Source organism: Zootermopsis nevadensis, unplaced genomic scaffold (assembly GCF_977971745.1).
Source record: "Zootermopsis nevadensis isolate Lab colony 2312 unplaced genomic scaffold, Znev_1.0 Znev_ptg000083l, whole genome shotgun sequence".
Classification (NCBI taxonomy): Eukaryota; Metazoa; Arthropoda; class Insecta; order Blattodea; family Termopsidae; genus Zootermopsis; species Zootermopsis nevadensis.
The window spans coordinates 155,349-286,350 of record NW_028259214.1 but is presented as its reverse complement, the minus strand read 5'-3'; the positions used below and the strand labels follow the sequence as shown (position 1 = coordinate 286,350).

At 39.6% G+C, this 131,002-nt stretch overlaps 2 protein-coding genes across 2 annotated transcripts; both read right to left on the bottom strand.

Annotated features, from left to right (window-relative positions):
• Positions 1-10,303: 10,303 nt before the first annotated feature.
• Positions 10,304-13,206, bottom strand: LOC147870908 (uncharacterized). Its single transcript, XM_087341632.1, has 2 exons — positions 13,059-13,206; positions 10,304-12,037 (listed from the first exon to the last, which is right to left on the bottom strand). The coding sequence occupies exons 1-2, from the start codon at positions 13,204-13,206 to the stop codon at positions 11,316-11,318; spliced, it is 870 nt and encodes a 289-aa protein (XP_087197758.1). The 3' UTR covers positions 10,304-11,315.
• Positions 13,207-13,295: 89 nt separating this feature from the next.
• On the bottom strand, positions 13,296-99,177 carry LOC147870907 (uncharacterized). Its single transcript, XM_087341630.1, has 6 exons — positions 95,008-99,177; positions 93,016-93,104; positions 92,132-92,335; positions 41,500-41,574; positions 29,045-29,102; positions 13,296-13,372 (listed from the first exon to the last, which is right to left on the bottom strand). The coding sequence occupies exon 1, from the start codon at positions 99,126-99,128 to the stop codon at positions 95,799-95,801; it is 3,330 nt and encodes a 1,109-aa protein (XP_087197756.1). The 5' UTR covers positions 99,129-99,177; the 3' UTR covers positions 13,296-13,372; positions 29,045-29,102; positions 41,500-41,574; positions 92,132-92,335; positions 93,016-93,104; positions 95,008-95,798.
• Positions 99,178-131,002: the final 31,825 nt, after the last annotated feature.

Sequence of the window (131,002 nt, the reverse complement as noted above, 5' to 3'; positions counted from 1 at the left end):
GGCTGGTTTAATTTCTTTGAAGAGGCATTTTAATCTAAATTACGAAGTAGCTCCAAGCCGTGACACGCTATCACGTGTGCAGTGTGCAGGCGCGGGTTTATTTTTCTGTAACTCTGATTATAAATACAGTTCCAGGAGCTGTTCAGACGGAGCTTAATTTTGCATGAGGTGACATTGAGCCTCCTCGCGCCGTATAATGAATGAACCATCACCCCCATTTTACGACGCAACTAACGGAGGTCGATTACAGGCAACCGCCTCATCCTACAGCGACTGGGAACTGCCCGTGTTTAAACACGACTGAAAAATAACGAGTCACAAAAGAAAAGCATTATTCTCCGCAATGCAAACACGGAGCGATCTCAAAGCAACTTCACACATTTCAAGTCTTGAAACATTTTTAACTACCTTTCGACAACTCCACTGTTCAGATGATATCGTAAGAACATGACTGAGGCTCATCTGGTCAAGACATTTCCAGCTTTTTATGGAATTCGAAAGTTCATCCCCCGGTGAACCCTGACCTAAGCCAGATTAAGTTCACCTCACTCTATGGCAGGGGTGCTCAAACCGTCGCTTGGGCGCGCCCTGGTATGTATGTGCATATATATATATATTATGTGTCACCCTGTTGACAGAAAATATTGTTACCTAATACGAGAAAACAACATCGGCAGTATTTCACAGTGACTATTACTGTGAGCAATTGTTCTACATACTCACTAACAATGTCAAATCAAAAATAGGACACAAGTCACTAATGGGAAATACGATTAAAAACTGCAACAACAGAAATTAAACCCCACAATGAAAGATTACTCAGGCAAATCCAGTGCCAAATATATCAGCACAGACCGGTTTTGGTAAAGAAAACTACTGATTAATATGAGCCTGTCTGGAACAGTAGTAGCATCTTGAAAAAAAAGACAACAAATTTCCAATATGTAAGATGTGAGGTTCTCACAGCGGTGAGTGTGAAGATTTCTGTCTTCTGGGTTGTTGCGCTGTGTAGTCTGGTTGATGTTAACCAACGTTTCAAAGGTCATACTGCCTCCGTCATCAGGGCGATTTATCGACCATACTACACGGCGCAACAACCCAGAAGACAGAAATCTTCGAAGTTCCAATACATTTTCATTTTACTCAATCGTAAACTTGTGGCTCTTATTTCGATTGCGTGAAGATGATTTTTAATAAAGATGTTTAAATAATAATATATTTGATCCGCTCGAGCTTTAAATATTCAATGTTGCTATATGATTGGAAAAGATTGATCATCCCTGTTCTATGGTTTAAACAGGACGGACTAAGGGCCGGCGAAGTACGGAAAAAGTTACCCGGAAAAGAATAACTGAATGTACGTATGTGGTTTATTTTTTTATCAGCTTCAATTAAGAGTTTTAAGAGTCGCGATAACAAAGAGAACTTAATTACAGTAACCGACGATCGATGTTTGAATTTGGAACGAGCGCTAAGCTTGGTTAAACAGGCCGGTTGCCTCTACACTGACTGAGGGAAGTAACGTCCAGATCTCAGTTAACCGGCCCGCCTCTTCGACGAACGTCGCAAATTTGTTGTTGTTCTAATGGGGGCGGGACACGTGTATTACTGTTACTGCACTATCAGAGAAGCAACTTCATAACCCACGTCTTTCTATAGCTCTATCCATGCGCGGTAGGTATTATAACTTGAGAGAAAGTCAGCTCTCTAATCAATTATCTATCTTTAGTATCAGTAGAAATAAAAAATAATTACAGTCCAACCTATCTCATTACAAAATAAAGAATATGATATGAAATATTCACTTTAACATTAAAGGAACAAAATTGTCGAATAATGTTCAGCAAAACAAAATGGTATCAATTTGCCACTCAGCTTTTCCGGCAAAACTAAAATGCCCCTGTGGATACTCATATGCCGTCCGAAGCAACGTATGTCAAGCTAAAATCGAGTGTTTTAATCTGTAAGAACACAAAATAATATAAGCAGTAGGTTACTCACCAATAACATTTGACCAGTTATCATCTCTGCAACGGACACTATTCGCTCTTCACACATGCACACGACTAAACCGACCTTGAATCATGCACCAAAGCTTACACCTGCGACACCCGGCAAGCAACTGTCGGCGCAGTAACTCTTCGCTTGCAAATGCTACCATCATAACCGACAGAAACTTCTTATCTCTTGCCACAAACTACCCTTTCTACACGTGGCTGGATTAGGCCTAGAGTGCATATGACGATTCACCAGTAAATACATATACGTAAAAGTAAAGTAAAGTTTGTCCCACTATACGCCATATAGGCGTTTGGGGTGAGTGGAGGTATAGCTCCTCTCTTCCTTGACCTCGGCACTAGATGGGGGTGAGTGGTCAGCATCACGCCCCGGCCGGCTTTACCCCCGGGAAAGGACCCCGGTACCCATTGTAGAGGAGGCTGGGTGGGCCTCAGAGCCGGTCTGGACGCAGAGGCTAGAGGAAAAATCCTCTGCCCCCGTCGGGGATCGAACCCCGGTCGCCCAGCCCGTAGCTAGTCACTATACTGACTGAGCTATCCCGGCTCATCAAATACATATACGTATAATGACAATTTATAGTACTGTATACAGTCATGATGGTGACGTGCTTGTACTACAAACTTCATTTCGCAGCGGTCTGAATAGACATACACAGATTAAAACCATTTCATTCACAATTGCTTTCCGTTTCATTTCACTACTGCTTTCAAATTTACATCGTGCTAAATTGAAGATGGTGGTCTTCTGCTTTGTTGGGTCTGTGTACATGGTACTTAGTTTTCAGCCAGATTTTATCCCAGGGCCGGCAAAGCGACACGTGTTAAGGTAAACTGCTCTGCGCACATGAATCACGAAGTCAGCTGACCGGAAGGGGGGGGGGGGGAATCGCTTCGCCATTTTGCTTGGGGCCATCTGTCTCCAGCGTTGCCATGTTGAGAAGGAACGTGTACTTTAATGACGTAAATTCGTCTATACGGAAGGGTCATTCGGCAAATCAGCGTAAGATCCAGCGCCGAGATACATTTAAATGTTCATTCCTCAGGAATGGTAAGAATAAGGGTAATGTAACTTATATGAAAAATGATCAGTAAATAAAGACCTTTAAGAATCTGTAATGTATTTTGTTGTAATTATAATTATTTATACATTTATTGTAAATTTAATGAACAAATGCGTACAATTTTCGATGTATCTGTCGCGTTAAGCGCCCGCCTCTCGAAAACCGTAAGAGTTGGATCCGGACATATTGCATACGAAATACGTATTACGTCATGAGCTTTCCAAATCTGTTTTCAGATTTTACATATCACGAATGGTTTAGGTTCTACAAACATTTGTTTATACGAACAAAGGCGCATCGCACTTCACGCTACTTCTGCGTCTGCGTAGTTGCGTCGTACTATGAAGAGATAAGATGGATGACATTGAAGATAAAAGAGTCCGTAATGCAGAATATACGAGACAGTACAGAAAACGTAAAGAATAGAAGTATTAAATAATGAACCTGAAGTTCCCACAAAAATACCAAAAACCGATGCTGAACATATGAGGGATAGTTAAATAAGCAAAGTCTTAATCAAACTATTTACTCAATTGTAAAGCATGTATAATGGAAATATGTAGAATGAAGCCAATATATAAACTTCCTTTCCTTATAGACGTATTTACGTCAGATTCTCCGGAACCGTCGTTCCACTGTCAATGTTTTCCTTTTCTCTTATATTTTATGCCCATCCTTTAGCTAGTCTCTGAAGCCAGGCTAACCTGCAGACAAGCGGTTGGATGCGGTAGTTTTGTGCATGACTGTACATCGCGGTCGCTACTGCTTACACCTCGCAGTGTACAAGGACAGTTCATTCAGTGACCTAACTGCACATGCGTAATGGACAGAGATTTCTCTCTTAGCTACATCATCCATGCATTTGTCATTCTGCATTCCAGTTTTTAAGTTACAAGAGATTCTTTTACTGGAGTACGAAGCTCCCGGCAGCGGCAAGTTAACCACCCACATCCATCTGAGCTAGAAAGTGTGGAGCACACTCGTTCAGCGCGGGTTTTAAGCACACCGACAGCCTTGCAGTTACACGCACCATATTGCTATCTACCCCGCCTTCATCTAGGTAGAATATTTGTCTTCCTTCATTGCGAAGCGTCTTAGTATTCACTAAATACCTCCCTCGCCAGTTTATTATGTCCGGCCTTTCAATCAAGATCTTGCGCTTACCGAGACATTTCTTCCACTTAGACCATAAGTCAGTGTTCCCCAACCTCTTTGTGCCTATGGGAACATTTGACTGTTAATGAGATCGTGGCGGGCACCAACTAATTAACAAAGCCAAATTTTATTTTCTCTGGACAAATAAGATATGGACGCCAAATAATACACAAAACAACACGACGTTAAATGATACAAGAAACTGTGCAATCAAAAATACGTACTGTCTAAAAGTACAATTATTATTACTCAAGTGGGAAGTTAGTGTGATGTTTGGCGCTGCATTTCATCGGCCATTTTTTCAAATTTGGGAGTGTAGGATGATGATGCTGCTCGCAAACAATCGTCAAGATAGGCGTCAGTAAGTCGAGATGTGCGCTTTGATTTTATAATGTTAATGGTTGAACGGCCTTCATTATTCAGTAAAACTTCTTTCCGTATCAACGCGGGCACCCAAAAAAGCCTTGGCGGGCGCCCGCGGGGACTGCGTTGGGGACCACTAATGTATGTCATATCGCCCTCACATCTTCATAACCGTAATTATCAGAGTGATTATTCTCTTGTCTTGAATGATATGCTGTTTGCCAGCCAACCACCAACCTCACATTCCTTTATTTGATCACCCTAATAATATGTTGTAAATACGTCTATATTTTCGGGTCAGTGCCATTCGGCAAAAAGTGGAACGAAAATTGAAACGAAAAAGTCTAACTGCATTGTTATGTTACCTTGGAAACGTCAATTGTTTACTCGGCATTATTGTTACCTTGCAAACGTCACCTGTTTAGTCAATATTAATGTTACCTAGGATACGTTACACGAAAAAGTGAAACTGCATTGTTATGCTACCTAGGAAACGTCATCTGTTTATCAACAAATAAACAACAATGGTTACCTAGGAAACGTCATCTGTTTACTCGGCATTGTTGTTACCTATAACACATTTCATTACATTACCTTACATTAAATTCAGCTACCACAGACCCATCTTAAGCGTAACTAATTCAAGTTGATTAAGCAAAGTCTTAATCAAACTTTACTCAATTGTAAAGCATGTATAAAGGAAATATTTAGAATAAAGCCAATATAAAAACTTCCTTTCCGTATAGACGTATTTACGTCAGATTCTCCGGAACCGTCGTTCCACTGACAACTTTTTTCCTATTTAGTATTTGTCCAGCTTTGGCAGGGTCTGCTTTTCCCCTCTCTTTGGAGGTTTTGCTTGATCTATGGGATATTTAGGTAGGACTCCTTGGACGAGGGATCGGCCCGTCTACCTGTCCTCTTCCTGTACACAGGACAGCACAACATCCATGGCTTGAGTGGGATTCGAACCCACGGTCCCAGCGGCACATTGCCCAGGCCTCAGACCGCGCGGCCACAGTGACGGCTCCTAATAATATACGGCGAAGATCTCAAATTTTGGACCTTCTCATTATGCAGCTTCCCCAGCCCTCTCAGGGCTACATTTTCCCCTCAGCGCCCTCAATATGAGCTCTTTCCACCACGTCAGGGATCACGTTACACGGCGATACGAAGAACAGGCAAAAATAGATTTAATATAATCGACGGGAAGACCAAATATTCTGAAGTGCAAGCTAGCAGTAAGCAAGCATTCCTCGAAACGTCGAAGAATCACGAAATTTATACCAAAATCGCTGCAAAGAAACACGCGAAATTTTGTATACACACAGACCGCAAAATATACCTAAAATTAGATTCAAAAAAACGCTTATCTCGGTTGCTGCTCGTGATATAAATAAAGGCTTGCATAATTTGAAATCTTACACTACACTATTCTGTTCTTGAATGGGGCAGGCTGAGATGCCGAGGCTAAACAGAACACTTGCGGGTTCTAAGAAACAGACACGTATATAAAACCTCGTACTTCAGATCAGGTAGTCTGTAAATCCATATCGGATTCTGTGTCATATACTACGTGGGTCATGTGGTTTCCCCCTATTCTTCTAGAAGAACGAAACTAGGCAATAAACAAAGCTCGCTCTGCGATTTTTCAACGCAGCTCAAAAATGCATACGCATGCGCGACAGATAATTAATTACGACGTCCTGAAGTGTCTGAATAGGAAAGCTTTAAAATGTTTTTAAGGAATGATCATTTATATAAATATCACCATACTGACCAAAAGAAATAATCATGTAATTGGTATTGAATGAAATAAGATTCCTGTGAGCAAATCCAGATGGCTCTGCTAAACGCCGCCGTCTACAGGACATGACGTGGAGACTGCTACATGCGTATTACTTAATCGAAAGTGTAGTCTTCGTTTTGATTAGTCAGGTCAACGACACTTCTGGACACATACTCGCCGCTGTGAAAACCTCAAATCTTACATGTGCAGCTACTTCGGAAAGACAACGAATATCTCAAGTATCATTTGATCTAAGTCGCTTCTGGTGCACCTACTCTGATAGCATCTGCAATGGAACCATCCTTCCAGGGGTCAAGTGCCTTAGTTTACAACGAACTGGCACACAAAGCCTCTGCTTCCACTGACAGTGACAGGAGATCTAAATCATAAAAGACTTCTTGTCGGCTACATTGAAAACGTCCATCCATAACAGCAAGTTGTAAAAAGAAGCCCATTTCTAGGCCCCCCTCGGTCAACAGTCAATGGCGAGAAACTCTGCCTCCTTAACCCTTTGAAGCCGAAGATCGTCTGAATATTATTTATGAATTCAGTCCGTACCGCGAAGAAAACACTACACCTCACCATTACGAAAATCAGCTGGTTAACCCTTTGAAGCCGAAGCTGGTCTTCATAATATTTACGAATCCAGACCGTACCGCGAAGAAAACACTTCACTTAACCATTAGAAGTCGAAACACGCGGTACCACATAAGATTTAACAAAAGAACATCCCGGTCAAAGCCTTAACCATTGTATCAAAAAGCGAAAGGTCCAAGGCCCTTATTGTCACGTGACGGCTGCTGACTTAGAAAAGTCTTTAAAGGAAAAATTAGCCTGCACAAGACTTCTCCCTTTTAGGGAAAATTGACCTCTGGTGCACCCCTCATCGCGGTACCAACAGCGGCTCATTCCGACGTTGCAATATCCACTAGTATCTCTTAAAATATACAAAAACAATAATTCTGCCTGTTGTTTTGTATGGGTGCGTGCGAAACATGGTCTGCAAGCAGAACAACACAAGCGCGGCTAGAATAACAATGGCATTCTGTAATTGTTTTCAAATTTTAAATCGAATACGGCGATCCGATGCGTCTCAAATCTGGAAGGAATTAAGATTTCGTTTCATAAATAACTTTTACGTCACGTCGTCGCTACACGGAAAGTCTGGAAGAAAGACGTTCAAGCCACTGAGTGTCACCTCTATCTTCCGATTCAATAAATTAACAAAGCCAATCAATTTAGATACAGTAAGGCGTATCAAATATCAAATCACGCCTCCTTCGTTTATATAAACCAGATTAATATGCCTAATTCAGGTCTGCCATTCATTTGAAGGTTCAGCCCGTTCGGGAGTCGAATTAGGAACCTTGACTGGCACAGTGATGAAGTCAAGAAGAATGAGATGGGCTGGTCATGTAGCCTGCATGGATGGGACAAGACGTGTGCACCAAGTATTGGTCGGAAAGCCTGAAGGAAGGAAATCACTGGTTAGACCTAGATGTAGATGGGAGGATAATGTCAGGCGGGATATATGGGAGATAGGAGTTGAAGGAGACTGGATTTTGTTGGCCCAGGAGAGGGTCCGGTGGAGGGCTTTGGTTAATTCGGTGATGAACCTTCAGGTTCGGTAAGCCATTAATTGCTCAAGACATTACCTGTAGTAATGAAATCTCAAGGCTGATTAGTGTCACCAATTCTTTAGGACCCAAACTGTGCCCTTAGTTCTCACGATACCCTCCCTGCTACACCCACCCCTGTCTGAGCATCTGAAAAACATTATTTCTTTTCGTTTAGCTCTGTTTGATGTTTTCTAAATTCCATGACCGTTGTGTTAACCCAACAAATCTCAGTGGTAATTATATGTACCACCTGACTTAATAATCAGTAACTCTTCATTTCTCATTTGTATGCTTCGTATGTCGCAGAATAAACAGCGATTATTTCCTTAAACGGCGTTAACTACTAGATCTTCGTAATGGTGAGGTGTTGTGTTTTCTTCGCGGTTCGGTCTGAATTCTTAATTATTGTTTACATGAGCTTCAAAGGGTTAGTGAGTGAATTAGCAGGAAGAGATCTCACAATCCGTGTCAGAAGCTACCGCCCGAAATAATTTCGACACAAACCACAGCGCCCGAAATTGACATCACGATCATTTTGAAGTACATTTTAAGAACGATCTTTACATAACTTGTCCCCTTTAATGAGTCCCGCTGAAAAAGTACATTAATTGTAACCTTAAAAATAAATGAATCTGCACAAAAACCAATTACGTTTTAACCCTTTATAGGCTAGTGGTAACTAACTATGTACACCACCTGCCATTATAGTAATATTTCCCCATGTTGCTTGCTGCCTTTCAATGGCTTTCATTTTGTTCTGTGAATCAAAATAAAAAAATTCTTCAAAAGGCGTGGAGAATTTTCTTTGAGGTAACAACTGCATTTACAAACACGGCATTAGTTTTTACAATTTTTGTTGTTTAAAGGTTAATGTTCGATTCGTTGCCAAATAACTATCCCACATCTTAGGCGTACGCTCTTTTATTAACTCATGTGAAACGCATTGGCTAAAGCTAATTTTACTTGGTAATTGTTGGATCTTACGCTGGATACAATCAATTGCCTCAAATATACTTCACATAAAATGCAAGTCGTTTCTACAGATGGCTCTGTTCTCATCCCGGTACATTTTTTATAGTACATTCGTGGTGGAGAACGGGATCGAACCCTGGAACTTCATTTGGCCTACACGTTATCATAAATCTTTGACTGTTTTTCAGTCAGTGATTAATTTGTGTCGGTAAATCGGGGGACAAAGACCTCAACAATAATTACGACATTCGTTCGCTGACGAATTTTTAATATTTTGAGTATTTTCGGAATCAGCTGTCTGTTACAATTTTATTGCCTAACAACTCCCCAATAAAATTTTGGTATAATTTCAAACGCACGATTTGCTTTTAAAGGCAGTAAAACGCATTGCTCTAAGGCGACTTTGCAGGATTTTTATGGCAGAGTATTTTGTCTACTAGTCCAGCAACAGATATTCCTCAGATGTAATAAAATATTCTTCACACATACCAGCCACGGTGATGAAACCTCAGAACGCAAACTTATCAGATTTCCCTCACCATGAACACCGCACAAGACTCCTTCATAGACACTGCGAGCTGAACAGTAATCAGAGGGAGCCGGCCGACCGACCGACCTAAGGCAATGTCCTGCGTGAGCGATAAGAAGCGAGCAGTGCGAGCTGTATAAGCAGCCTCGGGTGTCATATGAAGCGAGGTAATCGCTTGTTGTGTCCTGCGTGAGAGACGCGGTGGGGGGAGGGGGGGGGGGCGGCAAGACATTAGTATCCACGATGGCTAGGTCAGGTAAACGTGACCTTTTGCTCGCGGAAAGTGCGTTCTTGAAAATGTTAATAGTTAGGAAAAGGAAGGCAGCCGAAAGGAAAAGATCACCAACAAACACCATTTACTTGGGAAGGGAAATGTATGGTGAATTTCACCACTTGTTTGAGCAACTCAGAAGCAATTCCAGAGGACCAAAACTGTTTTACGAGTATGAAAGAATGCTCCCTAGCACATTTGATTACATTGCAAATGCTATTAGGGATCAATTCGATTACCGTATGACAAATTTTCAACGACCTATATCATTGGAGGAGAGATTGATGTTGACTCTCAGGTAAGGAAATGAAACGGAGACTGCTGTTTTCTGGGTTGTTATGCCGTACTGTCTGGTAGATGTCCATTAACGTTTCAGAGATCCATCCGGGATCCATCATCAGGGCATGGCTTATTCATCGCCCTGATGATGGATCCCGGATGGATCCCGGATGGATCTCTGAAACGTTAATGGACATCTACCAGACAGTACGGCATAACAACCCAGAAGGCAGAAATCTTCATATTCAACGCTTTGAAAACCTCAAATCCCACATCACAAAATGAAACACTCTTATTTGCAATAAGTCTGTTTTTATTAAAAAATACAAGTGAAAGAACTGCACATTCTTAACCCTTTGCGGTCCTATGTGGGACTGAGTCTGCCACGTCCATACATAATTTATACATGATCTGGAGTAAAGGTGAGGCTGGTAAACAGTGTGAGCATATTATTTATTCCTTATCTGTGCACTAGTGCTGTCCAAGTATTCCTGGCAATACTATGTGACTGTCGTTTTATTCTGACACGTGTCCATAGAAGCCAGGACTCCGCACCAAGTGTTTTGCCATAAATCATATAGCGAAGGAATACCAGTGAAGATTTCTGTCTTCTGGGTTTTTGCGCTGTGTAGTCTGGTAGATGTTTACCAACGTTTCAGAGGTCATACTGCCTCCGTCATCAGGGCATGGCTTATTCATCGCCCTGATAGTATGACCTCTGAAACGTTGGTTAACATCGACCAGACTACACAGCGCAACAACCCAGAAGACAGAAATCTTCATACTCACAGCTGTGAGCTGTTTTAATTATTTTTAACTCATTAAGCAATCTACCACTTCTTATCAAGCATTCTTTGTGTGTAGTGACTTCATCGTTTACACTTTGGATTCTGTTTCACTTTCCTGGTGTTGAATTTGGTCTTGACCTTTCGAAAACAATTAGGGGAATGGAAGCACAGCTCTGAGAATATGAAATCCAATGCTTATGCATCGTATATCTGCATGTACCTCACTACAGACAGTGAAAAATATTTCACACGGTCAGTATTCAACCAAGAACTCAGAACATATTTTCACCATATTTAGCAAAGTCTCTTACGTTTTAGAAAAGTTATAAAATAAAATAAAATAAAACCAGTTTATAATAGTAATTCAACTTACACAGCTTAGTGGCATTTAAATAGACCAGTAGAAAGCCGTCGTGGTATTTGAAGTGGACTGCAAAGGGTTAATGAATTAGAGAAAAAAAAGTTGCAGGACTAGGGAACTGCTGGTGAGAGCATAAAAGGTGACGACGAGGCAGATGAAGGACTTCGCTGACATGGAGTAGCTTGAGGATGCTGATTGCTCTCTATCGTAGACAGCTCATGGACCAATATATTTTGGACTTGGCTACGAAAGTTCAGCTTATTAATAGAAGGAAGTTGCTTGACGTGAGGCATAAGAGATTTGAAAAAGTTCATGTCCTCATCATCTTTACCAGACTTCCCTTGTAGCAACGACAGTTTCTTCGACTCTATATCTAACAATTCCTTCTCAAACTTTGCAGAAGTCGTGGTGGGCTGCCCTTTACGTTTTTTCGATCGAGGAGAGAAAGTTGCATTAATTGGCCCAGCAACATCGGTAAAGGAATTCTGAAGCTTTGACAGCATTCCTCTTGAATTTCGGTTATCAAACGTTTCATTTCTTTCGCAACTTGAGGCCTGGGCAGATTCACTGTCGCTTTCGTAGGCATCAGCTTCCTCTTGAAATTGAGCACCTGTGGCAAATATGTTGGAAAAATCGGGATCCTCAACATTGCCTTCGGTCGGTCTTGGTGTAATGACAGATCGCAGAAACAACATAGCATCGAAGTGAGGCCAAGTCCCTAGGTAGCGCGGGGCCTGTTCTGCACCATCCCCGGAGCGGCTTTTCGGTACCTTTTTGAACTCTCTGCGGAAAGTGTCTCGCAAGTTTTTCCATTTGGCCTTGACTACCTCCTCTGCATATGAAAAGACAGAGAAAAGAATTTACCAATAATTTTCTTGATTGTAGGTACTTGGCTACAGGGATACAGTTCAGGCAACTTGCTTATTCATTCAGAATTTCTAAAAGTGCCGTGGCTGTAATAGTTGTGCAAGTATGCAAAGCTATTTGGAAAACGTTACAGAAAGAACACATGCCAGAACCTACAGCTGCACATTTAGAAAAAGTTGCAGAAGGCTTTTGGAACACGTGGCAATTTCCCAATTGTGTTGGGTGTATTGATGGTAAACACATAAGAATAAAACGCCCATCAAATTCCGGTTCCATGTATTACTGTTACAAAAATTATTATTCCATCGGCTTACTTGCAGTCACAGATGCGAATTACAAGTTCATCACTGTGGATGTTGGCTCTTTTGGAAAAGACAGTGATGCTGGGGTTTTTGACAACTGCCCTCTACGTCGAGCACTTGCATCAGGAAGAATAAAGTTACCAGAAGAAAAATGCTTGCCAGGTTCAACAATCAAGGCACCATTTGTTTTCCTTGGCGATGAGGCCTTTCCTCTCACAGAGTACCTCATGAGACCTTTCCCACGAGGTCAATTGCAAGAAGGAGGAGAAAATGAGGAGTTTAATTACAGACTGTCGCGAACTAGGATGGTAGTGGAATGTTCTTTCGGAAGTATTGTCACAAAATTTCGTATATTAGGAAAGGCAATTGAAACTAACGTACAGAATGCTGTACAGATTGTAAAAGCTGTAACATTACTACACAATGTTATTAAAGATTTTGAAAGCATCACTGAAATTGATGTGCAAAGATTTTCAGCTGTGAGAGCAGATCCAAGGGCATATATGACAACATCAAAGAGGAACAATGCGTCGTCACGAAGGGCTGCTCTTACAAGGCACGAATTTTGCAGGTTTTTCAAGCTCCACCCTTTGAAGCGAACATAATTCGCCTTCACCACTTCACGTTATGAACTTATGAATTCTAATGTAATCAGTTTTTAAAAAAAATTGAAAAAATACTCACTTGTTTCTCGTACATTTTCTGCGATCTTGCTCCATTCCCTGTCCACAAGCATCCGATTATGATAACTGTTGTGTTTCATGTCCCAAAGAATGCGTCTGCTTTTCACTTCACTAATTATAACTTCCGCTAACGTTTCTGCCATTGTCATCAGATGCAGCGCACACAACTTTCCGACGCAATAGTCTTCCCTGTACTGCAGTCAGAGCTTATCTGCGCATGCGCCTTCCCGGCCAGCGCTGCGATTCGCGCGAAAATATCAAAATATTTGATCTCGGAATCCGGCCGCTTTACTCTCTTGACTGATTCGCTGTAACCTAGGACAGCGCCATACAAACAGCCAGTTTGATATTTCCGCTTCACCCACGCAAATCGCACCGCTCGCCTTTAATCGCTCACGTAGGACACCGGGTAAGTCCTGCGCAAGCGCAAGCATCGCCCCTCCAACTTAACCAAAGAATTTGGTTGGTTGAGGTTTGAACCCAGAGATGGAGGAGGGGCCGTTTTGGCTGATGGCCGCAACGGATTGGGGGGGGGGGGGTAGTGACAGCGTAGGCACAAGGGGTGGAAAAACATACACATACTTTTATTAACCAGAAAACCTTAAATTAAGACAACACTGTTAAAACTACTTCCTGTAGTCTCCTTCAACTCCTATCTCCCATAGATCCCGCCTGAGATTATCCTCCCATCTACGTCTAGGTCTCCCCAGTGGCCTCTTTCCCTCAGGCTTCCCGGTGCACACGTCTTGTCCCATCCATGCGCGCTACATGTCCAGCCCATCTCATTCCTCTCGACTTAATCACCCTGACAATACTGGGGGAGGGGTATTGCCGTGGTCGTGCCAAACAGTCCATCCTGATCCGACGAGGCTTCGTTGCTTTTTTCGCCGTCACACTCGCTCCTTTTGCATTACGCGTGGGTTTCCCACGAGACGGAAGGACGAGGAGCGTGTGGACACTTTCTTGCAACTTAATACGCGTAACGATGACAATTTTTAATACACAATCAAATCTGGACGAAGTAAGGCGTTCCCATAATCATCTAATTCACCTTCTTCGTCTTTTTTATATACCAGGTTAACACGCCAAAGCCTGGGTAACATTTCATTTCAAGGTTTAGCCCGTTCGGGGGTCGAACCACGAACATGGACTGGCACACCCTGGTCTAGCGCATCGCCTTAGACCTGTCAGGCTTGCACTCACGAGGCAGAGAACGGGAGAAGGAAGGGGGTCGACCGTTCTAATAGGCCACTGCAGTGAAGGAAATCCACGCATGTCCAAAGCCACTTTTCTAAATTTAATTTCGCACACTGACATTTTAAAAAGTACTTTGTTCGCCTTCGTGCCTCTTGCGAGGTTATATCTATAATTTAGTTTTCATGGCATCAAAAATACAACGCTAACTACATACACCACTTAGTTTAAAAATCGGCTCGCAGAATGCATTTATGTGTTTATTACAATTCTTAGAGCAAACAGTGATCATTTTCTTAAACAACATTCACGTATTGGTTTTTATCATGGGCAAGTGTCGCGTTTTCTTTGAGGTACGGTACAGACTGAATTCTGAAACATTGTTTAGAAACTAGTTTAGAGTGCAGTTCGGCCATGCCAGGAACATTCGTAATAGAAAAATCTATCGGACAATAAGACAGCGGCTAAATAACTGTGAAATACGGTAACAAATTAAAAAAGCAAAGATGGAAGAACTTCATTCCGAGCAGATAAAATTGTTACCGTCCCTTTGTTTACTCCGTCCCAGCTAGATCGCAGCCCTTTCGATGATGTTTATGTTTATGAGGTTAATCCGGGATTTTTTTTACATGGAGGGGTATAAGCTGCACGCCAGCGAGGAAGGTTTGGAGAATGAATTTCGTAGTTTCGCAAAGCACAATTTATTTCTTTTGCGATTAACAGCCACTTTACCGAATCGAACTACTATACATGCTTCTTCGTCTGAATGCCACAAGAGAGTCTGTCCCCTCTGCATCCGTGTCGCCAGACTTCCATCTTGTTTTATTCAAACAAAAAAACATACCTTCTGCTTGGCCAGCAATGACACAACGCTGTGATTTGTTGGCTCAAGCTTACTCCACGTCGATCATTTAACCTCTGCACGTCCATAACTCTCGCCACTATATTGTCAACAACAATTACTGTACGAATCTGTGAACTCCGTGCGACAATGTTGATTTAATGGTACCGTACCATACTCAATGCGAACTCTACAGCTATCAACGTTCTGAGGGCCACAGCTTAAGTTAAGGTACAATTTGACTGCAGGCGACAGAGACGGGAGACGGACACATCTCAGCTTGTCGCCACACACTTCTGAGGTGACGACCGAGACATGCGGCAAAGTGTTTGTTTTCTGTTTTGTTTTGTTGAGACATACGTGCACATATTCTGTGAAAAATGAGTACAAAAATGCTTCTAAAAAGGTTACTCGAAGAATAAGAAGAAGACGATGATGTGTTGCGAAAGAAACAAAGAAAACCTATGAGTTCAATATTCAAAACCAGACGTGAAGAAGGATCTTTCTGTCGGTGGTCGGTTTTCTGTTACCAATTCTACCAATTGCTCATCTTGGTCACCAGTAAATTTAATTTCTGCCATTATTTTACTCAACAACACACGTGCTGCTTGAGCCCATCGCGAGACACTACTGGTCCGGGAGCGGTTGCCTGTCTTTGTCTCGAGCTCGTAATTGTACTTCACACGATTGTACAGAGAGCAGACAGAGACAAGTGACCAGTCTCGGTGTCGTAACTCTGTCGCCTGTGATATGCCTTGCGATTTCAGTTGCTTGTTCAACTGTGGGTGTTGATCTCGTCGGACAAGTCTTTTGATCGGGATGGTCGTTGGTTCGGAGCGGAGCTAAGTCCGGCTCAAGGAGAGTTAGAGGTGTCTTCCTAACTTCCAAAATACAAGTCCAATTGAGAAAGAATTTATTGAAAGATGTAGATGTAGTGCCTAGTAGCACTCTCAAGAATGCACTGTCTCAAGCGACCCAAAGTTACAATAAAAAGATCCCCCTTATTTCCAACATGGGTATTTATAATGCTCGTCCTAGGCGTTGGTCAACAGGAGTGGGGCCACAACAGTCTGCGCGTGGTGCTGAATCATGAGAGTTGAATAAAGACGTACTGTTCCAGGCACGTGTGCAATTTTAGATCAACTGGCCTCTGTTCCCTTTAATTAGTCATCGCCTATGAATCGAGCCACTATAAATCCAGACACCCATGTTGTCATAATAATATTTACACTTTCAACTATACGTGTCTCTTATTTTCTTATTACACCTGCCTCGGTCGCTTGTCTCAGTCGCGTGCAGCCAAATTGTACCTTTACACTTGTTGCTAATGAAACTCTAGCCTCTTGAAGAGCCAGGAGCATGGAAAATGCCATGGTTTAAAGAACTCGCGTGGAAACATTTTGCACGCTGGTAAGGACTGTATTTTATAGTATTTTTTTAATTTATTTAGTGAGACGTAAGGTTGTCACGGCGGTGAAGATATCCATTTTGGCCTTCTGGCTAGCGGCGTAGTGTGTACTTGAAGTTGGGAACGCGAAGACGTCAATTTTGTGAAAATAAAGAAATGCATTGTTTTGTTAACAGCTGTCTGAATGTTCTTCCCCGCTCTCGTAATGAGATTCTGCACACAAACATTTCCGTCTTCCCAACATAAGATTTCACATTTCACTGAGCACTCTTTCGAGACAACGTATGTACTCATCCATCCATCCATCCATCCATCCCAGGGCGAAGCGTTTCGAAACTTATTATCACGAGAGCAGACGTGGGTAATGAACGCTTATAACCTGTGCGAGTGGATGTAGCGCCAAGCTGTTCTCTCAGATAGCATCCCGACCTATCAAGTTGCAAAACCTGGTCCTTGCTTCGGGCATCAGCTTCGTCTGTTCTAAGGATAGCTCTGGCAGGTTGCAAGCTAATCGCAGAACGCATTGTCATGAGAGTGAGTGAGAGAGAGAGAGTGAGTGAGTGAGAGAGACGAGCTGGGAGCCCAGTCACACCTCCTTAACGATAAGGAAGCAACAAGTGGAAAGCCTTGTTCTCAATAGGAAAGGTTGAAAATGCGTTTTAAAATCTTGAGTAAGAAACTAAACTACCCCCCCGAATGGGGGTTAAAACACTTTACTAACCCCCCCCCAAGGATGGGTTAGTCAAGTGCTTAAAACGCAACAAACCCCCATTTCGGGGGGTTAACACGTGGGATTGTTGGTTAATTCGCTGCTCCGTTTTGACGCTTCAAACGCCAACGTCCTCACATCGCGCTGTCGAACTTGCTCAGTTGATGCAGCAGCCACCGGCAGCTACCAGAAGCGTGCGCCGCTTTGCATCCCGAGGAAGGAAGCCCTCGAGGCATCTGATGGGAGTTTTTTTTAACGAGTGTAAATTCGTGGCCCTTCTTCGCTACCTGCTGCGACAACACGGAGCAGCGAATTAACCAACAATCCCACGTGTTCCCCTTGCTCAGTGTGATTAAGCTTTGGCATATCACCAGATTTAAGATACGTGAACGGCTTTACAGCTACTAACAAACAGACTGACGACAGATGAGACGGACAAGCCAAGTCCACGAACACGAGCTAACGTTTCAGTATCCGGTCGGATGGGATTCAGCAGGCACATGTTCCGGTCGTTCATTTTGCTTTTGAACAACGGTTTCAGTACGAACTACGGCGAAGTGTCAAACGGGAACTTCGAAATTTTCTCAGTTCTACGCACACTGCACTGGCTACTAAAGAACGTCGGAGCCGAATGGTTGGCATCCCTGCTTCGTACTCGGATGGTCCCTGGTTCAATTATCGGGCCCGAAAACTGCTTAGCCTGAGTCACGTGTTTGATGGTTTTCATCACTCCCTCCTGGCAAATGCCACGAGTGTATCAAACTGGTCCAGAACCGCCATCTTCCATATCCCACCCAATTCACTTCTCCACATTTATCCACATAATTTTAATATTATCCTCCGATATACGTCCAGGTGTTCCAAGCGGTCTCTCCCCCTTTTTATTTCCTAAATATTAGTGTGGATCAACTTTCCATCTTCCCAAGGCTTGCTACATGCCCCGCCCATATTACCGTCCTTTGCTTGAAGGAGTTGGTATGATTTCCACAACTAGAGGCCAAGTTCCCTCAGGCACCGCGCACTGCAGATGCTCAGCTGTCATTCGATTCGATGTTATTTTAATCCTAAGTCACGTGACTACCCGAAATACACATCCGCTTCTAAATTTCATAACGACAACTGTCGGTATCCGGTTGTCATGACGACCAAAGGCACGTCTATAAACGCTGACGAGTCACAAGAGACCATTTGAATTCTTCCTGAACTACACCACGCACCCACCTCACCTTCACGGTCCATTCGTACTCTTTTCATTCTTCCAATGCCCTTTCAGATTTTGTGAACTAATTTTCCTTCACCAACACTTTCGTCTAGAAAGTTGCTTCTGCGCTCATCCGTCTGCCTCACTATCTCCATTGTCGTTCTTATCACCAACTTTTTACTGTCTCTTTGTTCGTGTAGGACGACGCCCTATCAACTTTTCCTTCTTACCGAGAATGGCAAGGCTTGTTTGCAGTCCGGAAGTCGCTACTAAGGTTTCACCATTACTGAGAAAACTTGTTTATCGCTCTGCTTGGGGATCATTTTGTAATGGAAGATGCAACCTACGGCCGTGGGCAGAGAGGAGAGAAAATGGCGGCGGCCGGAGCCTGACGCTGACTACTCACTCCCATCTAGCGGCAAGGCTGAGAATGAACCTTTCTCCCCCTGAGCGCCTACATGGCGCGTAGCGGAAAAGCCCTAAGAATTTACTTATCCTCGGCACTGTTGCTCGCGAGTGTTAAATCGCTGTGACGTATGCGGCCTGGAAAGTCACAAGAGGATGGGATGGCTTCGCTTTTACGAGTTGCTTGTCGGGGGCAGGAGACGCGGTCAAGGGAAGGATCTTTCTCTCCCAAGACCCCCCCCCCCAAAAAAAAAAACACACACACACAGAAACTGTGAAGTTGGCCAGCCTAGTGAGACTTGCTTTACGACTGACACACATTAAACAACTGGCTTAATGGAATCGGTTTAGAAATGAACAGGGGATTAACACAATACGTGAACTGGGCTCCACAGAAATGAGGAAAGGATCGATTTATTTATTTAACAGCAACAACGAAGTTGTGCTATTCAGTGCACAGGCTAGTAAAATGTATTCAGAAAAAAGATAGTAATGTTTTTGACGACAAAGTTTCTCCACCTTCAATCAGAAGCAACTTCTAGCAAATATGTAAGGTCACTCAGGGACTGACACTGAATAATCACAGTTTACGGCACAGAGACTCATTGCTCAGTTCAGATGACTTACGTATTTATTTAACAAAGTTGAACTGGAACACTTGTTTATATTTAGTGAATAGTATTAATTATGGACCTCCTAATTATGTAATTTTCTCCACGTATCTGCCACTTTATCAATCCTGGATAAAATTATTTCACTAAGCATTCTGTTCTCTACCTAATTTTATGGTGTGGGAACATTTTACTTCTGTCAAACTCTGTATTTCCTGTCTCTTCATTATTGCAGGTAGTTTGGTGTAAAGTCTCATCTGCAATTGCAGGTTTTGTAAAACATAGACTCTTGACATTGCAAGTTTCAGATCTCATGTCAATTTTTCGTTGCTTATGTCGTACCAACATCAAGGCTGTGTGTAACTTTTCGTAACATGTCGTAGTTGTTTGCCACCGTTCCATTCTCCAGCTTGAGGACTACCCCTTGTAGTCTACTCATATCTGCTTAAAATGTTTTCAGAATTAGATATTACAAACAATAGAGTATAATTATACATTCTACACACTACTGTCAAATTTTGACGCGCGATTGTACTCAGATGTTAATGATACCGAATGCATGAATAAATATAACTCATGCCGTACGCCGTAGAGGAAGGTACAAAGATAGTATTCATTAATTCTATGACACGCCATAAAATCTCTGAGAAACGGCAAATATATGTAAGAATACACAGTTACAGAATCTGATCATGGATCTCTAGCATATCTGCAAGAACTAATCAGTCAAGTTCGGAACGTATTAAAGGTTATAAGACCTAGAAAACGTAAGGCCTGGTTACCAAAATATCCTACCCTCGTCGAGGGTCTGCGGACTCAGTTGCTCGTTTACCTGAAGTGACAGACACAAGGCACATTGACACAAATTATCATAAAAAATACGTAGTGATGAAGGGACAACAATTATGTCAAAACCATTACAGCATCTGAGAGTCTTGTAAATGCCGTCTACAAATTTCCTCAAAGCCTACTTATTATCATGTAATACGTTATCTTTCCACCTAAAATTGCACAGTTATATACACATGTATAATCTCCCCTTGTATGCCATAGCCTTATTTTTACCATAAATTTCTTAATTTCGATTTTTATAATATATTTAAATGAACAGAAAGTAAGTAATTAATAAACACATCATACTGATATTTACTTTTCCAGAACAAATCAATTTCAGAGCTCTCTTTATAGCAATGGTCGACAGAAAAAGACACGCGGACCGAAAGCGGCCCGCGCCAGGATCACTCACTATCAAATTTTGGTGCTTTTCCATACTTAGCCTAAAAATTTCAAACACAAAAATAACAAGTAAATCAAGCAACGAATAGATGAATATGCAGATTTTGACGTAAATTAAGATTTTTGTGTCTCTTAGACGTGCATTTACGTATTTATTTATAGCAACTATAATTTGGCACAGACAGGGTCGAGGTAGGTCCACTCAAAATTCGGACTGTGCATACCTCAATGCCTAAAGAACATCAATCAAGATTACAATATCAGTCCGAATTGACTGGTAATATATGATGTCGTTTGGTACATCGATTAATAAGATGTGTTAATGCTTATGGGGCTCAGAGCAGCGTGAAATTTTTAAGTGTATAATTATTTATGGCGAGGCTGCCCGGCTGGCTATTACGTCTAAATACCCCCACTGGACAGCAAGCATTGAACGGACGGTTTGAACCACGTCAGGATGCCAATATATTTTTTACATCTACAACATACGCAGAACTGATATAAAGCCTAATAACTCTACGATCCAATGACATTTCATCAGGTTTAAAGTTCGGAGAAGCTTGAAGGCACATTCCCCATTAGTTTTTCTCAAAGCTTGAAAAGTACAAAAAGGCAATTATTCTGACAGTGAATCTTAAACTTTAACACTCAAAGAACACTTCATTGAAAAATGTACAATGATTTATTTTTGGACAGACTTTCTCTGTTATTAACCTTTCCAGACTACTCCTACACAAGACCCATCACCATAAACATAAACCTCTACACTAACAATTTCCTTCTCGAAAGGAAAATACGATAATGTAACATACATCTCATATATGCAAATTAAACGCGATAATAGAAACAAAATTATTATAAGATAGAAACAAAGCACGACTATCCACATTCGCATATATATATATATATATATATTTGTAAATTTGTCTAACATGGTCCACAAAACACGAACGTGAAGATGGATGGATACATACTCAGCATCTGTTTCGTTACGTCCAAAGACATGGTCCCATAAATGTACAATTTCTTGTTTTTGTTCTGTGACGTAGTTCTGCATAAACTACAGGCCAATGTTCCCACTGCAATCGGAATGACGTTTCATAATTCGATTTAAATCCAGAGCCTTAAATTCTTATCGGCGATTCCTTGGAACTCCATTTAATGGTATTAGACCTATTGTTGTATCCCGGGGGATTGGCCAGTCCCGCAGGATTCCGATATTCCCGAGCGGCTAGGAATGATGGTCGGCGATGGTAGGTTTGAATACACAGCTTAAAAAGGTGACTGCCTAGTCTGACGAGAAGACGTTCGACGATTGATGATTTATTTAATAATTCAGATGAGTACAGTCGTATGACAAAGAATGTTGACTATAAATAAATGCGTAGACCAGCAGAGTTTCCTCCTGACGAGTAAAATGATATGTCTAATGTGTCTTCGAAATGCACTGGATATAAGCAAATCTCCATATCGCCCTTGTGACGTCAGTGACGGCTTTTTACATGCAAGCTGTAACGTCGTCCCAAGGCGTGGTTCTGGATCCAATTAGAGGACACGATAACCCCCGGGGACCGCGACCCTTTGCCCTGTCAAAGTTCAGGCGTCTTGACCTCGGCAGGCCTCCTCTATCTGTGACTAATTGGAATCCTTTTCAATAAACGTATCTGGAGCAGACACCATAATGGCTTCCTGTCGCCCCTGCTTACAACAGCTAGAAATGGAAAGTCTTGCTGTCTACACAAGGTCTACAATATAACTATTACACTTTATCTAGTAACCTACTGATTCTACCTTATAATTAATCATATATGTGCTATATGTGCTGATTATGATTCCCGCAATTAGATTACAGGTATACAACACTATTACTGGCTAAATGTAGGCATTGTCTACGTACCAAATGGCTTCAATCTGCTTTGCGAGTACTGTGCGTTTTCTTATTTTATCTCTGAACTTCATTTCTGTTTTCCTGGCAGTATTTACATGATAAAGGGCATTCTTAAACGTTGTGGTCGTTGTTAGATTCTGTACTACTGCGTATGACGTTTTGGTCTACGTACATCGAGTACTACTCATTCATCCAAGGTAATGCGACATGTATATCACGTATAGAGCATCTGTGTTTATATGTCGCAATTACTGTGGTCGGAGGCAGCGTGATGATTCGGCTGTTGTATTTATACGTGCGATTTGAAGAATCAAACTTTCTGAGAGCGCGCGAGAGCAAGAAGGGCAAGAAGCCGCGCACCAACGCGATCCCGCTATAAATACCCCCGCAACGTAACTGTTAATTAAATTTTGAATTTAATACGACGATCCGATTCGTCCCTCAACAGTCACCTCATGACGTCGGAATGCCCCATTCCTTTTCCATAGGTTCCCTTCGCGGTGAGGCACCGGTTGTCGGGTTACTCCACATCTAGAAGGGCTTAGGTTTTCCCCGCGTAAATAACCTTTGCCAATGCAAAAGCTTTGTTTAAAGTCTCATTCCCTTTAGACGGAATATATATATATTTATTATTGACTGCAAATGGGTTTTTACCCGGTGGCAGTAGTCCTACAATAACACACAACAAAACAACACACCACACTCAAAATCAAACAACTCATACGATTACAAAACCATATACAGTAAAACCCCTCTAGTTGGACAAAACTATCTATCCTGGAACTTGTTCGCCCCTTTTGTTGTAAGTTGGGCAGGTTCATGCACATAGCTTCAATTCTTTTATGGGAAACATTTACAGTTAGTACTTTGTTATTTTGAATTTCTGACTAATGAATGCCTTCTACCTGAGGATTAGCTTATGGTTGAGGATGTGACACTTTGAACACATCATCGGAATGCATTGAAAGTGTATAGTTATTCTTTTGTTGAACCCTTCACTGGACTACAGTACGTATTGATGGTACAGTTTCAACTTTGTCAGTACAGTACAACCCCACTATAACGCGAGTCGCGGGAGATAGGGATAAACCCGCGTTATTACGGGGGTGCATCAGAAAAATCTGTACAAGTACTGGACGTACTGTATTGATAGACTATCGCCATTTAAGAGTATACATTCTTATTTAACTATGTTACGATTGATTTTTACGGAAAAAGTAATAAATAATTAATTTGGCTTGCATTTTAATATAATTTTTAGTTCTGTATGAAGGATAATTGATGCACATTTTTCCTTTTTGCTGTACTATGGGGGGACATAAGGTACCCGCGTTATATCCGGAACCGCGTTATAGAGGGGTTGTACTGTACTGTGCTTGCAACTGAGTTAAACAGTGTTAACAGAAATCACGGTAGGTAGATTATGTAAGTAAATAGATTGCATTGTCGGTAAACCTAAAGTATTGGTGCCCTTCACTTTGAGCTTATCCATGCAAGTTTAATTTAGTGGAAAAAAAATTTGTAAAAATTAATTTACTCTTTTGATTTTTCTTATCAGTAATTTCCTTTTTGGGAAGGGCTCCATAATACTCTACAATTACCACATTGTCAGTACACCACAATTTGAAAGGATGATTTTCCCCTTTCCCTCTATCCTGGACACCTCTGTAAGTTGGACACATTATCGTGGAACCGCAAGTGTCCAAGTTAGAGAGGTTTTACTGTAACCTAAAGTGCATAACTTAAACATTAATACCAGCTAGACATAAGATAGTAACAGTAATGAATTACATACGTCATGAACTGATGCACTCACATTTCATCAGGACCTTCTCTACACTTCACTACACTTATGAAGCCTTCCCATCCTCACCCCACTTTACTCCCCTTCACTGCACCCCATTTATCACTTTTCTAACCTTCTTCCTAAAAGTACTTGGTTTACAGGAGAGAGTCCCTAAAACTTCCGCAGGTAGCTGGTTCCAGAGTTGGAGGGTCCTATTTACAAAGGAATATTTTCCGATATCTGTCCTTTGCTTTCTGGTCCTAATTTTCCGAATATGATCGACCCTGCTCAGATAGTATGGCCTTTGCCTTCCATGCCCGTTCTCCCGTGTACGCTTTGGAGAGAGCACATATTCGTGCTATCTTTCTACGCTGTGCCAGGGTTTCCCAGTTCGAATCGCTCCTGTGATATCCAAATTTACATGCTTTATTTTGCACCCGTTCTAACGCATTTATCTGCCCCTCCCTGTAAGGATCCCAGCACGCCGCCCCATATTCCAGAATCGGACGCACTAGTGATGTGTAGGCTAGACTTTTAGTGTCACTATTCCCCTTTTTGAGAACACGCATTGTAAAATGAATTGCCTTCCAGGCTTTCTTCGCCGTATAATTTACTTGCTCAGCCCAGCTTAAATCGCTGCTTAAGAGAATTCCCAAGTATTTACACTTCCGGAATTATTTGGTCCCGTAACAAATAGTTTGGTGGTTCCTTCACCCGACTTCTCGTGAAACTAACTGCCGTACTTTTACTTGGGTTAATTTTCATAACATTTTCAGCCGCCCATTCCCCCAGACTGTTTAGATCCATCTGCATCTTTTCTATGTCTTTACTATTTATAATTTTCCTATATATTATACAGTCATCTGCAAAAAGTCTAATGGTCGATTCAATGTTCCTCCAAATATCATTTACGTACGCGAGGAATAGAAGTGGACCCAATACACTCCCTTGCGGTACTCCTGACGTTACTCTGACTTCCTCTGATAATTGTCCTCCTACTCTTAACTCTCTGCGTTCGGCCTAAAAGGAATTCCCTTACCCATACGACTACCCTCGAGTCCACGCCCGATGCCGCGATTTTCATAAGCAGCCGATCGTGAGGAAGTAAATCGAAGGCCTTCGAAAAATCGATTATAATCGCGTCTAACTTTCCTCCGTTATCCAGTGTGTCTGCAATGTCCTGACAAACCGTGATTACTTGACTTTCACATGAATATCCCGGCCTGAACCCATGTTGACCCTCGAATAACCAATTCTTTTCCTCCCAGTTTTTCCTCAGGTACGATGCCATAACGTGTTCCATTTGTTTGCAGACCACCGATGTTAAACTGACCGGTCTGTAATTTGTGACCAATGGTCGATCACCTCCTTTGTAAATAGGAACCACTATGGCTTTTTTCCAGTCCCTTGGTATGTTGGCATTATTAATTGTTACGTCCTATAATCGCGCCAGGTATGGAATCATGGCTTCCCCACCCAGTTTTAGAATTTCCCCAGAAACTCTGTCAGGCCCTACTGATTTACTTTTTCCCATACCTGTCGGGAGGAGATACTTTCACAAGACTGAGCGTCGCCACTCTTTCCTAATTTAATACATTTAAAATTGCCAAAAATTAATAAAATATCTTAAATTTGGATGAAGTAAGACGCACTAAATATCATCTAATCACGCTTCCTTAGTTTATATAAACCAGATTAATATGCCAAAGCCTGGTTTACCCCTCATCCCAAGATTCAGCCCGTTCGGGAATTGAACCGCGGACCTAGACTGGCACAATCTCTAACAAGTTAAACATTAATAATGGGTTGATATTATTAATATACGCCAATTAGGCAACACGAAAGTATAAAAAAAACATTTTACGATAACGTACGAACCTGTGGTTCTACGGCCAGTAATACAATCACGAGTCAGAAACATCGTTGTCATGGCAACGGCTATAATACACACAGCTATGAATTATATCCTTCTTAATAACACGAATGAACTGGTCTAAGCTAAAGACAAATGGACCCTTTCAACGGAGTGTTTGATACTCGCCATATTGAAAAGAGATTCTTCCAAGAAAAGGCAAGTTATTTGCATGTTTACCTTTAAACATATATTTCTACCCCTCTTTTGAAGTGGGAGAAGGAAAATATATAATAAAGAAACACTTAAGTGAATCTAAAGTAGACACAGCGCAAAAGAAACGTAAAGTGGAGAGTGTACGAAGGGACTTGTGTTCTGAGCAAGAAAATTGGAAACCGCCACGTCTGAAATTTCTTTGCTACTTCTTGTTTCTCAAGACATTTTCGGTTTCCGCCATTTTCGTCTGTCATCTGCCTTCTTCTTAATTTATCACTCATAATTTTAAATCATTCTGTATTAGGTGAGATGCCACACAGAGGCGACATTAAAACCATATGGGCTCACGTCGAAAGCTTTAACTGATCTGACACTGCCTAATCAAATACCGCGTGTATTTGGGAGACTTAACATTGGACAATACTGCGTTTATTACAGAACACAGTCGAAATCACAGATACCAACACGAAGCGTTAATGTTATAGTCATTATGATTGTTTAATGTGCTAAGAGACGAAACAAAGTCTCAGGCCACTTTCATACTTAAAGCATAAAATATTAATGTTAGAAATGGTCATTGCGTGTCGTCAATAATTTCCCAAAACTTGTTAAGTAATGCTGGTGTTTTGGTAATATAATTTTCTTACCATATCTAAGAAGCAAATAGAAAATGATGGTAATAATAGAATTCATTGCTATTTCTGACATAATTCCCTTGTTTGGTACACAGACTTGTCATCTTGAAGCTCATCACTGGTAACTATATCACAGTTTATACTTAGCCGTGAGTCATGAAAGGCATTCATCTGTGGACAAAGCCCCACGTATTAACGTGGACTCTAGATGGAGCCCCGTGAAGGAGGTAATCATACTAGACCATATGAGTGTTGCATGAGACATCATATAATCCACTGCATTATCTTAGTAATTATTACATGTTCAGGTTTAAAATATATAAATATTTAAAATAACCGTCAATCACAATAAAATTTAAAGATTAAAAGATTTAAAATATCATATTATGTTCCCTATCGAGTACTCGATTTACATATGGAACTTACACAACATGTTTCGGCTATATGTAGCCATCTTCTGGTGTATTATATATAAACTTGTTACTGAATTAATTTTTACGATTTTAATGATTTTTCTTCTGATGTTTTGTCCTTTATATTGATTCACTATTCGTTGTAGTATCATTTGTTGTGGTATCCCAGGTCGCAAATATGTTAATTTTGTATTGCGCAATACAAAATTAACATATTTGCGACCTGGGATACCACAACAAATGATACTACAACGAATAGTGAATCAATATAAAGGACAAAACATCAGAAGAAAAATCATTAAAAGTCATTAAAATTGTAAAAAGCAATTCGGTAAAAAGTTTATATATAATACACCAGAAGATGGCTACTTTTAGCCGAAACATGTTGTGTAAGTTCCATATGTAAATCGAGTACTCGATAGGGAACATAATATGATATTTTAAATCTTTTAATCTTTAAATTTTATTGTGATTGACGGTTATTTTAAATATTTATATATTTTAATACTATTCACAATATGACGCATCTACAATACCTTATGTTCAGGTTTATACAAAGCATTGCATAAACCAATACGAACAGAAGTGGGAATGATCAGTATTAAACTGACAGAGAAATTACTGTAATTCTAATGTCGTCAAATAACACCCAATTCCATCAAATATCCTATGATTCTCAAGTTAGAATAAAAAGGAAAGTAAAATGTGCTTTGGTGACAGAAGATTCCTTGTCAAAAATGTATAACCCTGTCGTGGTGTCTCAGTTATTGTTGAGACTGTAACAATTTATAACAGCGACCGAAATTAAAGGAGCAGGGTCCTACAGGATTCGAGCACAATTTTCAATTTTGTTATTAGCCTCAGAAGGTTGAAGGTCGTCTAAATAATATTTAAGAATTTAGTCCGTACCGCAAAGGAAATACAAAAATTCACCGTTACAGAAATAAAATGGTTAATTCGTTAAAGGTCTTTCAGAAAATAATCGCTGTTTATACTAAGAATAATATAAAACAAAAAACAAAATTAAAATATATATTAACCAGCTGGTATATAAAATTACCACTGGCTTTTAAAGGGTTACAGAGTCGAATCTTCTTCAAACGTCTTCAGCTGTCATAACAGAAGATTAGGCAGTGTGAGGAATTCAGTGTTTGAGATAAACAATTTTATCAAAGTAATAATAATACGGAAGCCTTCTGGGATTTGTGACGTGTAGAAGTTGACTAACGATTCAGAGGTTCTTACTGCTTCCATCATCAGGACGTATCTTTACTTACTAGGAGACTATTAGAGGCTAAAAAAGACTAAAATTGACACGAAATAAGTTTAGATAGTTTTGAAGTGAGTAGTAGTACGTGTCAGGATGTGACGTACAGGCGAGCTCTATGGTTATTTGATTTCTGTACGGATAAAAGTAATCTGCATTCATATACGTGTTGGATTTAATAATTATTTTTCCTAATTTAATAAGCACATACGTATAACTCATTCGTTTTAAATAAAATCTCAAGCATTCGCCGAATACTGCCACATTACGTAGTATATAAAATAATGAACGTAGTAAAAAGGAGAATAAATATTTTCTCAAGTACCTTTTTTTGCAGTTCCTAGCAAAGAAAATTCGTCTTCATGTCATGTAATGGTCTGAAACTGAAAAAGTAGGGAAAACATACACTTCGGTCCCCATTAAGTACTGACTTAGAAAGTTCGTTGTCAGGAATTTCAGACTCAGTAATAACGTCTATTTGGCAACAGGGTCAAGTCCTTTCACCCACTGACCCCTCAGAACACAAAGAAGGATCCAGAGCTTCGGCAACTTCGCCAGTGGCACAAAAATTTTTGTTGTAGAGGCAGAAGGTTCACTGCACCCAGGGTGGTACTAAAAGTGACTGGATTAGTGCGCAGAAACCGATCGAATCTACAACAGCATTCTCTGACCTGTTGAATCGTGACGAAATTGTGGAGGGAGATGACTTCACTGTCATTACCTCCAAAAAGAAACAAAAACGAGCAACTCCTAAGCCCACAATAACTGAAGACGCAATTCACACTGCTTTACCTTGCTCTTCCCCCCCCCACCCCCCCGAGACCCGTGATTCTGGGAAGACAGGACACACCAACAACCAATACCTAAACGCCCCACGAGCAAAAAGGTCTCTCAGCTGTCCCATCTCTGCTTCATAAAGATTTCTGTGGAACCTTATAAGGTGCGAACCGTGCCCGCTCAGTGCGCACGGAGCCAACAGTTTTACCACGTGGAGGCAAAAACTGTCAGGCCCCTCCGGCCTGTGCCCACTGCGCGGATGAACATTTCGCGTGGCAATGTAAAAAGAGATTTCTCCCAAATTTTGTGCCGACCTGTGCCCTGTGCAAGATCGGGGAGCACGGCTCAAAGTACAGAGGTGTCCCTTCTTCCGTGACCGCATGGAGAGGGAGACGAAGAACAGACCTCTGCAAGAAAATTCAAAACGAAGTGCTGGAACTGGGGTCACAGCCCAACCACAGCGACCGTCCATTCCGTGACTTCCCCCCATAACTAACTAACTAACTAACTAACTAGATGGCTTACCGAACCCGAAGGTTCATCACCGAATTAACCAAAGCCCTCCACCGGACCCTGTCCTGGGCCAACAAAATCCAGTTTCCTTTAACTCCTATCTCCCATAGATCCCGCCTGAGATTATCCTCCCATCTACGTCTAGGTCTCCCCAGCGGTCTCTTCCCTTCAGGTTTCCCAACCAGTACCCGTTGCACACCTCTTGTCCCATCCATACGCGCTACATGTCCCGCCCATCTCACTCTTCTCGACTTAATCACCCTCACAATACTGGGGGAGCAGTACAGATTCTTAAGCTCGTCATTGTGCAGTTTTCTCCACGCCCCATCGTCTTCCCTCTTAGGCCCAAATATCCTCCTCAACACCCGATTCTCAAACACCTGCAATCTGTGTTCCTCCTTCAGAGAGAGAGACCATGTTTCGCACCCATACAAAACAACAGGCAAGATTATTGTTCTGTATACTTTAATTTTCAGGTTGGGTGCGGCAAATGCCTGGACTAGGCTGCTGAACTTTGTCAGCTCGCAAGTAAGACAGCCTCCTCCACCACACCCATACAGCTTCAGTCAACCACTTGACCTTTATTCTAAATAAATTTCATACAGCAACACGCCAGGCCAGACCCCCGGCTTGCACACGGTGCTAACTGCAACACGTCAACACAAACCACCCCACAGGCTACAGCGAGCGAGCCTCCGAATTCTGTAACCGGAATTTCTTCGCCGGTTAACGCTCTCTCTGTAGTAGCGGAGGACGTCACACATGCCGAAAATCTCGGCCTTTAGGCCCCAAGACCAACGCAAGCACGGGGAATAACACCACCCTTAAAGCGCATAACACAGAAAACCTCAGGGAGGGAGAAGAAGAATACTCGTCTCAGAGAGACACACACATCAATACCCACACCTGTAACCGTCCACTGATCGTGGCCTCGTGACAGCTGCCGTATCAGGGTTGGTGTTTGACTGCCTCTCCTCCCGAGGGCTATGTGGATATCTCAGGGTGTAGGATTTTTAGGGCCTAGCCAGTCGGTAGGTCGTGTTAACGGCCTGATCACACCACCCAATAATAATTCAGATTGAAGTTGGAAGGCACTACTATTTATTTGTATACAATTTACAGCTTCCTGTGTGTCTCTAGCACCTTCTCTATCGCGACTTAAAACAAGAGTGCCCCCACCTAAATATCCTCGGCGCAAGGGTCCCGGGCTTGGTGCGAAGCACACACACACACACAACCCCCCCCCCCCCTCATCACAGAGAGAGAGACCTCTCACGGACCGCACAACGCGATCTTCCACACTTGCTCATAAAAGCACTTGTCTGTCTCACACCCAGCAGCAGACAAGAGAATTTGTTCAAATTGTTCGGACTTTCAATTCGAAATTCTCATTCCAGTATCTTCTGAATTCCATCTCAGGAATACTCCTGCAATTCATGCAGCACCCATATGAGAGCGCCCTCCCAATAATATACAATAACTCCCTAGCCACCCTCCTCGGTCACCCAATTCATGGGTAGGTTCCTCAGACACACAGACATCTTGTTCTGGAATGCCAGAGGCGTCGAGTCGAAAAAGTCAGAATTATTAAATTACTTAGAAACAAATAACATCCCCATAGCACTCATTAATGAAACTCATTTGGAATCTGCCACAAAATTTAAGTGTCCAAACTACACGACTTTCCGGTGTGACAGGCTAAATCAGAGAGGTGGCGGAACGGCCATTCTAATCCGACGGGGTTTCAAACATTCGGAAATCCCCCTTCCTCCACTCTAACATATGGAAGCGACAGCTATCCAAGTGAACATCAACGAAGAAACAATAATACTAATATCTATCTACAACCTCCCCCCCCCCCGGGCAGAATTATAGAGAGTGACATGGACCATGTTATGGCAACCGGAAACAAAGTAATTCTAGCAGGCGACTTCAACGCCAAACATGTAACTTGGAACGCTCGGCAGAACAATGTAGCTGGGCAGACACTTCTAAAACACTACTTCAAAAGTAATTACATAATATCGGCTCCATCTCAACCCACACACTTCCCAGACTGTAATCCTGGTGAAGCGGATATACTTGATTTTGCCAGTATCAGTACCGTGCTTTCCAGCCATTCAATACGCTCACAAGGCAGTCTCTCGACATCCGACCACAACCCAGTTCTTCTCAGCATACGTGGTCCACTAGAACCAGACGAATTAAAACATGCATTCGTCTACACCGAAGCCAATTGGAATCTTTTTCAAAATTACATTTCTGAAAACTTAAACACACAGTGCGTAAATGGGAACTGCTGTAGCAGTGAGATTGATACAGCTGTTGACCACCTTACAGACGTTCTGAATAAGGCCATGCACCACTCTATTCCGCTCAGAAGGAGAACTTTCAGGTCAATGCAAATTGCAGGATCCACTCGACTTCTCATTCAAGAAAGAAACAAACTGAGAAATCAGTGGCAAAGAACCCACGACATTAGGCTTCGTCCCCTCATCAACGAATTGAAACAGAAAATTGACTCAGCCATTAAATATCAAATATCGAACACCTGGCAGCAAACACTCCAAGGCCTCGACACTACCAACACTAAAGACACGTGGAGGATAACAAAAAGCCTCACAAACTAACTAACTAGATGGCTTACCGAACCCGAAGGTACATCACCGAATTAACCAAAGCCCTCCACCGGACCCTGTCTCCTTCAACTCCTATCTCCCATAGATCCCGCCTGAGATTATTCTCCCATCTACGTCTAGGTCTCTCCAGCGGTCTCTTTCCCTCAGGCTTCCCGATGCACACCTCTTGTCCCATCCATGCGCGCTACATGCCCAGACCATCTCACTCTTCTCGACTTAATCACCCTCACAATACTGGGGGAGCAGTACAGATTTTTAAGCTCGTCATTGTGCAGTTTTCTCCACGCCCCATCGTCTTCCCTCTTAGGCCCAAATATCCTCCTCAACACCCGATTCTCAAACACCTGCAATCTGTGTTCCTCCCTCTGAGTGAGAGACCATGTTTCGCACCCATACAAAACAACAGGCAAGATTATTGTTTTGTATACTTTAATCTTCAGGCTCTTAGAAATTAGACGGGAAGACAAAATATTTTGGACTGAGAAGTAGCAAGCATTTCCGGAATTTAGTCTCCTCCTAACTTCCTCATGAGTGTCATTTTCATTTGTTATTGTTTTTCCCAGATATTTGAACTTTGTAACCCTTTCAAAGGATTTATTAGCCACCCTAAGATAATTTTGCCCGCCTGTCTTCTGACGACGAGATACTAACATGTACTTAGTTTTTTCTGAATTTACTTCTAGCCCCACTTGTCTACTGGCCTCTAGTAAAACTTCTGCGTTCCTCTTTATTGTATTGATATCGTCCCCCAATAACTTAACATCATCAGCATATGCCAATAGCTGATGTGTTCCATTCAATTGCAAACCCTCCTGCCTATCTTGGACTTTCCTGATGGCATATTCTAGCGCAACGTTAAAGAGCAAGGAAGACAAATCATTAGAATCGCAGATGATATGCAAATAGAATGGTATGAATTTAACATGTCCGTGTTCCATTCGAAACAGAGTGTTTTGGAAGGATAGTAAAAATATTTGTCTCCTAAATCATACGGACCAAGCAATTAAGGCCTCAGTATCGGTTTATTTCATTTTATTATCAGTTCATTTTACTGTATACAATTTGGCAACATAAATTTCTAAAATAATTACATTTCAATTTCTAGTCATCATTGATATATTTCGAAGTAATTAACGTTCGCGCTATGGTTTATAAATTATTTTGCACAATAAATAATGCAAGACCAGCGAGGTTTTCCACAACATAAGACATATAATTCTTAACGACAGATCGTGGGTTAGAAGAATTCACGATAATAACACCAATGCTTTTATTGTACAATCTTTAAAGCAAAATATTATCTTTCGCAAATCCTAACAAATATTTTAATTCTCTGTAATTTTTAGTTGAGCCGGGATAGCTCAGTCAGTATAGTGACTAGCTACGGGCTGGACGACCGGGGTTCGATCCCCGACGGGGGCAGAGGATTTTTCCTCTAGCCTCTGCGTCCAGACCGGCTCTGGGGCCCACCCAGCCTCCTCTACAATGGGTACCGGGGTCCTTTCGCGGGGGTAAAGCCGGCCGGGGCGTGATGCTGACCACTCACCCCATCTAGTGCCGAGGTCAAGAAAGGGAGGAGCTACACCTCCTCTCACCCCAAGAGCCTACATGGCGCATAGCGGGACAAACTTTACTTTTACTTTATAATTTTTAAGTATTGTGTACGTGTGTAGAGAAGTTTCTATTTTCCCACAGATCAACAGGCTAAAAATCATTGTGTTGTAAAACGCTGGTTATCCTGTCCATAAAATTCAGGTGTGGCCGCGAACATTCTGTAAGCACAGCCATTTGCTGTTGTTTAAATATAGGTTAGTGTCGTTTAAAGCAATATTTTGTTTATGTGTCCGTTGTATATGGTATTTTTCTATGGTTTCCCTATGGCGTCTATTTTGTACTATTTTTATAATATCTAAAGTTTGTTCTATTGCCCCATATGTGTGTCCCGTGTTTAATATATGTTTTTCGTAGGCAGAGTGATCCTTATTCTGTTTGATAGCTGTTATATGTTCTTTGTGCCTTTGTTTAAACGTGCGTCCTGTCTGGCCTATGTAGGTTAAAGGACATTCCATGCATTTTAATCTATATACGCCAGGTTGTTCGTATTGCTTTTCTGTGTCATATTGTTGTTTTTGTTTTAGTATGTTTAGTATGCATATAACATGAATAACTCCCAAATTTTATCACATTTGTTTACAGAATAATTCAAAACAAACGTAAGATGCGTAAAAACGGGAAGACCAACGGAACACATGTTACAATAATGAATTATTGAAAGGCATGCATTATAATATAAAATAGTTTTAAAAACAACACCTGAAGATGATGTATTACATCGAAACATGTTGTGAAATGAATGAAAGCGCTCAAATGTAACATCCTTATAGTGATGAATGGCGCTAATTTTAAATTTTAAATTGTAACATTTAAATTTTAACACCCAAATATAGTTTTGTGTATTGACCTGTATTTTATTATATATTTTAATCAAAAACACAAACATGACGCATATAAACCTTAAACTGAAATATGAGTACAATTCGGCCCCCTGATGCACCGCAGTTTATTTCAGAAACGTTTTAATAAATCGCACGGTGTAGTTGTGGGGCATCGATCAGCCACGATGTGCCGGTCCCTGGTGATCAATCCGTCACCGCTCGACTTTGATTAATGGCACGGATTTATTCGAGGTTGGTCAGCGATGTCGGACGCATCAATTCTGAATTGACTGGCTGTAGTGGGCCCATGTTTTGTGCGAAGGGGAACACATGTAACGGCAATGCTTTATGGGCAGGATTTTGAGGATAAAGGGCTAAGGACGCGACATTTTTGTTCACGAATTCTGAGAAATATTTAGTTCAGAAACAAGTGCAGGTCCAACGTCATGTTGATGCCGTGAACCATTTTACATATTTTGTTAAGATCTGATATTAGAATGGGGAAGATGATCTTTTGGAATGCGACGCCGCCCCTGTATCTGCCCAGGAGTCCATGTGGCGCCAGGACATTCATATCTTGTTGCTGAAGATAGTCCTCGAGAACATCACGGTTGGTTAGTAGTATTTGAGGTTTTCCCCGGCTGTGAGACTGAAGATTGCTGTCTTCTGGGTTATTGCCCCGTGTAGTCGCCCTGATGATGGACGCAACAAGGACCTCTGAATCGTTGGAAAACTTCCACCAGACTACACGGGGCAACAACCCAGAAGACAGCAATCTTCATTTGACGCATTACTTGGGCCCAATTCACTTCGTAGTGGCAATCGGTTTCAACTGGCATTCACACATTTTAAACAGATGAAATTAATTTGTCGTCTAGGTTTCTAGGCTGGTCACGGAAAGAGAAAATATTCTGCTTAGCTTTTATATTGGGTTTCTGACGTTCCACACGTGATTGTATCTACGTACTTCAGCAAAAGATACTACCACCAAGATCTGCACCAGCGGCGGCTCCAGGCGGGCTCGCGCCCTGACCCTTCCGCGCACACCGTCGCACCCTCCTACTCGCCGGGGCTTCAGCGATCCTGCCTTTGCCTTCCGTGGAGTGAAAACGTGTCATTTCGAAGCATTCACAAGAAGGGAGGTCGTTTTCGTTAACACACTGAGAGACAGAAATCGAGCCCGATAAAACCGCACGATGACCGCGACTGAGCGAGCACCTGCCACTGGCAGGCCACAACGCTACCCGTAGATGGGGCTCTGTGTTACAGCTGAGCCAGTCTGCACGCCATCCAGGCGAACAGATTTCTGTCCACCTCGTCGTGTTTTACAATGTGATCCCATCCCACTGAAAAAGTAAAGTCTCTTACAGTAAAATGCTCGCGCCATCAAACTTTTAATCGGCTTAGCAGGTTAACAGCTCAATATTAGTCTCTATTTTCCTTGAGTTCTATTTGGTAAATGTAGAAAAGCATATTTTATTAACCGCATTGATTATTTTCCTATAGTTCTATTCAGGAAACGCAGAAAGGCGCCGGAGAGTTATCCTTTAATCAAATGGAGGATCCGAACTCTAATAACAGTCTCCAAGAGTCTATCTGTCTACTCGTACATTCAATCCCTAACCCGAGATTCAATCGGCATAACAATGAAAACAACGCAGTAAATGTATTAACAAGAGAGCACTCTTTTCAACTCCGTTTCACCAACACCGGCAAAGCTGCGGCTGTGTAAGGTTAAAACAGCTGTACAATTTAATCTACCGAAAATACTAACGTTTCATGAAAGTTATTTTTTATGAAAATGTGCCACCATAAGGAAAGATCATGAATGGCACGTGTTAGAGAACTTGTGTACGATTACTCAGGCCTACTTTAATACTTTGACGTAACAAAAAGGAAGTAACCGCAGGATGGAGAAGACTACAAAACGAGAAACTTCCTGATTTAGGCATACGCTCACCCAGTATTGCTATTTAGCTGATCAAGGAAAGGCGGATGAGGTGCATTTTAATTGAAAACCTGAAAGGAAGAGGTCGTCTGTGAGACCTCGGCGTGGGCGGAAAGACAACAACAAGAGATTCGAGGTTTTCACGGCGGCGAGTCTGAAGATAAAATAAATTCTGTGAATAAGGCAATGATCCTTCCAATTCCATAAAATCAAAGGAATTTCTTGATAAAAATGATCCATCGCCATGAAAGTCTGTTTGTAAAAGCTGCAAAATGTCTCTGGTTCCAGATTCACGTCGAAACACAAGATACAAATGAAGTAAACAATTAGAAAACGAAAATCAACAGGAATATGGTTTTCTGAGCATTTTCTGTTTTCTGCTGATGTGATTCTGTTCCGTACTGCAATGCATCTCGATTACCTCGTCCCGAAGTGGGACACAGGCCGTTCAATGACCGTACCTCACGTTGAACAATAAATACACAGGGGCGCGGGTGATAAGCTCCACGATTTCTCAGCACCGGTGAGTTATGTGGAGAGAAATCAAAACGAATTTACTGGGAATGCCGCTGGATTGGGAATTTCCTAGCCTGTCAAATCACAGAAGAATCGCTTTTACACAACCGTCAGGTAAGACGGTCTCAACTTAATTTATCCTACGCGGAAACAGAAGTTCCAGTTGCTGCGCACAAAGCTGCGTTGTCCTATTTAAGATTTAAAGTACTACAGCAATTATGTTGATGAATGTGAAGATTTCTACTTTTGTTTTAATGGTGAGAAAGTTAACTTTCCTCGAGAATTCCAGTGCGCTGTGCGCTGTCAAAGTGTTACTGTCGCGTGATAAAGTGACCGTCTGGAGGTGGCCATCACTGTTTCGAACAGATGATCGCTGTGGTGTAATTCACGAAGCATCTAGCACACTAGCGGAGGTCCGTCTGTCGCTGCTGGCAGTCTCAAGGTTCTCCACGAGGATTACGCCATATGGCAGGTAGAAGAACGACAGTCCCCAGCGTAGGCCAATTTGACGATGTCTTTGGACATGCTGGTTGAAATTCATGGCACTATTAAAATAGGCCAGCGGCAATTTACAATACATTCAAGCTGAGGATGCGCGTCATTTAGCGGAGTCCTTCATAAGATAATAATCGGTCAACTGGTTAAAAAAAATCACACCTTGCCTCCCTGTCTTTGGCATAAATGTTGATGTTACTGGCCTACCTTCGCCTCCGCCATGTGAAACGAGACCCTTGCCATGCATTAGCACGGAGCGGAGAGACAACAGTTACTTGAGGGTTGCGCAGGGAGCTAAAAATTTCTTAAAAATGAAAATTGTTTACAATTTCGTGACCCATTAAGGTGCATATTTTTCCTACTACAGATTTACATTACGTTATACATATAATCTAAAAGCTTCGTATAAACGCCACATACGCTAATGTCAACACATGGAGCATTTCCTAAGACTAGTTGGTTCTGCTCGCCGGGCTGTCACGTAAAAGTCATTAAGGGGGAAATTATGTGAAAATTCTTCTGCCAAGTGTTAGGGACGGAAGCCAAATTTTTTAAAAAAACTACGATAATTTTTACCGAGAGTTTCGAATGCATATTCCCTGATCCGTTTTGCAATTCTAAATGCAGATTACAAATAAAACACTTATTTTAAAGTCACAGCTAATCGCCTCGCTGAAAAAAACACATTAAAAAATTTGAATCACGTTTCTGTAAGGGTAATATACCCACAAAATGCAATAACTCGCTAAATTGTAACATTGTTCGAAGTCGTTGAATTTGATGATAGGAGTGGCTTAGCAATCATCAAGTCATCTATGGAAAACACACGAGGTCAAAAGAAGTTGCTGATGAATATATTTGGAACGAGGAGGAAAAGGTGGGCGTAAACATGAGCAGCCTCATGATTTGTACTCTCACCAATGTTAGAACGATGCTCAAATTATGAGAAGGCAGGGCATTTATCACACAGAGAAGACGCGAAATGCAACTGGTAACTTCAAGGAGGACACTTGGAGCACCAAAGTATGGCTTGATTCGTCTTGCATATAGGAAAATAAACCTTCTCCGGGGGGGGGGGGGGGGGGGGGGGGGTTGCCCATCTGAGCGACTATGCTTCTCAATGGAATTACACAATCCCCCGTGCTAATAACTGCAACAAAGCCAAACTGGTAGTATTTCTGTTTAATTTCGTGCAAATCAAATCAGCCCTAAAAGCACAATTTTTCGATATATGAGTACTATAAAATCTCTATCCCGTCGATTCTCAAGCACATCACAATCTCTGGAATTTCACAGCTTCGGCTGATGTACTGCAATTCTTCTTGAAACATGTGCACCTTTTAACACATTATGGCGACTTTAATGTAATGACAAAAATTTCGCAGTCAACCGCGTATCTCTATACGCAACTCATTAACAGACAACGCAGCTACAATAAGCAAAACTCTTTGAACGACGCAGACTTTTAAATGAAAAGCCCCACACAGGTGATTATCACACGAGGCACCCTTGCTGGAGAGACCGTTTACATGTGTTGTGGCTCAGGTTCCACGCCTCTAAATTACCCACTTCATGCGGTCAGGTACCTACTGGATGGAAGGCTTAAAGCTCTCTTGGTTTAGAGTTCATACGTATTTGAAATATCGCAAGTATGAGCCGAGGGTACAATAAATGTGCCCCTTCCCACCCACGTATTCTCGTATGTCGAGAGGTTTGGCTGATACTGGAGCTGCTATTCTAGTGGCTTACCAGCTAGGGGGGAACCGCAAAACCGCAAATTGCCGCTGGGCTTCCATATGTGAAACTACATAATCCGTTTCCCTCCTAATCTGCCAGATATCACCGTGGCCACCACCAACTCGAGTGGTTAACAAATACGCGCCAACAGGTTGGCTGGACAGTGCCTGCAAGTATACGAACCACTCCCGCCAAAAGTTTACACAGTGCGCGATTAGAAAAACGATGATGATTCAGACAAGCTACAAACTCCTTATATCACTTTTTGAGCCCGAGGTGCCCCCAACAGTACGAGAACGATGTCTAAATATACGGAATTCTACTTGGAAATATCAAATATACAACATAGGCTTACCTAAATCCCCTGCAGCATGATTAAAAGCCGGGAGACGACTACGTGGTATAATAATCCTGGCGATAAAAATCCACTTACACAACGTAAAAACGTATAAACTCACAAAGTGACTGGAGGAAGACCATGCTTGAGAAGCTTATAGCCGTTCAGCTGGCCAATAAATCCCATCATTTTAGGAAACACGAAGGTTCAATGCCGTGTTCTGCTAAGTGGCCCTCTGACCCTCATTGAGAGGAGGGAAAATGGCGGCGGCCGGAGCCTGACGCTGACTACTCACTCCCATCTAGCGGCAAGGCTGAGAATGAACCTTTCTCCCCCTGAGCGCCTACATGGCGCGTAGCGGAAAAGCCCTAAGAATTTACTTATCCTCGGCACTGTTGCTCGCGAGTGTTAAATCCCTGTGACGTATGCGGCCTGGAAAGTCACAAGAGGATGGGATGGCTTCGCTTTTACGAGTTGCTTGTCGGGGGCAGGAGACGCGGTCAAGGGAAGGATCTTTCTCTCCCAAGACCCCCCCCCCCCCAAAAAAAAACACACACAGAAACTGTGAAGTTGGCCAGCCTAGTGAGACTTGCTTTACGACTGACACACATTAAACAACTGGCTTAATGGAATCGGTTTAGAAATGAACAGGGGATTAACACAAATACGCATTTTTAGTAAATATCGGTGGCTTGCAGGCTGCGTAAATTATTTTGACTCACGACCATACTTCAATAAATACGAACACTAGATTTCAGCACCCCCATCTAGTGCCGAGGTCAAGAAAGAGAGGAGCTATACCTCCACTCACCCCAAGCGCCTACATGGCGTATAGTGGGACAAACTTTACTTTAATTTGTACTGAAAGCAAAATACAAATTAATTTCCCAAGAACTGAACACAAAGCAAAGTAACGTGCTGCACTGTGAGCGACGGAGGCAGTATGACCTCCGAAACTTTGGTAAACATCGACCAGACTACACAGCACAACAACCTACCTTACATAAAAGTTGTCCGGAGAATTTGACGTAAATACGTCTATACGGAAAGGAAGTTTATATATTGGCTTTATTCTAAATATTTCCTTTATAGATCCTTTACAATTGAGATAAGTTTGATTAAGACATTGATTATTTAACTTGAATTAGTTACGCTTAAGATGGATCTGTGGTAGCTGAATGCAATTTAAAGTAATGTAATCTAACGTAATGCAAGGTAAGGTAACAATAATGTTGAGTAAACAGTTGACGTTTCCTAGGTAACCATCTTACACTTTTTCGTTACACTTTTTTGCTGAATGACCCTTCCTCATAGACATATTTACGTCAAAAAATATGATGGCAACCGAATGGAATTGTTGCTTTAAAATGGCTATGTACTTACCGTGACGGTGCGAAGAACGCTAAGAGTGATTGTGTGCTCGGTCGACCAATTGCAACACTGCCCGACTGATTGCTTCTGTGGGAACCACAAGACAAATATTTCTGAGTGAGAGTTTCTTCCCACACCCCAACCTCTTGGAACCTCCCCGCCTAGCCATTACCTCCCTCCACAACTCCATTACGCAATCATAAACGAACTGACTGCTTTCTCAACTGCTTTGGGCCTCCATCGCCATGGCAACGATGGTGACAACAGGCCTTCTGAAACGTCGGTAAAATACACGACAAAAACCCAGAACCGAAGGACTTCATACCCGCCGCCGTGAGAACTTAAGATCTCACCAAATCGTTCCTTGTTACATAAAGTAGTTGAATAGACGTTAAACGAATTAAAAATAAACTCTGGTCTCAGGATAAAAAACTGCAGGTGACAGAAATATTACAGCAACACATTCCGTGACCACTTCCCACCATGATTATCCGTCGCGTCGCTTCTGCAACCGCCCTTGCATGAGTGATCGGCCTTGAGTGGGACTCGAACCCACGGTCGCAGCAGTCAGGCGCACGAGGTATATTATACAATAATTTTCGTAAAGTGTTCAAATTACAGATGGTGGTCCTCTGCTTTGTTGGGCCGTGTACGTGTTTCTTATTTTTCAACCAGATTTTATCTCACGGCCGGCAAAGCAACACATGTTAGGTAAATTGCTCTGCCCACATGAATCACGAAGTCAGCTGACCGGAAGGGGGGGGGGGATGGCTTCGCTACTCTGCTTGGCCTTCAGTCTCCAGCGTTGCGATGTTGAGAAGGAGCGTGTACTTAAATGACGTAAATACGTCCATACGGAAGGGTGATTCGGCAAATCAGCGTTAGATGCGAACACTTGGGTTGTCAATTACACGCTCCGGCCGCATTACCCCGGCACCTCTGGAGTGTGGCGCTATTGGGCCTCACAGCCGGTCTAGACTTGCGGCTGAGTCCAGGACGAATCTGCGAATTCCGAAGTCCGATAGAAATAATCACTAAGCAGACATTATCGGATTTTGACATCTTGAATTAAAAACAGTGCCGACAAAAGGATATTATTAAAACGTCGTCCAACGCCTTGCATTAGCAGATCGTTTGTAAATGGCGCCCAACGCTCGGGGTCATGGCCGATAATAAAAATTAAGCGTAATTAAGAATAAAGACCAATGTTTTCAAATAAGATTGCATAGCAGCTAATTTACATTAAGAAAACGAAGTTGCTGATAAATAAGACTGATTCTATATATTCGTTTCACGTTATTTGGGCGAGACTGCCAAAGACAGAAAAGTTTCTTTTGCGCGCGATTACATAGGCATATTAGTCTATATGTGGAGATACATTTGTAATTAATCCATAGATTTATTTACGTGCCACGGCTTAAATACGAGTTTTTATTTTTTTAAATTAAGCGTGGCCACTTTATTTTACTCTATTTGCTTCCCTATGTTCCATTTGAATGACTTTGCTACCCTGATTAATGAAGAACTTCCAACATCTTGATTCATAAAACTTGAAAGCAGCAGCAATAAATGACGGTACTGTACAAATGTTTGTACGATGTGCATTTATGTCAGATGTTAAAACGAGAATCCATCCTTCTCACTTCTTATAATCGCTGGAAAATTTGGTCAAAAAAGACACTTCTTTCTGGACTAGTAAAATGAGACGCTTCTCACGTGGAATCCAAATTTTTATCGCATTAAAAACCTGAGATCTGACATAGTTTATGTTCGAATTTGAACAAATTACGTACGCTCAGCTGGTTACAGACAGGATCGTAGAAAAACTATAGCAACATAACGGGATCTGTCACAAGTTTGTTGCTAACCATTAAAATCTTCTGTGCATTCAGGAAGAAGTCTTTACCAAGGACAAACCTTGCCATCGTCTGTCAGTTAATTTTTCTGGTAATAAGATGCAGAACTGGCGTCCATTTTCAATCAAATTCTTATCGCGTTTTTTCTTCAAAACCCCCACATTGTAAAATCAATAATACTATAGAAATCGTAAGTGGATTCAGTGATAATTTTTTCAACTTAACTTAAAAACTTAAACTTAAGTCAATTTAACAACAGATAAATATATGATACACGCGAAGTGAATGGTTTGGAGCACAAAATTTTGCCGAATTCCTTCTTCCAGATCACATGAAAAAGTTCACAACAAAACTTCGTTACTCTGCTCTTGGCCTTGAAATAAATTTTCCATTGTAAGTCTTCAAATCGAGTACGATGTCTCAAATTAATCATGAAACCAAAACATACGTAAATCTCATCATTAATTTTTAATAAGGATCTGTAAATAAAATTTTCGAAAAATCCAGAGACACGAACACACGATCGCATATCTGTCTCGCATGTAAGGCGTTCTTTGTATCTCCTATAAGGCTGTGTATCTCATAACGTACAATGAACAATGCCCTACCAGTTCTATAAGATTTTACAAAATATTAACATAGCAATTCTAGTGCCAAAATCAAATTTATTATGCCTAATAATTTCATGACGTTTATGGCACTTTCGGCGCGATTTCTACTTTTTTGTAAGTCTAGATCATGAAAGAACGTTACTAACACATCGGTATCTACGCAAAAATACTAATCTCCAGATTATGCAAAAGACATTAATAATGTTTATCTCGTAACTGCTGTACGATAATTATTTCAAGAGCGGTTTGTCCTCCTATCATGAAACACATTAATATTAACGATTGTAGGACATTAAGGTATGAGTTTTACTTTGCCTGTAATGGCATTACGGCGATATCAAATTTAATATAAATCCGTTTAGCTGTTCTCGAGATATTTTACGTAAGTAGAAAGTCGGGCGCTCTACAGGGGTACAGTGAAAACATATAAAATCTCAGGAACAGATTTCAGGGACAGTTTTGAAAGCAGGGCACAGATCAGAACCCTCCTCCGACTCTCCCAGTAACCGGATGTGTCATGAAGTGAGTCTAACCGAGTTTAATTATAAACATAAGCACGGCGGAGCGCCAGTGTTCCCCGCTTCCTCTGTCGTAAATTACAGCGATTACGGAAATTTTGAGTTGATTTTGTGAGAGGTCGTGTCGGACGGCGTAAAAATACCGCGTGCACCCGGAAGCAGACATCGCATCTACGTGTCGCGAGTGGTTTCCTTCGCCCATGTTTCCTGAACAAAATCACGTACCAAAGTTCCCATGTATAACACGTGACATGATAATATTCCATGCCTTATTTTATCACGATAATAACACCAGGTTAAAAAGCACAATGCATGACGTCCACCATTGTGTAATTTTGTGTTACATCCTCCTGTTAATTCGTGCTTCCTCCGTTAACTCACCTTTATTCGGTGCGTTAATCACAACTAAACTGTCCTGTCACTGTCATAAAGCGATCACACGGCGAAACATAAAGTCAAAACCTCGATACAGATTAACGGTGGCTGCTGACATAATCCGAGATCCTTATCCTGTTTCAAAAACATAGTTAAAATAGACATATCAAAATAAGGAGATGGCTGACTGACTTCTGGGTTGTTTCGGAGGTCCTTGCTGCCTCCATCTACGACAGAAATATTTTCTGTCGCCTTAATATTAGGAGACACACTGAATACTTTGGATGTCAGAGGGTGAAGTAGAATCAACTGGCTTTAATTAATACTAACGAACTTTTGGGCTTCAAGAAAGCAAGCCAGTCTTTGTCCACCTGAATATTCTCAATAAATATATTGCAGAAAGGGGTTAATATTATCAGAATTAAAATTTAACGTATTGTATCCCTCTGCTCTGTAAAACAAGAACTGGACATTCGTGTACCCTGAGGGAAATTTGATCACAAATAGAGAATTTTTACTTAATTCCAAAACGTCGGAATAGCCCGTGATTTATACGGGAGGCAAGTCCATTACAGATTCAAGACGTTTTTCACACTCTGCGAAACACGTCAGAAGGAATCAGGACTCGAAAGAAAACATCTTCAGGTTTTTCAAATGTGATTCTGTACCTGCGTTGTTTCAGGAATTTGTACTTCGTTTCAAGCATCATTCGAAAATAAATAATTTATCAGATGTAATACAGATTCTGTATTAAACAAGCTAAGAGTCTGCGGCATTCATAGTATGAACTACACTGGCGAGAAATAAGTTTTGTGCTTGGAAGAACACAGAAACGTGTGTCTCAAGAGTTTCCCCTATTCTGCTAAAATATTACAGCATTCTATAGCTGTCATTACCACAAAATTTCCCGCAGTTCTGTCCACACTGGCTCTTGGAAGATCTATAGACGCTCGAGAGGATATTATCTGGCCTCTGGACACAGAAATGTCCAGTTTTCTCTGCCTCCTGGAAAGGCGCACGTAATTTCTGATTTTCCAATGTTAAGTTGACATTGTCCATTACCGTTTCGAGCGCCATACCTTAATTCGTCCTGAGTTTAAGGAATGTCGAAATAACTGCCATGTATATTTTTAGTGGTAGCTTTATAGCATATTATTCAGGAGGTCCCGTGTTCGATTTAAACAGCCCTCATTAATAATAAACTATAAATATAATTATACAATGAATAACGTTTCACTAAGTAATGTCTTGTACCAGATATCAAATATACCTCAGGAAATTTACAGCACAATGTTCATACAATGGATCAAACTGTCAGAAACTCTTAGAGAAAACATCACTTTTAAAATCCGTCTCCTGTAAATTCCCATTTCCTGCGCGGACTTCATTTTAGTCTACTGCAGACAAGAATCGATTCTAATGTCGGAAATGTTTCCCTCGAGTTCTTGTGACATAAATGGCCATTAACGATTCCTAATGAGGATAATAATACGTTATAGTTGTCTTTTAATATCATTACCACATAAAACTATTAACATTATTATTAATAATAACACAATTTTTTAATATTACATGTTTCGGTAAACATAATGACATCATCAGTGATACAGAATTTCGCGATCGAGTGGTTAGTACTTTACTTCGTATTAAGTAAGTCCCGGGTTAAAATGTAGGCGCGAAGACATTTTATTCTAAATTTCTGTTTCCACGGTTTTCCCCAAAGCCTCCTGACAAGTTACGGGACAGTACCTAAATTAGGCCACGACCACTTTGCATGATGCAGTGCCCAATTGATTCAGAATTTGGCTGTTTGTTAAACAATGTACGTAATATTTATTATAAATATGTCGTGTGCCCAATATGGAGGAGGATGAATATATGAAATCACTTCAATTGGAAGTGGAACATTTGAGAACAACAGCAAAATTATCGAAAGTAAACAAAATGGCGAAATAATGAGCACGTGAGGTGACGAAACAATAATAGTGAGAAAGGAAATATAATGATTAAAACGATATGGAGAAGAATGCGAGTGAACTAATGCAGATATCCAAAAAGAATATATTTATAAGTGGGCAATACCACGCAGTCATAGTCTGCCGTGTAGTCTGGTAGACGTTTACCAACGCTCACAGGTCCTTGCTGCCTCCATCATCAGGACGTAGAGTACACGATGTTACAAACCAGAAGACAGCAATCATTTTTTCTCGTTTCCTGATTTCATAGTAATGTTTTTGTTTGCTTTTTTGCAAATAAATAAAAAATTACTTCGCCTCGACCGTGTGTCTGGAGCCTTGTTCACAATAAAACAAAGGTTAACTGCAAACAAGTTAGAATCAGCCAGGTACATCATGGCGGGGGTACTCAAAACTGACACATCTCCATGGTTCCTCGAAGGGTCTGATTCATTGGCGAGAACAGAGTAAAGTCGTTCGAGGTAGTAAGATTTTTGGAACAAAAAACAGTCGGTTGTCTGCAGATGGCAACGGAGAAATGTCACTCCATCTGTCATGAACCCACGTACTCATAGTTGGGAGTGAAATGAAAAGATGCTAGTATCTGTAAGTACCATGAACCAAAGGGGAACAGGGGCGTGGCTGAAAAGTCCACTCTTTGGTTGTCTAGAAGCCAAATGACCGTCTTCTGGTCCAGCACTCAGTGGACAGAAGGTTTGGTGCAGCACAAAGGAAATATCACCCACTGTCAGGAATTAATCCGTAAGCCAAATCTTCACTACACTTCGGCAGTGAAACTTGGATCTCAAGACACGAAGACAAGAGACGATTAGAAGAATCCAAGATTTTCCAGACCCTTCGTTCGAGTTACCCGAAGGTACAGATTATCAAATGAGGAAATAAGTCAGCAATTAAAGACCAAAAATATTGTAAATGACATACAAAATTATCAATTTAATTAGAAACGTTTTAATGAACTGAGAGGGGACAGATTGGCTAAGAAAATATTTACATATAAACCAATAGGAAAGAAGAATATAGGAAGACAAAGGAGTGGTTGGAAGAACCAGTTTTAATATTATTAATTCTGAACGGGCCCAATATCACCGAGTCAATGTAAAGAAGAAGAAGAAGAAAAGTAGCAGACGTTCACGTGTATTTTTGTTAAAGCTTGTGTGAAGGCTATCAGTTTCATGCAGAACAGCGCTTTGTATGCTAATTGTACTCAAACTTCGACCAAACGTCATGTATAATACAAGGTTTAGCGAAACCCGCCACTTTTAAAACAGAAGACACAGTGTCTGAAACGTAATTTTTTCTAAGTGGGTCTTCAAGAACGCATTTAGTGACGTCATCCTTTTGTTCTTAACTGTAGCTTATTTTTGTCCTGTTGCCTCGGCTTCCTTCGCAATTGCTAATTTTACCTTTTGCCTTCGGTTGTGCACACGACTTGTCTTCTTACGTTGGATGCCACGGGATCAAACCCAGTAGCGTGCCCGGTTTGCGCGCGGTTACAGCTTCAGATATAAATTTCGGTATGCGGAAGGATATAAAGGGATATTTGGTGCAGGTTTTGTCGGGGACCAAGAGTCTCCGAATCTCAGGGAATTTACGGGGACTGTGATGGTTGGAGCGGCATTTGCGCCAAGGAAGTGAAATCTCTGTGGTTGAGCAACTGAAGACCACACCGAAGTTACCTCGGAGATGTCCCCTTTTATTGCCTCGAGACACTCTATCGTACAGCCAATTACTCTGATAGGGAAGGCAGCGCGATGATTCGGCTGTTGTATTTGTACTTGAAATTTAAAGGTACAAGCAGAAACTCTTTGCTTGACTTGAAGAACCAGATTTTTTGAGGGCCCGCACCAACGAAATCTCGCTATAAATACCCCCGCAACTCGTAAATGTTCTTAAATTTTGAATTTAATACGGCGAGGAATATTTTAACCCAAGAGGGATGAATTACTTGGACGTTGGAGAAAGTTGCATAATGACGAGCGAAATAAAATTAGAATGATCAAGTTCAAGGGAATGAGATGGGCAGGGCATGTAGCCCGAATGGGACAGAAAAGAGATGCATACAGGGTTTTGGTGGGGAAGCCGGAAGGAAATAGGAAGTAGGATGATAATATTAAAATGGATCTTAGATAAATTGGTTTGGGGTGGTATGGACCGGATTAAAAATGTGCTTAAATGAAACCTGTAACAAAATTCGAATAGGTAAATATGTATCTGAGATATTCCTCATCAAGAACGGTCTAAAACAAGGAGATGCTTTGTCTCCCTTGTTCTTTAACTTTGCGCTAGAATATGCTATTAGGAAGGTCCAAGATAGCCAGGAGGGTTTGCAATTGAATGGAACACATCAGCTATTGGCATATGCTGATGATGTTAATTTATTGGGGGACGATATCAATACAATAAAGAGGAACGCAGAAGTTTTACTAGAGGCCAGTAGACAAGTGGGGCTAGAAGTAAATTCAGAAAAAACTAAGTACATGTTAGTATCTCATCATCAGAAGACAGGCGGGCAAAATTATCTTAGGGTAGCTAATAAGTCCTTTGAAAGGGTTACAAAGTTCAAATATTTGGGAACGACAATAACAAATCAAAATGATACTTGTGAGGAAGTTAGGAGGAGACTAAATTCCGGAAATGCTTGCTACTTCTCAGTCCAAAATATTTTGTCTTCCCGTCTGATTTCTAAGAACCTGAAAATTAAAGTATACAAAACAATAATCTTGCCTGTTGTTTTGTATGGGTGCGAAACATGGTCTCTCACTCAGAGGGAGGAACACAGATTGCAGGTGTTTGAGAATCGGGTGTTGAGGAGGATATTTGGGCCTAAGAGGGAAGACGATGGGGCGTGGAGAAAACTGCACAATGACGAGCTTAAAAATCTGTACTGCTCCCCCAGTATTGTGAGGGTGATTAAGTCGAGAAGAGTGAGATGGTCTGGGCATGTAGCGCGCATGGATGGGACAAGAGGTGTGCACCGGGTACTGGTTGGGAAACCTGAAGGGAAGAGACCGCTGGGGAGACCTAGACGTAGATGGGAGGATAATCTCAGGCGGGATCTATGGGAGATAGGAGTTGAAGGAGACTGGATTTCGTTGGCCCAGGACAGGGTCCGGTGGATTGCTTTGGTTAATTCGGTGATGAACCTTGGTGTTCGGTAAGCCATCTAGTTAGTTAGTTACGTTGTATATTATTGACGTATTTACGTCAAAATCTCCGGAACCGTGGTTCCACTGACTCTGGTTACATCACTGAGTGAACAGCATTGCCTAGTGTGCAGACTTGCCCACAGAGCGTAGCTGGCGGAGAAGTTGCCGATGAGTCACGGGGACCTCATCTTTTAAATTGCATTCCGCGCTCCTATTATTAAGACACGTTATGCTCCTCCTCACTCGGATTTCCCAGGAGGCAAAATCAGTTTTTAAAGGGATTCAGCTACGACGCTGTGATTCGATTGATTTTATCGACTGGACGGGCAAGTTGGTAACAACAATACTAAGTAAACAGATTACGTTTCCTAGGTAACAATAATGCCGAGTACAAAGATGACGTTTCCTACGCAACAACAATGCGGAGTAAACAGATGAGGTGTCCTAGGTAACATAAGAATGAAGTTACAATTTTTCGTTTCCCTTTTTCGTAACACTTTTTTATAACACTTTTTCGTAACAATTTTTCATAACACAATTTTGCCGAATGACCCTTCCTTATAGATGTATTTACGTCAAAACATATTCCTTGTTCAGATTATAATTACCATGGTTACTGCAGTGTTTTCACACGGTCAGTACAGCCCGCTAGATAACAAATGTCAATTATTTCAGTTCTTAGCTACTGCGACAATGGATATCAGCCAAATGTTGTTTCGAAAGGCAAATAGGTGTAGAGGTAAGGACAGTCTGTTGAATGGGTGTAAATACATTACACATGAAATGTCTGGGGAAAAAACATAAAATACATTGTTAGCGAAACTTGCTGTTACGGCAATTTTGAGAGATTAAAATTTTATAGAATAAATATCACTAAAAACAGGGGATTTCATACTTGGATTACGTGTTCCAAATTAAATAAATTATCTTCTGGTTTTTATTGCTTGTGGGTTTTTAAAAATTAAATTATATTTCTTAGTTCCATTTACTGAAGTCTTAGTCCGTAGACCATGTCATCCGACCACTGTATACTAATTGACATTTTGATCAATAGTAATTGCTTTTCTATGAATTAGGTGTATCTTTGGTGTATATGTTACCGGCAATGTATGAAATCCTGCAAAGTATAGAATACATAGGCAATGTATAGAATGCCTAAAGTCAGTTGGCAAAGTATGAAATAAATCATAATGTTAATATTGTTTGGTTGTGTAGATTAAAATTAATCAAAGTCGATTGAGTAAGCTGTCAAGATGGAGGTTGTGCGAGATAGTCGCGAAAACACCAAGCTACTAAATCTCAACGTAACAAAAGTTTTGAGAATTAATTTAATAAAAAAAATTGGTGGCTGACATTTTTCCATTTTTGTATTGACTTCCGATTATTGGTGAAACTAATTTATAAAAATCGTCCTATCTCATACATTTCAGAACACCAAGTAAAGAACGAAGTCTAGCACTGTAATAATTTACACTCAAGGTTATGAATTTAAGAAAGTTCACCCTCACGTCGCAATACGCCTTTATGGTATGCCACTTCAGGACAGGATTAACGTTTATCTTCATAAGATATCCTAAAGACTGTGACGATACCGACAATCAGATACTCAAGAAGGCTACCTTCTGGGTTGTTGCGCCTTGTAGTCTGGTAGACGTTTACTAACGTTTCAGAGGTCTTTGCCGCCTCCATCATCAGGGCAAAATCCTACATAATCAGATACTCGTTTTCAATTACGGCTAAGGTAAATGAAGTCATCGCGATGGATTATTACAGATAAAGCATCGTGGCCCGATTCATTTTAGAAACACGTCTGAAATTGTAAAATAGTTTCGTCAGTATGCAGGTCTTTTTGGACTGGTGATGAGCACGTCTCAAGCAACGTCACCGATTACAGTCGACAGCACAAAACAGAAAGTCGAGGACAAACATCGATGTACTGAGCGGGATTTGAGAACGCGATCCCAACATCAAGAGGCCACCGACATCGGCTATACCTGACGTAAATGTTGAATCCGCGTATTTATCTCACTGGGTCCCATGGAGATTCTGCAACTAAGAGCGTCAGAGGTACAGCCGCTCCTGTGTTGACTTACCAGGTTTCCAATCCGTACTTCTTTTCTCTCTAATTAACGTCTGACACTGCAGCGAGGTTTAAGGTAAGCAGAACATCAAACCCTCCCGCTCACTACATTAGATCCACATCATCATCAAAGGTTCAAAAATTCACTGGAAATTACAGAGATCAAGAGAAGAACACGGTAAACTAGATACAAGTTATTCAGACACGTGTTTCTTTCAGCTGGCCTATTTAGTGCCTCTGCAAACCACAAAAACTACGAGATCAATTCAGAAGCCTGCATTTCGCTCTTCGTTATGGAAGGGCATGATAGGCCTATGACTCCGTTCTACGACACCGAAAACATCGGTTCCAAACAGTTCACTGTGACAATAAAAATGATTACGAAATAGCCTCTTGAAAAGAGTAGTTTGACAATTCGAGGCAAAGGATAATATTAAAATGGGTAACATAAATGTGCCTTGACGAATGTTCTGGTTTGATCTTAATATACATTAAGTAAATATTCTGTAACGGTGAACAGATGGAACACAAAAAGTCTTCAATCTACTTCTGGCTTACAGAATTACTGTATTTCTGTCGGCAAACTGTGGCGCGCGGCTGGACTACTAGCCCTGCGAGTCATGTGGAAGCCGAAGACGGCTGTGGTAGCAAAGGTGTTAAAGAGTAAGAAACGGATATGAGCAATAATGTGTTCAGAGTGGGCGGATAACGAGGACTTAGTGTAATTAGACCCAGCAGGTCACGTTAGGAAAAACAGACCAAATTTAGGCGCTCATTTAGATTTATCAACATTTGTAGTTGGCTAATACTGGAAACAGAGTGAATACTGAACTACTGTATTTTCTCTGTGAATGCATTCAAAACTTTCAATGATATTTTAATCCTGTATTACCTACGTTGCTTAACTTCTTAAATTTCACTCACATCAACAGAGTCAAACGTTCATTTGCGATCACTGCATGAAATGGGAAGCAGCAGTCAGTGGGCGAACTTTCTCTGACTACAACGTCTTTCGTAACACAAATTAAGTTATCACGTAACTAGCCTTCGTTCGGGCAGTCAGTGGCACGTAAAATATTTAATTTTACAAACACGGACATGGACACCTTTCTGTGTTCTCGCGGACAGTACCAGATAGAACAGGACTGCAGAAGAAGATCATGTAATTTAGCACCGTACTATGAAGTCCCACCAAGATACAAGGACGTATTTCTTTCTTCCTTAGACACAGTAGCCTTTCTTATGTTCAGTTTTATTACCCCGAGCACGAGAACAGGAGAGCGGCATTTGTGGTCCTCATCCGATGTAGTAGCAGCCAACCACGAGATCGGAAGCTGATGTAAATGGTTTAGTAAAATATTGACAATAAAATGCACACAACGATACAATATCAAATGAAATGAAAACAACATTGTTTTCAAAATGAAAAATACATATGAAAAGGATCTGTTTTCAGGCAGAATTGTCAACTAAGTCTTGGAATGAGAAAGCCAGTTTAAATATCGGCATGAATTAATGACTGGGGCATGAAGAACGACTGTCATGAGCCGATGTTTCGCTGTCGTAACATCAAAAGACGGCCCGCTACTTTGCCGACTGAGAGAGAGAACTTCGGCGAAGCGTCAGAATGATATCTTATTCCTATTGGCTAACTCATCAGAATTTGTTTATTATCAAGAAAATACAACAAATGTGCAATAAATGTTATCGAAGAGGCAATCTTCATAATTTTACACACTTGTACAGACCGATGAAGACACCACTGTCCCTCTGACCAGTGACTCTATAAAGACTTTACTTACTATCAATTGAAGGACGATGAATTAAACAAAGCGCATTTAATGACATAATTAAGCTTTCTTGGAGGAGTCAAGTGCGTTATAAAAGTTACGTGGGCAATTTATGAGTTCCAGGACTATACGAGAATCGCGCGGCAGTTAGATTTCTGCATATCAGAATTCTGCACAAAGTGAACGTCACTCTGCTTAGAATGTTCAAGAAACAAAACTCCTCACACGCGAAACGATCACAGAAATTCTATTCGTTTCCAAGAAGAACAAGACTTTCTGTCCCGAATCTGAGAAACATCCCCTATAAACCCCGACACCGTTGGGTGCTCTTCGTATTGAATATGCAGCCTTACAAGAACAGTTGCCTCAATCAACATTTTTATATACGCACCCCTTTCTAAGTAAAGTGCTTTCGTCTCTTGCCAATTTAAGTACCCATGGATTATAAGCCCAACTGACGCGTAGTAACATGCTTTTGTTTCGTCTCTGAAAAATAAATTACGGGATTTCTGTTAGGTTGGCAGGTGTGTGCGCTTTGTCAATTTCAAGACTGAATCTAAGATAAAGACGGAGAATACTTCAGACTACTTAACCTAGAGGCGTGCTTTCACAGTCTAAATACAGGGAGAATAATTTGGCACTTTATCTTTTATTATTGATATTTGAATAGTTTTGAATGACGGGAACAGATAACAATTAATCTACTTTAAAATCGTGCATTTACTTAGTACATATTGCCAAACGTACCTCAATGTTTAATAAATGTACACTATCTTTGTTAAATTGTTATGCACTATGAGTTTTTATTTCACTTTAAAGGGAGCAAATACGTTTTTGAAGCACGGAACCGAAGTTTATTTCGACGTCATGACAGACTCGTGAACGACGCCAATCGGTTCCAGGCAACCGGGCTAATTGTGCACTCAGCATTTGTCTATGAGACAAGTAAACTTGCATTTGTACGAAACTGACAGTGACAGCAAACAAATATGCTTTACGGTGCAATCGAAATTCAAACTCAGTTCATTATAAAGGCCTCTCTTCATTCACGTGACGAATAAATAAATGAACGGCTTTGCTTCTGAATACACCGAATCATAAACATAATTCAAAGCCATAATCTGTCCCATGTATGTGGCTTACCTCAGAACGGGAATCATTTTACCACAGTCATCGGCTCTTGGCAAAGAAGCAAAAGTATTTTTATCTGGGTAGCATCAAACGCGGAAAACAAAATTGTATTTCTTGATGCCGAATTCGAATTCCTAAAACAGGAAGAAGAAGAATTGAAACAAATCACAAAAATCCAGAATTTGTTCATCAGTGCTTCAGTTGCAAAATGGTTGTCAAAACCGAAAATGTTTTTGCGAACACAATTTCGCGAAGGGGTGCGAACTTTTTAACGAATTTAATTATACAGAAACTGTATTAGAAGACATCATTCAGGCATAATTATAAATAGTTACATTTTTACTGAAATATATAAAATCTTACACTTGTATTTACAGACGTAAGTGAGACAATTACATGACACGGAAAATTGTGTTCAGTAGGCAGAATTTTAGATTTTTCATAAAATGCGAACACAGAACAACCATAATTTAAATTTTAAGCCCTCCTCCACCTGAAAGTTGACTCGTTCCGACAACGCCCATCTCATCAGTAAACGATGCGTGAAGCAACAATTTGGTAATTAAAATCGCATTAATTAAAGGCATACGGCGAATGGTAAAACACCACAAGATCCGTGTATTCCAAAAGCGCGTTTGTGACTGCGTGTGTGTGCTTGGAAGGGAGGGGGCTCATTCTGAAATTTTTTTATGTAGTGACATAACAGGTATAATATTCTCTCGGTTTGTATTTTGTCAAGGAAACGCTAGGCGGAGCTTGTGCGCAAATTTCTTTTCACTCTGTATATACATTGTAAATCGCATTGAAATAAGGATGAGAATAAGAAGTTAACATACCAATGTGTTGCTGTTTGTTTTGTAATTCCTTCCTGTTGAAAGCAAACTGCAGAACTTGAAGGTCATCAAAATAGAATTCATCTTCTTTTGACCGATCAGCTTTGTCAATTCCCTTCCATTTCAGTTTCGGCAACGACGAATTAATCCAGTGCATCGTCGAATTCGAGAGACGAATGCTGTTATTTAACTGCGCATTACGAATATCATAAGAACGGAGAGTCATTCTACATGTTCAACCCACTATTCTTTACGCTCTACAAATTCTTTCAAACGTATGAGCTCTTTTCTTGTTTCTTTAATAATATTAAATTACTGCGTGACCATCTAGAACTCCACCGCTAAACGATCTTTGAAAATTCGAATTTGCTAGAAATTCTCCTGAGTAATAAAAAGGCAGTGTACCGTTATAGCCGTTCCTCGTTACAGGATTTACCTGGTCTGGCGAAATAAGCATCGCGACGCTTTGAAGCACTAGACAGCTGTAGCTGCCTGGCGTTCAGAGTTCCGGAATTATGTATCGGAACTTCTGCACATCGCTCGGTCTTTAACTGCAACTGTCATCAGCGTTTCTGGTAAAGTGACGATGAATTGTATCTCCCCCCCCCACACACACACACACACACGTTACGCCTTCTGTGATATCGGAAGCGACGCTCTAGCGTGTGAAACGTGGCCGAGAAGATTGCGGTGGTCCAACGCGGACCAGAATCAGGTCGGAGTAACTTTATTGAAGTCTGCCAGTTCCAAATTTAATTAAAATCCGTAGAGTCTTCAGGGGTGTCGCAATGTTACTGGGAGCTGTACAGACAGACTGGGCATTGTGCGTTTCATAAACGCGTATAATTTGGTTGACAAACAAGAACAGAAAACGACTCCGGACACCTGCAATTTCCCACGATGAGGCTAAGGGGGGGACGGGGAGGGGACCTTGAGACACGATGCACGTGCACTGAAAACAGGGGATCCGGACATAAGGGCTAAAGCGATCTCATCAGCGCTGTACGTGGCAACGCTCAGCTACTTAACAAGTGCGTAGGAAAAAACTCACGATATACGACTCGTAATTAAAGGATGGTGCAATCTGCAACTACCTACTCAACATAATGTTAATTATAATTAATCGATCATACGTATTAATGTCTTTCCGACATTTTCGTGTGCAATGTCATGTTTTCTTACATTAAAAACTAGCACAATTTCCCGTTTGAATGTTTAATGAACCGATGTTCTTTCACACTGCAAATATCCCAGTGTCTTAACACACGTTAAGCGGAAAAAGCAAATAAGACGATTCCGAAACATCTCGACTGATTTCAAATTGGGTTACAAAAATGGCGATTAAACATGAAGAAATTACAATAAAATTAATCTAAGCCGTTGATTAATATTTTATGTTGTTACAATTTTAACGACTTTATGTTTCCAATAAATCACGTTTTTCGTTAAAATATTCCTTCCTTCATTAAGACATAATAAATACGTTGTTCACAACCAAGCGACCGAGTAACTTAAGAACTTTTGCCTCAACACTTCAGTCTAATCAAACAGAAACATAATTTTTTTAACTTTCATGTGCAGAATATTTCTATGACAAAATACAATAAAATCGCAAATCTTCCTGCAACCATTCCATTATAATAGACACTAAAATTATACATGACGCGAAGCAATGAAAGCTAGGCTGAACAGCAATAGTCATTAGAGCCAAATTAGCTCAATTAAACTAGAAATCAATCAGATGACACGAGATTCGCAATAAGACCGGTGATCCTCGTCTATCGACGTGCAATAGCGCAGCCTCCTTGTCTGACCTTGCGACATTCGGCGAACACCTGGTCATTTCGTCTCCGAACAGCCGCTGTTTTCACAAAATCGTTCATTGCTCACGTGACACAAAATCATTAACAACTTCGCGCCAGTAATTAATACTACGACGTACGAATTAACTGCTTTCGCCCTGCGATCCCCGCCACACACTCTTGCAATATTAGAATAGAATACTTTTAAACTTAAACTTAATAAGAATTAAGTCATAACAGTTTAGATACGTAATAAGGAAATCAGACACCACAAACTGTGACTTAACTCTTTGAAGTCGAAGTTCATGTTAATAAGATTTAAAGTTGTAGCCCCTACTGCAAAGAAAACACATCTCCACTACAAAAATCAAATGGCTAATGTTATTTAAGGAATTAACAGCTGCTTATTCTGGAAGAAATTCCGCTAATCGTTAAACTGGATCCCGTAGCTGCCACGGGAAGCTCGAAGTGACGACCCTCTGCTTCCAAACACGCCTCACATCGTCAGAACTTGTTTCTGGAAAAACGTCCAATTTTCGTTACTTCGTCTGTTCACGTAAGCACGTGACGTGAAAAACGCCTCGCCAGAATGAAAAGCGAGTTCTCGTTGGAGAAGATGTCCACTGAAAACAATCACGGTATCGAATTATTGCTTCGCAATCTGGGGGCAGAAGGCCATGGACGACTGTCCTTTTTATAAGGGGGAGACACTGCACTACTGTATCCGGTAGACTGAGCTATTCCGATCGTCGAAACGTAGTAATGCTTTAAAACAAATAAATAAAAGAATTCGTCAGATCGGGAATAACTCGGTCTACCGGACCCAACTGAGGAGGGCTCTAAGTATCGCCAGTCAACTGCGTTCATCGAGATCTGAAAAAATAATCGCGTCGTTTCGAGGGGTGGATCGGCTTCCGTGTTTTTACAGCAGAAACTGACAACGCCCAAAAATAAATAAAGCATAATTGTAATACCATCGCCAAATTATTTTCAAATATTTACGCCTACAATTATTTTGCTGCTAAACACTGGAATAATTAATAAATTATGCTGTAATTGATACAGAATTTCAATTTAATTTTACATTTGCGTCGATGAACGAACCTACTCCTGATAACAATTAACAGGACACACAGCTTTTAGATTAACTAGTTTCGGACTTCACACATGCGACAATGCTCATTTCTTCAGTAACGAAAAGAAAAGTTTCTGCAAAACAAATATGAACACTAAACGCATATGCGTTATTTGCGTGAGCGCCTACACGGCCCTGTAATGGGGAACGAGAGAGCAGACTGACAAATTATGAATGACGTAACACGGTCAAGTACAAGCCTGTCACAGGCTCCGGAAAAACGCGTGACCTATGAACTTCACTACCGAGCGGATCGCTTCGAAAATCCGCATGAAAATATCTTCAACTAGCAACAATGAACAGCTTACTATCCAGTTCTTCTTTTCCCATCACGTTACAATTGTTAAGAATTCCACACTGCAAATAATGACGGCGAAATTCTGATTTAAGTACCAAATCAGTCACGGGGCTATCGTAACAATGACGAGCAAAATATATTCAGGATGTTTAAGATCTATAAATACCGTCACGAAAATTGCTTTTCAAATCCAAAAATGCCGCCTTCTAAAACTTTTGCTGCGTCGAACACGTAATCTATTTTCTGTACACGCAGTGACATCTATTAATGACCGCTGGAAACTACTTCAATAACCGCAATGTCTTAACATCTGCTCCGAAGACTTATTTAAATTAGCGAAAGCTGAAAAGTGAACACAAGGGTTTCGGTCCTGGAAACTGGAAGACATAGACGTAGATGGGAGGATAACATTCAAATGGATCTTGGATAAATACGGCTGAAGGGCGTGCTCTGGAGTCAGGATAGACACCAGTGGCGTACTCTTTTAAAGACTGTAATAAATCTCAGATTACATAAAACACAGGAACATTCTTGATTGAATGAACAACTATCAGCTTTGAGAAAGTACTCTACTACAGGAAATTAGTTATTACAGATAGAAACTACATTAGAATTGAAACTGTTAATGCAGATTAATTAGTTGGGCACATCATCGCAAAATATCTCGACTGTTCATTCAATAACACGGCATCTAAAAATAGTACGAACATAAGAACACGCCACGTTCTTTTTATTTTACGACCTAAAGAAAAATTCATTCGCGTCTTTCTTGGCCGGAGTCCGCAGTCCGTGGGAACTCTTTCCCGCCCCAACGAACCAGGACCGCACGCGAGGAAAACAACATCAGCGTAAAAAGTGACCACCAAACCTCGGCGATCGCACAGCCACTGGGTCGAAAGTTTAAAGTGAAAAATTATTCTTTTCATGCACAACTAAAACACCTTCAGCATCACGTACGTACAATCTCACGACGAACGTAAGCGAACTGCAGACTAAACTGAGAAGTACGGAGCGTAATTCACGAGAAAAATGCGTGTCATTACAGCTCCGTGGAGCAATGCCTTTATCAGGAAGCTAATTAGTCTGCGCCTCGGGAAGTCAAGAAAGTTTCGTTCTCATGTCGAACTCCAAGTTTCATCAACATTCACATGCCTCAGCCACTCTTCCCTATCTAAAGCTAGATAAATCTAGCTCACACCCCTCAATCGATACCTTTGTGATACGCTTTCATAGCACCTCCCATTCATGCCCAGGTCTTCCAAGTTTCTTCTTTCCTTAAACTTGCATACATCCGTAGGATTTGAGGTTTAACGGCGGCAATGAAGGTGATGAGTAATGACACATCGCCCTGATGATGGAGGCAGCAGAAACCTCCGAAACGTTGGTACGCCTCTACTGGACTATACGGTGCTACAACCCAGAAGGCAGTAATCTTGCAAGCATCTGTCTTGCCTCTCATGCATGCTACACGCTCGGCTTATTTAATGCAGTAGATTCCGATTAAATGGGGCAGCGGTTTATTTGATACGAATCGTAAAGAACAAAACTTTTTCAACTCTTTACGTGGAACTTGGCGTAATTGGGGTAGCCGCTTAATTGGGCCAAAGTGTTCTAGTCCCGATGTGTCCCAATTAACCGGAATCCAAAATAATATTTAATGAACAGTAATTACTGTCATGAAAATTTTCTCGTGTCCCTCTCCCTCCTCCCTCTGTTGCATAAATATTCAACCTTCCTTTAAATTTTTATTTTGTTCTTAAGTTACACGTTTTTGCTCTTATTACACAAAACCCTGTCCACAGACTCTTGGAAATTGACCGTCAACACCGCTCAATTAACTTCCAAGTAGGCTTCTGAAGTTTTCGGTACACGGACGCATAGCCGAGCGCGCGAAAGTCTAACACCGGAGTCAGGGTTGCAATAACGTACTACGTCATGGCATCGTCAACCTGCTATTATAAGAACAAAAAGTTGGTGACATCTTTGCTGCATTTCGTTCAGAGTCAAACAGGTTAACAGAAGACACAGAATGACTCTATTTTCCGTGAAGAAATTTTAAAGTAACAAAATATATCGTTGCGTCACTTTAACCTTTTCTTACCTGATCGTCTCGTTGGAGTGGCGGCAGAAGGGTAGGATGTTGTCGACGCAGGAGGTGCAGGCAGAGGGTACACTGGATCGCAACATTCCCGTCCTGGGAATTCGCTGGCCAGAGTCCGGCGAACCGCGATGGCCAATAGGCCAAGTCCGAGAAAGACGCTGCAACTGGTTAGCTTCTTCGTGGGGGGCACTAATATGGGCGGTCATTGGGCCAACACTTGGCCGCCCATCCTGCCAACGCCGAATAAAAACTTTGGCAAAAAGCTGCAGCTTCTATCACTGGTTTAATGTAATTACAATAAACAACTCTTTGAGAATTTCTTCAGCTTCTAAACACATTAAGTACCAACACAAGCACTAGACACTTAGCACACTTAATTTATACAAACTTTTATTCTTTCCTTTACGATACGCCGTGCGAGAAACTAGTTCCAAACTGACCACGAAGACAGATCTCGTCCCAAAGTTAGATAGGGCGGCGATGACGCGCCTAGCGGGTCCAAGCAACAACTTTCGCCTACTAGCGGAAGGAGAATGCGCACTGCTTCTACGACGGCGAGCTTCGGCTATGTTCGCCAGTGTTCGGGTATCACGCTGAGACGCCTTGACAACAAGTAGTATAACCACACACTGAAGGGTTTGAGACAATTTCAGTGCACGAGAGTAATTCTACCATACAAATTAGTCAAACGATGTTTGCGATGAGTGTTAGCTCAACAATCAAAATAAATCTGAGCAGTGACGTTGGTTAAATAAGGGTTGTATGTACACCGAATTAGAACTACATTAAGACGCTAACCTGAAAAACAGCATGTTACATTGTTACCATTTTTTAAAAAAAACACCATTCATGAAATATTTTCGGAACAACTTCATATCAAAAATAATTAGTGTCCTGTTTCGTGTTTTGCGAGAAGTGGAGTAGCCACGGACAATATGTGGTGTTGGACACTCGCTTTTTCTCGATTACTGGATAACCGAAGTGTCCACCATGCATTCGCGGGCATTCAACCAAAACGTCGTGGAATACTAGCGTCCACACGTCATTGGTCGTCACAGTAGCATGAAACTTTGCTGTCAAGTCTTCCATGTCAATCGGCAGAATCTCTGTAAACATTTTTTATTTATGTTCCTGTGTCCGCAAAGGAAAAAGTACGGAGCGTTTAATTCCAGTTATTTTGCACGCTGTGGTCCGCAAGCACCAAGGATCAATAAAATATCACACAATTCGTACATTTTACTTGCCCTTTCTTGCTGATAGTCTTAGTGCCACGGGACAACTGCAGACTACTTTCTGCACTGCGTTTATTAGTGTTGGCTGTGGTACCGCGGGTACGTACCTCCCTATTTAGCATAATATACGTCACGTCCAATGACGCCTGGTCCTCAAATAGCGTGACTAATATCCTTGCCCCATTTTACGGTTCTATAAAAATTACTTTTATAATTTCTTCCGTTGCATTTTTCGTTTTGTTTTGAAGTTCTATGAACGTTTCAGGACTAGTTACGCGCGATTTCCTCACATTCTGTATAACCTGCTTGATTAAACGAACGAAAGTAATGTTGAATGTTGTTTGGATGCACCTTCCGTCCTTCCTGCATCGGTTGGATAAGAAGAACATTCCTTCGCAGTAAATTATTCAAGTTGGCCTCCATTTATCAACAAACCTCCGGAAACCTCAGCTTCTCTTCCGGTTAAACGCAATGGAAAGCACGGGCGTAATTTAGAAGACGTATCAATGTACAAATAAAAGATGCGAAAGCCTCAGTTGTGTCAAAAATCAGATAAATTGTTTTTAATTTATTAAGCAAATTCGACCTTGTGTACGTACAACTTATTTTTGTATCTAGTGGCCGTACGAGATCCGATCAATACTAATACTAAATACGCCACAAAATATATATCATCCTAAACTTTTATGCAAAAAGACAAATATGGTTTGCTCATACAATTAAGTTTATACGTATTGCAACGTTTCATTATTAAATCTAAATTTAATAACTTAATTTAATTTTAAAATTTCTTCCGTGAAATTTTCTGTATTCGTTTTGAAAGTCTATGCACATTTCACAAGAAGCAGTGCATATGTTACCGACAATCTATAGAATGCCTAAAGTCAGTAATCAAAGTATGAAATAAATCATAATGTTAATTTTTTTTTGGTTGTTTAAATTAAAATTAATCAAAGTCGATTGGGTAAACTCTCAAGATGGAGGTTGTGTAAGATAATCGCGAAAGCTCCAAGCTACCGAATCTGAACATAACAAAAGTTTTGAGAATTAAAAAAAAATTGTTTTATATTAAGCTTTTGCAAATGTAAAAGATAAAATAAAACTGTATAAATCATATTATAGAAACTTCTTTGTTATATAATTTGCCTAAAGAATCTGAGGCATTTTATTAAATTCCTAGGCATTCAATAGAATACCTAGGCAAAGTATAAAATAAACTGTTAGTTTCATGCATTGCCCAAAAGTTCCAGGCATTTTATAAAATGCCTGGGCATTCCATAGAGAATGCATGAATTTCATACTTTACCTACTGATTTTAGGCATTCTATACATCGCCGGATTTCATAATTTGCTGGTAACATATATATTACTTGCATCGTCCATGCGTGCATACCATTACAGAATACAATTATGGGGCATAATTGAAACCAAGAAATCAGTAAGTTCACAGTCTGTTTTAAGGTGCATCACTTGCATTCGCTTGAAGAAAGTTGAACACATTTCACGAGAACTAAATGCATTCATGCCTTTTGAGTAGAATTTTGTGGATTTTTTACTTAACAGCGCACTACATTAAAAAGGGAGCACAGCGCTTATTCACAGTTTTTATTCACAAAGATATCACATTTTTTCTTGTTAACTGAACGTGCAGCTACTGATGTCATTTAAACCTGATAAATTTGTGTTAGTGTAATTACGAATAACAAATTACTCACACGTTACCACAGAATATCGTGGCGTATTAAAAAATGATTCCGGACAGCCTGAAGATACGTCTATAAATCCGTACGAAGTAATGTTTCTGGCGTCTAGATTAACAGGTTACGCTTACAAGATGCGCAGCGAAGTTAAATGTGTTTTTCTTTAAATAATTGTAAAAGTATTTCAATATATAAGATAAAAAAGTAAAGCTGTCCCGCTACACGCCATGTAGACGCCTGGGGTGAGAGGAGGTATAGCTCCTACTCTTTCGTGACCTCGGCACTAGATGGGGTGAGTGGTCAGCATCACGCCCCTGCCGGCTTTACCCCCGGGAAAGGACCCCGGTACCCATTGTAGAGGAGGCTGGGTGGGCCCCAGAGCCGATCTGGACGCAGAACCGTCGGGGATCGAACCCCGGCCGTCCAGTCCATAGTCAGTCAACAAGTACTGAAGAGGTATAGTACAAAATTATTGGAGTCGATTCGAGCTCTGAATTCATATTTTTTTTAATCAAAATGCGCGCACGAGCGTGTATTATAACACAGCATCCACTAGTCGGCCGACAGTTTCTTCTTATTCGCTGAAACTGCTCTGCCACCTGCCGGCAGTTGAGTCCGAGGAGACCTCAGATCAATGTCTCTGAGTAATTTATCTCGCAGACTGTTCGGCGTCTGCAGAACGATGAAATATTTACTCGTCTATTGACGGCACAGAACTCGTATTTCTCATACGCCCGAACGAGCTCTTCTGTCTCAACTTTTCCGACTGATTTCTGGCCATTACACATTCAAATATACATATTCAGTGTACCTGAAAGACCATGATTTGTAGCCGAAGTGTAAAAGGGTGTCATCGAATGAGCTCTCTGACTTACTCAACTGCAATGATTGTAAAAAGTAAGGAATATTTTCTACACCTAAGAGCATAGATAATGTATTAAAACGCATTTATATATTATAAATTGCACCGACATAATTCTATTTTATCTACGTAAAAATTAAAGGTGTCTCAGTGGAGCTTGCACTCTGCTTATCCATTTGTAGGTCTTTCTGATGGAAGAAGTTTATGAAGATAGTGGCCCTTAATTTCTATTATTTTAATAGTGATTTGATTACATGAAATATCTCTAGGAATCAATGTTTGTTTTAGTTCCCACGTTAAGAAAGCAGTTTACTGAGAGGGGCATATAACACAAAAATCCGTTCCAGAGAATGGAACGAATATTACTATGACGGATCTCAGAGAGGTAAATTAAGGCTCGTCAGGTAAGAGGATGGTGTCGATCCCACAGAGTTTCCTTGAACAGGGGAACAACTGATACCGAAGAGAGAACATTGTACCAGGAGGTAAATAATACAGGAACTATGGACCATGTTCGGGCGACCACCGCAAAAACATGACGAATTTCTTGTAATTGGAATAGCGTGGGCGAAGCCCCCTGAGAGCTTAGGGAAAGGGGGTTATTATTTTAAGTCACTTCGCAAGTTTCTAGAGCAGAATATGCTCTTTATCCAAAACAATCTACAACTGTTGTTGCCTTGGGAAAGGACATATTAGCTATCGTCCAGTTCATAAATGTGATTTGTGTAATCGGTCAGTATTTTGGTACGTCTTTTATATTCCCAAAAGAGGGGTAAAATTTATTTTGTTTCCAAATTAGTCGAGATTTTTAAAACGAAAATAAATTAATTTCTTAAATTCCAGATATGTTAGACATATATGTCAGTGTGAGTTTCTGTTATGGGCAGGATGTCTTGGCCCCAGTGGGTCTAAGTAGTGTTTCTCTGGATCATTTACACGGTGACGCCGCTATCCACCTGGAGATTTCTCCCAGCTGCACGCTGAAATTGTTCGTCGCTGCCTATGAAAGGGACAGCATCATAAATTTAGCTATTCGCTTTAGGATAAAACTGCCAAAAATTTGTTTACTTAGAAAAGCAATTATCACGCCTGTCGTAATATGAAATTGTGCCCTTTATCAGTTGTCGAGAGATGTCACGAAGAAGGCATTTTCTTAAATGTACCTGCGATTACAGTCAATAATTACGCCACTGGACTAGCCGAAACAGCTCTGTCGGTATAGCCACTGGCTTTGAATTGGGCGACCCCCGCCCCATTCCAATGAATAAACTTTTCTCTTCGCCACTGCATCCAAACCCTTCTAACTGCGCTACTCAGCCTGAGGTAAAGCTGCCGGAGTGTGAGGCTGACAACTTACTTCTATTTAGTGCCGAGGTTAAGAATTGTTCTTATCCGACGCCGGTTTTAAGTTGGCTTTCGCCCCCACACGTTGCCATGTGGTGAGCGTCCATGATGCCTTCTTCACCATTGTATGAAGTTGATTCTGTAGGTAATCATGGCCAGTCCTGGCTCCAAAATTAGCTACAAATATCTCTCTTGGGAGGAGTGGTGGAATGTTTCTCTCGCGTACACTCCGACACATTTTCCCTTTCCCACAGGTTTCCACGTCCCCTATAACTTTCATGGCGATGGCCAGTTTAATCTCATTGTGGACTCTTTTGTCTTCAAACCTTTTTGATTTGTTGACAAAAGTAAATTACTTGCTCGTTAACGATTCTGTTTTTACGAAATTTAGCCTCGAAGTCGGCAACGACCTTTTGCTGTTAAGGTGTTCGTTTAATCGGTTTAAAATAATCCTCTACATAAGTTGGCTGCATGAGCATTGGAATTATTTCAGGTTTCTCCCATGAGGCCGAAACTCTGTTCTTCCAAGTGGAATTGAAGAAACCCAGCAGCGCAATCCGTGCATTTTTTACAGAAGCACAAAAACAGTTCATTACGGAAGTTATCGGATCCGGCGCAGAAATAAGCAAGAGAAGGAAAATACTTGAAAATTTAAGGGCGTCTATTCGACAAACCCTTGGTCTCATATTTTCGAGACATTGACATGACCTCTAAGTGATATAAGTATGGACACTCAGACACTTACAGTTCTGCAGAAATAAGCGCGAGAAAAATTAACCTTGAAAAATTTAAGAGTCCTATAGCCTCCAATACCGCCACTGTGGTCTAGCGGTTAGAACGCTGGCCTTGTAATTCTGGGGTCTCGGGTTCGATTCCCAGCTGTGCCCGAATTTATAACTTGTGTTGGGCAAGGCCGTGGTCTAGGCAACACGGAGTTTTCCTCCGTGGCATCCCAACAATTACTCCATTAACACACAGAAGAAGGCAATGGCAAACCACTTCTGGATCATCTGCCAAGAACGTATATGAACAGGTCCCAGTCCGAGAAAAGGATGGAAGGATCCTGTTCATATGGACCTGTCGTCAGACAGAACACTAAATAATAATAACATGAGGTGGTCTAGCAGTTAGAACGCTGGCCTTGTAATTCTGGGGTCTCGGGTTCGATTCCCAGCTGTGCCCGAATTTATAACTTGTGTTGGGCAAGGCCGTGGTCTAGGCAACACGGAGTTTTCCTCCGTGGCATCCCAACAATTACTCCATTAACACACAGAAGAAGGCAATGGCAAACCACTTCTGGATCATCTGCCAAGAACGTATATGAACAGGTCCCAGTCCGAGAAAAGGATGGAAGGATCCTGTTCATATGGACCTGTCGTCAGACAGAACACTAAATAATAATAAGATGAGGTGGTCTAGCAGTTAGAACGCTGGCCTTGTAATTCTGGGGTCTCGGGTTCGATTCCCAGCTGTGCCCGAATTTATAACTTGTGTTGGGCAAGGCCGTGGTCTAGGCAACACGGAGTTTTCCTCCGTGGCATCCCAACAATTACTCCATTAACACACAGAAGAAGGCAATGGCAAACCACTTCTGGATCATCTGCCAAGAACGTATATGAACAGGTCCCAGTCCGAGAAAAGGATGGAAGGATCCTGTTCATATGGACCTGTCGTCAGACAGAGCACTAAATAATAATCCTGCATTCCCTTGGGCCGATTTCGTCTTGACCTTGACATGACCTTGAGCTACCCGTAAGCTCAACTTGAAAATGTGGAACTTTGCCTCACTTCAGCGAACGTCTCTAGGGTGCGATTCCAAATTAAGCATGGAGTAGCATTGCCTTACCGAAAGTCAGTCGCGTGTCATTTTTAAGAGAATCGGTTCGGTCAACGAACTGAGGCTTGACATCCAGGTCACTGGCAGTAGCAGGAGACGTTTTGTATCTTATAGTGTAAGATAGAAGATCACCGAACAGAGTCGTGAAATATTAATAGGCGCTTAGCTAGTTAATATTCTGAAGCCGAAACTCGTTTAAGTACTTGAGAATTCAGTCCGTACCGCAAAGGAATCACTACATTTCACTATTACAAACATCAGATGATTAATACTGTTTAGGAAAGTGGAAAGAAAAAAACGACGATAAAAACCTGAAGATGATGTCTAAAACATCGAAACATGTCGTGCAATAATTAATAAGCGCCATAATAAATGTAATACCATACTACGATAAAAGCGCCATAATATAACATAATATAACTTATTGTAATATTTTATACTACAGATGTTATAGTGTTATATATATTTTAACAACAACATTTTAAATACGTTTGTGTATAGACTGAGATAATAAATAATATATTCGATTTCAACACAAACATGACGCACTTAAACTACAACGTGATCGTTTTTTACACTGAGAATTGTATGGAGCTTATGAACATGAAACGCAGCGCACGGCATTGATTTTTAAAGTAGATGGCACATACATTTACCACTGAGATTTAAATGGTTAGCAGCTTTCCTCCATTTCCATCATCAGAAAAACTTACCAATGGTTAATAATCTGAACCAGATGACGTCAGTTGACGTCCTTACACCCTGTTTTTTACGACGCCTTTAATAGTGAAATCTTACCATCCAAAACCATTCATGGAATAAGTCTATTCTTCAGACTTCGTGAGCAAATTTTGTAGGTGCTTCTCACAAACTTTGTTGAAAGGAGACATTAACTACACAGCGAAATCACAAGGTGAGCACGAGCCAACATGTTCCTTGTAATTTAGTACCCATACGTAAGCAAATAATATCGTTTCTTTGAAAATGATATATTATTTTATATTTTAGTTTCAAGAATTTTTAACTTATACTATATCCAACGGGCAAGAAACCTTTTCCCCCACAACCATTAAATCTTAAAGACAGATCGATTTTTATATAAGTTATTTGTGAACATTTTGGAAATCGACGAAGTGACAATGAATTCGCTAAGTGAATTTTTTAAGTGTTTAAAAGTCATATGTGAGTACAAGCCAATGTCACTTACATGCGAAACAGCTGGTACAAGACCACAAGAACTGAATTCGTTGCAATTTTTAAGTAAATATTCCATATTTTAAAGAAAGCAGGTATACCGAAATATGGTTCTTCAGAAGTACGCATGTAGCCCTAGCATTGCCGTAAGAATAATGTTGACACAGAACCGCATTTCCCTTCGCAACTTCAGCAAACCACATTTTTTTTCCTAACCAAAAAATTCTTATGTATCATCGTTATTTTTTTCTATACTTTAGTATTTGCTTCGTGAATTTTCGGTAAAACACTTCAAATAAAAAAAGTACAAAGTTCCAGATCTATAAAAATATATCTCGGCCATTTACTCTTGGGATCAGCTTTCCAAATTCTGTAAGCAACTGTCGAGCGGGAAAAGGAGACTTAAGGAGTTCTTGCGTGTTGAATGATAGGAAAATAAGACACGAAGATAAGTAACTGCCGGAGCTCTTAAACGTCAGACGCGCGCGTCTATTCCAGCCGTCATTTTGACGCGCAAAGCTAGCCACAATATCCTGTTGGAAAAGCTAAGGATCTTCCTTCATCATCTCGATGATAAGTCAGTTGCCTTGGTTGGTCTATCGTCGCACTAAGGCCCAGAGTTTCAAAGACCACTAACCTCTTCTACTGTTCAAAATTCTAACTTTGTGCCTCCTTTTCGATATCAAGCTCCACACACAAATTCCCCCAGTTTTCATCCAGTCAAAATTAGCAAAATACGTAACTACGTCATTTTCAGATGACAAAACAAATTCAAATTCAAATTCAAACATAGCACAGGTTAACAGCACGACGTTTCGGGAACTTTTGGTGTCAAGTATGAATTTGGAGCTTGAGTCAACTGAGAAACCACTCATCATTTCTGACGTGCAGTGGGACACACATTAAGCAAAAAATTCCGGAATTACAGGAACAGCCACACTGCTCACCCAAAAATTGCGTTATACCAGGGGCGTTTCAAATCCGCTGCGTTTAAAAAAGAATGGAAAATTTACATAGGACAAAATACCTGAACGAACATTGTTTTACTCGATTTTAGGGAGGACCGTGAGATGTAGCCTCATCACAAGACGTAGCAGATGAAGTTAAAACATTTAAATTCGTAAACATGCATGCATTTGCACCGGCATGAAATATGTAATACAATTTTTTTCAGTGTTTTCAATACGTCTGGATATAACATGTCAACGTTTTCACATACCGTAGGATAGTAATAAAATATTTTCTCTCTCATAACTTTAGTTTCTGTGTCACAGTGAGTGATGAACTCAAAGATTGAGTCAGACACATTTTGAAACACAGAATTCATTTCTCGAAATGTACTTACGAATACGAGTGAATAACAGTTAATATATAAAAACATTCCGATACGGATAATTTATTTTTGGACTTATTTCATCACAACATCAATTTCCATATGGAATTCTTACTCAAAACAGTTGCATTTCTAAACAACTTCATTGTGTTTTACATAAATTATGATTACTGCTAGTTTTGCTTTTGTGCCTACCTGAATTTACTACTAGACAAATTTATTTGGAGTCCAATAAATTAATTTTAGAATCGTTATTAATGAATGATATTAAATATCAGTCCTTCATAATTTTAAGCTTTAATAATGTAACACGTAGTAAAGCCTTGTCTCGAACTCCACAAACATATGGGGTATTTTTAAAAAGAATTGTTTACTTACAACATTAATAATTTACTTTTTGCAGGAGGAAGCTTCCACCAGACTACATGAAGCTGCATTTTAGACAAAACAATCTTAAAACTCGTCACCATAAAATCTCACATCCCTTCATGAACTAATTTTTTAAAATGTTTCTTTGCAGATCGAGCTCACTTATAACTACTAGCGCATTAGTGTAATGAATTTTCTTGGTAAAATTATCTGATTTTCTGTTTCTTCGAGCTAGAAAAATACATGGTACGTTCCGACCATTTTAATAATATGAGCATGTGTCAACATTTGGGTTTGTTTGCATATATTGGATATTATTCTGAATCCTTACGGATATGCTTTATAAACCAACAGTAATAGTTTTTGTCAGTTCCTTAAAGCTGTGTTTAATTCGGGGTTAACATTGCAGAAGGTGGGAAAATGTAACAATTTATAAATTCAGTTAAGTACTCGTTCTGTTTTCGTGATGAAGGATATGTGGATTTTCTTTACTGTTCAGGATAATACGGAGACACATAGTATGATATGGGGTAGGACTAATTGTTTCTAAATTCTTACATTGTTCAACAAGTCATTGGCAGACAAACCAAAATTTCGTAGTTGAGATCAATTTTGTCGTTTCATTCAAGAGCTAACAGAAAACACTACATTGACGAAGAATATCAAAATCTGAAACTCTCGAGGGCTCAAATATTTCTACACACCGAGAACTGTATAAGAAGACTTGAAAACTTGATAACTTGTTGAAAGAAAATGAATCCCTGTTCTGCGTAATTAATGAGATAAAATCTCTCGTGACACACGTCAGCAGACCTAGGGCTAATATCAAAGATAAAATGCAATTCTACTTCCAGCGCAGGAGGAACATCAGACTCGCCCAACGAAGTTCTCTCGTCGGAGCTAACAGGATTTCTGAAAATGTTTTCAATAGCGAAATTTGCCATGCGCTATCAAGTCGTGGAGCCAGAAACATTTTTCTTGTCTTCGTTATTTGGATAATCGGGGAAACTGTAAAGCGGAAAACAAATTATTCACTCTCTTAACCCCTCGACCTCAACTATACCGACAACATAAGTCTTTTTTAACTGTCTGCTCCAGAGGACGAATTGACCGACTGAAAATGTGATTATGATATCGGAACGAGATTCTGTTCTTTATTATACAGCTGGCTGCCGATATTGGTGCCGTGAAGCGAAAACCTGCGTTTCGCGGCCAGCTCAGGTCCAATCGCATTGTGAGACTTCTGATATTAGTCGAGGCTGGGGAATGAATTGTACAATCCAGTTCACGATCAAGATTACTGAGAATCTTGCAGTACAACGGAAGATAAACTTATATTTCATTCAGATATAAGATGAATAGCAATAAAGACTGTCTTTCTGCGTAATAATCTCAAACGACGTGTTTAGTTTAGTAGAAACTAGGTTCAATCTTCAGGTTAAAGTTCAAACGTGCATACACAATGACGTATTATCAGCTGAAAATTCCTATTTGAATAAACATTCTTTCCCCAAATATCCAGCACGCTTAGTCCCTTTTCACAGTTTTCCTCTAGTAACGCCCTAACATAATTCCTAACTCATACTGTGACGTCAACACAACTAATTCCCTCGGGTTTGACAATATGGACGTGAGAAGAACTCATGGAGGTAATTAGTATTCAAGAGTGGAAAGAATAAGATACATAGATCTTACAAAATATCGGTTCGGTTTTAATTTTTCGTGTAAAATAATATTTTGTGCTCTGTAGGCTTTCTAATTTGTGAGTTTTCCAGAATCTCGTCAACATGTTTTCCTTTCATCTTAAGGCACAGAAGGAGAAATGTGGGGATATAGTTTGTGCTTCACTGTAAGAAGGCGCTATAACAAGTATATTAATTAAAGGCCACAAACTGCACAACTAAATTATGTTTAACAAACAAACGAATATTTTACTGAAACACTCGAGGCAGTGGCTCTCTGATGTAATAGTGTAATGTTCATAACATCGGGCTCTCAGTTTTAAAATTAATAATAATAATAATAATAATATAAATCACACGTTTTGAGAAATATTACCGTGGGCCAGACGTCGTGACTTTGCAAAGTTGTTGAAGGATTGACTGAAATGCTGTCTGGAGTTATTCACGAAGGAGGGCGAAATATCTTCAAAAATATCCAATTATCTCGACTACTTCTGAGAAAATCGTACGAGTCTCACTTGGATTAGCCACTGACCCAGACTGGGATCCTCGCGTGAGTTATAAGAAGGTGAGTTCTTCAAACTTTGCACTTCGACTGAGCGCTTTCTAAAATGCGAGCTGTGCGATCAAGGGGTAATTTTTTGGAGTAAGAGTGGGCAATGGTCGCTTCAAAGTAACTTGGAAAAAAATACAAGGGCAATCTCGGGTGGAAATATAAATGACCCGTGACTGAATGCCTTTAGGCAGATTATATACCGCACCAATTATTAATAAAGAAGAGAGTAATTAAATAAAATTTTATGTGGATTAATACTGCAATTGCTTACTGGAAGGAAAGTTGCTTTTCCCGGCCCTCACATCAGCCTATTCATTTTTCTGAAGCTTACTGCAGAACACAGGCGTATTTAATGACATCATATCAAGGAAATCATAACAAGTTTTAAAAAGCAGCACAGCCATTACATTATTCTTGCAAAAATATGCCACAGCAAACATAAATTTATTTCTCTAAGGAATAACTGCGACTGACTGTCTGCCTGAAACTTACTAACACGAACTAAGAAACCACAAAATCCTTTGCCCACAAATTTTCTTCATATACCCCCCTAACTCACCTTCGCCGTCAAACAATTTTATCTTCTGCGTCGTCCGCGTTTGTAACACTTCAAACCCGTAGTCGCAAAGCCGTAAAGTCATGAGAACAATAAAGACTCTGTCCTCCCGATACCCGGGGTAGACGGGGAAGGCCCCAGCCACAAAACCCATACTATAACAATTACAAAACACAACATGTGGCATACAATTTATAAGCCATTCGCTGACCTCAGGGCAGAATGTGGAAACAATCACGAGGCCCTAAAACCATAGGCACGATATTCCGTAGCTACGACAAGAACATAGTTCAATTTCGCAAACTGTGACGTATTATTCGTGAAGGTAGATTTTTTATTGAAACAGAAAATGCACTTATTAAGATTAGCAAGATATGAGACCTCCTTCATTTTCAATTGAATTAAATTAATTTGATTAATTAGCCTTAATTGTTTTTGCTGGATGAATATGTAATTAACGACGAAAACAACAAATCCACCACTACAATATAAAAGAATAGACATTTCTCGTTAGTTCTCAATCTCAGGAAGTTCATGAACTGCTGTTTATGGCAGTACGGATGTGCACTTTATTTTAGTTCGGAAAAGTCTCATCCGCGTTCTCAGTTCTTCCAAAAATAAATTGGGGTCTGGAGACACGGAATGTCGCGCAGACTGGATGTCCAAATGGCACTTAAAAGTGGCAATAGTTTCTGCTTGGGTGGCGTTACCTTAATTACGTCTTGGGGCAACAGATCTCAACTCTTAGCCACGCCACCTCGTACATTAGTATGAGAGCGCCTTACAACTGTGGTGAAGTAAGTCTGTCTCTCTAATCCCCATTTGAGCCCGATCATGAGATTCCTAAGAAGCATCTTAGTAAGAAACACTGAACTCCTATCATTATCCATTTATCAGACAGTCGTTTCAGACATGGCGACGGAACAGAGTTCGAATAAAGCCTTAAGTCGACTAGTGGCTTTCCTCAGTAATTAAAGACAAATTCAAGGCAGTATCTTCTGGTTTATTAACACCGATTTCTCCCCGCCTAAGTACACCGCCTTCTATTTCAACTTATATTTTGTCATTACGGCTTTCACCTGCACGTGCTTACTAAGTAGAAAATAGACTAAACTGCTAAACTAATCAAACCTAAAGGCGTAATTCCTTGTTGTCTGCGATCTGACTTACTACAAATTCCCAGATCCTTGTGCATTAAGTACATCGGGTGGTATGAACTGCGTGTGTTGCAGGATGCGTCGTATTAGTCAGGTTATATTAGACATAAGACGACCTGGTCATGGGAATGTCATTTGAAATTGAAACTTGTGTAACACGAAGCTTATTGGCAAATATTTAGAAAGAATAATTTACAAAATGGTACAGTGCTTTGTGTAGAAATATAGAAGTACCCCGTATTGATTTTATCCAAGAGAATATGTAATCGACATAATTTTATTTTCACACCATACATTTTAAATGAGAAATTATTACGTATTATGTAATTACTGGTATGGTTTATTTCATTTAAGGAACAAATAACTTTTGTTACTAAGTATATCGTATTTAATTTGAAACAAACAGAATTAACGTAAACACGCTTAGGGCTCGTGGTTCATGAAAAACGTCCAAGTTATCCTCAGAGTAGATTACATATCGTGTGTTCTTTTAGTCTGCCTGCGAATTTCTGATTCACCTAGAAAATGAAAAACCATTCCATCCAAGTAGACTACATCAGCAACTAAACAATTCAACATTCACGACAAAAACGCTAATAGAAGGGCCTTCATAGACGACAGAACAGTGCGAAGAAGGTACGGTCAGAATGAGGATGACGAAGGAAGTATCAAAGAAGAAGTAAATAAAACAGCACACAACCAACTAAAATGTTCGCGAAAGAAGAACAATGTCATCTGTGCACAGATGACATTGGTGAGACAGCCCTGTACCGACGAGACATCACAAGACAGAGCTACTACAAATTCATAAGACTGAGAACCAAAATAACTGTAAATCGTGTAATGGCAAGGCAGATCTAAAATACTTATTATTATTGTTTAGTGTTCTGTCTGACGACAGGTCCATATGAACAGGATCCTTCCATCCTTTTCTCTTCTCGGACTGGGACCTGTTCATATACGTTCTTGGCAGATGATCCAGAAGTGGTTTGCCATTGCCTTCTTCTGTGTGTGAATGGAGTAATTGTTGGGATGCCACGGAGGAAAACTCCGTGTTGCCTAGACCACGGCCTTGCCCAACACAAGTTATAAATTCGGGCACCGCCGGGAATCGAAACCGAGACCCGGAAAAACAAAAACCACGCCAAGGATGGTCCGTGTGGAAACACACAGCGACTACACTATGTTTCTGAGAATAATCTTATCTCATTCTCAAATGTCTGGGAGAACGTTTGGGTTTGCTGCGAAACTTCTGACGGGAAGCGAGCTGAATTTAAAGACAGCGATGCAGTTAAGATACTGTCCGTCAAAGGAAAACAAGCAATTACACACGTGCAGGTCCTATTTACGTGCCATCATATTGTTGTCCACTTCGCCTACTCATCTTCGAGTCGATAACTGCAATCGAAATTCCAGCCGCTAATGAAAGACAAATAAGTCTAGAACGCTCTTTTCACGAGGTTACAAACCTATTCCCCCCCCCCCCTTTCTCCGCAAACATACCGGACGCGGGTGGGACGACGTCAGCTCTTCTATAAATTCATCAACCATATACAATTTACGTTCAGCAGGACAACCAATTTAAAAATTTGCCGAGAAAAAAATCTGCGTTTAAGAACTTGAACAAACAGAATATGAATCACTTGGTGTCCCACCGGACTCTTAAGAGCTTGTGCATGAAGAGGACACAGTGGAAAATTAATTGATTAATTTAAAGTACAATCTATGGTGTATCTGAAACTTCGTAGATCAAAAGAATCCGAAGATAATTTACCACATGCTTTTTAGAAAGTATTCCGTGTGAAAAAAAACAGAGATGCTATAATGCCATGCAATTTTCAGATTAGGTATAGGTCTGTTTACAAACATTCCCAATAACTCTGTTTACTGATTTCGACAAGGCAAAAGAATTTAAGACACAGGGAAATAACGCTCTTTATAAGATTAACAATCGGTAATTTTGTAAGTATTTTGGCTGTAAACAACGAACACGCGATTCCCCACTTCGTCTGAAACCGGAAAGCCGAGGTCGTACTTCGTAGACGACGGAGCTGAGTTTTAATTAATCTGTGAGAGGAAGAAATGCTGTTAAAACAGTGTGACGCGCAGAAGAAGTTCTTGAGAGTTTGCAGGCAGGTAGGCAGCTGTGTGATTAGATGTGAACAGAGAGCTGAAGATTCATAAAATCCTAAAACATGGCACACCGCAAAATAGAAGACTAATTAATTCTTTGTAAGGAATGACCTTATCTATGGGTTTGCATTTTCTTCAGACTACTTTGATGAATATCACAACTTTGTTTTGTATTTCTTCTTCATATCCCAGCTGAATTCCATGCTCCAGGCTGACCAGTTTGGTGACCTTTTGTAAGTTTCTTTCTCCATAGCGAACAAAGTGAAATTTCTGCAAACGAGTGACTCCATGTCTATACCCCATCGACAAATGCATTAGACAGTCCTTAAGCATTGTACGTGCCATCCCATCAAATCCTGATATCCGGAGATGGACGTCTTCTGGGTTGTTGCCCCGTGCAGTACGGTATAAGTTTACCGATGTTTCAGACGTCCCTTCTGCCTCCATCATCTGGGCGATCCATCCGTGAAACCCAGAAGACAGCCATCTTTGGGCCCATCGCCGTGAGATCCTCAAACCCTAAATATCGCGACGTGATTGATCTCTTTGAACATCTGTCGCTCTTAAACTCCTTTTCATTGCTTGAGTAACATAAGAACAACTATAATTTTTATTGTATTGTTATTAATGCTGCTTCACCTTATTTAATTTATCAAATTATTATATTTCACTTCGTTTCGCTTCATTCATTTCAATTTATTTTATTTATATATTGTATAACATTTCATAATTTAATACATATATTTATTTTTCCAGTCTATACACAAAACTTGTTTTAAAATAATGTTGTTAAAATTATTTATAACATTTACAATATAAATTGCATAATGCAAAATGGAAAAATAAATATATGTATTGATATAACACAAACATGACGCAATTAAGATATAACCTTTCATAATTTGCTTCGGAGCGTAAAATGGACAGATTAATCCAGCGAAAATACTGGTTTAAACTTGCATTTCAAGAAATGGTTTCGTAATACCTGTCGGTGCAATCTATATGCGTTCTGCTTAAGTTATTAATGACGTAATTACGTTATTATTATATTTATTTAAGAATCTCAAATAATTTAAAACATTAATCCACTTTTTATTAAAACCAAGGATGAGAAATTAATTCTGTTGTCTTCTCAGTCACGTTTCCTTCTCATACCATATTTTAAAATATTTGCTCTTCTTTAGATACTGTGTGTGTATTCATGTGTATATAAGAAAACTATACACAGAAATATTCATTGACACATACTTCACTTCAACTGTTCTGAAGAAATAAAACAAATGCTAAAATGTGAAGGTATTACTTAAAACTTGATTTAAATGTAAGGAGTGTTTTGCGCATTCCTAAAGTGAGTTTGTAAAATTCAAATACACTTTGAAGAAAAGGGGAAACGAGATTTAATTGGCAGAATTCTTAACTTGGCGATGAGAGAAGACAGGAAATATAAGAAAATCAGCCCGTGTGTCGACGTCTTCAAGTATTACTAATTCAGAATTTAAGTATATTGGCCCTTAAGCGACTGAAGCGTCGTCAATTGGAAAGAATGCATCGCGTCCCACTAAATGCAAAAAGAATTCACGGATCCTTGAGATAACTTCATTCTAATTTACACGAAATAAGTTTTATACTCCGAAGCATTTTACACGCCGCTTCGAACTTCAGGCCAGCGGCACCATTGTCCAGTCACAGAGACCAAATTTAAGACAATTAAGCTTGCATTTAAATGTCGTCATGCGATGGGAAATTCCGGGCGTAGTCCCACTCGAGAGTGGCGGGACATTAGCATTAGGACCCGCAAGTTGTCTGCCTGCCTCATTACTGTTTAATCGCAAACCCTTTTCTGGATTTTTATGAAATTTGAATGGAGGGCCCTTAGTAAAACGTACTTACAATATACGAGGTGCGATCGGAAAGTTTCTAGACTGCGCCTATAAAAACCCGCACCATCTGCGATTCTGCCTGAATCTCTTCTATCGTCTCAAATCTCCTTCCCTTTAGCTGAATTTTCATCTTTGGGAAGAGGAAGAAGTCACACGGAGTTAAGGAGGGTCCGGGATGACGGCCGACCTTGGTGTTTGAGGCCAAAAACTGCCTAACTTTGAGGGCGGTGTGCGCTGGCGCGTTGTCATGATGCGTCGCATGTGGAGTTCTTCCTTTAGAATCAGCTGACAGGTCCCATAGCCTATCCCAACAATGTCGCACAAGTCGTTGATGGTACGACGTCGATCTTCGTAACATTTTCGGGCGTTGTGCTCGAAGATGGTCGTCTAGAACGCTCGTCATCATCGACAGAGTTTCGGCCATTTTTAAAACGTGAATGCCACACAAAAGTTTGTGCACGACCCATTGGGGACTCCCCAAATGCTTGCTTTACCATTTCATAGGTTTCCGTAGCCGTTTTGGCGAGTCTTTGGCAAAATTTGATTTGTTCATGAAAATCCGCCATTCCGAAATCGCAGGAGGGTCGGTGTAATGCCCTACCAAAACGCCCGTAACTAAGAAACAAATGCTAATTCGATGATGCCGGCTGGCACACTGATTCACTATGAGTGTAGGCGGCACCTCCTAGCGGCAGAAGCTCGTACTACATCCGGTTCGCCCTCTATTGACATAGTCTCGAAACTTTCCGATCGCACCTCGTATAGAATGGGTAAGTCTGAGCAGTGACCGTGAGTTATAAGTTTGCCTACACAGCTTAAATACATTATGTATACACTCGTTAAATACACCTCCGTCTTGTAAGAAACTTATTACACTAGACGATGTCCCAAAAATGTATATACAGCCGTCCCAGCTGTAAATTTGGTGGCCGCTTGTAAATCACTTGCTCACGGCTGTCAATTGTGTCACGAGGCTAAAGGTGGTCATTTTGAAGTGCCAATGCTGATGCATGTAATGGTTTGGTTTACTAAAATGTCTTTACTTCAATGAATATTTTATATATTGTGCATACGCAAAATGTGTGTGAACATATCTTTTTAGGACATCTTGTAGAAATGAGTGAATTGCACGTTGCAAGTTTTTGAAGGACGTAAGTAACATAACGCACATACCTTTAAAACATAAATCTCTGTAAGTAATACTTAAGTCACTGCATCAATTTATCTTTGTAGCTGTTATATATATATATATATATATATATATATATATATATATATACATTTCACACAGCGGTCAAATCCTGCGGTTGTGCCACTTGCGAATAAAATAATAAATATTACAATGATTAATTTAGGTCTTATTCACTGAAATGAAACATGTGAATCGTTGCGAAGTAAAAATTACAGATTCCAATTCATTTAGTTACTTCCCCCCCCGCGCCTTCTCCACTTTGACCACCTTGCAGAGCGCGCGTTAACTGACTGACCATTCAATTACGACACATGTCAAGAGAATGTAAATTTGCATACAGCTTGCGATTTTGCGTCTCTCATTATTCTATGCACATATGAGTTGCGATCGGAAAGTTTCAAGACTGTGTCAATAGCGGGCGAACCGGATGTAGTACGAGCTTCTGCCTTTAGGAGGTGCGGCCTACATTCATAGTGAATTAGTGTGCCAGCCGGCATCATCGAATTAGTATTTGTTTCTTAGTTACGGGCGTTTTGGTAGGGCATTACACCGACCCTCCTGCGATTTCGGAATGGCGTGTGCATCAAATTTTGCCAAAGACTCGCCAAAACGGCTACGGAAACCTATGAAATGCTAAAGCAAGCATTTGGGGAGTCCGCAATGGGTCGTGCACAAACTTTTGTGTGGCATTCACGTTTTAAAAATGGCCGAACCTCTGTCGATGATGACGAGCGTTCTGGACGACCATCTTCGAGCACAACGCCCGAAAATGTTACGAAGATCGACGTCGTACCATCAACGACTTGTGCGACATTGTTGGGATAGGCTATGGGACCTGTCAGCTGATTCTAAAGGAAGAACTCCACATGCGACGCATCATGACAACGCGCCAGCGCACACCGCCCTCAAAGTTCGGCAGTTTTTGCCCTCAAACACCATGGCCGTCATCACGCACCCTCCTTAGCTCCGTGTGACTTCTTCCTCTTCCGAAAGATGAAAATTCAGCTAAAGGGAAGGAGATTTGAGACGACAGAAGAGATTCAGGCAGAATCGCAGATGGTGCTTGACAGGCTGACAAAGAAAGATTTCCAGGGATGCTTCCAGGCTTCGCAGCAGCGCTGGGATCGTTGTGTTCACTCCCAGGGGAACTACTTCGAGGGTGATGGATGAATTTAATACCTGAGATAAGTGTACGGGTTTTTATAGGCGCAGTCTGGAAACTTTCCGAATGCACCTCGTATTCGATGCAGGTTCACTCAAGGGAGCGCTGTTACTCTCTGGATTTGAGTAAAGGAACTTTTACGAGGACAGGAGGCACAAGGACCAGAACAGTTGGCTTCCTTTCAAACGTCAAGAAACTGGTTCCAGATGAGCACGTGAAAATGAAAAGTCTTTTTCCTCGGTATGCTAATGTGGTATTTAATTACGGATGTTACCAAGTGGTGAGTTGTTAAAGAAACTGCGAAAGACTCTCAGCGACAACCATCATGAGTAAGCTCAGCTACCAGAGCCCCGTATCGCTCTAGATTCATGTCTGACCGCCGTTCGCATCCAATGTCTGTACGCATTGCATAGGTCAAACGAAGACTGGAGAAATCTAGCAGGCCTGTATCATACGTTTTGGGTTTAACATGAATAAATATCATTCTTTGTAAACCCATTGCTGAACTAAATATTTCTGTCCGTCTATCAGGATTGGGTCATATTTGCATATTATATCAGACGAGGCCTACTTCCACCCACTGTTTTAACCCCGCTGTAGAAAGTGTGCAACCACACTTCATGATCACATCGGTGATAATTTATTTTATAATCCGAAATTCTCGAATGGCTAACCGACGCAGTTGGTAAATTGTCTCTAATAGCGGAAGACATTTATCTAACCGCTTACATCCCAACATCGTAATCTATGTTACTCGGAATAATAGCAGGACAGCTTCAAAATACAGAGAAATATCACTGTTAAGTTCAAAAAGGCGATTATTTGGTTTGCGGTTCAACATTTAAACCCTAAAAATAATTACACGTACCAACTGACAAATGAGAACGTCCTTATGTACTGAAACTATAAGACCCATTGAAATTCAAAGGGCCCTGTCATATTACAAGGGTCCATATTCTTAAAATAAATCGCGTTTTCTCCATTGTTGATGGCTATAAGACACGCTTTACTGATTTATTCAATAATCCAGAGTTACAGACGGTTAGGTTAGGTTAGGTTATGTTAAGTTACTATGGCTTTCTTTATTAAAACTCAGGGGTCAAATTGTACGGAACGCGACAGAACTGTTTGTTATGCGTGTATTTCCAAGTTATTTGTAGTTTTATACAGCCCCGCCACACACACCGAGATAAAAGCATTTTAAAGACGAAGGCAGGTGTCAGACATTTGTTCTACGGAGTAACAAGCAATAAGATAAGAACCACGATTTACTTGAAATGAACAGATTATTTTGACTGAATAACGAAGTTGAAGTGTACGTCTTCATTACAAGAGATCTTATGTGCGGTACATATAAATGGGAGTCAAGTGGAAGACATAAGGAAGACAGACGACCTGTATTAAGAGCAGACTCATTACGGGGACAGGCTCACGGGAGACGCGGGACTTAGGGACGCTTTGGGATCGGCACCCTTCTGAACTGAAGAAACGTGAAATGTGAAGCCACGGGGCCTGACTGCAACCTTCGACCACGTCAGCAGTTTGCCCTAAAGCTGTTAATGTTAACATCGTATTCCTAACCTGTACACAGCGAGTATCTTGTGTTCCTGAGAGTTTAAAAATAATAAGGAGGGCCAGAAATGTTACTGGCGAAGAAGGTAATCATTTTATCGAACGGAGCGTAACTGAATCACTCAGCTGTAAAACTCAGGTATCACGCGCACCAACCGTAAACCAGAAGGTAGTAATTAATATATGTACATACACATTATCTCGCTGTTATCAATTCGCTGAAGTTTGTAAAACCAGATATCCTAAAACACGTTCATCTGTTTGTAGAGTTCGTCAAAACGTAGTATCGATGCTCAGGTTGTTTAAATTTTCATTAAATTTAGTATAGTAATACATGCTAAAACAAACTGGAAGAATTTAATTTTTGTTTTAAAAAATATCAACATTGACGACCACGAATAATTTATCTATTACGTAAGAACCCCATGGGATTTCGTATTTTCTCGTCTCCCCTTCGACGACTGTATGCTGGGCAACCACACATGGATTTATAGTACCCAAGGCAATATTTTAATCCGTGCTTACAGATTCTTGTTACTAGGCAACCGTTTCATAGGTAAACAATTATTAAACGGCGCCAGGACTGTAGGAAATTGAAAAACGTTACATGTCAAATCGCGTCGTTTTCATAGCATAAATTTAACGACACTGAAGACGTGCGATGCTTACTGGAATAAACACACTCATTCTTTGCGAAATTATGAATTATTAACAAAGAATTGCGTCAACTTTTGTTTTCCAAATACACAAGGCGCGTATTCTTAATGCCTTCTTGAAGGAACACAAATCAATGCCATTACATCATGAATCGCGTAAGTTCTGTTGTAGCGTAGCGGTCTCATACGCATTGGGATCGCAGGATCGTATCCTCATGAAGTCGAAATTTCTTTTTCGTCTGTAGAGCCGTCGTGCTGTTTACTTTCATCGGAAACCGACAGGGAAATGCGTATGAAATGTACTCGACACATGAATTACTACACTCAGCCTGTAACATACAAACGGAATGTGACTCCAGAGATAACAGCAGGAATTTCACGATCCAGGATGTTGCACCTGCCACTGTCCACTGAACACGCTTCACGCCGAATGACTTACAGCGAGAGACGGGCGGGCTGGGGCTAGCTATTGTCCTGAAGCTAGACACGACGCCGTCATTTACCATCGCTCCAGTGTCTTAATCGTTGTTTGTGATCACAGCTAAACCAACTCAGCCGGATCTCTCAACAGCCAGAACCAAGTCTTTTAAACGGAACGGTTTTCGGGGATGCTTCGCGTCAAATGTTAAAAGTTTCCAACGTTTCGGCAAACATCGCAGTTGCTATCTTCAGGGTGGCACTTTCATGTATGACGAAACATTGAATAACTTTTAACATTCGATGCCGCCCGTCCCCGATGTCTGAACTTCAGGTGCGAAGGCCGAAGGACAAGAACTACTTACCTCAAAGTCATTATATTAAGCTATTAGACTAAAGTGTAAACTGAGGTTGGACATGCAGCACCCAATGGCCAGACGAGAAGTACACGGAAAGGTTTCAGCGGAGTGTGTGAAGAAACGTAACATCTTAAGGGACCCAGGCGATGATGACAGAATAATATTAAAACGAATACTAAAGAATTATGGTGCCAGGATTTGGATGGGATTTATCTGGTTAAAGATACGTTCAGTGATTGGCTCTGGTGCACAAGATTATGGACCTTCGCGTTCCATATCTTGATAATCTGAGGGACAAAAAGCTTCTCAAGAATGATTCTGATCCGTCGAGGTAAGTGCTCGAACATTTGACGAAAAGCGGAAATAAGGCCAACTGAGCACATGGTCAAATAGCAGATTTGACGACAAAGCACGAAAAATCGCAGTTTGCGAGGCGCAATCAGGGCTTCCAAGTAGGCTCAATGGACCAACAGCAGTGATAGTACACTCCGAAAAAGCTCGCGTGCATTATTTCTTTCGAGACTTGTCCAATGCGAACCCGACGATACTGTAGGACAACCGATAATTTCGTGTATTTCCTGTCTCTGCTCAGACGAGTGCTGGGACAGCGTCTTGAAGCAGACCTGGCCGCATCCTTCCACATCCTTATCCACTCACAACATCACCACGTTTCGCTTAAAAATATTGAGCGTAAGAAACAACATCTGGAAGCAATCTTAAATCCAGTAGATGACTGTCATAGGGGATTTCGCGCCGTGTAATCTGGTAAAAGCTGACAGACGCGTTTCACAAGTACTGACTGTCTCCATCATCAGGGCGCAACACTCCAGAGAAGAGCCATCTTCGCCGCCGCGAAGACCTAAGGACCAGGCAGCACGCCTAATTTCTGGACAAAAACCCTTTTACGCAAACTCAACACTTAAATTTGCAGTTAAATTAAGCAGAATTAAATATTTCACGCAAAGGCACGTTGTTAATTTTAATTTGTATTTTTATAATATCCTTTTATGATAGAAATCATCAGACCTTTACACTGAGTGGGGCAGAACTTCGCACCTGACACACTTCGAATCCAAACAGTTACACGTGGCCTCCACGAGAATGCTGTTCAAGCCGGGTCTCACGAAAATAGGTCAATTAGTGTCCATAACTCCATTATACGTAACCAAATTAGGGAACGGGGGAACAGACAAGCAACTCGTTAATGGCGCGCCTTCTTAGTCTATAACTTCGACACAAACTACTTGCATTAATTGCACTGAATTCTTCTACGTTCTATCATAATGAGACACAGACTTGTTACTGTCCTGTGTGTGAAACCTGTACCGTGTTCATTTCATGAAACGAGTGCTCGACTTCAATAAATAAGTGAAATAGTCTTTGTTCGGGCTCGATACGCAACGTGATTATGCTTTGTTTCACAGACTCCACGTCAAGGACACATGCAACAGACAGCCGACAGGCATAACGCGTAGTTACTTCTCTATAAACATAATAAAATTACGTTTCTTTAAAGCAATAAGAGTGTAAATTTTAATATCAGCTTCAGGTGGGTTAGTTTCCTTCAACTTGAAATATTCACAAAGGTGCAAAAGTAAAATCTTGTCCTTGCTAATGACAAATAACAACGAGTATTGGTAGATTCAAATTACTAGGTCTTCATGTAAGACGCTCGTTACATCTGTTCGATTTTAATCGAGATTGAAGTGTCAACAGATTTTAGTACAAAATTTACTGAAAATAATGTCAGTGTTCTCTAGTTAATATTTGCGTACAGACGGACAGTCAGAGCGATTTTTAAGTGGGGGCTCTGCAGGGCAGTGCAGTACCAACTCAGGTTGGCTTTCAGTAAGTAAAGACGATGTAGGCAAGATGAAGGAACTGAACCACGCCCACAACAACTACATAGAATGCCATTAATGTACAGGTGTTGAGCGCTTTTAAATATTTATTTAACAAAACGTAGAACTGAAGGGAAGCATTAGCAACTGTTCGTAGCATACGCAAGAAGTGATGTAACTCCAATTATGTCCACTAGGAGCTGAACTGCTGACATGACAATAAAATGATAACCCAGCCCCAGAAGACGTTTCGAAATTCTCCTTCCAGGGGTGGCGGAAGTTTCATTTTCGCACGTCGTTTAGTTTTCATTAAACAAATATTTTAAACCGCTCACATTATTTTTGAACATCCTGAACAGATAAAATATCTATTTTTATTAGTGCAGTTTATAGACCTATGATCATATTAATAACAACTAATACAACGAAACGTATTCACGCTGGCATGCGTAAGAAAGCAGTGTAGAATAGTGTACGAAAAATAGAGTTAGAATTTATTTACAACGTTCAGAATGTTACTCCAGAAAACTGCAGCCATAATGCAACAGTGCAATAGGGCGATAAACACTGGCTTCAGTCACAAATGCCCAACAAAGCATTAAACATTTAATGCAGTGGTAGTACAGTGTTCTTCGGACGCTTTGGAAGAGAAGCGTTTTAATTTCATGGTCAAACGTCGCAGGCGCCTTGGAAATATCCCTTAATTTCAGCGCCGTGCTCGCAAATTGGTGAACTGGAGTTAAACCCTTGGGGGAGAGTGGGGGAGGGGGTTAAATCAGTGTAGAAACTAAATCGGCAAAGAGAAATTAATTTTAATTCAGAATAAGTTTTCTTGTTAATGAAATACGAATACCGTATGTTATTAGAACGGACGGAACACAAGAGGAAATACTACATACGATTATCTATTATTATTATTGTCATCCTAGTGAATAAAAATATTAATTTTGAGTTCGTATTCTCAATGCGGTGAACATGAAGATGACCTGTTTCCACGTTTGTTACATTTGGTTGCTCGTTTAATAATTAGCGGTAAGACAGTTAGGTGAAGTCATTAAAAAAGCAACCAAACACAGTCACTCAGATATAAAACCTGAACCCTGAAGATTAAATAACCCTTTCAAAAGTTAATTTCTGGGAATCTGATGGACTAGCTAATGACAGCTCCGATTACTATCACCAGTCAAATGCACGATGCATTCTGAATATATAAAATTAAAGTATTAGGTTCTTCAACGTAATATACAAACCATGTTAATAAAGTACAAAACAATTTAATATGTAGCAGACATCTACGAGGTGCGATCAGAAAGTTTATAGACTGCGCCTATAAAAACCCGTACACTTATCTCAGGTATTAAATTCATCCATCACCCTCGAAGTAGTTCCCCTGGGAGTGAACACAACGATCCCAGCGCCGCTGCGAAGCCTGTAAGCATCCCTGGAAATCTTTCTTTGTCAGCCTGTCAAGCACCATCTGCGATTCTGCCTGAATCTCTTCTATCGTCTCAAATCTCCTTCCCTTTAGCTGAATTTTCATCTTTGGGAAGAGGAAGAAGTCACACGGCGAATAAGGAGGGTGCGGGATGACGGCCGACCTTGGTGTTTGAGGCCAAAAACTGCCGAACTTTGAGGGCGGTGTGCGCTGGCGCGTTGTCATGATGCGTCGCATGTGGAGTTCTTCCTTTAGAATCAGCTGACAGGTCCCATAGCCTATCCCAACAATGTCGCACAAGTCGTTGATGGTACGTCGTCGATCTTCGTGAATGGCCTGCCGAATCTTCGTAACATCACGTACTTCAATATATGAATTTAAATTAATATTAACAAATTAGCAATTCAATTAACATTAACTTTGTTTGGCGAAATAAAAACTTTCATTTGATTACCTGACGCAATACTAATAATGGAGCATATTATTTTAAATTTAAAACGGGTTTCCAAGTGTTCAATATTTCATGTATTTTCAAACAGTAGGTACAGAGACCGAGAAACGTAGGCACAATGACGAGATTAAGAATTTACATTCCTCGCTACAAAAAAATAAGAGGCAAACTGTTTTGTTATATGTTTTGATCTCAACATTTATATAAAACACATGGGAGAAAAAACGCCACAATAATTTTAACAATTCGACATTAATTCTGGACTAGACCCAGCATGTAACCTTACTGAAAATCGATTCAGTTATCAGCAGTTCATTCGATAGTCAAGTTCCGTCACAGTCAACAATAACAGAAAATCAAAAGAATTCTGATAAAAGACGTCAAACGCCGAAAGGCGGGTATCCGATTTCCACCATCAGGTAGAGAGGCTGTATAACAACCAGCCCACGCTTTATAAAATGCTCGAGGCTGCTACTAATAAACCCTGTGAAGCACGTAATTGGCAGGGACACGTCTGAACGCACGTCATGTGTGTTCCCACCCACTCAGATTTATTTTTAATCGAATAAATAGTGGAGAGGAAACTGATGAGACATATGGCGAATGAATTGGAAATTAAATGTGTCCTATCAGAACGGAGACTGCGTGCGTTTAGTCCACATCACGAAAAATGCCTGCAAATAAATGCAAATATTAAAACACTAGACGTCGGTCCGTTGCATTCTAGGAAGTCGACGGACTGGAGACAGAATACCGCAGTTCAGTGGCTATGGGAGATTCCAGTCTATTTCTGAGGGTCTTCCCTGGCAAAATGGGAACACGGCCCTATGTATGAATGTTCTGAATCATGCTATTTAAAGATCATGACGCCGCGTAAGTGGTAAATAAAGTTTCAGAGAACTTATCACCTCCATATCCATCACTCCCAATCTGAAGATGGAGGCAATTATTTCCTCCGAAACATTGGTAACCGCCTACGAGACTACACGGCGTCAAAACTATGCCGCCCAAAATTCAAATTTTCATTGCTGTGATAACCTCAAACGTCACAACGGAAGCTTACATCCGGATATGATTGTACGTATCTTCAAACTTAGCAGATCAAACACTGAGAGTGATCAAGGCGAAAGCAAGAGCCAAAACGCTAGAACAAGAGCTCTTCTCAAAGTGAATTCCAGGACACTTTTTGAAAATAAAAATCAAGATTTAAAGGTATAGCCTTTATGTACCCACACTGACAATACAACGATGAGATGTTCTTCACGTAGGTCGCTGTTGCGTTGGTGTTATCAGAGATCATTGTAACGTATTTGATCATTATTGCTCTAACTTCATCCCAGCTCATACAGGTTAAGTACCTCTGCAAAGAAACGCGACCGACGAGGAAGACAACCTGAAGAGGCCCACGCTAGAGCGTGGAGAACACCGAATAAAATCTAGACGACTGGCTTCTCCCTGTTCTGTGTTGTGTTCCTCATTATGGTCATAAATAAGGAGATTTTGTTAGGCAATACAATTGTAATAGAATCAATACAAATGAAATTAAAGCTTTTAGGATACAAAAATAAATAAATTACATTAAGAAAAATCGGCAAAAATATCACGAAAATAAGTACAAATACACAGCACACACCAAACGCAACGAATAAATAGTGTGAGGCCTCGGGTTTGGGGCAGGTGGGACACAAAAATAAAGACTTGGGCAGCACAATCTCACTAGGCTTCAGAAGGCCCGTGTCCCACAAACGTATTCTTTGCGATTCTTCACAAATCGTGTAACTTAATGTTAATCTGTGTGCAAATACAAATTCATTACTGCAGAATCAAGTATGCTACTGCAAATTTCGGCGACCACACTACATGCACCAACAGATTCCTTAGTCGGGAAGCCGCAGAGACGGCACTTCACTGAGAGTATTTCGTTAACCGTACACCGCACCGAGAAATGTTTAAGGAACTTGTCAGACATCTTAATGTCATATTCTGCAGAAATAATTCGCGCACTGAAAACTTTTAGAGGAATTTCATTTTAGTTTAGCGTAAAGCGGGAGGAGTTGTCAAGTTCAAACCAAAACTAAATTCGCAAGAAAATCAATATAAAGTTTCATCAATAATGATGCAGGAGATAACTTGAACTGGTTTGTGAAGCATAATGATGCGCAGATTTCTTACTATCGGGATCAATATTAGGTTACCGTAACCTAGAAGTTGTTTGAATATTCTAGAAATCTAGTTTTGTGCGTGAGATTGGACTTGGTCCCTCCCGTTCTTCAGGCGCGTTCAATTTATCTTTCACCGGAGTCACTGTTGAAGTTCTGTAATAACAGAAAGAAGCTTGAGATGGGGGGCACACAAAGAGCGTGGAACGATGGAAGTTTGGTATAGCACCCGATAATGGTAAGGCGATTGCGACCGGTTGAAGTTGAAGAAGTCCTGCGGGGACAAACCTACCAGGCCACTAAATCGCTCCTCTTTGTCCTACCGGAATTCCTCCCTCAATCTGTTTTTGTGGTGTTTATGCATTGGCGTAGCGAACACTTTCACCATTTCACGGAGAGTTAGAACATCGAATACGCCTTACTTGTATAAAACGTACCAATTATTTCTATTACAGAAATAGAAGATTTATTCGTTTATAATATGTCTGTCTTGTCTAGCTTCTAATGAACTCCGGAGACCCGGACGATCACAGACTAATCTGACCTCGAAAAATTAAATTAGTGACCCGATGTGCTAGCATTTTTATTACTAGCCTATTAAACAAACTGACCGCATTCAACCTGCTCAGGAGTGCAGTTCATCAGCAAGATTGTTTGAACACCACTACGGAACTCTCAAGACAATAACACATGTTGAGTTTAAAAAAAACAAACAACAACACAGCATTTTGTGAAAGCAGATTGTTCATTAATGTAAAAGTAACAGCCCGCCAGCGAATCCTTTCTTAAGCCAGATTAATCAAGATGAAAACCTTACATCATACTTTTTACAATCTTCATTAATAACTCTTAATTTTACTCTCTCAGCCAATTATTTCATTACTTTTACTAAACAGCATTAATCAACTTATCTTTATCATGAAGACGGGATGTGGCTTCTTTGAGGTAGGAACTGAATGTTTAAATATTACTCGGAAGAGCTTCGGCTTCAAAGAAAATAGAAAAATAAAGAAAAACGCCCACATTCCGAATTTCTTCATCTTTAGGTTCCACAAAAATAATTTTATGCACACTTCCCATCCCTTCCATTTGATTCCACTTTCTCCTGTCTTGACTATAAAACACATATCGAAAATCTTTAGTCATTAAACAAATAAGAAAAGGCGAGAGACAATGACTTTATTAAGTCAATTCTTCCAATTTATTAAAATATTCTTTGTGAAAATTGTTTTATTTTTCCGGAAATAAAGACAGGAAGGGTGGCATGGATATTAATATTTTCATAAAAATACGAAGAGTAAACAGTGTATTTGTTTTCAATATATATATATATATATATATATATATATATAAGATTCACCATCATTACTCGGATGTATCCAATGAAATATCAACGGTAGAATCACGAACGCATCTACTAGTCACAATCCCGCATGAACTCTACGCGAGAAATATTGCGTCTAGTGGGCAGAATTTATCCGTCACAACGCGATTTTATCCTACACATTAAGTAGTTTCCTACACGGTTTTCCGTATCTCCGCCAATGTTATTGTGGGTAGGCTTTAAAGTACAAAAGCGATCTATGACCACCTTCGTAGAAAATGTTTACTTAATTCGTCAAATGATCTCTCGCGTGGTCTCCCACAAGCTGAAGATACTATGAATAAGTTTCATCCTAATATACCACCAACTTCTTCTCACACTGACAAATATTTAGAACAAGAGGAATAACACTCAGTTACACACGTGTTGAGAAGCATCTGAAAAGGAAAAATGCATATGCCGAAAGGGTGGTTGTGTCACGTGCAATCAGTCGCAAAACAGGCATTCATGGATTCCGGTCACAAGATTCAGAACAATGAAGAAAGTTAATTTGTTTTCATACAGTATACAACTAAATTCTAATACTCACGTGTGGTGAAGGAATGATCCCACCAGTCTGTGCGGCAAAGAAACGCTTTCAGATCGTCAGCTGTTGTCCCCACGATCACAAGCGTTCGTATCACCAGGAACACGCTGAAAATGGTGACGATCACTCCAAGTCTCTTCAGAAGGTCCGGACCTGTGATGTTCACAGCTTTGGCTAACCTCACTCGGAAAATCACGGAAATCCTTCCTGGAATAAAACCACGTTTACGTTAAGACGATGTGGATATTCTCTATGCAAAGTGTGCAAAATGAATGCGCAAGACCATGTTTGTCCATCTGCATATTTAACTAAACATTTTCTCACAAGATTTCTATTAAATGTATTATAGCAAAAAATTATTTATATAAATTTCTCTAATGCAGCCCCTGTTCCCCATTCATCCCAAATAAAATTTCACATAATTTTGCAGCTCATTTTTAAGAAATACCCGCTTAAAATAAGATGCAGACTTCATTAAGTCCTACTGACTTTACCTGATATAAATTTTATGTATTAACTAACAAAAGAAAGTAAAAGATAATAAATCTATAGTCGATAACAACACATACACAAACAAAACAACCTGGTACTGTAAGTGCACGTTACCAGAAACTTTCTCGGGGCTTTCTGCCAGGTGCCAGCATATTTTATGACGCACTGATACAAACGCAGCAAACAGGCGTCTTGCGTGAAATCACCATTTTATTACCGCATGTAAGGGCTAGTTTTCCATACAATTATAAAATATGAAACACGTAGCAAAACCTGGGGAGGCAATGCAAGATTGTAGATTGTTTGTGAAAATTTTGGAACAGACTGCATATACGTCAACACTCGCCCGTGGCAAATTTGGCTGCTCGATACAGATTTTCCCTTCAAGTTCTTACCTCCATGTCTTCAGCGAGAAACCAATTTCTCTCAGCCAGACACGAACTGTGCACGTGTAGATGTTGGGTCGCGGGTACATTACTATCACCTGCAAACCATAACGCACGAATTATTGATTACGCTCCGACACACCGCAAAACGAAGTACAGAAACATACTAAACAACAGGTAAAATTATAGGTAAGATTAGGGCTCTCACAGAGGAGTATAAAGAATACTTCTGGGATGCTGAGACGCGAAGTCTGGTAGAAGTTTGCCGACGTTTCAGGGGTGCCTACTGCGTCCGTCATCAGGGCGATGATGGAGAGAGGAAGCACCTCTAAATAGTCGGCAAACTTCTACTAGAGTACACGGTGCAAAATCTCAGAAGACAGTCATCTTTCGGTAAAATTATAATTTCGTATATTTTAATCAAAGTTTTTTAAGACAGCAGCCGGGAAGACAAAGATTCTGAACGGTGTGGTAGCAAGTGTTCCCCGAAAAGATGTCCTGGCGAACACGTCGCAAAACAAAGAAGCTTTCTGCACACTTGCATTGATAAGAAATTCAGACGATGGATGATACGTCGTGATATAATATGAATTCAAGTTTCCCAACCGACCTACCTGGTAGGATGATGCTACAAGCAAAGAAAGAACAAAGTATCCAAACGGCTGGATCTGACACTGGAAGTAACGATCCTTCAAACTGTATTCATGTACCCAATTTTTCAACCAACAATTTTTAAAAAGCTCATCTGACTTCCCAGGGCAAATGCTGTTTCTTTCGTCGCGTTTCGCATTTACTGCTAAATTGTCAAGTGGGGGACGCCATGTCTTAGAAGACACAATGGACCATGCAGTCGGGGATCGATGATTCCTTTCAAGAGCCTTGTGTACGTACAAAGACACCCAATGAGGTAACCCAGCGTACAAAGGCACAGAAGAAATGCAATGGGACCCGCGGTTAATCCTGCAATAAACAGACATCGAAGTCCACGTCGCGTAAACCTTCTTTTCTATTGAGACTTTTAAACGCCACACGTCAATCATATTAGCTTCTTCGTATATTTAAACTAACTATTCATCTGAACATTTCGTAGCGTGTGATAGGTCTTCGCATTTCTTAACTGAAGCGTGTTTAAGATTCGGCTGCCTGGAAGCCATCCGTGTCATCCGAGCCCGATAATGAAGTTCACGGAGTCGTGAATGATCTGGATATTGGCTATTCTGATCCTTCATACTCCCGGCCCGCTACCAACGCCACATTAATCAGCATTCAAGAAGTCTGCACAAAACTCCATAAGAACCTTCACCATATATATTATATTTTTCCAGGGCAAAAGATGAAATGAAGAAGGAGAACTTACTAAAAACCTCGACACACAGAAAAAGACGCTACAGAAATATGATGAAGGAGTAGAAAAGAGGAGAGACAAGTTAATGAAAAGGAAGACGCGAGGCAAGGCGAGATGTTGCTGCAGTCGTGTTTTGGTTTTCATTCCCTTTGCCAGAAACTCATCTAGGAAACTGAGAGACTGCATGGATGTGCCAGGAAAATGAAATTGGTTGATGTATACACAGGGAGAGAGAGAGGGAGAGAGAGAGAGAGAGAGCGTGCTCCGGAAGACGCCTTCTGCCATAGCAGAAGAACAGATACGATAAGTCATATAATGAGAGTGGGTGCCTCCACCTTACACTCCCAAAGGAGGAATCAGTCTCGTGCGACTCCATTTTCTTGGGATACCCAACAACGGCTCCAACCTATCAAATTAAGTCACTCACATGACGTCACGGCCGAAATTCTTAGAAAAAGTAAACAAATATTTCGCCACCTAAAAGGGAGAGACGCCTTGGTAAACACGGAGAAAAATAGCAAAATGAGTCTTAAAGAAATACAGTTGATGTCAATGCACACATTCAGCGTCAGAGTCTACATAATATATGTGCACCTGTGATCCTTAAGATAGCGACTTCCAAGAAGACGCACGCCACGAAACGGATACATGCTTACTATTTCCCAGAGCGCCGACAAATGTGCGTCTTCGGTCGGCATCGCATCAAGCGGACAAGAACTGTGACGAGCAGCCCACTGACATTCGTCGGCGTGATGTTTGCAGTCTGACCAGCGATATTTTCGGGCCAGTGGATTAAGGTGGCATCGGCCTCAACAGAATTTCACGTTGGCTGTTGCTTACCGTGCTCGTGATGGGAAGACAGGGCGAGGCACGTCCCAGCAATGTCCTAACATCTGAAGGGACACAATAAGAGACATTTCTGGTCCGAAATTAGTATGGATCTCAATAAAATCGTCTCTGAAAATGCCGTGTTAGTTCATTGAACGTCGTCGATTCCCAACCAAGTGACACGGCTGATGGTCCGACAAGACTTTGTTTATGTCAGTCACCGTAAAAGTTTTTTATCACATGACAAAAAAGCAGAATGGATCTGGTTCCGAAAAGCGCGCACAACTGAGTAAGCGCCGACTAAGCCTGCGGACTGTCAGTAGACATTTTTTTGCGTCCAGACAACCCACTGACCAGCGAGGTCCTGCGGCTGGAATTTGCATTCGACATACGCACATTTCTGAAGGTGATGAAGAAATCGTAGACATTGATGGACTAAGTAAGTACTTTCTCGAAGAAGAAAAGAAGAGGAAAGATTTATTCCTATAATTGTTGTTGTTGTTATTACTGTTTCGAGTTTATTATTATTATTATGAATTGTTTAATTGGTCCACAAGCAGCCAAAAACTTCAGGCGTGTTGCCGTCATAACTCGGATGCTTGCACCACGAGATAGGCGGCTACAGTGAGTTGGGGTCGTGCGCACGCAGTAGCGACCCAAGAAGCACGGCCTTTTGCATCCGGCTGAGTAATGCTTCAGCGTTACGCTGGCATGCCGGAATGAGCTTGATGTTAGCCAGCAGCGACGACTTGACTCCTCCAAGAACTCCAATTATAAGGACGATTAATTTGACAGTGAATCCTGGGTACAGCTGTCTTAGCTCAAACACAAGGTCTTGATACTTGGTCCGTTTTTCAGCCTCCTTCACAACTATGTTGGTTTCAGCCGGGGCCGAAAACTCGATGACATATATGGTGCATCCAGAGGCATCGATGAGAACGATGTCAGGTTTAGTGGCTGTTAACTGCCTGGTAGTGGGGAACGAATAGTTCCAATAAATTTTACATTTGTCGTTCTCAACGACGGACTCAATGTCCCCAGGAGCGTACGGCAAAACGGGTGTCTTATCTATGCCGTAAAAGTGTCTCAGGTGGTAGTAGAGTATACGTAAAGCAGCGTTATGTCGATGAATGTAGGCGCAGCTGGCATAATGTTTACATGCCGACAAAAGATGCATCAACGTCTCTGGTTGCATTCGGCATGCCCTGCAGACAGTATCCACTACCCCCACACCCATCACCATTCGGCGGTACACAAGTGTGTTTACAACACCATCTTGGCACGCTAAGATGAAACCCTCGGTTTCAGACTTTAGTCCAGCCGACCGTAGAAAGGCGAACGTCAGGTCTTTTGACAAGCCCATTTTTTCTACATTTTTGAAGAAGGCCCCATGCATGGGTTTATCTGCATGTTGTTTGAGCAACAAAGTTTGCTCAGCCTTCTTAACAGTGCCCTTGAATTGATCTGACGTCAGTGTCAAGAGGGGCAACTGTCTTCGCTGTACAACTGAGCTGGTGTCGAAGTCAAGTCCGAGGTCATTTGCTGCTCTCTTTGCCGCCTGAAATATAAACGCCCCTACACCCGCAGACTCATGCGAACATACGAATGTCAAAAGGGGGTCAGAGCTATTAATGATGGAATGAGCTGTGCCCAGAACTATCCTGTTGTGAAGATTCTCCAGACCCAAGAGACCTCTACCTCCAAGATGACGCGGGAGGTATATGCGTTGGACAGAAGATTTAGGGTGAAGACTTCGGTGCATGGTCATCATTTTTCTGGTGGCCCTGTCCAGGTTTTTCAACTCGTTAACTGTCCACTTCATTGCTCCAAAAGTATAGAGCAGGATCGGAACAGCAAGCATGTTGGTGGCAGTGACTTTGTTTCTACCAGAGAGTTCGGAACTCCAAATCTGTCGTAGGGTGTGTCTATACTTGCTGCACAGAGCCTCTTTGACCTTGGAGACATCCTGGACGTGACTCTCACTCACACCAAGATATGTATAGGACTGTTCGGCATCAAGATGGTGTATGATGCTTCCGTCCACGAGTTGCACGTCTTCGCCGAAATCCCTATTTCTTCCCCTTTTCAAATGCAGAACTGCACACTTGTCCAATCCAAATTCCATGCCGATATCCTGAGTGTATACTTGCACGGTGTTCAGTGCACTTTGAATGCCACTATCACTGGCAGCATAAAGTTTTAAGTCATCCATATAAAAAAGGTGTGTGACTTTGTGGCTACGAATGGACGGTGCACCGCACATGTAGCCACGTTCACGTCTTAGCACAACGGAAAGAGGAAGTAGCGTGATGCAGAAAAGAAGAGGGCTCAAGCTGTCACCTTGAAACACTCCGCGGTGGTAACATACCAACTCGGTTGACACTACACGCTTCCCAGATGTTAGAATGAAGCGCGTTTTCCAGAGCGGTAGTAGATTTTCAATGCATTTCACTATGTCAGGTTGGACTTTCAGCACTTTGAGCAAGATGACAATTAGCTCATGAGAAGTTGTGTCAAAAGCTTTTTTGTAGTCCACCCAGGCCATTGACAGGTTGCGCTTATAATGGACCGCATCTTGACAGATGCATCTGTCAATCAACAGATTGTCCTTGCAACCTGCAATGCCACGTTTCGAACCCCGCTGCTCATATACCTCTTTCCAGATAGGATCAATATGGTGCAGTATGCGTTCGTTCAAGATGGAGGTGAACGCCTTGTATACAGTATTAAGACAGGTAATAGGTCGGTAGTTTTCCGGATTAGACAAATCTCCTTTCTTCGGAATAAGAACGGTGCGCCCTTCTGTTAACCAAGGTGGAATGGGCTCTGTACCACACAAAAAAGATGTAAAGATACGAGATAAATGTTTGTGTGTGCTCGTGAAAGTTTTCCACCAAAAATTATTGATGGCATCTATTCCAGGAGCAGAAAAATTCTTTTTGCCAGTAAAGGCACGTTTCACATCTTGTTCGGTGATCACTAGGGGCACATCATCATCCTCTAAATGGCGATCGCAGAACTGCCTAAAGAGGCCAATGGCCGGAGAATCTATGTTCAACGGAAATCTAGTTTCGTAGAGTTTCTTCCAGAATGACTCGACCTGCGTTGCTGTTGGTGGGGTATGAACGACTGGAGTGTTCTTGCTGAAGAGACGGGAAGGGCATACACGAAAGATGGTGTTCTCCTTTACGGCCCTATAACGTTTCACTAACTTCTTCCTGTCCGCGGTTAGTGCCCGTATTTTGTCCAGAGAGTGCTGCTTGATGGTCAGCAGCGTATTCTTGTTCAGTGTGTGATACTTGGCCTTGAGAGAGCGGGCGATAAGCCTCAGCTTGGTGGTAAATCTCCGACCAGAGTTTACATACTCAATCACGCAGTGAATTCTGGATACCAGTTGCCTTTCCAACTTTAACTTCGCGTCCAGACGTTTTGTTTGCTGCTCAGCTTTTTCTGCCACCCTAAACGGGGCTGGGGTTACTAATAACCTGGCTGCAGCGTAAACGGCGCGATTGATAGTAAGAAGATCAGAATCATCTTTTAGGAATTCATCTAAGATTTCGTTCATTTCGGCCAGATGTTTGGCCCGCAGCGATATCTTGTGGTGAACTGTTCGCTGCCTGTCCTTCAGATATTCACAGGAGTTCAACAATTGGTAGAACCGCGTTTTAATGTCGATATCAACAGTCGCAGCTGGGGGACATGGTGCGATATTTTTAATTTCTTCCGCTTTATGCGGCGTAGCTGCAACTGGATCTTGCGGCTTGAAGTCAAAGCCTTTCCTTCGCAGATGGTACACATAGTCTCGCAGGTTTTGTTCCGAGAGACTGGAGTGCTCAGGATGCATCTCGCACCAAAGGGAATGCATCCGTGCCATGTATCCTCTCCGCGAAGGATCACTGGTGGCGTGACACGCAAGAAGGCCACGCCGTAGATCGTCCGTCCACACCATGCGAACGGCCCCACGGTTTGTGCTACTCCCAGCGCCTCTAGGGCCCACATCCGAATTATTATTATTATTATTATTAACTAGCCTTCTGGATGTTGATGCAGAACACTACAATTAGTAATTGAATTATCCGGAAACCAAACATCTTCAACGAGATTGAAACCCAGGATAGTGTTTCAGTATTGCGGCCTCCGTTTCTGTAATATCCTCTTCGAAATAAAGAACATTTTCCAAGCTACATAAACCAGCCTCAACAAAATTCGAACTCAGGACAATTTTGGGGGGTTATGACAGTTTTTATGAAATATTATCAATTCAATTAATTCAATTCAATTAATTTATTTACGTGTTTGCCAACAGCAAGAAGCCAATAAGTTTGTTCTTAGTGGCATTCTTCTATCATGTTTATTTTCCGATATACGACAACCAACCTCGAAAAAAATTACGATCCGTATTAATTTTAAAGGCTGCAGTTCAAAGTTTATGATTTATTCTTTGGTTTATACTTTATTACTAGTCGGCTTTGGCTCTCAGAGGGCTGTTACGGCACGGACTATTATTATTATTATTATTATTATACTTTATTATCATTCTCGTTTAACTTATATTACTTTGATATGCAATGACAATGAAGACCCTCGCCACAAACACAAACAGGCGAATATGCAGCACACAATGAAGTGATGTTTACACTTTTCTGTTGACTCTAAACTTTGGTTCAGACAAATAGAACACGTCCATTGCATTATATTTGCAATACAAACAAATGTGTTTTCCTGACAGAAAAAATCTCGCGTCAACATCACTGTGCAGTTTTTCATATTTTTCAGCCATTCTCAAAGTGGTCGAGTTTCTTTATTCTTCTTAAGGAATAAGGATTTGCCAACCGTAGCGCTTGCCGTGATTGAAAATTGGCCTTACCGTCGTCTTCTCCAGACTTTGCTCTCCAGTGGTGTTTTTTTATCCGTTCGCTTTGATATACGATCTCAACTGTGACCTGTATTTGTCAGTATCCCACTATACAGGATGTTTTGGTACAATACAAAAAATCAAATCGTGATTTCTGTGGCCTACATTCTAAACCAAGGAGAAACGGTTATATAAACACAAAGGGTAACACAGCCCTTTAAATACCAGAGGTGGAGAACAGTGGTAAAACTATAAAGCATCTAAGGGTGTATTCGGTAAATTAAATTGAGTAAAATTCCACGTGAACATGGGACCTACTTGTTTCAGCGATTTGTCCTTAAATACGAATGAAAAATAAAGATTGTATTTGTCAAATAACTTGCTTCCCGATTCCAGGTCTATTGGTAGAAGGTTTTGTTGACTAAAGTATGGAGTAAACTTTATCAGAACTGACTGATATGTAGAAATTGGAGGCAGCTCACTTAGTTTGAGACAACGATAAGCCGAACTGTACCATAATTGAAGTATACTAAATATAAGGACTTTCGTATCTTTGAACCGGTATTTAAATTAATTTGTTGTGTGAGATACTGGTAGCGTCGTTAAAATAAGCGACCAATAAATACGTAATAATAATAAAAATAATAACCGTAGAATGACAAACAGAATTGCAAACGAACTAAATAAATAAATTAAAGCATTTTTGTATTATTCAAAAACTGAAGTGTTTTGAGCTTGCTTGTTTCATTTATAAGCGAGTAGTAGAGAAATATGACAAAACGTTGTAGTATATAATTTATAGAGACGAATTGTTTGGTACAAGAAAATGGGTGACTTTATTTATATCGCTTGCGTAAATGAGTCTACAATACAAATATAAGTATAGACATTTGATTAGTTAGCAATGTTTTACTTTTTAAACGATGTTACTTCTTTAGAGGTTATTAACAGGATATCTTTTTTGTATTGCTTGACAGGGATTGCACGAAAGAAATTCAGAGTCCTGTTAAATTATTTAGACGACCTTATATTTTCGAAAAGCTGCTATACCTTTACAAAAGGAGAAAGCTGCTCGTATTTTTCACTTCATATCTCTTAGCTATAGATTTACAGGCTAACGTCTTCGAAAATGAACAATGCATCGGTTAAATTTTGAGACAGTACAAAAACTACTGAATTTCATATGAGGAGGTATTGTGTTGCAGTGTGGTCAAGATCTAGATGATAGAGTGAGAGAGATTCAAAAATTCTAATGGGGGAGAATGGTAGGGTGGGGCCAAAAGGAAGATAAATGACACGCAATGCAAGCATCAATAACCCTGTACTTTTAAATGGGGTGGGGATAATGAAGGGGTTATAGCATAATACCCGTTGACATGTGCAGACTGGGCCTCTGTCAGAATGCAGGGATAAGCTCTTCGTTCTCAAAGTTTTACTTGGGCCAGCCCCACTTAGCCCCGAGAGGAAATTATTGGAAGAGGGGTAATGACATAGGCGAAATCAGCATAAAGTGTACAAAATGTTATACTTTATAAGCGTAACTCCTCTGCTGTATTCCGCCTAACATAACCTAATCTAACAGACACTAAATTGGATTGGACTAACCTAAAATAAACTAAATTGGGCTGGACCAAACTAAACTAACCTAAAGGAAACTAAATTGGACTGGACTAAACTAAACTAACCTAAAGGAAACTAAATTGGACTGGACTAAACTAAACTAACCTAAAGGAAACTAAATTGGACTGGACTAAACTAAACTAACCTAAAAGAAACTAAATTGGACTGGACTAAACTAAACTAACCTAAAAGAAACTAAATTGGACTGGACTAAACTAAACTAACCTAAAGGAAACTAAATTGGACTGGACTAAACTAAACTAACCTAAAAGAAACTAAATTGGACTGGACTAAACTAAACTAACCTAAAGGAAACTAAATTGGACTGGACTAAACTAAACTAACCTAAAGGAAACTAAATTGGACTGGACTAAACTAAACTAACCTAAAAGAAACTAAATTGAACTGGACTAAACTAAACTAACCTAAAGGAAACTAAATTGGACTGGACTAAACTAAACTAACCTAAAAGAAACTAAATTGGACTGGACTAAACTAAACTAACCTAAAGGAAACTAAATTGGACTGGACTAAACTAAACTAACCTAAAGGAAACTAAATTGGACTGGACTAAACTAAACTAACCTAAAAGAAACTAAATTGGACTGGACTAAACTAAACTAACCTAAAGGAAACTAAATTGGACTGGACTAAACTAAACTAACCTAAAGGAAACTAAATTGGACTGGACTAAACTAAACTAACCTAAAAGAAACTAAATTGGACTGGACTAAACTAAACTAACCTAAAGGAAACTAAATTGGACTGGACTAAACTAAACTAACCTAACAGAAACTAAATTGGACTGGACTAAACTAAACTAACCTAAAGGAAACTAAATTGGACTGGACTAAACTAAACTAACCTAAAGGAAACTAAATTGGACTGGACTAAACTAAACTAACCTAAAAGAAACTAAATTGGACTGGACTAAACTAAACTAACCTAAAAGAAACTAAATTGGACTGGACTAAACTAAACTAACCTAAAGGAAACTAAATTGGACTGGACTAAACTAAACTAACCTAAAAGAAACTAAATTGGACTGGACTAAACTAAACTAACCTAAAGGAAACTAAATTGGACTGGACTAAACTAAACTAACCTAAAGGAAACTAAATTGGACTGGACTAAACTAAACTAACCTAAAGGAAACTAAATTGGACTGGACTAAACTAAACTAACCTAAAGGAAACTAAATTGGACTGGACTAAACTAAACTAACCTAAAAGAAACTAAATTGGACTGGACTAAACTAAACTAACCTAAAAGAAACTAAATTGGACTGGACTAAACTAAACTAACCTAAAAGAAACTAAATTGGACTGGACTAAACTAAACTAACCTAAAGGAAACTAAATTGGACTGGACTAAACTAAACTAACCTAAAAGAAACTAAATTGGACTGGACTAAACTAAACTAACCTAAAAAAAACTAAATTGGACTGGACTAAACTAAACTAACCTAAAAGAAACTAAATTGGACTGGACTAAACTAAACTAACCTAAAAGAAACTAAATTGGACTGGACTAAACTAAACTAACCTAAAAGAAACTAAATTGGACTGGACTAAACTAAACTAACCTAAAGGAAACTAAATTGGACTGGACTAAACTAAACTAACCTAAAAGAAACTAAATTGGACTGGACTAAACTAAACTAACCTAAAAGAAACTAAATTGGACTGGACTAAACTAAACTAACCTAAAAGAAACTAAATTGGACTGGACTAAACTAAACTAACCTAAAAGAAACTAAATTGGACTGGACTAAACTAAACTAACCTAAAGGAAACTAAATTGGACTGGACTAAACTAAACTAACCTAAAAGAAACTAAATTGGACTGGACTAAACTAAACTAACCTAAAGGAAACTAAATTGGACTGGACTAAACTAAACTAACCTAAAAGAAACTAAATTGGACTGGACTAAACTAAACTAACCTAAAGGAAACTAAATTGGACTGGACTAAACTAAACTAACCTAAAGGAAACTAAATTGGACTGGACTAAACTAAACTAACCTAAAAGAAACTAAATTGGACTGGACTAAACTAAACTAACCTAAAGGAAACTAAATTGGACTGGACTAAACTAAACTAACCTAACAGAAACTAAATTGGACTGGACTAAACTAAACTAACCTAAAAGAAACTAAATTGGACTGGACTAAACTAAACTAACCTAAAGGAAACTAAATTGGACTGGACTAAACTAAACTAACCTAACAGAAACTAAATTGGACTGGACTAAACTAAACTAACCTAAAGGAAACTAAATTGGACTGGACTAAACTAAACTAACCTAAAGGAAACTAAATTGGACTGGACTAAACTAAACTAACCTAAAAGAAACTAAATTGGACTGGACTAAACTAAACTAACCTAAAGGAAACTAAATTGGACTGGACTAAACTAAACTAACCTAACAGAAACTAAATTGGACTGGACTAAACTAAACTAACCTAAAGGAAACTAAATTGGACTGGACTAAACTAAACTAACCTAAAGGAAACTAAATTGGACTGGACTAAACTAAACTAACCTAAAAGAAACTAAATTGGACTGGACTAAACTAAACTAACCTAAAGGAAACTAAATTGGACTGGACTAAACTAAACTAACCTAACAGAAACTAAATTGGACTGGACTAAACTAAACTAACCTAAAGGAAACTAAATTGGACTGGACTAAACTAAACTAACCTAACAGAAACTAAATTGGACTGGACTAAACTAAACTAACCTAACAGAAACTAAATTGGACTGGACTAAACTAAACTAACCTAAAAGAAACTAAATTGGACTGGACTAAACTAAACTAACCTAAAGGAAACTAAATTGGACTGGACTAAACTAAACTAACCTAAAGGAAACTAAATTGGACTGGACTAAACTAAACTAACCTAACAGAAACTAAATTGGACTGGACTAAACTAAACTAACCTAACAGAAACTAAATTGGACTGGACTAAACTAAACTAACCTAAAGGAAACTAAATTGGACTGGACTAAACTAAACTAACCTAAAGGAAACTAAATTGGACTGGACTAAACTAAACTAACCTAACAGAAACTAAATTGGACTGGACTAAACTAAACTAACCTAACAGAAACTAAATTGGACTGGACTAAACTAAACTAACCTAAAAGAAACTAAATTGGACTGGACTAAACTAAACTAACCTAAAGGAAACTAAATTGGACTGGACTAAACTAAACTAACCTAACAGAAACTAAATTGGACTGGACTAAACTAAACTAACCTAAAGGAAACTAAATTGGACTGGACTAAACTAAACTAACCTAAAAGAAACTAAATTGGACTGGACTAAACTAAACTAACCTAAAGGAAACTAAATTGGACTGGACTAAACTAAACTAACCTAAAAGAAACTAAATTGGACTGGACTAAACTAAACTAACCTAAAGGAAACTAAATTGGACTGGACTAAACTAAACTAACCTAACAGAAACTAAATTGGACTGGACTAAACTAAACTAACCTAAAGGAAACTAAATTGGACTGGACTAAACTAAACTAACCTAAAGGAAACTAAATTGGACTGGACTAAACTAAACTAACCTAAAAGAAACTAAATTGGACTGGACTAAACTAAACTAACCTAAAGGAAACTAAATTGGACTGGACTAAACTAAACTAACCTAACAGAAACTAAATTGGACTGGACTAAACTAAACTAACCTAAAGGAAACTAAATTGGACTGGACTAAACTAAACTAACCTAAAAGAAACTAAATTGGACTGGACTAAACTAAACTAACCTAAAAGAAACTAAATTGGACTGGACTAAACTAAACTAACCTAAAGGAAACTAAATTGGACTGGACTAAACTAAACTAACCTAACAGAAACTAAATTGGACTGGACTAAACTAAACTAACCTAACAGAAACTAAATTGGACTGGACTAAACTAAACTAACCTAAAAGAAACTAAATTGGACTGGACTAAACTAAACTAACCTAAAGGAAACTAAATTGGACTGGACTAAACTAAACTAACCTAACAGAAACTAAATTGGACTGGACTAAACTAAACTAACCTAACAGAAACTAAATTGGACTGGACTAAACTAAACTAACCTAAAAGAAACTAAATTGGACTGGACTAAACTAAACTAACCTAAAGGAAACTAAATTGGACTGGACTAAACTAAACTAACCTAACAGAAACTAAATTGGACTGGACTAAACTAAACTAACCTAAAGGAAACTAAATTGGACTGGACTAAACTAAACTAACCTAACAGAAACTAAATTGGACTGGACTAAACTAAACTAACCTAAAGGAAACTAAATTGGACTGGACTAAACTAAACTAACCTAAAGGAAACTAAATTGGACTGGACTAAACTAAACTAACCTAAAGGAAACTAAATTGGACTGGACTAAACTAAACTAACCTAAAGGAAACTAAATTGGACTGGACTAAACTAAACTAACCTAAAGGAAACTAAATTGGACTGGACTAAACTAAACTAACCTAAAAGAAACTAAATTGGACTGGACTAAACTAAACTAACCTAAAAGAAACTAAATTGGACTGGACTAAACTAAACTAACCTAAAAGAAACTAAATTGGACTGGACTAAACTAAACTAACCTAAAGGAAACTAAATTGGACTGGACTAAACTAAACTAACCTAAAAGGAACTAAATTGGACTGGACTAAACTAAACTAACCTAAAAAAAACTAAATTGGACTGGACTAAACTAAACTAACCTAAAAGAAACTAAATTGGACTGGACTAAACTAAACTAACCTAAAAGAAACTAAATTGGACTGGACTAAACTAAACTAACCTAAAAGAAACTAAATTGGACTGGACTAAACTAAACTAACCTAAAGGAAACTAAATTGGACTGGACTAAACTAAACTAACCTAAAAGAAACTAAATTGGACTGGACTAAACTAAACTAACCTAAAAGAAACTAAATTGGACTGGACTAAACTAAACTAACCTAAAAGAAACTAAATTGGACTGGACTAAACTAAACTAACCTAAAAGAAACTAAATTGGACTGGACTAAACTAAACTAACCTAAAGGAAACTAAATTGGACTGGACTAAACTAAACTAACCTAAAAGAAACTAAATTGGACTGGACTAAACTAAACTAACCTAAAGGAAACTAAATTGGACTGGACTAAACTAAACTAACCTAAAAGAAACTAAATTGGACTGGACTAAACTAAACTAACCTAAAGGAAACTAAATTGGACTGGACTAAACTAAACTAACCTAAAGGAAACTAAATTGGACTGGACTAAACTAAACTAACCTAAAAGAAACTAAATTGGACTGGACTAAACTAAACTAACCTAAAGGAAACTAAATTGGACTGGACTAAACTAAACTAACCTAACAGAAACTAAATTGGACTGGACTAAACTAAACTAACCTAAAGGAAACTAAATTGGACTGGACTAAACTAAACTAACCTAACAGAAACTAAATTGGACTGGACTAAACTAAACTAACCTAAAAGAAACTAAATTGGACTGGACTAAACTAAACTAACCTAAAGGAAACTAAATTGGACTGGACTAAACTAAACTAACCTAAAGGAAACTAAATTGGACTGGACTAAACTAAACTAACCTAAAAGAAACTAAATTGGACTGGACTAAACTAAACTAACCTAAAGGAAACTAAATTGGACTGGACTAAACTAAACTAACCTAAAGGAAACTAAATTGGACTGGACTAAACTAAACTAACCTAAAAGAAACTAAATTGGACTGGACTAAACTAAACTAACCTAAAGGAAACTAAATTGGACTGGACTAAACTAAACTAACCTAAAAGAAACTAAATTGGACTGGACTAAACTAAACTAACCTAAAGGAAACTAAATTGGACTGGACTAAACTAAACTAACCTAAAGGAAACTAAATTGGACTGGACTAAACTAAACTAACCTAAAAGAAACTAAATTGGACTGGACTAAACTAAACTAACCTAAAGGAAACTAAATTGGACTGGACTAAACTAAACTAACCTAAAGGAAACTAAATTGGACTGGACTAAACTAAACTAACCTAAAAGAAACTGAATTGGACTGGACTAAACTAAACTAACCTAAAGGAAACTAAATTGGACTGGACTAAACTAAACTAACCTAACAGAAACTAAATTGGACTGGACTAAACTAAACTAACCTAAAGGAAACTAAATTGGACTGGACTAAACTAAACTAACCTAAAGGAAACTAAATTGGACTGGACTAAACTAAACTAACCTAAAAGAAACTAAATTGGACTGGACTAAACTAAACTAACCTAAAAGAAACTAAATTGGACTGGACTAAACTAAACTAACCTAAAGGAAACTAAATTGGACTGGACTAAACTAAACTAACCTAAAGGAAACTAAATTGGACTGGACTAAACTAAACTAACCTAAAGGAAACTAAATTGGACTGGACTAAACTAAACTAACCTAAAGGAAACTAAATTGGACTGGACTAAACTAAACTAACCTAAAGGAAACTAAATTGGACTGGACTAAACTAAACTAACCTAAAGGAAACTAAATTGGACTGGACTAAACTAAACTAACCTAAAGGAAACTAAATTGGACTGGACTAAACTAAACTAACCTAAAAGAAACTAAATTGGACTGGACTAAACTAAACTAACCTAAAAGAAACTAAATTGGACTGGACTAAACTAAACTAACCTAAAAGAAACTAAATTGGACTGGACTAAACTAAACTAACCTAAAGGAAACTAAATTGGACTGGACTAAACTAAACTAACCTAAAAGAAACTAAATTGGACTGGACTAAACTAAACTAACCTAAAAAAAACTAAATTGGACTGGACTAAACTAAACTAACCTAAAAGAAACTAAATTGGACTGGACTAAACTAAACTAACCTAAAAGAAACTAAATTGGACTGGACTAAACTAAACTAACCTAAAAGAAACTAAATTGGACTGGACTAAACTAAACTAACCTAAAGGAAACTAAATTGGACTGGACTAAACTAAACTAACCTAAAAGAAACTAAATTGGACTGGACTAAACTAAACTAACCTAAAAGAAACTAAATTGGACTGGACTAAACTAAACTAACCTAAAAGAAACTAAATTGGACTGGACTAAACTAAACTAACCTAAAAGAAACTAAATTGGACTGGACTAAACTAAACTAACCTAAAGGAAACTAAATTGGACTGGACTAAACTAAACTAACCTAAAAGAAACTAAATTGGACTGGACTAAACTAAACTAACCTAAAGGAAACTAAATTGGACTGGACTAAACTAAACTAACCTAAAAGAAACTAAATTGGACTGGACTAAACTAAACTAACCTAAAGGAAACTAAATTGGACTGGACTAAACTAAACTAACCTAAAAGAAACTAAATTGGACTGGACTAAACTAAACTAACCTAAAGGAAACTAAATTGGACTGGACTAAACTAAACTAACCTAAAGGAAACTAAATTGGACTGGACTAAACTAAACTAACCTAAAAGAAACTAAATTGGACTGGACTAAACTAAACTAACCTAAAGGAAACTAAATTGGACTGGACTAAACTAAACTAACCTAAAAGAAACTAAATTGGACTGGACTAAACTAAACTAACCTAAAGGAAACTAAATTGGACTGGACTAAACTAAACTAACCTAAAGGAAACTAAATTGGACTGGACTAAACTAAACTAACCTAAAAGAAACTAAATTGGACTGGACTAAACTAAACTAACCTAAAGGAAACTAAATTGGACTGGACTAAACTAAACTAACCTAAAGGAAACTAAATTGGACTGGACTAAACTAAACTAACCTAAAAGAAACTAAATTGGACTGGACTAAACTAAACTAACCTAAAGGAAACTAAATTGGACTGGACTAAACTAAACTAACCTAAAGGAAACTAAATTGGACTGGACTAAACTAAACTAACCTAACAGAAACTAAATTGGCCTGAGGTTAACTCAACCAGGGGTCCAAAATACAGGTTTTCTGTCTTTCTTGCAAATTTTTTTTACCTGCTGACAAAAAGTAGAATCTAGTTTTCAGAACAATGTAATTGTTTAATTAACATGATGGACGTCCAGAAGAGAAATTTAAATTTGTGTACACACTCCGGCCTATCACGATATTTTACATTATATTCCGTCTATATCTTGACAACGCGCTTTGAAGTGTTGTAACTTCTAGTCAAATTATTAGCACATTCTACGTTTGCCGTTATCAGCAGTTATCCGTATATTCATAGCACAGCATTTCTATTCTGTGCCTGACCTCGCGCGCCTATTAACTCACCTTCAAATTTTCTTTGAAATTAACCTTTCGTAGGCCAAAGAAATGTGTCCTGTTCGTTGCTGGATTAGACACCTAAGTTTCGAATCTTTATCACCAGTATTACAATAGACCCTTCTCGTTCGCGTGTTTTCTTATTCGCCAAAAAATTACTGTGATAGTATCTGTCTATCGCGGGGTAGATCCTTCGCAACACAACAGCCCACAATTTCTCACCTATCGTAATAGTTACGTGGTTTATTATTCCCTGTTGTGATTCTATTTGCCCTGAACTTCGATTTCCTTGTCAATGGTCAGAGATGAGCCGATGTACTTTTGTTTTGTGTATGATTACTGCCAAGAACTAGTCGTCCGGTCACGATAAAGGAACTTGAAGAGTGGCTTGAATAATTAAACTAAGCCCGCGTCAAGAGAATTTTCCCCTTAATTCGGCCGCAATATTAAGTATTAATTTTGTATGACGTGGACTTTAGTTGATAGGAAAAGCAGACTCACGACTGAGTTTGAATAATAATTCACAGCGACATAAATTGTGAGCTCAGTTCTCAGATAACAATTGCGCACATTTCGCTTTGAATTGTAGTCAGTAGCGCACAGAAATTCCTTGTGATTTATGACCCCGAGTTTCTGTACACTGTTACGCTGTAATGTTTTAATATAGTCCGTTCCGCAAAGAAAAACACTACATTTAACTATCTTAAAGATCAATTTGTTAACTATGTTTGAGTAAGTAATTAATCCCTGCTTAAGCTGAGAATCATAGAAAACAAATTCTGCTCGTTTAAGGCGACAAATCTGAAAGAAGTTTATAGCGCAGCGTCTAACTGCTCCACGTGTTGATTATCTTGTAGTTTCTTGCAGACAGGTGTTATAGGTTTTCTTAAGTTGGGCGCCAACCGAATTAACGGAAACTGGTGGAAGTTTCGTTTCCGACTTTCGTCTGCGGTAGAGGACGTTCTATCTGCAGGGCGAATCACGGTTAGATAATTACGCTCAAGTGGTACTTTAAATGAGCGACAAACATGGTGATAAACTGCAAGTTTATTGATTTAATTCTGAAGTCTCAGACCTTGCCAGTCAGGAATCATACACACAGGATGGCGGTGAAGTTAGATGGTGGTGGCTCCGACTAGCGCAGTCTGGTAAACTTCTGGTAAATTCCTTCTTTTAACATATCACAAAACATTAATATTCTAGAAATCGCTATAGCGCGGAATGCGTAATGCATGCAACACTGTTGCAGTGAAACATCCAAATGCTGATTTCAGCCTTTAATTTGTTCAATATTTAAATTTACTGAAATCTGTTCTTGTGTCCAAAACTTGTGTTACGTGTTGGTTATGTTTAAGACAACATTTATTTCCTTTTAAAACTGACCAACTTTCGTAGTTCGTCTATTCTTATCAGTTAATAAAAAATGAGCATTTTTACTTTATTTATATGTACTGTATTAGCACACGTTCATCAACATCTGCTGGCAATATTAACTGAACGAAAAGTAATTTTCTGACAAAAACACTTAACACACGTGTTTATGCAAATACATATGCAAAGCAAAGGTACAAAATCTTAATATCCTATACAGGTGGAATATTCAGCTCTATTTACGAAAGTGTATTTTCTTTTTTGGTGTCTCGTTATACGCGTTTTTGGTATCAAGTAGCAGTAGCATGAGCACCAATATCCTATCCGCGGCCAGCATAGAAACTGCCGCGTAGGCCCACTGAGGTGCGCGCGCAGTTTCAGTGACTTGTCCAACCATTTTGACTTCGAGCACTACATATCAAGGCCTCTAATGGTACATCGCTCAGAAAACACGGGGGAATTTATACGCGTTTTTCATCTCCCCAATGTCAGACAGTAATTTACACGTGAAAATTCTTAAAGTAGAAGAGACGCAAGTCAAGCTAAATGTATGACAAAAACGTTGAATTCAGTGTTGAGTTTCCTGTACTTACAGTGAACATTCAAAGTCCACGTGTCTTACTGGGCGCTGCCACTGATGTGTCTGTTCTCAGCACGGCACGTCAGGGTCTTCCCAGAATCTTTCACTTGAGGGGAGAAACTCAGTGTGCTGGTACTAACATTTCCGTCCGGGCTTGTCTGAAACACCACAGAGAATCCAACTCAAACCTACATATACAGTGTTTCAAACGGTGCAACAGAATACCTTGTAACATGGCTGGACACAAAGGATTATTGTACCACAGATATGTAATAACATTTATTGGATTTTAAGACCCTAAATTTGAGATATATATATATAAATCATTCTTAATATTCTAACAGCCTAATTTACTTTGGATGATTTAAAAACATTACCAAATTAAAGTCGTCTGTCAAGAATAACTTTACCCAATCGATGTAGAATTATTTGTATGTCTGTACAATTGAATCAAGTGTGTTGTGTTGACAGTAAACTGAGAGTAAAAAGTGACTTACAAGAATAGAAATGACATAGTTTCTTCACATAGAATATGTCCTGTCATAAAACTTGTGCAGCTGAAATAGCAGTGTCAAGCTTTCTAGTTATTAGAATACTCTGAAACAAATAATCAAAGCCTTTGGAACGCTAACATGTTCTACGACGATGGCGAATATACTTAATATTTACCGTATATACCGCTACCTACACCAGAATCCATCACCATCACAATTACCATTATTTTTATTACTACTACCGGATTAGCTCAGTCAGGCTGACTAGGGTCTCGACGATCTGGGTTCGATCCCCGACGGGGGCAGAGGATTTTTTCCTCTAGCCTCTGCATACAGACCCGGCTCTGGGGCCCACCCAACCTCCTATCCAGTGGGTACCGGGATCCTTTCCCGGGGGTAAAACACGGCTGGGGCGTAATTCTAACCACTCACCCCTATCTAGTGCCGAGGTTAAGAATGAGAAGTAACTATCTAGCTCTCCCCCCAAGCGCCTAAAAGGCGTGTAGAGGGAAAGCTTTTCTACGTTATTGAATTAACGTGTTTCTGGTATTCATCACGCAGACTCTCGCCGGACTTTGTAGTTTTTTTTTTTGACCGTTTTAACCTTCCTCAGAACCTCACAAGAACTTAATAACTGCAACATATTCAGTCATTCTTTTTGAGAATACGTGACGCAGGGTATGCACTCATATTTCTCGCACATGCAAGGACTGTATTAATGTAAAGAAGTTATCAGATGTCCTTCGCAAAGGTATTGTTCGATACATATGCAAAGTATAGTGGAAATATCTGGCTTCCTTACTTACGTATGTTGATTGATTAGATAATGAGGAGTAGTGACAGAGGAATAAAAATATATTATTTATAAAGAACTAGTCATAATATTTGAAGACTACATTGTTTTTTGTTTATATATATATACCAATAACAGAGAGAATCTATCAAATTATAGAACGCTTACAAAACACGAATTTTGCACGAACGTAAAAAAAATACAAACCCTCAACACAATACATATAAATAATTTTAAAATGCTTCCTCCTTACTAATTATTAACAACAGACAAACTACGAAATCTGTCCAGTTATTAAAAAAATTTAATGTAGTCTCAAACATGTCATCCAACACGTAACACAAGTTTAGACATAAAAGATTTCAGTAACTTTAAATATTGGACAAATGACAAGGTGAGGCTACAGTGAACTGTTCATGTTGTGGAAGACTAAAAATGCAAACAAAATTTTAGTCGAGACATGTTTTGGAAAATGTACATTTAGACAGGAGGGCAAAATTGTTAGGTGGACAGAACTGGTTAAATACTCGTCTAATGGCGGCCTGTAATTTTTTGCAGTACTGAACATTGTTTCTGCCTTCCAGATAATTTGTGAACGATGCAAAGGCAAACTGAATGAACGACATCAAAATGGAAAAAGAAAACAACTCAAACGCCTATTACAGACATAAAGGAGATTTCCCGTGTCTTGAAATCAGGTTCAATTTCTGAACACCTGTTGTGAATGCCTTCAAAATTTCATAGCTACAATCTGAATTTTCAGCCGCATTTCGTAACGTGCAGCTGGCAAGAACAAATTATATGACATTCACGTAAACACGGTTTGATGACGTGGAAGTTGCAACTGAGAAAGAGAATTTCTGTGGTACAAATACCATTTCGGTGTGTATATACTCGACTGTACATTTAGCTTATTCCTCATCATTCTGGATAATTAACCTATTCATTTAGTAATTAATTCACTCGCATGTTGGACACATTGCGCTATATTCAGTCGGCACGCAGCTCCCAATCTTATCGATCTGTCTCAGTTATAATGCAAATTACACTTTTCATATCTGCTAAAGTAGTACAGTTTTGCTCGAAAATTTTTCCCCATACAGAATACTACTCGCGTTCATCAAGTAAACTCTACTGCTAATAAATATTCGAGTAACATTTTCGTAATTGGAAAGCAAACAGGTATAAAGAAATTATCTTGGCCAAAATATCTTCACAACTGACTCTGAAGCGGCGAGCAAAGTATGTAAGTGTAAACATATTTTTTGGGACACTCTGTATATTCGCTACATAAGAAACGCTGTTCAGTGCTTATAAATCGTGCATAAAGGACAACAGGCGATAGAGATGCTGATGAATTGCAAATTGACAGAAGAGGGAAGAGACGAGACGAGATCGTTACAAACCTATCAATTTCAATGTAATGCTGTTATGCCTACAACGAAGGCGGAGATGCTGAAAGCCACTAATAAAAATTGTAGCACAATTTCAGGATTGAATTCTGAGAGCCAGTAATTAGAATCCGGGATATACGAACTATTCAATTCTGTGCACTGGGTTTGTTTTAAACTCGTTTGGTGTCTAGTACGATGGAAAACGGCCGGGCACCTTCTGTTAACCTCTATCCTCATGTTTTCTGTCTTCTGATATTGATAGCCTATTACGTTGGCTTCAGATTTCCTTCTTCATTTCTCTTCATCAACATGAAGTCTCAACAAAATTTTTCGTATATTCTTTGGTTTCATTAAAGTGAACTAACTAACCAACCAACCAACCAACCAACTAACTAACTAACTAACTAACTAACTAACTAACTAACTAACTAACACACACGCTCGCTCTCTCTCTCTCCTTCTTAAGAAGCTGATAGTACGTTCAGATAGTCAAGAAAGTCCCGGTAATTTACGGAAGTCGAAAGTTCATCACCGCTTTCAAAACAGCCCGCCAATGGATCAAACCCATTCTCCACTACCAATTCCACCATGAAAATCTCATCTCCCCAAGTGTGCTACATGCCCTGCCCATCTCATCCTCCTTGATTTGATAATTATATATGAATACGAGTTGAAATTATGGATCTCCTCATAACTTACTCCAGTCACCCGCCACTTTAATCCATCTTTGGTCCTAATCACCGTGTTCTCAAACAGTCTCAGTTATCGCCATGATGATGGAGGCAGAAAGTACATCTGAAACGTTGGTAAACTTCTATCAGACTACACAACGATACCAAGAAGACGTATTTCTTCAGTTTCTAAATAGTTTGTGACAGAGATAAACGAAATACAAGGATAAAATATCAAAAAAGTCTTGAAATGGAAACAAAGAAGAAGACACTGTAAAAAAAATGTACAGAAATGCTACACAGAGCTTGACGTAAAACATTTAAGAACTGGAATAGGGTAGCGAGAAGTAAGAAGGGGCGATGCCACACTTAGGGATAGCTGAAGCTAAGTAGGGTGCGAGCTATTAATTACGTCGAGGGGTGGCTTTCCTTTTGCTCTTAATGAATTCCGTTACCGTGAACACGTCATTAGTCACGTGGTCAGGGCTTCTGTCGATAACAAAGCAACTTTTTGTAAATGGCACAAAACAACACGCATGAAGGAAACAGCGAAAACCTTTGGTACTTCGGACTAATATAATTAGGCAAGGGGCTTACTACGATAGGAAAAAAGATACATCATTTTAGAGACAAATAAAATTTTAATTCTCTTCAATTTTTTCCCAGAGTGCACTCATAGATGCATTGAAATAAAAGTGAAGTAGCAAGGAACTGTACATGATTGTTGATCTTCACATGTTATTAAGTAAGAAGAACACGTAGCACGACTACAAGAAATCAGAAATTCGTACAGCATTTTCCGTCGCAAATCCTGAGATAAATATATCTCTTGGGAGATATAGGCAAAGCGCATATTTTGATAGTAAAATGGAGAGTGGGAAAATGGTTGCAACGGATAAAGTGGACTGGCATGACTTTAGACAGTTGCGGAAATTTTGATACGATGATGACGTTTTGGGTTCCATAAATTAAAAAAAACAGGTAATATTTAGGAGAAAGTGAGAGAATAATTATTAGTTTCGAACAATTTTAAAATAAAAAATGATCTTTGAATTCATCTTAATTCATTCTCAAATTAGGCGAGCACCAATTTCGAAAAATAAGACATACATAAAACATTCTGATGTTTCGATCTCGTTGATGTGATCGATTTTAGGATCCAGAATATATCACTTACTAAGAAAATTACGCAGTTTTTTGTAAATTAACCAGAAAAAAAATTACTTTCATATCCCTGAGATGTTATTTTTCTGCGATAAAACGTTCAAAATTCAAGTAGCGACACAGATAATTTTAAATCGAACAAGTTTTCAGTCATTAAAGTGTACAAAGACCACTGAAATGTTCAACTTCAACTTTCGGGTGAGAGCCGCGTCTAAAGACTGGCGTTAACCAACGTTTCGGCAAACGCCTCAGTTGCCATTTGCAGGATGGTTATGAGGTGGGGCCAGTTCTGAAGGCCTTTTATAGGGCAGGCAGTGAGTGGTGAAATGAATTCGTTGATGCTGATTGGTGGGGCGACACTCACTCAAAAGCTAAAGCTAGACATTGAATTTCAGGTGCGAACACCTACGGTTAAGAAAAACACATAGCTTTCTATACTGTTGTAATTTAGGTCAATGTTTACAATTATCAAGAACTTATACCCAAAGCAACTTTGCATGTACTAATTAAAATGCAAATATCTCTGTAATTGTTTACGTAATTACGTTGGATTCCCATCTGTGTCTTACGGGCCTCGAACCATTCTTGATGTCCGCAAGATGTCCACATGCACATCGTCACCCAGATAGATATTAAATTCGTGTAATTATCACCCAAACTATTCGAGCAGAACCGACATGTAAACCCACAGAGAGATTTATTAAACGTTCAAACGCTGTTCGGAACAAATATTAAATTTATGACAAAATTTCACGGAGATTTAATGTTGGAAATTTAACAGAAAATCACTAATAAGCCAGTAATAACTGTCTTATCAATGTCAATTACAAGAATGCAATATTGAGTCATTAATTCGACGGTTCCAGAGTAAAAGGTTCAAGTCCTGACAGTTCAGGAAACGGAAAATAATTTTTTGCGACATTATAGCAAATTATGCATACTGAATTTTTTCATGAAATTTATAATACTATGATTATACAGATTACACATGATCTTAATGCAGCGGTGATATTTTTGCTAGATTAAACAGTATGAAATATATAGGCTCCAATGTAAGAATTATAATTTGGTTGTAATTTTGGACTTACACGCCTTTGCCGCAAAACTGACAAATTTTAATTCAAATCAATGTGTTACTACATTAAGTTATGGACCTTATAACCATATTTTGAAATTATATTCAACAGGTTATCAAATGACACAAATTAATAATTAACAAAGGTAATATTTAAAATTGTGTTATAACTTAATTAACCGTTAGAATATGAGGCGAAGGAAATAATTGAATTGCATTTTCTGCATTCATTTCATAATTAAATAACGCAATACTTTCGCCTATAGACCAATTATGTCAATTCACAGTGTTATCAAAGTGGATATTTTTGCCTCACTGAATTATTATTAGCGTTAAATAATCTTGGCCTTTCGACGGGCTGATCACTCACCCAAGGAGTCCTACCAAATGTCTAAATAACCTCGATACCTGAAGGTAGAAGACTATCGACTACGAAAGAAGAAAAGAAAGTTAAATATATTTACACATGAAACGAATTTTTAAACCTATATCGAAAATATTGAACTTTCAGTTTAAAAATATTTAGTCAAAACTGACATCTAAATATAAGATAAATGAAGTCTGAGTATAGTTAGCTAATGTCCGTTTTCACTTCTTAACTGATCTCGAGTGACTTAAAATTATGTAATGCAAAATTAGTGACCAAATATTAAAGAAAGGAAACTCACAAAATGCGTAATGAAATATATGTACATATTCTGACCTAACATGTGTGACGATAAAAATCATGAAAAATGTAACTTAATTTCACAATCCTCTGTGGCTTTTCATTCCGAACAGGCTACTGAGATTCAATTTAAAGAATAAAATTTCCTTCAACAATATCAATACGAACCCCAGCTACATACTGACAGTTTTGTACGACAGTCGGAAAAAAATGGATCTGTATACAGTCGTTTGTTTAATTGGCAGTGTGGATTACAACGCACCTAGTGACAGCTTATTAAACTACTGGAACACGAATGTGGAACGGGAGCCATTGTGCGCAGTCAACTATTTAATGACAAGCAACTAAAGACTACGAGATGCAGAAAATGGTATTATTTATAAGTTTATATTCTCACGTAGTGCATGCTAAAGTAGCATATGGCTCTTTAAAACTGTTGCTGATTAAAGCATCCCTCATATATCCGGCACCGTATACAGGAGAGTAAATATTCACTGTTATGGAACCTGAAGGTTCATCTCGAGTTCATAGAAGCCTACTATTATGGCATATTATAAGCCAAAAGATTCAAATGCAAATCCTGACCGTCAATTACTTTTAGATCCATTTTAATAGTATATATTCATTACTGCCTAAATTATTTATTAGCTGCTCTTATATCGTATTATTGTTCTGTATTTTGTCAACAATACCCTGACACATGCACAAATATTTAATCCTTTTACGTCGAAGAGAGAGAGAGAAGAGAGAAAGTGGGGGGGGGAGTAGCGATAGGCACTACTGTTATAAATGGGGGAGGGGTATAAAGTTGGTTGTGGGCTACGAAGGTTCCCAGGCAGTGCCCGCTCGTCCTTCTGGTATGAATAAGTTTAGTGAGGACATGGGATTTAGGAGACAGGATGGGGTAAGAAATAGGGTAGGGGGGGGTTGATTCGGGTCTTTGCGTTAATTTTGAATTTTGATATTGGCCTTGGGGGTGGCGTTAGGAATAATTTACGTTAATTTTGGGGGGGGCTTCTATAGAGCGGAATTTTGATATTACTCTGAGAGGGCTGCATGGGAGGCATGCAGAGCAACGTGGAAATTGGGTACCAACTCGAAGCTCGTCAAAATAATATTTAAGAATTCAGTCCGTACCGCATAGAAAACATAACCTTTTACCATTGCAAAAGATAAAGATCTCAATAATGTTTAAGGGGATAATCGCTGTTCATTCTGAGAATCATAAGAATACGAAACACAATTTCGTCCCTAATTATTAAAGCAGGTGGCAGATGAAGTTACCGGTGGGCTGTAAAGAGTCAAATATATATCAAGCGGTCTTTTACGTTCAGTAACTCCTTTGTCGAAGCCGAGTACACAAACATGCGAATATAACAACTTCCAGTTCTGTTAGAAGTTTACACTACGCCAGCATTGCCTTCTCGAGCCAATAGAGCGCAGTTAAACACAGAGCAGGAACCAGAGTATTTGTTCCCATTTCCACTGATTCACAATTCTAATCTAAACCCATCACCATTAGCCCCAAAGGAAACGAGGTTCAAACCCACCCATTCACATTACAGTGGAGTGGCTAAAGAATAAAATGTACCGATTTCAGAACAAATGATTGCAAAAGAGATGTTCACCTTTGAACAAAGCCCATTGCTGTTGTAACGCGTCGAGGCATGCGTGAACGAAGAAACAAGGCAGCAACAGACATTTTCACACTTCGTTGTATTCATGGACTCTCACGAGAGAGTAAGCACTTCAGAACTGACGTCAGTGTTTGGTTGCCAACAAAAGAGGTTACCTTTTAAGCCAACTTAAACCCACAATGTCCAACATGTCACTTAATTATACTGGGAGCTCTAGACTGTTCCATTGTCAGAAAAACACACTTCATCTGGAGGAAAAGCTTACAAATCTTGTCGGCTTTACAATTACAGTGAAATACACGCGAAGTGGAGAAGAGGTGTCCACTGCAGTATAATCAGCACAGCATTCAAATAAATGAACAGTAAGAAAACCTCTAATTTTACGTAGTGTAACAAAAGAAATATCGCTCGTTACTTACGAAAATCATTGTTAATGTGTTTCGTGTTGTCTGTTGGGTACAATTAAGATCAAATGAAGAGATCGTTGTTTGTCTAAGGAAATCTCGGGGGTACCAGCCGTGTAAGGTGGTTTAATGGAGAACGAGTACGAGGATTGTTCTCGAAACGTTGTTTTTTTCTAGATATAAAAATATAAAGAAACTGATAACTTACGAAACTCTTTGTCTCGTTAGTTCACACATAAGAAATAAACATTTTATAGAATGCTTAAGAATTCAAAATTCTTAACCAGTTTCAAATTAACAGAAAACAATTCACATAGTGCCTTCTTATCTCACTGTAACTAATGGCTTATAATATCAACCAAATCAATACCAGTTTCAGCGTAAGACATTTACACTGTGGAGTAGCCGTTTTAATAAGTACGAAGCAGGCCTAGGGTTGATGAGAAAAAATTCGTATTTTGGAAAACAAAGTTCCTTATCGAATAACCAGTGACTAACAGTGTTCTTCTTCAGACGTTTAACTTCCATGCTCAGATTTATTATGCAGTCAGTATTCATGAGAACCTTACGAAACATCTGGTACTCGATTCGCAATGCTAAACAAAATGTCATTAACAAACGAATTTAGTCAATAACTTCACATGCCTCGCGGGCGTGACAAACAATAGAACATTATTAATTGACTTCATTCAAAGTTATACGTCACTGTAATATAGATTTGATTTTGAACATGGAATAAAATTGTTAAGGCAGGTATATAACGATACTGTATCAACTTCAGAGTTAATTCAGTGTCCTGGAAAATGAGACGAAGTTAATGAAGCAAAATCAGGCAAACATTTATAAGATGGTAGCAGTGCCATATTTCAAGAAACGATCCTTTCAAAAAACTGACGAAAATCACGAAGAATATGTCAGAATAATTGATTACTGTACTGTTTTGAACACCCTAATATTATTTGTTGAGGAATACAAATTAATATGCTTCTCATTACGCAACTTTCTCCAGTCGCCCCTTCATTTTTCCAAGGTTCAGACCTTCCCAACATTGTACATGTGTAAAACTGGCGTTTAATTATTATAAATCAGAATGCAAACCACATTAGATCAAGACATGAATTAAGTATTTTTGATCACAAAGAAAACAGCCTAGAAATAAATTTCTGCTAGTAAATATTTCGACTTATCCGTTTAAATTCGAAGTTCATCTAAATAATATTTAAAGATTAATTTCCAAACGCAAAGAAAACACGTCTTTATTACAAAACTCAATTGATTACTGCTGTTCTGTCTTCTGAGATTCATATATGACACTCATAAATATACTCATGTAATACATCCGGATTTAAAAGCGTTATTTTTAAACACAATGTCAAACCGCGCTACAAATTTCTCACATTTTACTTAAGTTACTCCTTACCACACCTACCTGGACATGAATCCAACCTAGCCACAAATTAGTTCAGAAATGTAATTAACCCCCGGTAATTACTACATACGATTAGTTGCAGAAACGGTGTCATACAAAGCCATAGTAAATTACGAATTAACGAAATTTTATTTTAGAAACCAATTCAGGCGATAAAGGAATATGACATTGATACTGTACTCGTATTCACGGCTTTATAGGAAGTTATATGCCATCAAACATCTAGTACAGAATTTAGTTTATAAAGGAATATGTAATATTCTCTTTCGTTTGTATCTTAATTGCTTCAATATCACATGACACAAATAATTGTTTCTTGGTTAAGAAGTTATATCACGGCGAGAAGGACGAATCTATATTAAACTATCGGGGAAAAAAGCATCTGTATTTACATAGTTCCATCACACTTGTTAGACTTCTTGGGAAAGAATCCTAAATAAATAAATAAATAAACAGAGTAATATTAGAGCGGTAACAACCTAGGTAAAATGTGTTCTAAGTACGAAACTAAACTAGGTTCCTTTCATTAAAAAACTATTTGTACTGTAGATCTTACGTTAGACGAACAAGAACACAAGATATATGGTAAACATAAAGTAAAGATGTCCCGTCACACACCTTGAAGGCGCTCGTAGGGAGGAGCAGATATAACTCTTATACATTCCTGGTCTAGGCACTAGATGGCCGTAGAAGATAGACCCGGTACCCGGTACCCGGTACCCACTGAACAGGAGATTCGGAGTGTCCAGGAAGCGATCAACTGAAGCCATGGTCTAAAGGGGTTCTATACAGCATCGGTAGACCTCTCTGTACACATTGGCAAGTCACCCCAGTGTCTACATCGCGAGAAGTCCGGACGTCAATTTTACGAGGAGTAGGACAGCACTCCGTTTGATCTAGAAAACGTTAATTACCAGGCGTGGTAGTACTGGTAGAAATAGCAGCATTTGTTAGTAGCAGCAATGGATATAATGATTTCAGTAGAAGTATTATTAGCAGTTGCTGAAATATGGCAGTGATAGTTGTAAACAGTCGGAGGGTTAAAATAATATAAGCGGTTTATTTCAATAGCGAGTAAAGATTGATGTCTGCAGTCAGAATAGCCAACTAGCATTCGTAATATTTTGAATGCAAAGAATACAACCTTACAGAAAAGTTCCTGTTCACTGATGATTTATAGCACAGGAATAAAAAATATTTCAGAGATATATATGTGTCATCTACATTACTTTTCTCTCCACAGGAGCACCGTGACGTCACCACATGATGCAGTGTATGTCTCAAGGGACGAAAAAGAACGGAACATCTTTAAATATCCATTAGTTTGTGCCTCAGAAATGTATGATTTAAATATTTTCACCGGCTCAGAAGAAAAAAATAGACAAAAACTAAAGCAGTCATTTCAACATAGAATTTCACAGAAACTTTACATTAACTTAAAAGACAAAAATATTATGTTGTAATAGAGATTGGTTTAGATTTTGGTCTTCTGAGTAGGAACGCCTTGTGTAAATGCAGGTAGATACAGAAGTTTCGAAAAAAACAATGTTTTTATCTCTAGCCCTGAAGACAGCATGTTTCTCCGAAATGTTTACATCTAGTTGTGTCTACTCAGCTCGCGGACCTCTTAGGCGCAATTTAAGGACACCCTGTTGAGAAACACTGTTATAATCATCGCAAACATGAAGCGACTTTATGCGTTATGGGTCGGCCCGATTTGACGGGAGGAACTTCCAAAACTTCTAACTCAGCCGCGCTAGCCAACAGCCCTTACCGTTCAAATATGCTGTAACGAGAAAATGTTTTATTCTAGTACTGATTCATTTGTCTTGCGGTCTAATAAGTAAAATCTTTCACGTCATGTAAATGCCTACACAATGTGCAAACAAACATTAACGATTTCATAGTTGTGTTTTAAATGTAGGTACAAAATAATATATCATAAAATATAATAATAAATATTATATTGTAAAGAAAAAGCTTAAAAATTATGAATAATTTCTATGTTACTTCAAAGTATTGTAAACGTTGGCCTATTACTGTGTTTCTTCTAGTCGTTTCGCTTTAGTTGTCACAATCTTCCGTTTTCTTATTTGCTTCATGGCACTGACTGAAAATGGATAGCTCAATTTCGGCTTAAAGGCTTTTTTTGTGGAGACCAACTGCCAAGTTTCAGTTGGAGATGATGGATGAGTATCTATCGAGTTATGGATTCTCTGCACGACAATCAAGCTTTGTACATTTTTATTTGACGCGAATAGAAATCACACTTTAAAATAAATTCAAATTGCGTTTGAAATTAATCCCCGTCATCTCTTACATAATAAGGATTTATAATACGCGTAACCACAGTTAATTACTCTTTCCTACTGACTCTCTATATTTGTTTTACATTCTGGGAGTGTAAAATTGACCCATTATCACATTCTAGAAAATTCTTTCCGATCTTTTATTTATATTCACAAAAAAAAAGGAAGGAAGTAACTGGACTGGAATTGCATTTACATTCTCGTCTGCTACCTCGTTTCAGTGCCCAATAATTTTATAATCTGCATAGTGGTAACGAACCGTGTAGTTCAAATTAAAGCTTCAGTTCAGTGCAATTTCATTTCATTATAGTTCCCTGTCGGAAAATCAATTTTAGAAGTAAACATTCTAATTGTATTTGTTGTGATGAAATACATGTCCATTTATAAAAGCAAATTAACATTTATTTAGCAAATAGCGTTGTTTTCGTGATCGCTCAGAAATAAATGTTTTCACAGATAGAAATTGCGAAGATCCTTTGAACAATCTGCACAAAGCAACCTTATACGCCTTATCAAAGACCAAATTTCATATAAAACTACGCAAAATCCTGTTTAGTTCACAGAAGAATATTACTTGAATATCATAATTGAACATATTTATAAAAGTTCAATTGATATCGACGTTTCAAATAAGTTACTATCTTCATCATCCTGTTGGATACAGCAGGCACCTCTGAAACGTCCGAAAATATCTACTACACTACACAGTAAGAATCTGAAATCTAATCTGATGTGACGATAATAGAGGGAGAAGGTAAGTGAAGGTGATAATAGAGCCGGTCTATCAGTTTAGATGATATATTGGCTGGTTTTATTATGCAGTACAGAGCCTTAAAACAAGTTCATCGATTAATATCTCCACATTCATTCGCCCAAGAACCAGAAAATACATCAATACATCACCATGCTGACAACAACGGAGATTCTGATCATGAAGTAACTTTACAGGATTCATCCGCCTTTACAAGCCATATAAATGCACGTGATACGAATATGACATTGAGCATTTCAGAGCGGTGCAAGTTCATATGTACGTATGTCTGCCCACTGTGGCGTCGTGCAGTCTTGTAGATGGTTACCGACAGAGCACGATGGAGACAGCGAACATGAACAGAACATGAACAGAACATGACAGCAAGTGTGAAGGGAGGCTTCATTAAAGTTCGAGAATAGAACTTCACAATAAATATTTGAAACTGAAACACGGGCGCACTTTTATGGAAACTCCCATGTTTCTAGACTTACTTAAAAGTACCCTTTACAACGAATATATTATTTGAATAAAACTCTATTTTGATAAAATCACTGTTGCAGTTAACAATAGGTCTACCTACTAAGGGCGACCTCGAACTTAATATCACTCTGCCATCTAGCTGAGTAAGTCTGATGTACTGGCCTATAGGCCTCTATCTAAACAATAGACGTCACGTGTGAATGAAAACGAAACACGCCTTTTTAATGTAACCCACACAAACGGTGCGTGTGACCGCATGGGAGAACGGGAAATGGAACCACCCAGAAACAGAACCAACCATTTTATTATAAGCATCGACGCGTTTAATTTATTTTGGAAGGTTCTACTGTCGTATCTCCTGGGTACAAAAAAACTTTGGCAATGAAAAGGGGATATTAAACTTGATGAAATCGTTAAACCACCATTGATTTATTTTCGTTTTTGATATTACAGTGTCACATAACTAAGAGCGTGGTAATATATTTTACGTATTAACATATCTCTTTACAGATATTTAAGCACTTCAACCGACAACTGAGTTTAATGTTCTAGTGTAAATCTGGAAGTTATATTACGTGTTTTTCTAACGCCGATTATCAACAAACTGTCCCACACAAACAAGATACTCACACAATGAGCTCAATATTTAAATTCAACACGAACACTAGTACCTAGCGAGCGTACAGCAAGAGACTTAAGCTGATTGGCTCACAAGGTCACGTGACAGAAGCGTTCAAAATTCAACCGTTATCTTTTATGTCGTACATATTGGCTGTAATATTGGCCAATGTGGCCTCTTCGTATTATTTGACTGTAATAATCCGTCACTTTTATCAACAGAAAGATTCTGCTTACACTGAGCATGAATATTTAGTTGTTTGTTGTTAAATCAAGGATTAAAACACGACTTGTAGTTTCTGTTTTACTTCGACTTTTCCATAATTGTCTCCAATTTCCCCCATTTCTCTTTCATAATTTGTATAAATATTGATGTCTGAAGTTGGACATAACTAAAAATCACAAGGCAGAGATTTTGTAAAGGTTTTTATGAAATTTAATCAAAATTACGCAACGGGATTGGAAGATGAAACACGCGGATGGGTCATTATACCCAAGGACATAACCTCGCAGATGTGTGCCCACTGCATTCACTTTATAACAACAGCCATGTCGGAAATACGTCATATCGTAATTTTCGTTGAAGCCTCAGCAAGGAGTCGCATGTTGTGGTGTCATTAACTGGGTAAACATAAAGTAAAGTTTGTCCCACTATACGCCATGTAGGCGTTTGGGGTGAGAGGAGATATAGCTCCTCTCTTCCTTGACCTCGGCACTAGATGGGGGTGAGTGGTCAGCATCACGCCCAGGCCGGCTTTACCCCCGGGAAAGGACCCCGGTACCCATTGTAGAGGAGGCTGGGTGGGCCCCAGAGCCGGTCTGGACGCAGAGGCTAGAGGAAAAACCCTCTGCCCCCGTCGGGGATCGAACCCCGGCCGTCCAGCCCGTAGCTAGTCACTATACTGACTGAGCTATCCCGGCTCCTGTCATTAACTGGATAGATACTTGAATTATAGCGAAAAGTGTTTACCTTTTCTCGGGTGTGTTCGAGCAACAGCCCTGCCTTCCACCAGGATATGTTGGCAGGAGGTCGCGAGCCCGACGACTGGCATGCCACCTCGTATTCGCTGGCTGCACTCAACGGCTGGTTCTCACCCAGAAGACGGACATCCAGAGGACGAACTGTAAACACACGAATATTCAGAACATTAGTAGCATAAATATCTCGTCATGATTTCTCTAAAGACCTAGGAAAATTGTTGATTTGTAACACCGATACTGTTGGGCATTGAGATTTTTTAAAACACACGACGTTTCGGAAGCTGTAAGTACTAAAATAATCAATTTTTTTCATTTTCTGCCAGCTTATCAGTTTTTTAAGCTCAGTGGCAAACTCTGTGGCTGAATCCGAGTAATATATTCACCTACAATTCACGATTTCCCCGGGTTCGATCCAAATTTTTGTGGAATTTTGTCTTGACAGCTGCTAAAACATTATTTCAGGCCCTCCTAGTCCAAGACGAGGAAACATTGTCACTAAATTCAGGATATCAGGTGCACTTCTTGACAATTATAGTATGAATCGACTCGTAATTGACGCTAGAGACCCGAAACAGTTCTTCTTGAGAAGCTAACAATCGCTGCTCAAGTACTTAAAAAATTTCCCCGCTTTTAATAAAATTAAAAGTTGATTACCGTACCACATCGTCCCACACTCGTCCTTGAAGATCGATTTAAGTATTATCCTCCCATCGATGCCTATGTCATACGTAATTCTAGCACATCTCCTAGTAAAATAATGTCAGCCACAGACGACATACCATACAAATAAGATCCCCAAGTCTGGAGCAAGTTTGTCGCTTTCCAAGAGACGATATCAGCCCGGACGGAAACCGCTAAGTTAAGTGCATCGTAAATCATATTTTCCTCAACTGCAAACTTGATACAGAATGTATTCTGGTTCCATCACCACAAAAGCTTCAAAATATGCGTAAGCGTTAATGCCCTGTGCCATTTTCGAGTTCCTGAATTAAACTGAATAATTATAGAGAAAACTTAATACAAATGTATGATAACTGCGATATTAAAATGGGTCTTACAGTAAGGGAGATGGGTTTTGAGAATGGAAACTGCCTGAGGATCGTGCCATATGGTGGGTTTTACTGTTGGCTGCTTAGAATCCAGAGTTTCTGATACTGGAGCATTAGTAATAAAAAATAAAGTAACAGAAAATAAAAGTGAAATAAGTATCATTTACGAGAAGAAATCTCTGTTATAGAACATCTTGGAACCGATACAAAGAATCTTCCAGACGAAGTACAATCAACTCAGGTACAACCAGCATAATGTAAAATACATAAAGGTTTCTTAGTTTGCTTTTTAATATAACTGAACCCATTAAATTGTAAGAAAGACGATAATGAATGTAGAGTAGGGAATGGTTTGGAAAAAGACGACAGTGAACGTGAAATCAGAAAATTCACCTGGAGGATCTGAGAAAAACTACAAAAATCTCAATTAGAATAACCAGTAATCTGACCAAGATTTGATACGTCTACGCATAATACGAGGCCGATATAATTATTTAATGCCAGTTTTACACTTTCAAATGTATAATTAAACCATGAAAAACAACAAGAAATAAAAAACAAATTGTGTAATTTAAAGAATCAGCAAACAGTTTTATATGTTTTTTTTTTACTTCGCAGGCTTATTACATAATGTACAATATACTTAAAGTGTGATTCAAAATTAAATTAACTATTTTGTTAAAACACTTTGCATTCTGTGCACAGTACACCCCCAACGTTCATACCATCCATAACGTACACCTGCCATACCTTAAGTTCTTGAGAACGATTTCAACACGAAAAAGCGTTACGAACTTACGGGACAGGTTGTAGTTTCTGTGGAACCTGATAACAGAAAACGATCACGAACTTATGATGAGGAAGCTAAACAAAAGACATGCGTGCTGCTGTAGAATAAAGTAGCAACAGAGGCTAAATTTATCGGGAGTTGAAACTGAAAGCATTTGTTATTATTTTGAGAGAGAACTGTAATTTCCTGTTTCTGATACGCTTCAGTCACTCTCAATTTTTAACTTTACCTTTTTCATACTCTGCCTATCAATTTGAAATTTAGTAAACTAAAAAAATGTCCAACATACGGGGAACTGCCATTATCGGTACCTTATAAATAAATCTATGGACTGTGAACTTTCAAAAACCTATTAAGAGCATCGTCAACATCGAAAAACAATATATACCTCTTTGTTCACATCAATTCGCACAAGACGGTAAATAATAGGATACTGTCAGTGACTGTTTGTTACACAGGAATGACGCTACATGAAAAAACGTTCTATTCTGAAAGTGCTGTTAACATTAGGAAGCAATTAGAAATATTTTTGAAGGAGAGAATTGTAAGAAAGGGCAAATAAGGGTACATGACGAAGATCAACATCATTCCTCGTCGAATTTCAATGGACTTTTTCACTAATGTTACTTTACTTCCAAAAATGTAATTTGTTCATTGTGTAGATAAAGTCTACTATATTTAGGAGGAGGGTGGATTAATAAATTATTTGTATACACTCCTAAGAAAATTCTTCGATGACTACTTGAAATATTTTATAGGGATTCAGAAAGACATTTTATTTCAGATGACAACCTACTTCTTACCGTGACGTTACTTGATTTTACGCCGTGTAGATTCGTCGGTGTTTAAAAAACCCAGAATATTTTCCTCATCGCCATTTAAACCTCAAAACTGACTTCTCAACGTTGTCTGCTATTTCTGCAGTGTCATTTATCTGAAAGGAGGACAGTGTCACATAATTAAAACCCTTTACTGTTTACATTAAACGCAACGCGTAGATATATGTTTGCTTGATTCTCCAATTTTAACGTTGTTAAGAGTTACATATTCCGCCAAGCTTATGTAGTAGACTGTGTCTGATGTTAGGTTTAATTAAGAACTGAGACAATTGGCAATCTTAAAAGTCAAACAGTCTCCTGCGCGATACAAGTACAAGACAAAGCGACCACAAGTGTAATTTAATCTGAACAACGCAAACTGGACGCATTACACGTGAACCAACAAACTTTGCCTTTACATTTTGTAATTTACAGCAAAGGCTTAGAGGATTCTGTCGTCTGGGTTGCTAGAATACTGAGATTGTATCCCGCTCGTAGCATAAATGCAATCTGTATTATTTTATTTGTGATTTCTTTCGTAGCAAATATTCTACGGGCTGAGCGACCACGTTAGGTATTCGGCAGAGACATTGAAATTTTTTCGCCGCTGCATCCAAATTTTGTCTGAAGCCCACCAGCCTTGGGTATTATTTACCCTGGGGTAACCGTGTTCTGTGCATGAATCTGGCGATTCGAAGATAAAAACGCATGGAACTTTTCTTTACTTTCCCCATACATCTCCATGGCGTGGCCGTTAATTAAGCACAAGAACAATTTTACTTTCACTGACCTTCAAGGTCGACAGATAACGAATATGCAAAAACGCTGACTGTAGTTCAGTGGTTTATTAAAAGACATTTTAGTAAAAGCTGTTTCAACTAAAATTTATATAGAGTTAGATGAGATGGGAAGACACTCATGAACGAGTAGATAAACAGTACAAACTCTAATTTTAGTTATTGTCTTGTATGGGTGTAAAATATGGTCTCTCACGTTAAGGGAAGAATTCAAATTGAAGGTATTCGAGTAAAGGCTCTTCAGAAGAATGTTCAGGGGGTCACAGCAGGAGCGTTAAATGTCGCGGTACCGGTCGAACCCTTGTACTGATGGGTCGTGAATCCTGCTAACCACCAATGCACGCCATGCTGAATGGTGTGTACTGGATACGAAAAAAAATAATAATATGAACACGGCAATAAACCTTCGAATTCCATAAAAGTCTAGAAATTTCTTGATTAGTTGAGTGTACTATTAGCTTCTCAAGAAGAACTGTACCCTACGTCGTTTGTTAGTTAATAGATAATTTGATGGAGACGCTCATGTGAGGAAACCATCCCGGCAATGACCTAGAAAGAACGAGGAATCCATGAAGCATACGGACAGACAATTAAACCCGGATCTCTCAAATTTGAAAAAGGATTACTAACGTTTGAACTGATCTACCAAGTCCGATCTCTGTGATGTTGTGGATAAGGTTCTAAAACGTCTACGGATTTAAACACCCTTTCTTTGTGCGTTCTTTAAAATCCTGTTCATAAAGTTCTAACTGGTTCTAAAAATTTCTGTTTTTAA

Bases quoted from the DNA above. Each gene is read 5' to 3' on its own strand.
- LOC147870908 (XM_087341632.1), bottom strand. From the start codon at position 13,206: ATGACAATGGCAGAAACGTTAGCGGAAGTTATAATTAGTGAAGTGAAA. The intron at 12,038-13,058 runs GTGAGTATTTTT...TTTCATATGCAG, and splicing joins AGAAAATGTACGAGAAACAA to AGGAGGTAGTCAAGGCCAAA.
- LOC147870907 (XM_087341630.1), bottom strand. From the start codon at position 99,128: ATGGTGTGGACGGACGATCTACGGCGTGGCCTTCTTGCGTGTCACGCC.